General features: G+C 37.9%; 1 protein-coding gene across 1 annotated transcript; it reads left to right on the forward strand.

Moving 5' to 3' along the window:
* The first annotated feature begins 16,417 nt into the window (after positions 1 to 16,417).
* On the forward strand, positions 16,418 to 113,183 carry slc4a8.S (solute carrier family 4, sodium bicarbonate cotransporter, member 8 S homeolog). Its single transcript, XM_018250109.2, has 25 exons — positions 16,418 to 16,932; positions 57,811 to 57,892; positions 72,681 to 72,827; positions 73,594 to 73,729; positions 76,604 to 76,764; positions 80,359 to 80,547; positions 81,277 to 81,368; positions 85,097 to 85,254; positions 86,928 to 87,015; positions 87,592 to 87,738; positions 87,983 to 88,083; positions 88,457 to 88,631; positions 90,878 to 91,011; positions 93,512 to 93,757; positions 94,080 to 94,185; positions 96,234 to 96,395; positions 101,082 to 101,195; positions 102,236 to 102,397; positions 104,305 to 104,556; positions 106,516 to 106,584; positions 107,980 to 108,153; positions 109,612 to 109,749; positions 109,857 to 109,957; positions 110,286 to 110,387; positions 110,962 to 113,183. The coding sequence occupies exons 1-25, from the start codon at positions 16,888 to 16,890 to the stop codon at positions 110,969 to 110,971; spliced, it is 3,291 nt and encodes a 1,096-aa protein (XP_018105598.1). The 5' UTR covers positions 16,418 to 16,887; the 3' UTR covers positions 110,972 to 113,183.
* The last annotated feature ends 30,996 nt before the right edge of the window (positions 113,184 to 144,179 follow it).

Consider the following 144,179-nt stretch of genomic DNA (forward strand, 5'->3'; position numbering starts at 1 on the left):
TCTCAGACCTGCCAAGGTTGTATATATAAATCAATGGGAGAGGTCCCTATCCTATTTAGATATTTCTGTGGTCAGCACTGAAATTAGCCCAAAAATCCAACTATTTCTGGATTTTCGGGCAAAGATTTGAAAAATTAGTGCTTTTTGAGAAAAAGCCAGAAAATATCAAGCAATTCGGGAAAATTTTTTAAAAAAATTGTAAGATATGGATTTTCACTAATTTTAATCTAGTTTTTTCCCAATCCAATTAAATCAAGTTTTTAATAATAAATAAGGTCAAGTCGTGGATTCTAATTTGGACAGACTTTTTTTAAATAAAATCATCAGAAAAATTCGGATTTTAATAAATAACCCCCTAATAAAAACATTTCAGTGGTTTTAAAGTTATTTGTTAATGCTACACAATTTAGTGTGGCATAAAAGTCCCCTATAAAATATAAGATGCCATCAACTGCCATCCACCCTACAAAAGCTCTATGTCTGCACTCACAGGTTGGTTCTGTGCCTTTAGATGCATGTGCAGCTATGGGGTGGAAGGCAGTGGATCATATTTTCTCTCCTCTGTTGGTGAATATACGCCGGAGAAGAAAATACATTGTGTGCCACTAGCCTCAAAGGAGAACTAAACCCTAAAAATGAATATGGCTAAAAATGGCATATTTTTAATACTGAACTTATTGCACCAGCCTAACGTTTCAGCTTGTCAATAGCAGCAATGATCCAGGACTTCAAACTTGTCACAGGGGGTCACCATCTTGGAAAGTGTCTGCAGCACTCACATGCTCAGTGGGCTCTGAGCAGCTGTTTAGAAGCTAAGCTTAGGGGTCGTTGCAGAAAATTAGGTTAGTCTGTAAAATAAACTGATGCTACAGGGCTGATTATTAAATTCTGATGCTAATTGCACTGGTTTCTGAGCTGTCATGTAGTAATTATCTGTATTAATTACTAATCAGCCTGATATTGTGACATTTATATTCTATGTGTACTGTATATTTTGTCGTTCCCTAAGCTCAGTAAGTGACAGCAGCACAGAGCATGTGCAGTGAATTAGCAGAAAATAAGATGGGGAGCTACTGGGGCATCTTTGGAGACACAGATCTTTACTGCAAAAGGGTTATGGTTGCCTTGGGCTGGTACAGAAGCCCAAAACAGAATGTACAACATTTCTAGCCTACTTCTTTAGTTAAGCTTTAGTTCTCCTTTAAGTGTTACCACTATGGATTTAAAATGTAAGACCTGTGTCAGTGGTCCTTTAGGAGCACTGTTTATGTGTATGTAAAAATAATATACAGGGGCGATCCTGTCCATTTTGCCGCCTGAGGCGGCCTTCATTTTGCCGCTCCCCACGGCACTCACCTTTCAGCTCAAGGGTTTTGGGGGTGGTCCAGTCGTTAGGGCAGAGAGCACAATTGCACTCTCTGCACTAGAAGAATTTCCGGGTTGAAAAACGTTAATTCGCCTCTTGGTTACCAGGAGCGCCATTTTTGCCGCCCCTGGCAAACAGGGGAGTGCTGCCCCCTTGAGGCGAGTGTCTCAACTCGCCTCATTGGTGGAGCGCCCCTGTATCCGGAAACCCGTTAGGCTGTCTCCCATAGACTCTATTATAATCACACAACCCCAATTTTTAGAAATGGTTACCTTTTTAAAAAAACTGTACCTTGTAATTGATTCCAACTAAGATATAATTAATCCTTATTGGAAACAAAACTAGTTTTTTTGAGTTAATTGAATATTTACATGGTTTTCTAGTAGACTTTAGGTATGAAGATTCAAATTACAAAAAGATCTGCTATCTGGAAACCCCCAGGTCTGCGCATTCTAGACAGGGCCGCCATTAGAAATCACGGGGCCCCGTACAACAAAATTTTTGGGGCCCCCTGGGCCCCGCCCACACTGACGACCAAGCTCCACCCCATATTCCGCCCACTCCACATCGCAGTTAAAAGACCACACAGACATCAGCGCTAAAAAAGTAACCCCCCCCCACACAAGTTGTAAAAAGCTATTGATGATCAGGGCCCCCTTATAAAAAATTGGGGCCCCAAAAAAAAAAAAAATTAAAAAAAACTAAAAAAAAAAAACATTGGTGGCAGGGGCCCCCATATAAGTTAAAAACAAATTGGGGCCCCAAAAAAAATTTTTTTTAAAAAAAACTAAAAAATAAACAAACATTGGTGGCAGGGGCCCCCTTATAAGTTAAAAACAAATTGGGGCCCCAAAAAAAAATTTGAAAAAAAATTAATTTTTTTTTGAAAAAAAAAAAACATTGGTGGCAGGGGCCCCCATATAAGTTAAAAACAAATTGGGGCCCCAAAAAAATTTTTTTTTAAAAAAACTAAAAAATAAACAAACATTGGTGGCAGGGGCCCCCTTACAAGTTAAAAACAAATTGGGGCCCCAAAAAAAATTTGAAAAAAAAAAAAACATTGGCGGAAAGAAAATTATTTTTTTTTTAAAAAAAACAAAACAAAAAAATACAATGGTGGCAAGGGGCCCCTTACGAGTTAAAAAAAAAATTGGGGCCCCAAAAAAAAAGTTTTAAAAAAAAGATTGGTGGCAGGGGCCTATAGAATATTAAAATAATACATTGGTGGCCAGGGGATTAAAAAACCACAAACTGGTGTTCAGTAGGATTGAACTCATGGCTTCAGTACTTCAACTTCGCCTCCTTTCGTGACTTCGGGTCTTTTCACCGCTTCAGGACTTCAATTTCGGCTGTTTTCGTGACTTCGGGTCTTTGCGCTGCTTCAGGACTTCGGCTTCGGCTGTTTTCGTGACTTCGGTTCTTTTCGGCGCTTCGTGACTTCGGCTTTTTCCGTGACTTCGGGTCTTTTCGGCGCATCGGCTTCGACTTTTCGGCACTTCCGCATTCTGCACGCAAGAGGCAAGACGTACGGCTCGGGCGCTCGTAAGGGGGGCCCGGATCTTCAAGAAATGCAGCGCTGCCGGGCCCCCCTTCATGCCCGGGCCCGGTACGCTTGTCCCCGCTGTCCCCCCCTGATGGCGGCCCTGATTCTAGATAACAGGTCCAATACCTGTACTTAAAAAAACACATTTTGGTTTGATTTGGTGTGATTTTATCCCTTTAAAAACAAACCTCTGCAAAAGTGATAAGTTAGAACATAATAAAGGCTTTCCAGATAACAATCATGTACTTAGTTCCATTTCATTTTTAAAGCAGCCTTAGCAAACACATTACCATTACATGGTACAGTGAATTCAAAATCTGTTCATTTATTATCCACTCATCGTAATAGTTATCATGTGGCACACGATTATCTGCTACAATTTTAGGAAGCTGCTTATAAAAAAAACTGGTGACGATTTCACATATCTAATAATAATGATAAACATAGCATATTAACAGTCTTAACTGCATGGTTGGACCAACAACATTGTACACATGAGACCAAGCTTAATTTTTCCCAAACCACATTCCGTAATGTCCTCCCCTTGCCTCTTGGTCTAAGCCAGGGCCAGGCCAACTCGACAGGGCACCCTAGGCACCAGGTCTGCTACCCCCCCTCCCCCCAAGTGCTCATGCGCCATAAGAAGGAAAGGGAGAGTAATGAAGGGGAAGGGCAGGCGAGGGAGGTAGAGGGGAGCGACGGAGGGAGGGGGAGTGACAGAGGGAGGGGAGAGTGATAGAGGGAGGGGAGAGTGATAGAGGGGAGGAAAGGTAGGAGGTGAGAGCAGCGGGGGAGCAGAAGACTTTTGAACAGGTACCTGCCCAGTGCCCCTACATCTTTGCAACCTAGGGAGGTGCCTCTACTGCCTACACCTAGTCCCATACCATGAGCGTCCACATAGGTAAGTAGGTAAAAATAGTAATAAAAGTATTGCAAATAGTACTTCTAGCAATATTTTGGTAGCAAAGACACAAAGCTTGAGTTTTAACCTGCATTATTTCGAGGAGAATTTCATTTAATTCCTCATACAGTAGTGTTGCTGGGGGTTAGTTGGAGAAGGAGGGGGCTAGGGTAAGTTTAGAAGCAGACCAGTCTCGCATTGGTCAATGTCAGTGTCAGGGTTCACAAACTTTCAAGCAGTTTAGGTCTTTTGGAATGGCAAACAGTTTTTGTTCTTGTAGTATATGTATGGCTGTGTCTCCTTGTAAACCCTGTACTGCACTCACAAAACAAGTCTAATAAAGCAAAATGATGAATAAGTCAGCTCTCTACACTAACCTTTAAGTGCTACATTTAATTACAACTGTTGTACTCACACTGCATATTTAGGGCAATGCCCTTTCTCCCATTCTGTGTACGATTTATGTTTGAACATAGTATGACCAATTTAACAAAACTTCTCAGGCTTTTTGTATACAGGACTTCAGCCCCACATCCATAATGAACCACTATTCTACAGTGGATATGCAGAGTTCAGCATTCTATTGTTTGCCTGTAAACCTGAATGGTTAAACAGCCAGAGCTGGGCTATCATACCAATTACTTTGTGGAATTCCATAGCATGAACAATTTTTTAACAAATAAAAAAATCTTTTGCAATATAGTGATTTTAACAACACAATTCTGTTATTTAAAAGCTGTAGCATCATATTTCTAGGCAACACTGGGTAAAATCAGCTCTTGTTACTATATAGTATATATATAGATACACCTAACTAAAAAACTGCTGGTCCAACAGAACAAGATGTTTCTGCTATACAGTAGCATCACACAAAATACTCTTCTCCATTCCCCTGTCCTTCTCTCTTCAAATGTATTTTTTTCTATTCCACAGACACACTTTAGATTCACTTTGATACATCCTTTTTCTTTCATGTCCCCTGTTTATTCTCATAGTTTCTTAGCTCATTCAATTCAGTTTTACCCCCCTTACCCAATTTAGCTTGTTCCTTTTCTGTACCCTGTGTAACCCAAATGGCACACAGGACTGCTGGAAGACTTCAAGTGCTTATTGCGGAGTGCAGTGCAACATTTCGGGGCAAACCCCTTTGTCAAGCACTGCACTCTGCAATAAATACTTGAAGTGTTCCAGCAGTCCTGTGTGCCATTTGGATTTCTTTCTTGACCGTTGTCGTAAGGTGGCCGAGCCTCTACCAGTGTGCACTAGGCTTCCCTGTATTATCTATTTGCTGGGTGTGTGAGGTCCTACACCATTGTATATCCCTGTGTCACTCACCCACCAACTTCTATTTTCTCATGTGTATTGTCCTTCACTTTCACTATTTTTATATAGTTCTCCCCTCTCCTGCATTAACTTTCCCTTCTATTGCCACTCCCCCCCTCCATCCATCCCCTCCCATGCTTTCCTTGATCTGTTTTGCACTTGCAGGAAAAAGATAAGCGAAAATAGCCAGAACTTGGGATGGGATGAGCAGATCTGTCAGAAACAGTGGAAGGGTCCGTTCAGCTGCCACGCTCATTTCTTTCTCTACTCCTAGATGTTTTCTCTACTGTTTAGAAATCATTTTAAATAAAACCACCCTAATATTAAAGATGCAACTACTATAACTTTATAGTGGGGTATAATGGGATATTCATATCTAATGCTGGATTTAGTAGTAACGCAGGAGGAAGTACAATTAAAAAGAAAAAATGATAAAGCACTGTGCACAAATGCCCTCCAGCAATATATATAGATATATAATGAAAGAGGTATTACGTTTAGTAAAATACAGATACTGTTCATAATTAAAAAAATAATTTTTATTGTGATTAACCAACTACTGGGTGAACTTCCAAGTGACTTCGCCATATGCATTGAGTGAACTGGATGTTGGAGGTTCAATACAAAGGATTGTGTTGCTACACTCAACAACAAAGCACACGGGGATAGGATACAGAGCTAAAAATCTGTGGGACAAGACAGACTCCATTTAAATAAACATTTAATTTACCAAAATATACCATTTTAGTAAACATTGTTTGTAAATGATCATTTAATTTTACTTAACCTTTACTTTTTACTAAACATTGCATTTTACAAAACATTCGATTTAGCTGAACATTCCATTTAACTGACCAGCCCATTAACCTTAGCATTCTGTTTCAGCAAATAGTCTATTAAGTTGAACGTTTCCTTCACTTCACCATTTTGTTCACCTGAACAGTTTCACTAAATGGTCCACTTACCTGCACTTTTATGTTAATGGATTTTCGATTCATCTGAAAATGCCACCTCTCTAAAAATTCTGTATGCCTGTACATTCCATTGAATTGACCAGTCGATTAATGCAAGGGTCACTTTCAATAAACATTCTGCAAAGTTGTCTCCTTGAATATATCATATTCCTGAACAATCAATAACATGATATTTTAGAAATTGAATATGTTTAATGAAGCCACTCAACTGGCAAACACATCACAATCCAAATGTTACATATTTTGTATATCTTTTATACAGGTATGAGTTCCATTATCTGGAAATCCACTATACAGAAAGCTTAATTATGGTAAGGGCATCTCCCATAGACTCCATTTTAGTCAAATAATTCAAATTTTTAAAAATGATTTTGTTTTTCTCTTTAATAATTATTAATCCTTATTGGAAGCACAACAAGCTTATTTGGTTTAATTAGGGGCAGATTTATCAAAGGTTGAGGTGAATTTTCGAATTAAAAAAATTAGAATTTTAAGCTATTTTTTGTGTACTTCGACTAGGGAATAGTCCAAATTTGATTCGAATTGGAATAAAATTCGAAAATCGAAATTTATCATGTACTGTCTGTTTAAAAATTTGACTTCAACCATTCGCCATCTCAAACCTGCCGAATTGCTGTTTTAGCCTATGGGTGACCTCCTACAACCTATTCGGAGTCAATTGGTGGACTTTGAAAAATCAAAGTTTTTTTTGGGAATAACTTCAAATCGAATTCGATCGGATGCGCTATTCCTTTGATTGCGTTTTAAATTTGGCCGAATACAGACCTATTAGATCGAAATGCGCTATTCCTTTGATTGCGTTTTAAATTTGGCCGAATACAGACCTATTCGATCGAAAACTGACCTATTCGACTAAAAAAAACTTCAACTTAATTTCGGTTGGTCTTTTTGAATTCGAATTTCGAAGTTTTTTTCAATTCGAAATTCGACCCTTGATAAATATGCCCCTTAATGTTTACATGTTTTTTCTAGTAGACTTAAGGTATGAAAATCTAAATTATGAAAAGATCTGTTATACGTAATACCCCAGGCCCCGAGCATTCTGGATAATAGGTCCCATACCTGTACAAGGTTTTTAAGAACATGGGGATTTGGATTACATCATATGATATGAGTTCAACAGAGATAAGCGGGAATGCGTAACACATCAGATAGGAGAAAACAGCTTGTATACCCAGCTTACAGCTGCTTCCCTAAATTGAGCTAACTCTGACACTTAGGGGGTTATTTACTAAAGTCTGTTTTTCTCTTGTCTGAGTTTTAAAGGGGAAAATAAAAACTTGAATAGTTTGAGATTTATTAAACCCAGAAAAAAAAACGCCAGCACTCTGCTGTGGCATTGACCAGCTGCCAGAAGCACCCTTATGCCAGCGCTCAGTCTAACCCACAATCTGGAGTAGACAAGCTGCCATAAATGATAAAATATTTGTACACAAAAAAGAAAGAGAATTGCCAGTGCATGGTTTGCCTTTAAAAATAATTATTACAAAAAAATGAGTTGTTAGTCCCACTAAACCCCAAAGCTGCTAAAAGTTCAGAATAAATAAATACTCCATCTCAAACCTGCCGAGGTCATGTAGAAGTCAACGGCAGATGTCCCATTTACAATTGGCGATAATCTAAAAAAAGTCTGAGTTTTAGGGCGTCAATTCCATAAAAAAACCTCCGATTTTTTCATGAATTTTTCAAGTCTTTTCCACTACCAGATTTTTTCGAGTTAACGTATTCATAAATAAGGTAAAAATGTGGATAGGAGTTTGGAATAAGCGCTTTTACTAAAAGAATGAGAAATTTTTGGATTTTTGTAAATAGCCCCATTTGTTCTTCTGGACAATTAGTACCTGGGATCCTAATCCCACTCAACACTCCTCGTGGAGCCTCAGCTGATCAGTTAATAGCATAACTATCTATTACTAGAGTTAAAGAGTGACATATAAAGTTGAGTAGCCTATGACTGGCTAGACCTGGCATGTCTAGGTTTCACTTCTCCTTTTCTGATTGTTCAGGCAAGGGCCCAGACAAAAAGGACACTGAGCCCATGTGTGGTCAGCTTTTTGAATGGGAGTTTGGACTATGCGGTTTTACTAAAACAATGAGAACTTTTCAGATTTTTGTAAATAACCCCATTAGTCCCTACTTCTGGGCAATTAGTACCTGGGATCCTAATCCCATCCTGTGTGGAGCCTCACCTGAACGGCTAATAGCCTAACTGTCTATTACTAAAGTGATAGAGTGACCTATAAAGTTCAGTAGCCTATGACTGGCTAGACCTGGCATGTCTAGGTTTCACTTCTCCTTTTCTGCCTGTTCAGTAAAGGGCCCAGACAAAATGGACACTGAGCCCATGTGTGTCAGCTTTTACATTGGAACAAAATGCCAACCGGTGGCTAAACCTGGGATAATTAGGAGTCATGCTTTGACCCAGGAAATTGAGTCTAGCTCCTGTATAACTAAGGAGAGTGGGACCTTAAGTAGCCAAACTATATTGGAGTGCAATATAAATGGTGAATACATTTATTAGTTCCCTACACTAATATTTGCTTGGGTGGTTAATGATGTCCCTGTGAGTGAGCCCAAGAAGTAGGGAAGATATGAGTAAAGCAGTGATTAAGGAGTTATGTATCTACCAGGCCCGGACTGGCAATCTGTGGGTTCTGGCAAATTCAGAAGGGCTGCTATAAGGTGCCATAGAAAGTCAGTATTTAGTGGGCTGGTGGGGGCTGTTTGGGCCTCTATGTGGGCTGCTTGGGCCTCTGTGTACCTGAAATGCCAGGGCTTATTTTAATTTCCAGTCTGGACCTGGTATCTACATTATACTTACATAAGTATCTGGTGATTATCCATTTACACCATTAAGCACAACACTTCATGTGACCCTATTGAGCTTGAACCTGTTATTCTTTGACAGTGGTTTTTTCACCATCCAATTAATAAGAAAAGTCTTATCGTACCACAATAAGTGGCTTGATATTTATTTCTAAACTACCAGGAGCTAGGCCACACTTAACAGACAAACCTCAGGAGTCAATGGTAGTGGTGAAATAGTGAAGTGATTCAAAATTGTTTCACTATCCTAATTTATGGGAAAGGTCTCAGGCCACACAGTCAAATGTAACTTTAGCATCTCATGTCCTCTCTTCCCCCTATACATTTGAACTGAGATTAGCTGCTATCTATTATCAAATATGATTCACAACAACTTATCCCTTGCTCTCATAACCCTCTTGGAAGGGGAGAGAGAAAAGAACACAGCAACAGAGCATAAATTCTTCTTCTTATTATTGATTATTATAGGGTACTGTGGGCGAAGAAGATCCTCTAGCAGTAGGCAACCCTTAGAGCACACATAGAATTTGTTACATTGCTGTCTTAAATGAAAGAACTGGTGAAAGTAGAGCTTCTGTCCCCATATTTTCTTTTTTTGTGCTATTCTGAGATATATTTCATGGCTTTTTTATTCCGGCTAGTAGGCAGGTCTGTATATTGCGAGTTTTTTCATTATGGCATGTCTTGAGATACGGTTATGGGTGTCAGCATTAACAATTACCAGGGCTATGTGACTTGCTCTGAGTAGCGTCATGATGATGTAGCGTCCTTTAAAGTCTCAAAGGTGGGAATTGTTATCACTGCCAGGGATCCAGATAAATTGGCAAGTAATTCCAACACTGAAGAAGAAAATTGGCATTAGTACAGATATAGATTTATAAGAGCTATCTCATCCACCAGCCTCCCCCCTTTGTTGACGTTAGGTTATTAATCCTTTGAATTGGTTGCAGTTAAAAAATCCCACGAGTAAAGTTGAACTTCGGCAGAAAAGGTTGAGAATTTTAAAAGTGTATATTCATTTAAATGGAGTGTGTGACTCAGAATAAGGCTCAATAAAAGCAGCTTTTTGCTAATTGTTACCATTTAAAAAAAAAAAAATCACCTGCTGGTGTTCCCTTTCTTGGATGTCTAAATAGGGAGTGTGACACCCTCCCACCCATATATAGGCAGAGCTAGTATGCAATGGAAGTGTATATAGAAACGTTCTACTACTATTTGAAATTGATTGCAGATTTGGGTGCCATATGGTTGGAAACTGCCAAAAAAAAAAAAGTTAATACAAAGATGAATTTCGCTTTAATAGACATTTTAGTTTATTCCAAAGTAGATATAGCAAATGTGGGATTTCAGAATATGGTAGTTGGAAGGGGCCCTCCTGGTTGCAGTAATCCTATTTCTTATAACTGTATGGGATGGTAAAAATTAAACTTTTTGACACTGGGTGTGTGCCCTCATTGTCTACTTTCTTTCTCCCAAACTCCTTTTGTTTTTTGTTTTCCCCTCAGGTCTGTTCAGATCACTGACAATGATGCTCCTGCCGTTGCAGGTTCTCCTGGTAAAATGACCAGTTGTATTACATGGGTTTCTGGGCCATGTATTATCTCATTCTTCCTTTACTAACAATAGTATTAGTCTCTGGTAGTGTGGATTACATCATTGCATATGCATTATTGCAGTAAGCTTTCTAAGAGAGGAACCTCGATACAGGGAGGATCAGAACCTGTAAGTTGTAAGTAGGTGGCAGCTGTGACTTAACAGATAGTTTTGTTTTTTCCCAAAAAGGCAATATTGTCTCCCATCATCTTTGCAGGTGGAACAATATCTCTTCCTGCCACTACTTATTTTATATATTGTGCTGACACATATCCACCATTGACTCCCACAGTGGAGCCTACAATCTTTGGACCACATCCTCAAACAGCACAGTCAATTAGGAGCCAGTGTGAGAAACTTACCTGGTGGTCCAGTGGGGAAGCCCGCCGCGTTTGTGTGTGTACAACCGAATGCAGCACGTGCACCGCTCCCAGGTTTCATGCTCATTGCCCAACGTAAATAAGCCATGACCGTGTCCTTGGATCTTGTTCTGAGTTTTGGGATACCTTGCGTTACAGCCAGTTTAACCTGCCCATATGTTTTTAGAGTGTGGGAGGAAACCTGCGTACTCAGATGAAACCCATACAAACTCCTTGCAGCTAGTGCCCTAACTGGAACTGAATTCAAGACCCCAGAGCTGCACAGTAGAAGTAATACAAATTGAGCCATGGTACAGCACCTGCACTAACATTTGCATTAGTCGTACTTTACTTTGGCATTGATGTGATTAGTTTGGTGCATGCACAGCCATGAACACCATTTGCCCTGAGTTCATCTGGGATAGACTATAGCTGAAAAATACAGTACTTCCTTTGCCACTGAGCATGTTGCATCGTGTGCCAAGCATCAAAGCAGAGGCAGGTGACAAATCAGCGCTCAATTCTAGTAAAGAGCATTCATCTATTATCCGGAAACCCATTATCCAGAAAGCTCCAAATTATGGAAAGGCTGTCTCCCATATTATAATCAAATATTTCAAGTTTTAAAAAAATATTTCCTTTTTCCCTGTAATAATAAAACAGTACCTTGTACTTGTTCTAAACTAAGATATAAGTAATCCTTATTGGAAGCAAAACCAGCTTATTTAATATTTACATGATTTTATAGTAGACTTAAAGGAGAAACAAAGCCGTAACATAAAAAACCCCTACCCCCCTACCCTTTGTAGACCCCCCTCCCTCCTCCTCCCCAGCTTAGTTGGTACCCGTGGCAAATGCCCCTAACTTTTCTGTGCAGATTCTGTCCCCCGCAGTTCACGGCAGACATCCTCTTTTCTTCTTTAAACTTCAGAAGCAAACCTTCGTTTTCGGGAGGAGGGACTACAAAGGGTAGGGGAGTAGGGTTTTTTATGTTACGGGTTTGTTTCTACTTTAAGGTATGAAGATACAAATTACAGAAAGATACATTATCTGGAAAACCCCAGGTCCCGAGCATTCTGGATAACAGGTCCCATACCTGTACAATGTACAGTACACATTTTTTTCTGCACCCATTTTTACACAGAGGGCTTCCTCAAATTCCTAATATAGTTAATGTATATATATATATATATATAGTAATCCACAGAATCAGGAATGCACACTGGGAATTTAAAATATCTTCATCTTTATTAAATCATCTTTAAAAAGAAAACAGGTCAACGTTTCGGTCCCCTGCTTGGACCTTTATCAAGGTCTTGATAAAGGTCCAAGCAGGGGACCGAAACGTTGACCTGTTTTCTTTTTAAAGATGATTTAATAAAGATGAAGATATTTTAAATTCCCAGTGTGCATTCCTGATTCTGTGGATTACTGAATATTTGGCATGGAATAGCACCTGGGTATATTATACCTCAGCGTCGGCGTGCTGGAACCATTGGAATCTCTCTCTCTCTCTCTCTCTCTCTCTCTCTCTCTCTCTATATATATAATGTTATTAACAGAAATATATATAATATGAATTAATATTAAGGAAGAGTTGAATGAAAGTCTTTCAGGTGCAGTTAAAAATAGTCATTAAAAAGCTCCTTTTAATATGGGCTGTTTAGAGTGAAACTGACCTGATGTGAACTCACTTCAAATTTGGGCCCGGGTTATGTGTTAAAGTTATAGAATATATTTCATGCTGCAACATTATACTAAATAATCCTGTTTCACGAAAGCCTAGTCCCTTGCAGTAAGAAGTCTGTACGTTACTTAAGAATGGGCTAATTCCCTAAGGTAACTGAAGACCTAAACCTAGCGACTCACTCAGGTGACAGAATAATGATCTGATTACAGTTAACACCTTATATTTTTTGGAGAGAAGCCGTCATTAAAAAACAAGTCCTTCTGCTGAATGCTTCTATCCTATTACACGGTGTCCATTGTTTTCTACAGGGAGTTTCCTAGAACACACTGAGATGTTTACTGTTCCACGCAAGCTTTGGAAAACTAAATCATAGGTGAGATATATTTTCTACACACAGGGATATAAATACCTACCAGAGAAAGGGATGCGTGACTCACCAGAAGGTGATGCCCCGGTAATGAGAATAAATGTTTAAAATGGAACTAAATCCCCTTGCACGTTACATTTTCAATATATTTGATAGGGTGCCTGCACAATACCACAATAAGGTCTATCTTTATGTGTGTATTGAGCTGCATAATATACATTATTTGCTCATGATTTCATATGTAAATGCTTTCTCATATCAACGAGAGAAAATAAATGTGTGTATATATATATATATATATATATATATATATATATATATATATGTATGCATAATAGCAACTTTGTTTTCTTTGTACACATGACTCTAATCGGGGTTTGTGATTGGGTGAGTGGTTCTTCCTTTTTTCTATTTAAATAGATCCCGGACCCGGAAGTTCGGCTCTTAAAGTTACAAGAGGTGGCTTTTTGCCGTCCCTTGTAACTGGTCGCTCGCTGCCGCCTGAGGCAAGGGTCCCACGTTGCCTCATGGCAGAAGCGGCCCTGAGGGTTTTCTTTACTAAGAACAGATTTGATGCAGACATTTGGATCAGGATTTATTGCAAGTCATTTGGAGTGTATTGATTTAAGAATGGCAGTACAGCATGTACTGTTAGATACCAAAATTAAGAACTGCAGTCCACCAAAATTGAAAATCATTTGCTATGTACCGAGCTAGTGTACTCAGAACTACAAAGAAACTATATCAAGCCACATACAGGGTGCTTACTTATCCCACTTTTGTAACCATCAGGATATTTTCACTGTTTCTACGTGACTTGGTTTATTCCTCTACCTCTCCAGTGCTGTCACCACCAGCATGTCCAACCTGGCACTGAGAAGTTGTGTACCGTTATTTTTAATAAATGCCCAACTTAGCATCTCCATATATAAAAAAACACTATTCTTTCAAGGTGCTAGTGTAATGGACAAGGAAACCCTAATTCACTTGGAGTTCCAATATGCTATGTAGCGCTATAGTAAATTTAGTGGCACCGTCTCTACTATGAGTTTGCCATAAATATATTTTTGCTCCGGATGAGAACTTTCTCACAAGGTGTAAGCCCTCGCAAACGGTGTGGAGGCATGGTGTAGTGTAACTGTAACTAGATGTAGGGTGCAAGAATTGGGCGCCAGTGGTTCTTATAACTTAACCAATGAACATATTTATTGAACAGTAAAATCCTCAATGGAGTGTACATAAGAGCAAAACAGGATCATACAGAACAGTGAATAGGCATATACTCACAGCATCTTTGGTCAGTATTAGTCCCCGCAGGGAAGAGAACATGCACAGCAGCAATGAAGGTACACACAGCTTTCAGCCTTTTCCCTAAGTTTTCCCTAAGTCTATGCAATTAGTCCCTACTTCTGGGCAATTAGTACCCGGGATCTTAATCATTCTGACTCTCCTTGACTGAGCCTTGAGCTACTCAGCTAAATAGTCTGTCTATCTGTCACTCCTAGAGTGACCTCTTAAGGTGAGTAGCCTATCCTTACTAGACCTGACCTGTCTAGGTTCCTATCGAGCTCTGCCTGCCTGCTCAGGCTAGAGCCAGCACAAGATGGACCCTGAGCGCATGGCTACCAAGGGTTTTATACTTTAGCACACTGCCATCTACTGGTCACTATTGTGAACACCAAGGGCATAGTTTATGGCAGAATAATGAAATAGGTCCCCCATTAGGACCAATGTAGGCATCTAAAACACTGAGGATTTGCCTGCCAATATTAATTAGGGGCTAATTTACCATATCCCTACATTAAGAACATTTATTTAAGCATTTGCATAATGGAAATGGAAAAGAAATTAGAGAACAAAAGAAAATGATTAGATATCCTGTAGCAGATGAGTTCAGTATCCGTGATTCCTGTGAGACTGGAGATGCACAAGGATCATTTCAATGGGCAGGGTTTCAAATTCAGTAAGGTATATATGCATATTATTTCTTTTTGCTGGGTAAATTAACTCAAAAGTGACAAAGTAGAATGGTTGCAATACAAATACACACAAAGCATTGTATTTCAAGAAACAAAGCTTCCTGTAGGCTGCAGAGACTGTTGAATGAACAGAAATCATTCAGGAATGCCATACTGTCAGCGCCATTTCTTGGGAAAGAGCCGCCTGAGGTCCCCTGTCCACTTACCTTTCCGGGGAGAGGCAGCAACGCTAGTTTGGAGAGTGCAATTGCGTTCCCTCGCACTGGTAAAGCCGAATATCCGGTTTAAAAACCGGAAATTCTGCTCTTAAAGGCACCAGGAGTGGATTTTTACCGCCCCTGGAAACCTATCTGGCGCTGCCGCCTGAGACGAGTTGCTCAACTCACCTCATTGGTGGAGCGCCCCTTCATACTGCTCACATCACAGTATAAACCAGGGGTCCCCAAACGCTGGGTTGCGGCCCAGAACTGGGCCACGGACAGTCTTGAACTGGGCTGCCCAGCCTAGCTAACAATTAACACGGGGCACTGAATTAGACACCGATCCCCCCCCCTCCATCCTTGCAAAAAAAATGTGGCTCTACACCAGTCTCCGGGCCAAAAAAGGTTAGGGACCACTGGTATAAACAACTAGATATACAAAAGTTAAAGAGATCCTGTCATCGAAAAACATGTTTTTTTCAAAACGCATCACTTAATAATGCTACTCCAGAAGAATTCTGCACTGAAATCCATTTCTCAAAAGAGCAAACAGATTTTTTTATATTCAATTTTGAAATCTGAATTTCCCAGCTGCCCCCAGTCATGTGACTTGTTTCTGCACTTTAGGAGAGAAATGCTTTCTGGCAGGCTGCTGTTTTTCCTTCTCAATGTAACTGAATGTGTCTCAGTGAGACATGGGTTTTTACTATTGAGTGTTGTTCTTAGATCTACCAGACAGCTGTTATCTTGTGTTAGGGAGCTGTTATCTGGTTACCTTCCCATTGTTCTTTTGTTTGGCTACTGGGGGAAAAGGGAGGGAGGTGATATCACTCCAACTTGCAGTAAAGCAGTAAAGAGTGATTGAAGTTTATCAGAGCACAAGTCACATGACTGGGGGCAGCTGGGAATTTGACAATATGTCTAGCCCCATGTCAGATTTCAAAATTGAATATAAAAAAATCTGTTTGCTCTTTTGAGAAATGCATTTCAGTGCAGAATTCTGCTGGAGCAGCACTATTAACTGATTCATTTTGAAAAAAAATGTTTTTTTCCCATGACAGTATCCCTTTAATGTAGCACTGCAAAAAAACTGATAGGGTGTCAGTTACAGAGATGAAATATATAGTGAATAAAGTACCCCCTCTTGTAAAATATAAGGATATTAATATGTTACCAAGGAGTACCAAGCGTTTCCCACAGCTTTCACGTAACAAAGGACAAATTCCCATGGAGAGGGCTGAGGGACTCGAGCCGCTGCTGGCGGAGGGGCGGTAATAGAGGGGTTCTATTAGAAGGAACCAATGAGAGCGTGTGGGTGTGGCCTGAGGAGAGACCGCTGTATGACATGACTCTTGCAGCAGTTTGCTGGGAATCCTTTCCCCATTCTATATCTTCATCTCCCTGTACCTGAAGGAGCGGCACCTGCTTCTCTGCCTGTGACATCCACCCAATCCCTCCGCGGCCCTGTCACTGAAGTCCCTCGACTCCCTCTCCTTCCAGCGCTGTCATTGGTTGCCTCGCGCGGCCGCCTCAGAGACGATGAAGGGCTGTAGCCTGGGACAGAGCAGCTAGTGAATGAAGGGAAAGCCTGGCAGCCCTGGGACAGCGCCAAATCGCATCTCACTCGGTGCCCGGCAGCAGCTCTCTTCTTGCCCTGTCACCGGGGAGTCAGCAATTCCGTGTCTCAGCGCCCTGACGTGAAGAACACACGTACCGGCAAATAAGCGTCTTCTAAAGCGTCAGCCATGCGTGCGGGAAGCAACGAGCCCGAATGTGCCCTGAGCTACCAGGTACCGACTCTCTCCTCCGTCTTATCATATGGTCCCAGAGGCGAGGGGCAGTGACAGCTCAGCTGCCTCCTCTGGGTATTGGCTTTAGTAGGGATGAAGCTGGAATGTATTGCTGGTGCCGGGAAATAGCTCATATAGTTGCAGCTGCAGTACCACCTTCCAACAACAGAGGGCGCTGTTTAAAGCTGTGCCAGTGTAACACTCAGTAGGCCAGGTCTTTGTTAGAACAGGTAACTTTCTGTACACATGGGAGAATTCCAGCATGCAGCTGATCATGAACAAAAAAGCTCTTAGCAGCATCATTTGCCATGCACATCAGGGCTGGCATTATTAAATTGGGGGCACCATGCGTCCATTCTATTATACGGTTATACATTTGTCTCCCAGGGCTCCAGACATAATGGCCAAAGGGTGTTGGAAGAGCCACAGGCTGGATATTGCAGGTATAGTTAATAGGTGTAATGTATAGAACTGCCTTTTTACTATGTTACACTCACAGACATAGAATTAAACTAGGCAGTGGCATTTCAGGTACACAGAGGCCCAATCAGCCCACACAGAGGCCCAAACGGCCCCCACTAGCCCACTAAATGACTGACTTTCTACGGCACCTTGTAGCAGCCCCTCTGGCATTTGCCAGAACCCACAGATTGCCGGTCCAGGCCTGCTGCACTGGAACAATCACAGACCAGAAGTGGCCAGTTTGCTTCTGAAAGGTGGGGGCTCCTTGCCTGCCTCCCTGGGGGGACCATCCTTGGAAACTCTATATTTGGACTGAAACAGCAAGCGACTGCAGTGCAGAGAAAGAGAAGCAGAACTGCTGTAGAGCCGGGTGAAGGTTGCTGGCACTGATGTTTGGAGTTGTATGTACTGTACAATATATAGTAGCCAGGGGTTTTAATTGTGGAACAGTAGCTGGAGGGCCACACATTGAACATTGCTGGTTTATTCATACAACAGACATATAGACAGTCCTGGTTGGCACTTCTTGTGGTACCCAGACATTGCAATACTGCATTTCAAACACTGCCGAGAGACGAGATTCCCTGGTCTGCAGTGTATTTCAGTTAACCGGCTGTGCTCATTTGGCATTTGTCTACTGGCAACTGTAATTAAAATTATGACTGATCCCAATGTTATTAATAGGGATAAAAAGATAAATATATAGGAAGGCCGGTCATTTTTTTTCCAGGAAAGGTGACAACCCTAATCTCAATTTGTGTCACATCAGTACTGGGCTCTGCTCCATATGAGTTAAAACAAAGTCACCCTTACTGATTGGCTGCCTTTAATTGTTTTGGAAATATATGTTTAAACTCATGTTGTAGTTTAGATCAGCATTTATTTAGCGGCCAAGTAAATTGTGTCTGTATCTATGAGTCTGTGTTTTGCCCTGAGCATCTCCCATTATAATGTCACCTTGGGTGGAGGTCATTGCACAATTCTATTTAGTTCTGTATGTTGTGGCTGTCTAAAGACTCTCAGTTGAGCTGTACAATGGGTGATTATTTCGGAGCAGGAGAAAAGGAGGGTCAAGAGATGTGAGTGCCCCTCTGACATTTGCACTGTAGTTTAATGATTTCCCCCTACAAGTCTGGTAATGTGCAGGTAATGTGGCTACAGGGCCTGACCAAAGGCAATAGATAGAGCTTAGCATCTGAATATATATATATATATATATATATATATATATATATATATATATATATATATATATATATATATATATATATATATATATATAAATTCTGTTAAGCTTTCCTTATCTTTATGGATATTTAGAAATGCAACAATACCAAAAAACTAACAATAATACATAATGTGGGAAATCATTCATGCATGGCATATTGAGTTTGCTCTATACAATGCATATGCAATATAATAACATTCTATGTAATGGGATGCTGCCAGGAGTATGTTCCAGTCTTCTTGTTACTATGACAAATAGCACTTTCTGGCACTGATTTGTAAATGTAGGTGCTAAATTGCACCAGTGCAGTTACCCTAGCAACCAATCAGATGCTTGCTTTCATTTTCTACCTTGCAGTAGTCTGATTAAGGCTAATTGCTACTGGCACCTGCACTTGTGCAATTAAGCACCTGTGTTAGTGAATGGACCTTTTTTTTGTTTCTAAAAAAAAACATTTATTAAGTGTAATAACTTGTTGTCAATGGCATAACAATAGGGGAACAGGTGGGGACCTAGAAAGAAAAATTGTTACTTGACGTGTTTTTTCATGTCCACTGCCACATGAAGGAATTTGGTAAAAAAAAAGTAGGGTAGCTGAATGTAAGAAATTCACCAAATCAGGATAGTTTTGGCTCAGCCCCTGACCCTCAGCACAGGGAAGTGGAAAACAGTCTTACAGCGACAAAAAATGGGTAGATGGGCACTCAAGCCACCATTATAAAAGTAAAAACTTAATCTTTATTTATAGCACCATCATCTCCACAAGACTTATGTGTTTTGTTCCTTATAGGCACTTAATCATAGGCCAATGGTCTAGTTAATCCTGGCAACCAGACAGTGCTGGAAGATGAATGAGGGAGGGCCTTATAAGTAATAAAAATGAATAATAATACTAAAATTGCAACCTCAAAGTCATAGTTGTTTTGTCTGCTGGAGTCAGAGGTACCCGTTTAAAAGCTGGAAAGAAGCAGAAGTCAAATAATTAAAAAAGCTAATAATAAATTAATGAATTATTGAATTAAAAGTTTGTAAGTGGGTAATTCTATAACATATTAAAAGTTAAAGGGGTGGTTCACCTTTAAGTAAACTTTTAGTATGTAATAGAATGGCCAATTCTAAGCAACTTTTCTATTGGTTTTCATTATTTATTTTTTATAGTTTTATAATTATTTGCCTTTTCTTCCGACTCTTTCCAGCTTTCAGGTGGGCGTCACTGACCCCATCTTAAAAACAAATGATCTGTAAGGCTACACACTTATTATTACTGCTACTTTTTATTGCTCATTTCCTAGTAAGGTCCTCTCCTGTTCATATTCCAATCTCTTATTCAAATCAATGCATGGTTGCTAGGGTAATTTGGACCCTAGCTACCAGATTGTTAATAATGCAAATTGAAGATCTGCTGAATACAAAGCGAATTAACTTGAAAACCTTAAATAATAAAAAATTAAAACCAATTGCAAATTGCCTAAGAATATCACTTGCTACATCATACTAAAAGTTAACTCAAAGTTGAACAACCCCTTTAACTTCAAAGCAAATTACCCATTTAAAAAGATAAAAGTTCATCATATAAAATATATTATATTGACGTATTCAGGTTGCTGTTGGACCTAGAACATTCTGTAATCTCTTTTTAGGTCAGTTTATTGTCATATATTTTTTCCCATTGAACACAATACCTGGCCTCTGAAAAGTAGATTCTTTGTATTACCTTACCTTTTGTTAGAATATCTGTCTTTATTATCTAATGAGAAATACAGGTGAAGGCCTACTGAATATTGCACCATGTTGTTAAAGTTGATGGTTCATATGGTATCTGCATTTAATAATTATCTTAGAACCCCCCTGCTACTACTTATTTTACTAAAGTTTTACAAGACACAAAGAACAATAATGCTGTTATAATTCATAGTAAGTAATCCTGTTAGAGCAGTTACATTTTTATGCATTATCCCATATGCCAGACAGGCAGGTGTCCCATCATGTATTGTTATATATTGTACCTGTATTATTATGTGTCTGTGCCTTGTGCTATGTGAAACCCCTGTTTTGCACATAGCAAGGTACTGGTTACTCAGGCAAATTAAAAATATGCAAATGTTTATTTATTCAAGCTCACTGAATTAAGCATGGATATCCTTAAAGCTTGGCCTGTGAAGGGCATCTGAGCACCGGATTTAATTAAGACACTAGTAATGGATGCATGGCAAAAACAAAAGATAATTAAATGAACTGCTGCTGTGACCTAATTGTTTTGCTTCATTTGTTCACTGTTTCTCATGATGAGCTGTGTCCAGACAGCAACTAATAGCAGAGAAGCTGCTTCTTCTAAATGTGGTTTGGCAGATTTTATATTGTTTTTTGCATTCATTTAATATACAGGAAATAATGCAGCCCTGTTATAAAAAAGGAAATATAAAAAACAAATATGAAAATCACCATTTACCGATAAAAAGCATGATGATGCAAGCCAGGAGCTTTTGTATGGGTCATGGTGCCCCGATGGTGACTTCTAATATTCTCATATTTTAAAGTCGTGCTGCATTATTCCTTATAATACACAAGTGACATTGAGCCATGTGACTAATGATGTCCCAATGTTTTATATGCATGTCCCTTGTGCATTATATTATAGAATTATTATGTCTGTCTTAACTTTTTGTAGCCAGAAATGGGTTAATCTACATTATTGATTTTACCCGTATTTACACATTTTCCACACTGATGAGTGGCTCAGGTTTTGGTATATGCTTAGTGGTTCTGTGACCATGTTTAAAGATTTTAACTAACTGATTCACGCATATAGATTAAATGTGTTGTTTTTCAGGCGAAGTGAAACACTGTGCTCTGGCCTCTGATTGAAACCTATTCACATCTGTCTGTATTCTTTGTATTGTAACAAGCTGTATAATGGCCCTCCCCAAGTAGTATCAACTTTGTTATAAATGTAGGAGAGTAAAGGTTTTGCTAACCTTTAGGTCCTTTGGTTCCCTTTGCATAACTAAAGGTGGCCATACACTGTGAGATCCGGTCGTTTGGCGATGTCGCGAAACGAGTGGATCTCTCTCCGATATGCCCACCTTGAGGTGGGCAATATCGGACTGATCCAATCGTGGGCCCTAGGGCCCAACGATCAGATCCTAATGAATGGGAATGGGGGTCGGATCGCGGGGCCGCATCAGCGAACAGATGCAACCGCGATCCAACAGGATTTTTTGTCCCATCCGATCGAGATCTGGCCGACTATCTGGGAAGCCCGTCGGGGGGGCTCCATACACGGGCCAATAAGCTGCCGACTTGGTCTGTCGGCAGCTTTTATTGGCCCGTGTATGGCCACCTTTAGTCAGCTAGATTGGGTCCTCAGTTACAGAAGGGAAGCTGTTTCCTTTTTCCTATGTGAAAGGATTCTGCTGGCAGTTTAGTGACTGGCCAGTAGATGCCACTATTCTATTTTATAAAAGGTTGAGGTTTTCATATACCCCAGGGATTTAGTTGGCAGCGAGGCTGGGTCCTTTTTGCCAGAGGGGAGGGAGAGGAGCTCCCCAGAAGTTATAAAAAAGTTATGCCCACATGTGCTCCGTTTCTTTGGGCTGCACACTTGCTAGACATTCCTATTACTTACCTTAGATTCGGCGTATCCGACGTGACGCATGCGATTTATCTCAGCACGTCGGAACGGAAGCTATCGCACTTAAAGGGGATGTAAAGACAAAAAATAAAGACGGTCCCTAACTGCTCTACAGGGAAACGATCATACTTTCAAAGACGGGGAGCCCTCCCACCTTACTTCCCAGAACTCGAGCAGCTATGTTTGTTTCCCTGTAACAACTGTGTAGATTTGTATCCACAGACCCAGTGCAGTCTGTATTTTCTGACTATTAATCAGTCTTGCTGTATCAGCTTCTGTGGCAGATATTATTTGACTTGTGCTGTTTTGATACTTTATGACGATCCCTAAGCTTAACCTCCCAACTGAAGCCCAGACCACACTGAGCATGTGCATAGTCTTGGTATTGCAAAGATGTTAAAAAAAGTTACAAGATGGCAGCCCCCTGTGCCAACTTTGAAAGCATAAATCTTAATTGGGCTTCTGGTGCAGTAAATTCATGTTTATATTTAGTATACAAAATACAGCATTTCTAACATTATTCTATTTTAGACTTTAGTTGCCCTTTAAAATCGCCCGTGGAGTTCTACCCTTATAGAAATGAATAGGCTCTGATTATCTCCTGAATTTGTTTACATGCAGCACAACTTTTTAATTATGGATGACATTATGGTGCTGATGAGAAAGCCATGCAGTCCAACACAAATTCTGTCTCTTTACTTGAAGAATGTGTGCCATTTTGAGAGATTTACCTCAATACATCCCCAAAACCCAAATTGAACATAATTGTCAATCAGATTATGACTTCTGTATGAAGAGAGACAGATTGCCGAGAAGAAAGTTTCCTATTCTCACGAGACAAAGCACACATAACATTTTTTGGAATAGTTCTCCTTTCAGGCATAGGCAAAATACCATTGTTTCTTTTAAGGTGAATCAACAAGCAATATATATACACCACTACATTACAGCTATGCTGAATTGAAAATAAAGTTGATCAAACATTTAAGAACATGATTAGTGTTAGGGCTTATTTACCTTATTTATTATAGCATTTTACCTTTTTTGTTGCTTGTGCTATGGACTCTGGTATCTCTCCTTTTAAAAGACAAGTAAAGGGATAATCAATGGGGGTGCGAAACCTTAAACACACCCTTAACTTACTTACCGTATATACTCGAGTATAAGCCGTCCCGAGTATAAGCCAAGGTACCTAATTTTACCTCCAAAAACTGGGAAAGCTTATTGACTCGAGTATAAGCCTAGGGTGAGAAATGCAGCAGCTTCTGGTAAGTTTCAATCAAAAAATTGAGTGTTTCTGCTCCCATTGGAGGTGCCGGCATATCGTTTTTGGATGCCGGCAACCATTCTTGGACGCTGGCGAATATTTTTGGAGACTATTCTTGGCAAATACGGTCGCCGGCGTCTAAGAATAGTCGCCGGCGTCCAAGAATAGTCGCCGGCGACTATTCTTAGATGCCGGCGACCGTTTTTGCGATTGACCCGAGTATAAGCCGAGGTAGAGTTTTTCAGCATATTTTGGGGGCTGAAAAACTCGGCTTATGCTCGAGTATATACGGTACCTGATGCCTGGCCTGGCATATTTACTGTATGTAGAAGATTTTTCTCTGCAATCTTCTTTCACTTCTTTCTTCAGGCTTTTTCTTTTGTTTTACTGTTCATGCCCCTGTCTGGATTGGAAGGAAGAAAATACCCAAGGGTGGAGCATTTTTTAGCGAATTGGAGCACTGACCTGGGGGAATCTGGTAAGCAATTACAGTATAATCACTATATGGAGGTGCCAAACATTTCCTTAATTCTGAGTGATTATACCTAATAATAGTAGAAGATGGAAACATGGGTAGATTTAAAATGATGAAGCTGATTTATATTAAAAATACATTTTACAAAAAAAGATTCAATTCATGGATGATGCAATTCATTTACAAAACTTTTCTTTAGAAAAGCAGAAATAACACGTGGAATGAAAAGGAATCTAGTTCACTCTGTGTCACTTTTTTTTCACTTTATTAACCCTTGCTTATGTTTGGAATGAATTGTTACTTAACCAATCTGACATCTTTAACATTTCATGGCATTTTATGAAATGTACACTGTACTGATCATATACAGTTTCTATTCTGTAGCTTATTGTGCACTGTATACTGTAGTTTTTCAAGGTAAATCTCTGCCCTGAAGCATGCAGTGTTAAAAGCCAAGTCCTTTATAAAGCCTAGCTGCCTCAGAAGTGTAATATTGATCCATTGCTACGATTAGTTGTCGGTGTTACTTGAAGCAGCTGATGAAAACAGTATGGCAACAACTCTATTTACAGGAAAATAAAAAATATGCAGATAAATGAGGCTCACTGGACATGATGACTTATTTTAGTATCCAGTGAACAGTTCTTGATTTTTCTCTTATTTACCTTTTTTCTATAACATGGGGGTCTTATTTATCAAAGTCCGAATTATTCAGATTATTTTAATGAAATACAGCTAGAATTCCCAATTGGGCCTTATTTATTATTAAAAAAAGTCACGATTTAATCAGATTGATGACAACTAAAAAAAAACGAGAGAAAATCTGAATCGTACGTTTTTTGGGGATTTTTTCCCCTAATCGCTAGATTTTTTTCGGGCTTCTTTCCGAAAAGCCCGAATTTTTCAGATTTTTGCTCAAAAAGTCAGAAATTGTTGGATTTTCGGGTTAATTCCAGTGCAGACCACAGAAACTTCCAAATAGGTTAGGGACGTCTCCCATTGACTTATATATACAACCTTGGTAGGTCTGAGATGCTGGATTTTTATAGTTAAAAAAAACCCTGATTTTTTGAGTTTTTGGCATTCGGACTTTGTACTTCATGGTAACTAAGATGGCATATATAGATGTAATGGCAAAACATCCCTACTGGGTTTAAAATGTTCAGTGTTATTGGTGGCCTTTCCCCAAATGCTGATCCTGTTCTGTACCTTGCCAGAAAATGCAGAAATGTATATCATGTATGCCCATATTGTAGCGATTCCCTGGCACCGGTCGTCAAACAAGCTTATTTGTTCCTCGTTTCCAGTGCACATGCTGCTGGTCGGCAGTTGCTGTCCATACAGGGACCCTGATGCAATGGGCTTAGTTCTCCTTTAATGCATTGTCCTCCATGCAAAGATAAGATCCCTTATTCGGAAAACACCAGGTTCCAGGCATTCTTGATCCCATTCATGTAGCATTACAAAAATAAAAACTAAAGGTTGGCAAGCCAGTATTCTGTCTTTTCTCTGGCTAATAGTTATTCACAAAAACAAAATGTAGATAAATTGTATTGTTGCAAATTTTAGGTTTGTGTTTAAAAAAAGGCCATAAACTTACTGAGAATGATTTACCATCAGATCTTACTACAGGTATGGGAATCTGAAAATCCGATATTCTGAAAGCTCCTTCTCCCATAGACTTTATTTATCCAAAAAATCCAAAAGTCTTATTTTTCTCTGTAATAATAAAACAGTATCTTGTATATTATCCAAACTAAGAAATAATTAATCCTTATTGGAAGCACAGCCAACCTATTGGGTTTATTTAATGTTTACATGGTTTTCTAGTAGACTTTAGGTATGGTATTAGGATCCAAATTACGTTCTCCGGAAAGCGCCAGGTCCCGAGCATTCTGGATAACATATCCCATACCTGTATATCCAACTGAAAATACTTGCCGAGGATCACTAGGCTTTTTAATAGAGATTTAGCCATTCAAATCTCTTGTTACTGAATCAGAAGAGGCCTGTGATATTAATACTTGAATATGTTCTTCATCTAAATCTTCAGTTTCATGAGCAGTCATGTGCCAGAAGCTAATCCATTATTTTCAAGGTGATGGTGCCCTGTAGTATGAGCTGTGCAGCAGCCTGTAAGTGTTATTGGTGGGCGGCGTTGCTAGGCAGATCTCCTCGATGTCTTTCAGTAACTACATCCATCTTCTTTCTGCTCTATTTTAGTTCAGCGTGTAAAAGCCTACTGGGAATTTAAATGATGGAATTTCACTTATTTACTTTCTCTCGCTTATAGAATTTAACAATAAATGCCTTGAAATGATGATGTGAAATGCAACCAAGGATCCAAATGTATTGCTCAAGGCTGATTGCTTCATTTCAGCGGTAACAGCATATCCCAGGGTAGTGTATTTTGTAAGGTGAAGGCTCATTTTCATATACAGTAACATTAACCAATGAACGGTGATTTTGTCTATGGGATTAGTCCAGACTTCTTGAATTGATAATCCTTCTGGCACCGTTAAATGGCCACCTGTGATCTGTTACCTAGTACCAGATGGTGCGTTTGGCACCCATTTCTGTCTAGTAACAGGTTCTTTGTCCTCTTCAAGCGGCTGATACATTGCCATGTGTATTTATTACAGTTTAGCTAAAGCACTGTATCTTAACATGTTTCCTCGGAGGCCAGAAGTAAGTTACAAAATAAACTGGGTTTAGAATCAGATATGCACCTTATTCAAATTAAATGTTCTGCTATAAAAAGGCATGTCTCATTATTTAGGGGGAATCATCATGGCCCAGCCCAAGTAGCACAGGGGTCCATTTTTGGGTTCTGACCCATAGGTTAAGAAAACCAAAAACCTTGCATATCTAGTATAAGTAATTCTAGAGCAACTGGACTTGCTGAGTATTCATTGAAGAGGTTTCACTACTCATCCGAGCAGCTTCTTTATTTCAGTTGAACTGAAGAAGCTGCTCGGATGAATAGTGAAACCTCTTCAATGATTACTCATCAAGTCCAGTTGCTCTAGAATTACTTATACTAATTATACCATGATCTGGATAAACTCGAATCTTCATAGTGCCATTCATTTTATAGATAATACTATAAAACTGGTTTGGAGTATGAAAGAACAGCAACAAAAACCTTGTATGTTAAAAGTTTGTTAAGCAAGGTCATAAGGCAGTTACAGACAAATTGCCAATGCTTACCTACTACAGGTATGGGATCCCTTATCTGGAAACCCATTTTCCAGAAAGCTCAGAATTACCAAAATGCATTGCTCTGTTTTCATGTGAATAAACTGTGTATTAGGCCTTATTAATAACCTGGCTCTGAATCAGTACTATTTTAGGACTTTATTATTATTATTACTTTTTAAAGGGGAACTCCGGCTTCCAAACCAAAATTTGATAAAGGAGCCCACATAACACAGAAAACCCTAATATACCCATCACAGTTACCTGTTTCTTCAAAAAGCATGAATAAATGCCATTTTCTATGCTGAAATCCATCTGTTTCTTCTCTTTCTGCATCATTTGAAATCCTGGCAGGGAAGGGACTAAACACTAATGTTACAAATTGTAATAACTTCACAGCTTACAGACAGCATGCAGGAACTACATAACCCACTACATTCCTCATTGAAATCAGGTGTGCAGGGAATTGTGGAGTTTGGAGGATGCAGGCTAAGGACAGATGGCTGCTCCTCTACTGTTCACCCTGCTGACGCATGACTGTTCAGCCACGCACAGCACAAATCACATCATAAAGTTCGCTGATGACACGACCGTGGTGGGTCTCATCAGCAATAATGACGAGTCACCATACAGAGAGAAGGTGCAGCGGTTAACAGACTGGTGCAGAGCCAACAACCTGTCTCTCAATGTAGACAAAACAAAGGAGATGATTGTTGACTTTAGGAAGACTAGGAGTGACCACCTGCCACTGTACATTGGCAGCTTTAATGTGGAGATCGTCAAAAGCACCAAATTCCTTGGTGTCCACCTTGCTGAGAACCTAACCTGGTCCCACAGTATCAGCTACTTAGCCAAGAAAGGCCAAAAACACCTCAACTTCCTGCGCAAGCTGAGGAAATCCCATCTCCCACCATCCATACTCAAAACCTTCTACAGAGGGACTATCGAAAGCATCCTGAGCAGCTGTATCACTGTCTGGGCTGGCAACTTCACTGTCATGGAGCGCATGACCCTACAGAGGATAGTAAAGACAGCAGAGAAGATCATAGGTGTCTCTCTTCCTTCCATCACAGACATTTACACCACTCGCTGCATCCATAAAGCCACCAGCATTGTGGCTGATCCAACACACCCCTCATACTCACTGTTCACACTCCTGCCATCTGGAAAAAGGTACCGAAGCATTAGGGCCCTCACTACAAGACTGTGTAACAGTTTCTTCCTCAAGCCATAAGGCTCCTGAATACTCAGAGACTGGACAGATCTCTCTCACACACACTCCATCTGACCTTATTATATACCACAATGTTACACAGCCATTGTATAAATAAATAGCCATTGGATACAATTGTTCTCTATGAGCACATCTGCACTTTATCATGTTCTGCTGAGTGTGCACTGTCTTGTCCTGTCCCTGCTCTATGCTGTCCTGTCTTGCAGGAGTTGCATATTTTTGCACTAGCACTTTTTGTCTGTTGTCCGGTACTTTTACGTTGTGTGTAGGACCATGGTCCTAGATGAAGGTTGTTTAGTTTCACTGTGTACTGTACAAACTTATATGGATGAAATGACAATAACAATGTAACAGTAGTCAGCCAGCTCAGCAAAGTAGTTAGACAGATCAGCAGGAGAGCGGGGGGCTAGGCTTAGGGAAATGTACATGTATATTGCAAAGTTGCTTAAAATTATGTTTATTTTTCAAAAACCTTGTTATGTTTGTGTGGAGTTCCCTTTTAAGTATTCCCTCCCAGACTATTTGCCATCTTGTTTGAGCTTAAGAGAAGAGGGAATCCACAATAAAGAAGTGAGGTTAAAAGAAGCATACTGAAAAAAGTGTCCATTCAGTGCCTTATGCGGGTATTTTTTTTTTATAAGGGGCATTAGAAGGACAGTTTAAAGATTACAGAGGCTGAGAAGAAGTGGGAATAATGGCATGCAAGGAAAATAAGTTAGTTTCAATTCTGTATGTGCTACTTTTGCGTGTAGCTCTGTACAACAATATTTTCATAAACACAGACCAGGTTTAATAGAATCATAGAATAAATAAATACAAAAATACAATTAGATTTACGGTATGCTATGTGCTACGCTCTGCTGAGATATGGGAAGAAAGAAATCTCTTTTCTATAGAGAATACATTGTAAGTGCGGGTGTGTAATTGCAGACACAAATCGGAGGCGGATAATAGAAACTTACAATATAGAAATCTAGAAAGATTACTTGTTTCATCCTCATTTTTACATATGTACTGGCATTTAATAACAAGTGACACTTTCATCTTTAACATGTTCACAACTGAGCAAGTATTGTAGACTTTGATTTAGGTGAAAAGGGAGTTCATGTTTGATATTCATTAAGAGAATCATTAGGGATAACTTGTATCACAGAATCTTAACACCTTCAAAAACATTTCCATCATTAAATGTTATGTTCGTAATGATTCAAACATTAGATGTGAGAATGTAAACTGATAAGAGCTGGAAAGAAAGCTTGCAGTTCTAGTGAAGGCTAGGGGACTTCCACATGTATCCTTTTGCAGACCGTTTCTGTCACAGACATGGCTCACATTTACACAACAAAATGCTAGGTATGGAACAGCTTTTTTTGATGCAAAATTTGCATTGGAAAGACAGTCAAGCGAGAGAGGATATACCATATCCATGAGGATTATTATAAGGATGCAAACATCTCACCTTGGGTGAAATTCACTGACAGCGAATTTTCACCTGGGAAGACTCTGCCATACTTCGTGCCACTTCGTCCGGCGTTATTTTGCAGCGCATACGATAACTGATATCAAAATGCGAAGTTACGTTTCAGCAGACGAATGCTGACAAACTTTCGTCAGTGACAATTTGTCAGTGGGAGCATTTCATAGTGAACTTTCGATAGCGTTCAATTCTGCCTAGCGAAACTTTAACACAGTCAGACTTCCAGCCAATGTGAAATCAGCAGATATTTTTCTCACTCAGGTTTCTACCTGTTGTAAGGCCGCTACTTTACAACAATCTGTTGTTTTCACTAGCAATCAACACCAGCAGTTACTAGGACTATGAGAATGGCAAGTGGGAACATTTGAGAAAGCTATGCTTTCAAAGATCACCTTTGAGAGAGCGAATTTTGAATGCACTTATACTCGATTGAGAGATTATCTATGAGGGAGTAACGTGAAATCTGTTTTTATTTTTGTATTTTAATCTCCTTTAATGACAAAAGGCTAATTGGTTGAGCTTCATTTTAATTAGATGATCACAAGCAGTTTAGGGGTGCAACTTTTCTAGAAAAAAAAAACCACTGGATTTATCTTAAAGTGATACTGACACTAAAAAACTACTTTTTAAACTTTGAATGTACATTAAAAGTTACCTATAGGTCATGCTGATTATTTTTTGCTGAGAGGTTTGTAAGTAATTGTTAGATGAAGTTCCTAAACCTGACTGTTTTGCCAACCTGACTGTGACGTGTCCCATCTCAGCCTGTCAGTTAAAGAGGTTTGTAAGTAATTGTTAGATGAAGTTCCTAAACCTGACTGTTTTGCCAACCTGACTGTGACGTGTCCCATCTCAACCTGTCAGTTAAAGTTTCTAATGCTAACGGACTCCTGCTGCACAAATATGGCAGCCCCCTCATAGGCAATCATAGGGAGTCAGATGTAAAAGCATTGGGCAAATACTTTATGGCAACATTATAAGAAGCATGCAAAGTCAATTTTATAGTAGATATAAAAAAAAAAGGTTCAGTTTCTGGTGTCAGTATCTCTTTAAGTACTTCACTGTTAATATCTTTTAGTATATTTTTTTTTACCAGTCCCACTAGTAAAATATTCTGTGGGCTGGTAATAATAAGGGGGCGTCATTATAGCAGGAGCTGGCTCCTGAAACGTCCCCAAACTAAATATTATTCTCAGGATGGAGACAGTGAGAAATGTAGCCTGTCACCTGTATGAGTCTTATTTCCGTTCACATATTGTTCTTGGTTTTGGTCTGAAGAAATATTTTGTGCTTTTTCCCAAGCTGTAGGATGACCCACATTTTTTTGATTTTTGCTGAGAGGCAATTCGCATTTTGCTTTCAGTTTGGATTTCTTAGCTTTTCAGTTGAGCCTTTAGCTGGCTTTGTTCGCTGTCTAAATAATACATGACTGTATTGTTTTGAGTTGTCTTTTGTGTCTTCTCAATCATAATGTATCTTAATTAGATGGTCAAGCAAGGACACCAGTCATTGTTACATAAATAAGTACTATAAACTCAGTATTTGCAATGCATGCATGATTTCTCTATTAACAAATTGATTTTCTTCATATTATTATTTAATGTAACAGTTATGTTTTATTTATATAGTTCTGTAAATTTAGGAAGGGGATAAAGACAGATTGATGCTGAGAAACAGGCCATATCTGGATGCATTCCCTCTGCACCACATATGCAACACTTTAGCCTTGTTTGTTTGATTTACCCTTTATCTTTGTGTAATGTAATATATGGAGATGAAAGTGTAATTATATTCTGGTTGGGGTTTTCTGCTAGTACATTTTACAGTAGAGGTTTTAGTAGTGGCATACCAAGCACATTATACACTGAGAACAATGACATATGCCACCCCAGCATAAAATGCTGTAAAAGAGTGACAAACTTAGCATAGTGTACTCTAAGAGCAAGAACTAGTGGCATTTACACTGAGATCAAAGAGTAATGGCATATCAAGCTTATTAAACCCTCAGAGCATACTGTACTGTTATAGGATCCATTATCCGGAAGCCCGTTATCCAGAAATCACCAAATTACGAAAGGGCCATCTCCCACAGACTCCATTATAATCAAATAATTAATTTTTTTTAGAATTATTACCTTTTGCCTTCAAATAATAAAACAGTACCTTGTAGTTGATCCCAACTAAGATCTAATTAATCCTAATTGGAGGTAGAACCAAGCCTATTGGGTTTATTTAATGTTTACACGATTTTCTGTTAGACCTCAGAAGGTATGAAAATCTAGAGATTATGGAAAGATCATTATCCGGAAAACCCCAGGTCCCAAGCATTCTGTATAATAGGTCCCATACCTGTATAATGAAAGCAATGTCTAATGGCATTCCAAGCACATTATACACTAAGAGCAATAAGTATTGCTCCACCACCCCAGAACATCAAAGTAAGGAGCACCCATTGGTGTTCCTCTCCTCTTTGGTGCCACCATCTTGGACTGTCAGGACCAAAGAGATAGCAGGACCAAGAGGAAGGATCAGCACAGTCAGAATCAAAGCCTGGTTCATGCCTTCTGGTGCTCCTTACAATCAGATAGTTAGGCATTTGGCACTGGCACCACAAGCATGTTATACAGTGAGAATCAATTGCTAGCAGCACCCAAAGCACAATATACAATAAGAAGCAGCGTGTATTGGAATCCCAAGCACATGGTACAATAAGGGAAAGTATTTGATGACAGCCAAACACATTATACAGTGAGAACTAGTGGCCGCTAAGCACATTATAAAGTGAGAGACAATAAGTGCAGTGGGCACCTCAAGATCTGATCTCTGATTTAACAAGTAACTGTTTCAAAGTGCCTCTCCTGCCATCAATCAAAGAGGGTATCATAAGTGCTTCTGTAGCTAAAGTGGTACAACAGGTGAGAAATAACCCAAAAAATCAGTGCTGCCGCCTTAGGTTTCACCACTAGAAACCTTTCACCTACTCCTAAACCAAAACAATCCTTGTATTTGAGTAAGAAATTGGCCCTCCGACCACTTCTGTCCCACACCATATTCCGTTAACAGCCCTTTCTTCTTCTTTAAACCTCTCTAACTTAACTTATTCTCACTGTCTTAGAAAAAAATCCAAAGCATTAGATAATTTTGTCGACAAAAATAAGCGATGACAAAAAGACATTCACAAAGAATTCTAAATTTGAAATCACCAACTCTAATTTAAATTAGAATGTGAGATTTATCACATCTCCACCCTGTACAGATTTGAATATTCCACACCTAAAACCTGATGAATTCATGTAGAAGTCAATGGCAGAGGTCCATTGAACATTTTGAAGATGTTAATTACCTTCCTGACATTCCAGAGTTTTTTTGGAGGAAAACACAATACAAATTTTCGGGTCATTTGATCGAATATTAGACGTTCGGGTTTTTTCAGGAATAACCTCCCATTCAAGTTGTGAGTACATTCCAAATTTACTAGAGTTAAGAAAAAAATTCACATAAGTTTGAAATTCGACCTTTGATAAATTTGCCCCTAAAGTACGTAGAACCAAAGATGCTCCTTGCACTTCCTGTTCCAAATTGAGAACCAGTGTGCCTTTAAACTGGTGATCATTCTAGGGTTTCCACTACACGTTGGATCTAGTGATGGGCTAATTTATTTGCCAGGCATGGATTCACAATGAATTACCACATTTTGGCCTCTAGCAAATGTTTTAGCGAAACTGCAACAAAAATTTGCAGTGGAAAATTCAATGCGCCAAAAAAAATTGTTCCACATTGAAACTGCCATGCGCATAAAAACTGTTGCACGTCAAAATTATTTGGACCCCATTGACTTTAATGCATTTGGACAAAAGAGTTGCACGTATAAAAATTGTCGCTCCAGTCAAAATTGTTGCGCTTCAAAATTATGTTGACGCCAATTGACTTCAAGGCGGGTTTTTTTCAGAGTTACGCAAATTTTTCGTGAAATGGACAGATTCGCCCATCAGTAGTTGTATCAATAGCCTCAGCAGTAGTTCGCCTATAGAAACAATTGCAGAAGTCATTTTGATATTGCCGTAATCACCAGAAATGACGCCATCTCGACTTGCGACAGTTGCAAATTATGAAATAGACAATGCATTCTGAGTGGAAAACATAGCACATTGTTTTCAAATTTCCACTTTACACACTGCACTTGTTTTTGAAAATGAGCTCTACGGCATCTTTAAATCATTCCTGGGGGGTGCCAGTTTTTAAATTACTGTAGCTATGTCTCGACTTTGGCACTGTAGGCCTTAAATTATTGAAGCTTGGGGAAAGGCCTGCAAAAAAATTGAAACTGTGATTTTAAATAAGTTGAGAACATTTTATAAACCCTGCTCTGCAAACCATGTTGCTGTGTTTCCAATGTACAGTATTTAAAGCTATGATGAGCAATACCAGCTATGCTTCAGTAATTCCCCTGCTAATCCCTTTGCTTAATCCTCACTTGTCCTTTTAGTTTATCTAAAAAGAAAAACTGATTAGAATACTGTATAGTGATATTTGTAAGGCCATGTTGTACAATAATCTACTGTTTACTACTAATAGCAAGATTGGATTTCTATGTAGCAAGTAGCACAAGGCATAGCGGAGGCCCAGATAACCTGAACAAGGAAGAGAGAGTATAATCTATCTACAATTTAAAGGGACACTGTCTTTGTGTCAGTTTTCTGTTCCCATTTTTTATGCAGTCCTTAATAGTGCTGGAGGTCCAGATTTCATATATTTATGTACATGTACCTTATCTAAACTCATATCTTTTAAGGTACATGGCTGATATTAGCTGCAGAGTCAGACACTTCAGACTGAGTTGGCAGTTTATTGACTCTTGCATGGGACCAAATTGACAGCCTACCACTTTGCAACCTACTCTGCAGTTATCACAGTTTCTGGCTACATATTTGCCACAGTTGAAGAAAAAAATAGCATTAAACATGTTTTATTCTGACAGAGGTATTCCTTTAATTTTACAGGAACACCTCTCTCTATAGATCAAATCTTTATAGAGGGGTGACTTTAAATACAGGGTATATTACTGTTACATTAGTAGTATATATATATATTCATTTTGTGCATGAATAGCTGACGTGACGTTTCAGTCCACGCAGGGACCTTCCTCATGGCCGCCATGAAGAAGGTCCCTGTGTGGACCGAAACGTCATATCGGCTAATTATGCACAAAATGAATACACTTTGATTTGATACATAAATATCCCAGTGTTGCTGGTCTTTTTTGCAATATATATATATATATATATATATATATATATATATATATATATATATATATATATATATATATATATATATATAGATATATATATAGATATATATATATAGATATATATATAGATATATATATATAGATATATATATATATAGATATATATATATAGATATATATATATAGATATATATATATATAGATATATATATAATATATATATATAGATATATATATATAGATATATATATATAGATATATATATATAGATATAATATATATATAGATATATATATATAGATATATATATAGATATAGTATATAGATATATATATGTCAGAACTTTCCCAGGTCTGTTGGATGACTGATCATTGCATTTTCTTGCAATGAAAATGCTTTTCGAGCCTACCATCGTAAATAATAGCTTCTAATACAGATTCTATATTTTCCAACTCTTCATTCAGAGCAACAGCAGGTTATTGCTTAATTAGGGACCATTTTTAGCCTGCCTTAGGCTACCAACTGTGCTTCCTCATGATGCTTTTTAGCTATGCTCCAGCTTGGCTGTGATTTCCTGAAGACTATGTGTTTGTTGTTCCTGATCTACTTCTGAGCATTTACTGGCTCTGACTCTGCTTGCCACCTACACGGACCTTTGCTTAGTTTAAGTCTGCCTCTGCCAATAACCCATATCATTTAATTTACTAATCAATGTAATATGCAAAAGCTTGTGAATTTTTGATGAGTTCCCAATAAACTTATTGGTGACAACCCCTTCTTCAAGTACCCTTATAAATTCTTGGAATATTGGACTGATCTTTTTCTACAAGCTCCACTAGCACCACTTATAAGGAGAATTGGAGCAAGTTCCAGCTGTGCATATTGATTTATGTAATCTTCTTCAGCCTCAGTACTGATCTCCGCTTCAGTCTGCCATGCATTCACCAAACTAAACTCTTGACCTGGTTATACCTATTATTTTCCAATAGTGATTGCATCTTATAAAGAATGTAGAGTAAGGGGCAGATTTACTAAAGTTTTAATGGTAAAAACTCACAAATCAAATTTTAAACCACAAACTAGAATTTAAATTCAAATGTGAGATTTATCACACCTCGCCCCTGGAAACAGTTCTAATTTGATACTTCACCACCTAAAACCTGCCGAGTTCATGTAGAAAGCCTTCGTAACAATCAAGTTTTTTTTTTGGAGGAAAATGTGATTTGAATTTTATTAAAATTTTTGGGTCATTCCTATTTGATCGAACGTTAGACATTCGAGTTTTTTCAGAAATAACCTCCCATTTGAGTTGCAAGTACATTCAAATTTATTAGAGTAAAAAAAAATTCACATAACTCACATTCACATAATAACAACTTTGTGGTTGACAGCCTGAATTAGTCATGTAACAAATCTTGTCTGTAAAATAAAATTACCACGTAGACAGTTATTGCTGAAACAAAACAGATCTTCTTTGTGTTTTCTTGGTATCATAAAACAAAATATTTTGCTCAATTTGTTGCTGACTTGTACTTTGTATATTTGTATCCGTATTTTTTTTCATACCATTATATACTATACGTTTAATAGAATTTTTATCTATTTACTTACACTGTATTACCAAAAGTAACTGAATACTTGGTTAGGGGCCAGGGGATAGTATGCAGCACTGCTGGGCACCCTGAATGTACCTTGTTGGACTGTAGCAGAACCGTACACTATTGGGTTGATGCACTGTTCAGATGCAATTTGGCATTAACAGCATTTATGGGATACTGTCATGGGAAAAAATATTTTTTTCAAAACGAATCAGTTAATAGTGCTGCTCCAGCAGAATTCTGCACTGAAATCCATTTCTCAAAAGAGCAAACATATTTTTTTATATTTAATTTTGAAATCTGATATGGGGCTAGACATATTGTCAGTTTCCCAGCTGCCCCAGTCATTTGACTTGTGCTCTGATAAACTTCAGTCACTCTTTACTGCTGTACGGCAAGTTGGAGTGACATCACCCCCCCTCCCATTCCCCCAGCAGCCTAACAACAGAACAATGGGAAGGTAACCAGATAGCAGCTCCCTAACAAAAGATAGTACAGCACTAAATAGTAAAATCCAGGTCCCACTGCAACACATTAAGTTACATTGAGTAGTAGAAAGAACAGCCTGCCAGAAAGCAGTTCCATCCTAAAGTTCTGGCTCTTTCTGAAAGCACATGACCAGGCAAAATGACATAAGATGGCTGCCTACACACCAATATTACCAACTATTATTGCTTGCTTGTTCAGGAATTAAATGTTATATTGTAGAGGGAATTATTTGCAGTGTAAACAGTGCAATTCAGAAATAAAAACTGCATCATAAAAATCATGACAGAATCCCTTTAAAGTCAAGGAATGGAGATGTAATGGAGTAGTCCTATATAAATAAAATATACATACATGTATTCATATAGCTGGGGGGGATCACAGTAGAAAGGAATTGCTGAACCTATATGTCCATTAAAAAACACAGCAACATCCCATCTTACTGTCTATGGCAGATATGTTTGTTTTACAAGTAGTATTTCTTTTATTTCTCGCACTGCATATCATGTTATACAAAGAAGTTCATGGAGATCTTGAGCAGACTAGGACCATAAAAATCCCTCTGAGGGCCACGTCTTGTCTGCCACCAGTTGCTATCGGTTACAATGGATTTCCGAGTGTAAACTGTAACTTTTATTAGTGCAATAATTTCTCTCAGTGCTGCAGCACCAGATTTCCCTGGCCATGGTGCTGAATAATGTAAAGAGACTCCTAATCTAATTAATAAACAAATCTATTATATTTTATAAAGTAAAAACCCAATTTTACAGCCCCAGATTTAAAGTTTTGCCAGAAGTGATGCTGTTTTTCCCAGTCTCACAAAGGGAAACTGCATTTTTTGTTTCTTAGATTTTCCAGTTTTCCAAACCTTTTTGACACGGTCCCCTGTAAAATGTAAAATCATACTTCTCCTATATATATTTCTCTATACTTTATACATTTAGCCTTTTCTTTAGGTTATAGCTAATGGGATTAAATATGACTCTTTTTATTTATAGGATTCTCCAGATGCATAAATGGGTAATTATGGCAACTTTTGTCCATTTTGAAATAGTAGTTGTACTGGAATTACAGTGAAATTACATTCTTAATAATAAAACACAGTGACTAAAAATGTGTTCTGACCTGCCCAGTTTAGAACCAGAGACTTCTAGACTGGGCAGTGGGTAGGTTCAGTGTGGTAATTCAGTTTGTTGAGTTTTTTTCTCTGACTTTGCCTTGACTTTCTCCTGTAATCTTTCAGGTCCTGCCACAGGCAGTTTCCCAATTAAGGGGCTATTTAAGCCTACCTTTATGTCTCTTTGTGCTGATTCCTTGAGCAGTGCTATGGTCAAGAGTCCTGAGCTTCTGTTAGTGAATGTGTTCCTGCTAAAATAACAAAAAATTACAGAGCAATGGTAAATAAGATATAACTGATTATAATTGAGGGAGTCACTACTTAAATTACCATAATGTGAAACATAATAGGATTTTATCCCCAGAAAGCTAGATAATAAGATACTTAATCGGTAATATTGAGTGTAGTCAAAATGGCAATGTTTATTAATCAACCATGCCAACACTTAAATGTTAAATGCACATTAAAACCCTAAGGCTCCTTTAAGAGGAGTGGCCCCTCTGTCTAATTACATCCAATAAGCAGCATATCTCTGAAATTCACCCAGTATGCAGTGAGACTATTACTGGGAGACTTCTGTTCACAGGATCAGAGCTTTCTCCTATAGGCGTCTTCACTACTCAACAGCTGTTTTGCTACCCAGTGCAGAGAGAATCTGTTCCGGTCCTGATCTTATACTCAACCTGTTTATCTCCAGGTTCTGGCTTGTATCTTGAAGGTATTACCTGCCTCCTGCCCTTGCCTTTTGGCTGTCTCAATGACTTTCACTTGCCTGCCATCTGTCTCAACCTGATTAAGTACTTGTTATTGGCTGCAGGGCTGGAACTAGGGGTAGGCAGAAGAGGTACCTGCCCATGGTGCAACGATAGGGCGCTGGACAGGTACCTGCTGAATGACCTTCTGTCTACCCCTAGTTCAGGTTCACTTGCTCCATCTTTCTTTCACCCCTTTTCACTGCGGCCTTCCCCGTGTGACGTCAAAGTTCATTAGCGCACACGGTGGGGGGTTGCCTAGGGCGCCCGGTTGGCTTGGCCTGCCCCTGATTAGCTGCCACCTGCCCTGACCTCTGGCCTGTTTACTGATTTGCCTTTCATTTTGCTTTTTACATTTGTTTACTGTTATTTTACCTCAGTTGCTTATTAATCTTTCCATCATGAATAGCATTTTTGCTCTCTCAAAATAGAGTCGTTAGCATAATGTCATCTGTCACAACATCAATATTTACACATGGAAGTTCAGGCTGAATAAATAGTGGCATTCTTAAAAACAGTTTGCTAATATGGTGCATACAGTATATTTCAAATCAGAGGAAATATTTTAGGTGCTCAGAAACTTAATCAGGCACCTAATCACGCATCAGATTGTAAGCTCTAGGTGGCAGGGATCTCCTTCTTCTTGTCTCTTTGACACATACAGTAGCTGTTAATCTTTTATGTAACTGTAATTTGTATTTATTATTGTAATGACCTCCTGTTTATGCTAATAATTTATTGTTCAGATATACAGTGCTCTGTACATAAGTAGAGCTGTATTAAAAATATATATATGTATACTTACATACATGTGTTAAACCAAATAACCTGAATGTTATAACACCTAGCTTTACATCATTTAAGATAATACCAGCCATTTTGAGATATAGTAACATGGTGCTAAATTATTCCTATACAGAATTATTGTACCTTTATGACTCTACGAGCTTTTAAAGCAAATAATCTCATTAGTTATTTTGGTTACTTGGAAAAATGTTACATTCTTTATCAAGAGGAACTGCTTTTGTGTTTGTGACATAAAAAATTGAACTCTTTGTAGTATATTCAGGATTTCTAGGCAGTTTGTGTTCTGTGAGTTGACCACATTCACAGCTTATGTGGTTCTCAATGCTTTACAGCTTTTCTGATCAATATCTGACTGGCCATTGCTCAGTTGTTGATCAGGAAGACCATGGCTTTGGCTAATAAGTTGGCCACTCATTGAAAACTGACCAAACAGCAGTTGCCAATTTAAGTCATTTTGTTGAATCTTATCAAGATTGATCTTTGTAATCCTGTATATTCTGGGAAATTCTCTAATGTTGCCAAGAACGCTGAGTCATTGTACCAAAAGTAAGCTGCTTAGATTTGCTGTTTTATCCCCAACAATTAAATATTGAGAGTCTAACATGATTTTGTGAAGAAAACCCTCTTTAATTGCTGTAATTATCAGTGTGTTCCTTCTTTACATGCTATTACTGTGTCTTTTTTTGGTAGTCATTGTATTATGTCTAATTTTTCTTAATTGTATAGCAGCCCTTAGAGATGTAGAAACCGTGCTTACAAGAGAAGGCCTGTCGAAATGCCTGTGCATTTTTTCTTTGTATCTTGATGTGTCTTGTACAGCTTCTAAATGTTTCTCAAAACAATGATGGCTTAGGGTAATCTTCCACATCTTTGCCTGCAAAACCTACCTAGGAAAGATCAAAGCAACAAAGCCTTATGAGAAAATAGTCTATTATATTAATATGATTGTTTTGTAATAGTAATTAAAGTCCCCTCTGTAATATAGAGTGGAAATATGTTCCTCTCCTCATTAAAGGTGAGGTTTGATATCTAGATATAAACATACCAAAGGGAGTCGAGGTGCAGCTGTTTTCAGTATTCTGATTGTAGCAGTGGGCCAGACTAATCCAATGTGCTATATTTATAGAAAAATAAAAAACTTTACATGTACTATCATTATTGAAAGACAATGCAGTTATAATACAGAAAAAAGTAAGTGTTCACCAGACAAAAATGTTGTCTTTTTGCCTGAAATTACTGCACGTTTTAGGAAATAAAATCTTATTTCACTTTAATTCTGAACAAATATATCCTCTTTTGTACTTTACTTCCTATCCTACATGAGCACCTTGCATTGTATAGTATTGTCTGTTTCACTGAGTAATATGCCAGAAGAACTTGAGCAAACTTAAACAGGCTTGTGAAAAATACAAGCAGCCATCAAACTCACTAATTGTTTTTATATCTATAGTTTTTACTTGTGTATTACATATGCAGGAATACTACTAAAGATGCACCGAATCCAGGATTTGGTTTGGGATTTTGGCAGGAATCTGCCTTTTTCAGCAGGATTCGGATTTGGTTGAATCCTTCTGCCAGGCCGAACCGAATCTGAATCCAATGTAAATTAGGGAATGGGAGGGAAATCGCGTGTCTTTTTGTCACAAAACAAGGAAGTAAATATTGTTTTCCCCTTCTCACCCCTATTTTGCATATGCCAATTAGGATTCGGATTCAGTACGGTATTCGGCTGAGTCTTTTGCGAAGGATTCAGTGTCCGGCCGAATTCAAAATAGTGGATTCGGTGCATCCCTAAATACTACCCAAAGTGCTAACCATAGAGAGGGCTATAACACATCCAGTTCTCTTACCGTATATACTCGAGTATAAGCCGACCCGAGTATAAGCCGAGGTACCTAATTTTACCTACGAAAACTGGGAAAACTTATTGACTCTAGTATAAGCCTAGACACAACTACAGCCCTGTCTCCCAGCAGCGCACATTCTGCCAAAGCGACCCCCCCCAGCGATCAACCGGACTTCTTTGCAAAGTTGATGGTGACAGAGAATTGCCAAACTGATTACTGTGTGCATTGTCCCACTGTCCCACTACCATGTGCAGAGGGTGCTATTTGATATTGCCATCACTGTTAATCTTTCGTATAACCAACAGAGGGCGCTGTGTGATATTGCAGTCACTGTTAATCTTTCATATAACCAACAGAGGGCACTGTGTGATATTGCAGTCACTGTTATTCTTCCATATAACCAACAGATGGCGCTGTGTGATATTGCAGTCACTGTTATTCTTTCATATAACCAACAGATGGCGCTGTGTGATATTGCAGTCACTGTTATTCTTTCATATAACCAACAGAGGGCGCACTGTTATTCTTTCATATAACCAACAGAGGGTATTATGGAATATTGCAATCTCTCCCCAAGTTTACTGTTGGTATAGGAATGATTAAAAGTGACTGCAATCTCAGCTACTCGGGTCGGGTACCGCTGACCCGAGTATAAGCCGAAGTAGACTTTTTCAGCACATTTTGGATGCTGAAAAACTCGGCTTATACACGGGTATATACGGTATTTTGTTTAAATATATGCAAATGCATACCTCCCAACTGTCCTGTTTTGAGCGTGACAGTCCTGATTTTGTCAGCTCAACCCGCAGTCCCAAATTGTTACTGAAAAGTCCTGACTTTATCTTTGATCTCATGTACTGAACAGCCAGAAAAAGCTTTTGGCAGAGAGCCCAGATCAGCCACCATGTCCACTTGAATACTGATAAGCAAAAAGATACAACTGTAACAATTTAAGAAAAGCAGTTCTCTTAGGGAAACTGACTTGCAGCTTAAACGGCAATTCACCTTCATTAGCAGAACTGTAATAACGCATAAAAACCACAGAAATGTGATTAAACTTTGTAAAATGAACATGGTACTTAGGGGGTGTGGCCACAAAATGTGCATTGTCAAACGCGACACGTGCAGCAAATCTCCTTGTCCCTTTTCCTATTTCCGAAATGTTGGGAGATGTTGAAAATAAATTGCATGTCAACCAATCTCAGAGCTGTTTTGTTTTTGACAGCTGTTGTAAACAAATCAAAATCAGGATATGATTATGGGTAGTGCAATCCTTGGGATATGGTAATTAGAAGTGGTTATATATGGACACAAGCAGAAGTTTAAAGCCCTAGAATAGATGTAAAATCGAGCACACATTTATGTTATTCACGAAAGTACTACTCATGTGCATTGTGCTCCTACCCATCTTCAGACTGCTTTTATGTTTTGCACCCTGAAACGAATGTGTTATATCTACTGCTCTCCCGCAATTCTACTTTTACTGCAATGGTTGTGCTGATCCTCCCTCGACCCGGCAAGGTCCCTTAGCTACAGTAGTGAATTCACGGATCCGCACATACACTATTATCTGCAGTCAGGGACGTGGCCCCCCTTTTTATTATTATACCGCCAGCAAGATCTTGATAGTGGTATAATAATAAAGGACAATTTTAAATCACCTTCAAGCTCCAAAACCATACAAAAGCATAATCCCAAAGGCTACATATTCACAAAGGCTACTCATACTAATGCTATATTAATATTGTTACACATTCACTTACTTTTGCCATTTAATACTTATCCAAGTTTGCTCCTGTTATTTTTTTAGTGATCTGCACTGACTGAGGTCACCTTTTGTGGCTTTTAGTAAGATGAAACCCAGTTCAGCTCCAAAAAGCCTGATATTTTTGTCACTGCTTTGTGTTTCGATTTTTCTTCAATTGATTATTTGAATAATGCATTATGTTTTGTACGTTTTCTACTGGATATATATATATATATATATATATATATATATATATATATATATATATATATATATATATATATATATATATATATATATATATATATATATATATATATATACACACACACACACACACACACACACACACACCATACCTTAATTAAACTGGCATGTGATTACTTATTCTTGTAATCGACGATGCTTAATATATAAGGGATTTTCAGTAAGAGTTGGAAAAAAGTAAAAATGTAATATAGTAATAAAGTGCCATATGGTAATATACTTTTTACAATAATTTTCTTTGGTCTACCTTGACAGGTATCCCTTATCATTTACTTACTATATATTATTCTGTGCTAGCTATGGATTTTTAATTTTTTTTTTTGTACTTACTTTACAACCAGATTAGGGTCACAGAGAGATATTGTATAAAGATGCACCTTCTCAATCCTAGCCTAGAACAGCACCTCCTTTTTTTCTACAGGAATCTAGGTTTGGCTTCTACTTAAAACTATTGAACCTCACGCCGAAATAAATAAACGTGGCGTATCCCACTTGTCTCTTGTTACTATAGAAATAATGGTAAATGGATGAGTTTGTGTTTGGGAAGTGAACAGTGAGGACCAGGATCAAATTTTGAGTTATGTCAGATGGACCTGCATTTGTTCTATTCAGGTCAGCTTTTGATTGCTCCGGCCTAGGGAAATCACTGAATACTCCACAACACTGAAAATGCCTGTAAGTGTCTCTTTTCTTCATGGTTGTTTTACAGTAAAGTCATTAGTTATGTTTTCCATTACAATCATCTTTCCCTAATCCATAACTTTTTTTCAGTAGGCACAAAATAACCCCTTTCACAGATAATTCCAACATTCAGAATGAATGTACTGTACCTATAAAGATTGTTTGGAATAAATTATGTTATTTCAACTTCAAAAATAATTTGTTGTAAAGAAGTTTGTCACATAATCTGGCTAATATAATAACGTTCTTTTTATCTGTAAAGGTGATCTGAAGTGGATAAAAATAAGCAACTGCTGTGCAGGGCTTCATTTGACCGGTGCTATTGCTTGTTCTGCAGTACTAATTATTTTCTCTAAATAAATGCGCTTGGGGAAAAACAAAGAAGGCGAAGCTAAGTGGAAAACCAGCAGGCACAAGGTTAGGAAACAGAACAATCTGAGCTCCATGTAAGGATTACGGGGGCTGTAGTTTGGTCCTCCTACTCATAATTCTGTGCTCCAATGCTTCAATAAAACATTTTTAAGTGCTAGGAACATTGGGCTACACAAAAGCTCCTGCGCTGTAGGATATTTTAAGTTAGAAGTTCTGTTACTTAAAGGAAAACTATACTCCCCAAATAAATTAAATATTGCCCTTTTACATCTCTTGCCTTGAACCCCCATTTTGTGATGGTCTCTGTGCTGCCTCAGAGATCACCTGACCAGAAATACTACAACTCTAACTGTAACAGGAAGAAGTGTGGAAACAAAAACAGAACTCTGTTGGTTAATTGGCTCATGTGACCTAACATGTATGGTTTGTATGTGTGCACCATGAATCCTAGGATCCCAGGGGGCGGCCCTTATATATAAAATATATTATTATGAAAATGGTTTATTTACATGAAGCAGGGTTTTACATATGAGTAGTGACGGGCGAATTTCTCCTGTTTTGCTTTGCCGAAAAATTACCGAATTTCCCATGAAACTGCGAAAAATGTTCAAAATTCGGAAATCAATGGGCGTCCGAATAGTGTTGACGCGCGACAGTTTTGCAAATGTATTTGCCGGCGGCGAAACGCGGAAATTCGCTGCGAATTTGCGCCTGTCGAATTTATTCACCCATCACTACATATGAGCTGTTTTATGCAGTATATTGTTGGGGTTTTCCTTTAATATTGAGTTACAGAAATGCATTTTAAAGAAGGCTGCAGATACTTGTTCATATGCTAGCCAGCACAGGGTTACAGGGAAACTGAGGCCCAGCAAATCATCAGACTTGTAATGCAGTACCCTATGATTTTAACTTGCTGTACCAACCCAGTTCTATGGCATATTATAGCAGTACTGTATAACCTTTAAAGGAGAAGCAAACCCTTAAGTTAAAAAAACCCTACCCCCCAACCTACATAGACCCCCTCCCTCCTAACCCCAGCCTAGCTGCTACCCTGGGCAAATGCCCCTAAAGCTCCCCATAGACGCGACGATTCTTCCTGCCGAACGACCTATTTTAGGGAAGTCCGACCAATCCTTCGAAACTATTGTGCGGTTAGTGGGATTCGAACGATCGTACATCTTACAATTTTGTCGGCCGACATCTGTCAGGAAATTGATCGGCCAGGTCAAAAATTCTTTGTCGGTCCCAGTGCAATGTATCTATGTTTGCTGGGCCAAGCAGGCAGCTCCCCTTTGTTTTCCTGGCAAATTGGTCTTTTTAGTTGATGGTAAATTCGTACGTTCGTACGATCGTTCTGAGAAGATCACCGGTAGAAGACCCAAAGATTACCAAAATGGCTGAAGATGGCGCCCATGAACTCCGCTGGACAGAATCTGCACCGAGGGGTAAGTAAAGACTATGGGGCATTTGCCCGGGGTAGCAGCTAGCCTGGCAGGGGGATCTATGTAGGGTAGGGGGGGTAGATTTTCTTTTTCTTTAGGGTTTTCTTTCTCCTTTAAAGCAGCAGCAAAGAAACTGTGGGGACATTACCAGTATAAGCACAGACAGTTTGTTTTCTTTTTAAAGCTATTTTAAAAAATGTTAATATTATTTGGAATCGGGCTGAGTTTACAGTAACTCATTCTGTAATTGACAAGAATATCCAGTTCATAACATTTCAAATCACAGTACAATCAGAATTACATTTTCGCAGGAACAGTTTGGCAGGTTCCAAATTAAAGTCCAAAGCCTAGACCTTTCTTTAGTGTTCACCTTTGCACCAAGATCTCTTCATACATTGGCATCAAATGTTAAAAAAGAATTTGCCTTACTGCCAGCAAAGTAAGTAGTACCTAAAATGGTTAAAGCAAATCTTGTATGACAAATAAAAGTAAACAAAAGGTACACTGTGTTAAAGGATCATTCTCATGCAGTAGTTTAGCTTTTATACTTGTATATTGTCACTCATTAAAAAGGAAAGAAATGAACAATGATACAATTAAAACCATAGCCTAGCTAATCTGTCCCACTTTTGGTGATGCATTGTTATTTTTATCTTTAACTTCCCATACACTGATAATGATACTGATAATGGCTACAAGCTGTTCCCTTCCTGTCTGAATCCTATTGACCTGTTTATGGGGAGAAAGAGACAACCTGTCTGACTTAATATCTATCAACCAGGTTACAAAAACCCTTCAGTTAGAAAGTGAACATTTATAAAGCCAGCCATTTTTATGTTTTTTTTAGTACTTGGCACCCACTAACAATACAACATTATGGGGCAAATTTACTAAAGGGCGAAGTGACTATCGCTGGCGAAAATTTACTAACAGGCGCTGGCGTAAATTCCCTAGCGAAGGAGATAGACTGTATCGCTACTTCGCACTCTACTCTAACGCCAGGTGAATTTTCACTCTGGGAATGGACGTAACTGCGCAAATTCACTAAGATGCGGATTTTAATGAACGTTACCTCTTGCACCAGATTGCCTTCGCCACCTCAGACCAGGCGAAGTGCAATAGAGTAGATAGGAGTTCCTGAAAATTTTTTCGCCTGGCGAAGTGTGGAGATGTGAGCGAAGCCATCGCTGGCCAATTTCCAGGGTGTGTATTCGCCCCAATGTATTCAGAAGCGTCAATAATTAGCACTGACTTATTGTCCATGTAAAAATATAATATTTCTGTGTCAACAAAAGCCCTATTTTCTATTGAAATATCTTGCTTAAAGCGAATTATGTGTGCGTCATTCACACCTTCACTATAGTTCCTTCCCATGTAAATACTGGCATTAACACTGTTTTGGACTTTAATCACTTGGAGCAAACAAACAGTCATTAGGCGGTATGAACAGAATATCTATATTGTCTTAGAAATAATAGCACAATTCTAGTTTGTTGTCAGAGGCTAGTGATGTGCTGGCCGACCCAAGGCCAACGGGGTTCGGACTGACCCCTGGACAAAATGCGCGACCTAGTGCTTCCGGCGCCGGAATTTATAGACTTCCACCTGCCCCGCCCCTTTTGTGACGTCACTGCGGGGCGGGTGTGGGTCTATAAATAAAGGGGAGCAGCGGCCCGGGTCGGATAGGGAGCGAGCGGGTTAGGGTAGGGTGTGGGTCGAGAATTTCAGAAGCACCTGCCTCTTCAGCCTACACTTCGTTCTGGCCCTCTTTTTGGTTTGTTTAATTCGAGAAAAAAAAACTCTTGAAAAGAAACCAAGCTTTAACGTGCATTTATTTATTAAAAAACTTAGATTTCTTAAAATTGTGAAAAAAAACGAAAACACATTTTCAATGAGTCTACTAACTTTCAAAAAGAATAGAAAAACTTGAATGGAAAAAATCTCTTGCAAATCCTACATGAACTTGTCCAGCTTTTAGATGGAAATTCACATGTGTATTTATATTTTTTGTGCTTGATAAATCTCAAATACTTCACTCTAAACCTAATTTGAATTTGTGAGTTTTAGTGCATAAACATTGCTGTAAAACTTGTGGATGTGATAAAATTAATGGCAGAAGGTAGAGGAATTCTCTTTTAACTTGGGGGTGCCAAAAGCCACGAGAAAAAAGAAGCCGGAAGACTATTGATCCATGGTGCCTGCTGGAAGAATCCTGGGCTGCAGTTTTCTAATTATAGGAGCACGGACCCGGGGTTTTAGGTAAGTACATACAATCACTTTTGGCACCCCCAAGTTAAAAGTCCTTTCCTTCTCCTTTAATGGGCAAGCATTAACAGTTCTTCTTCTGCATATAAAACACTGGTGGAAGATTTGCCCGTTGTGACTTAAAGGAAAACTATACCTCCAAACAATGTAGGTCTCTATAAAAATATAATGCATAAAACAGCTCATATGTAAAACCTTGCTTCATGTAAATAAACCATTTTCCATAACAATATACTTTTTTCATAGTATGTGCCATTGGGTAATCATAAATAGAAAATTGCCATTTTAAAAAATAAGGGCCTCCCCCTGGGATAGTACAAGTCACGGTGCACACAAACAAACCAAACAAACAAACCATACATGGTAAGTCACTTTAGCCAATTAACAGACAGAGTTCTGGCTTTTGCTTTCACACGTCTGAAGCACTGAAATAAATAATGAGATTGCGGAGGAGCTGTGTAGCAAACACGCTGGCACAATTCCTCCTCGCAGTGAAGGCTTATTCACCGGCAGTTCCAGGCGCGAAGGCATCTTAGCCCCCTCCTCTTCCGGCGCAGGACGCTTCCTGCACAACTCTCTCTCTGCAGAGCAGCATCCCTCCTCCACCCTTGGTCTTGGAAGCTTGCATCGGAAAGGTTTCACTGTATTGGTTATTGGAATAAAAAAAAAAACCTCCGGTTATGTACATGTTTACATTCTATGTATTGTGATTTGCATATGTAATTTGTTAAAAGTGGGGTACAATATGTCGGTTTGAATGTAACAGCAGTTGGCGGGGATAGTCCTTGGCCTCATAATGTTGGGTCATATTCTGGTTTATTAAACATTCCCACTTCAGCAGTGGCAGGCATTCAGATTATAGTACAGCTATAACGCGTTATCACTTATATCAATAAATTGTTGGTTCAGGAAATATGGATGCCAAGGACGGTTAATGTGTTATAATAAAGCTGTGGCTGACCTCTTAACCACACAAGGTTATGTCTCTTGTGTCTTGTGTCAGCCCTCCGTATATGGTAAGGGAGGGAATACCTCTACACAGTCTCCTGTTTCAGTTAGAGTTGTAGTATTTCTGGTCAGGTGATCTCTGAGGCAGCACACAGACCATCACAAAATGGTGGTTCAAGGCAAGAGATGTAAAAGGGTAAAATTTACTTAAATATATTTACCAGTTTGGTTAGATTCTTTAATATGCCACTTAATATGATGTAAACTCTCTGTGGCTTAAGTATTCATTTTTGGGTATAGTTTTCCTTTAAGCCTTAGGTCCCACACTGTTGCTGCTTGCCAGAAAAAAAGTATACCTTGCCTGCTGTTAAGGGTCCACTTTATGTACCAATTCATTTCACAGGTAGGGGAAGGGGCAAGGTTAGACCTACGATTAGTAGTAGGGGTAAGTGAGCGAATGGGGTGCATTTTGTTTCATATTCAGGTAATTTGTGTATGTCTGGTAAGCATTTAATATTGTAAAGCTTATGCCAATTTTCCTTCCAAGATGCTACAGTTGTTTAATGTATATATGAGGACATGGATGCTCAGAATAACAGCATTAAAACATTAATGAGCTGGCAACCATTACAACAAAATGCTCACTGACCTGGCACCACAATACTCTGATGTGAAAGGTTAGTGGAAATCAAAGGGATGCTTCAAAAAACCTTCCAATGCCACTTGAGATATACTGCAGTGTTTGTTCATCCTGCATCTCCATTTTGGTCAGGTATATGTCCTTTTCACACATAGAAAACACTTTGCATGCATCTCAGCATAGTATGACTGTAATTGAAAATGATTTATAGAAAAGGCCATTTCAAATTACTTCCTATTCTTCATGACATTCTTAAGTTGAAGGTCGAGCTTAGAAAATGAAGAAAAATAGTATGTAAGTCAAGCTTATTTTTTTCCAAAAAAACAAAATAAACAAGATGAAAATATAAATATATTTGCAGTGATTACAAGAAAAAGTGTCATTTTTTTTCTCTTATGGGAAGCTCCATCTTTTTATAGGAAGGTCTTGCTTGTGGTAAAAAAAACATTGAGTGCATTTCATGCCAGATAAAATTTTGTTTAGTTCAGGTAGAACACTAAAATGAGGACTTTTATTTCTTTTTGAAGGTAATGTCTTCAGAATGTGAGTAAATCGCTATGCCATCATTCTTAGTGAGGGAAAAAATAAAGACTGTATATATACTGTATTTTAAATGGACTTTCACAATTATTTTATTGATATTGATAATGAACACGTCTTAAAGGAAAACTATACCCCAAAAGAATACTTAAGCAACAGATAGTTTATATCAAATTGAATGACATATTAAAGAATCTTACCAAACTGGAATATGTATTTACATAAATATTGCCCATCTCTTGCCTTGAACCACCATTTCGTGACTCTATCTGTGCTGCCTCAGAGATCACCTGACCAGAAATACTACAACACTAACTGTAACAGGAAGAAGTGAGGAAGCAAAAGGCAGAACTCTGTCTGTTAATTGGCTCATGTGACCTTACATGTGGTTTGTATGTGTGCACAGTGAATCTTACTATCTCAGGGGGCGGCCCTTATTTTTTAAAATGGCAATTTTCTATTTATTATTACCCAATGGCACATAATACTAAAAAAGTATATTATTATGATAATGGTTCTTTTACATGAAGCAGGTTTTTACACATGAGCTGTTTTACTCAGTATCTTTTAATAGAGACCTACATTGTTTGGGGGGTATAGTTTTCCTTTAAATTTCATTTGGGACTGTTTCACCATAAATGAACTTGTCAAATTCCTAATATAGTATTTATATTCCTTGTCAAGTATTAAAAGCACTTGACATTTGGGTCTTTGTATTCTGCACAGTATGTTAAACTTCCTCTCTCTTTATTTAAAAATAACTGCTAAGTGAACAGAGTGTTTTTATGCTTTTGCCAGTGATTCTGCTGGAACTTCTGTTGCTATTAATTAATTTCCTTTTTTCTTTTTTATTTCTGAAAGCATTAGACTCATTAGAGAGAACTGTCTCTTTCAAGTTATTTTATCCCCTGCAGGATCTATAAAAGATTAACAATTAATGTAACAGTAATGATGCTTTGTGCTTTGCTTAACAAAGTTAACATGCAGTTCACATCAGCTTTGAGAGAATGGAGTGTGAGTTGCGGATAATATTTTGGCAGAGACTGGTCTCAAGCAAAGGCCTGATTACGGCTCAGTCAATCCTGTCATGCAGCACTGGGGTCATAGGCTTGAATCTAGCCAGGGCACTACCTGCAAGTTTGTATGTTATTCCTTTGTTTACGTGCATTTCCTCAGGTGAGGTACTCTGCTATAAGAATTTCCTTCTATACTCAAAAAACATAAATAGAAACTAATTGGCACATGATAAAACTAACTATAGTTCGTGTGATAGAGACCTTATATTAAATAAATGACGATCATTTATGACTGCAAGCCTAGTTGCACGCTTGTAGAATTCCACATTTATTAACGGGGTGGTTCACCTTTCAGTTAACTTTTAGAATGTTATAGAATGGCCAATTCTAAATACCTTTTCAATTGGTTTTCATTATTTTTTTTATTATTGTTTTTTTATTTATTTGCCATCTTCTGATTCTTTCCACTTTTCAAATGGGGGTCAGTGACCCCTCTTAAAACAGATGCTTTGTAAGGCTACACATTTATTGTTATTGCTACTTTTTATTACTTATCTTTTTATTCAGGCCAGCCTGAGTTCATAGTCCAGTGTTTATTCAAATAAATCCAAGGTAGCTGTGGTAAATTGGACTCTAGCAACCAAATCAGTCCTTCCTGCCTCCTTCTCCAAACTGAGTGCATTTGCTCATGTTGACGCAGAAAAACCATGGAGCTACCGCTACTTTCGGGAACAGGCAGTAGCTCCATGGTTCTCCATAGTGTGCTACATCAATAGCTGCAACATACTCACTTGGCATCTAAAGAATCGGGGGGTACATGTCACTTTCTTGCTGACAACTTATTTTGCAATTGCGTCAAATTTACACTGAAGTGCGAATACAATTGCCTAAATGTTATGATCATATATATGTTATATATTTATATATGTGATGTACAGAATCCTGGATTTAGTTTTGACTGAATCTGAGCCTTTTTTGGCAGGATTCGGGTATGGCAGAATCAATAATATAATTTTGTGATTTTATTTCCAGAAATATGCTAATGTACATATGTAAATTAGATTTGGCTCAGGTTTCACCTAAGCTTCGGTTTTCGGGCAAATCAAAAATAAGCCGATTTCGTGCATCCCGAATTTGTGTGTGCATTTGTATGAAACTACTTAAGTATGAAAGCTTTATTGATGCTTTGTTTCAAGGGAAATGCCTGCTCCTTCTGTAGTTCACACTGAATTTTTTCTCTCTGAATGGTTCAGTTACCAAGGAAAGTGGTACAGATTCTATGTTGTTATTATAGTTTTTTGAGGAGGTGAATTGGGCATGCATTACCAGGTTTCCATGAATAGTAAAATGATCATATTTATTCCCTGAAAACATTTAAAAGCAAAAAAAATGAATCTTTGTGAGGTGAAAGTCAATAATTCATATTATCATAATAAGTATAGAAATTTACTCTGACATACACATATCCATTTGCAAAAGGAGTTCAAAAAGTTCTGTAATGCTGAACATATCCAAATGGCACGAGGCCCTCTTGATAAAGCGTCATATTAGAAACACTTACTGCTTCAGTGGTTTCTGTTATTTTATTTTTATACAATTGCAATTCTAATTATTCCTAGTAACTTCCCTATTCACTAGCAACATCATTTGATTTTCTTTTTTATTATAACAACACTACTAAACAACCCTACCTTACACACAGTCATATATTAGGTTATCTAAAGTCAGTCCGTTCTTGTTATCAGTGTAACTTAAGATATAACATTTGCCAATCCTGTTCATACCTCTAGTGCCCCTAGAGACATATATGTCTCCATAAATCACTTTCTACTCATAAAGGAGAAGTAAATTTTAAATCAATAGGGGGTTGCCAAATGTTAGTCAGTAGAGGGAAAAGCTGAACACAGCCGGTAGCAACCGGTAGATTCGCTATCTCCTGGTGTGGGTGGCATTGTGCTTGCAAGGGGCATTTAAAAAAAAAAAGAAATTGTTTGGAAGTACTCTTAAATTGGGATAATAGGCTATCAAATTCAACACCTACAAAGGATCCCCAATGGGCGCACACACACACACACACACCTTTCAATACAATCACATATGAAGAGATATATACACATACATATTTTAAACTAACTGAACATTTTGAGATTAATGAATCTTTGTATACAATCCTTGTAAGAAATAATCCAAGCATCATTTAAAGGCATTAATGGCATCTGCCATCACAATTTGCCTGCTTTTATCCATTTGTGCTTCTTCAAGTGAAAGTTTCTCTAAAGTCTAAAGGGGTGGGTGGTTGTTCTGTTCTATGTGAAAAAGATCCCCTGCTGCTTCTCTGTAATGTAATCATGGCCCCTGCAAGCATCTTTTTTTACCAGGGTAAATAAATCCTTCATAGTTTTCTGCCTAGTTTAATTCTTCTGTTCTTATTTATTTAGTTGCACCTCCCTGCTCATTAATATCCGTCTTAATGACTGGTGCTTAAAACTGCACTGCATACTCAAGGTGAGTTCTATAAGGAGGAAACAATTGTGTTAATTATATTTTCATCCCTCAAGTTAATGCCCATTTTTATTAAAAATACTTATAAACTTTAGAAGACACTAATAGAGTTACACAATGTTATCCACAAAAATCCCCAAATCCTTCTCAATTAACATATTTACATATAACTAGAATTTATGATTCTTTTTGTGCAAGTGCATAACAAACAATTTAAATAACAAACCAAGGAGAGACTTCTATGGTACTCCACTAACTCTGGTTCAATTATAAAATGTTCCATTTACCACACTCTTTGTAATCAATCCTTCTTCATCCAGTGCTCTATCCATGTACAGATATTATGATCCAGTATTCCTGAATTTAATTAGTATCCTTATGTGTGGTACTGTATCAAATGCTTTAGCACAATCTAAGTACATCACATCCACTGCCATCCCAATGTCTAGGCTTCTGTTTACCTTGTCATAGAAGGCAAAAATAGATTCATTTTATATCAAGCAAGACCCATATTGCTGGGAACAGCAACAATATCCGCTGGCCTGTGTATGAAAATTGGACAACAGTGATACCTAATACGAAGATTAGGTACTCTCACATATGTTTCAATCATCTTTTTATTTAAGTTATATAAATCCTGTAGTTTGGTGTATGATATATTTTTAAGTTATGAATTAGACTAGTCACTATAGGATATATATTACTTAAATAAAAGTGTTCATTGCAACATATACTGTATAGGCATAACCCATCTTTCTATTATGTATGTATTTGGAACTGCATTTTTAACATTCACTTGATGCAGACTTTGCCCCCAACATAGGGAAAATCTACATGAGTAGACATTTTTAAAGTATTTGCCAAATGTGTACAAACTGTGCTGATCAATGAGATAATTGTTGTGTCATGTCTTTCAAGGATTTGATTACTACTTAATGCTTCCTTTTACCCAATTTAATGTTGCACTTTGTTTAAAGGAACAGTAACATCAAAAAATAAAAGTGTTTTAAAGTAATGACAATATAATGTAGTGTTGCCCTGCTCTGGTAAAACTGCTGTGTTTGCTTAAGAAACACTACTATTGTTTAGATAAATAAGCTGCTGTGTAGCAATGGGGGCAGCCATTCAAAGGATAAAAAGCTCAAGTTACACAGCAGATAACACCATTAGACAGACAGAGCTTATGTGCTATCTGTTATCCATTAGTTAACCTGTGCCATATAGCCGTTTTTCAATTTCCACCATTGCTCTACAACAGCTTGTTAATATGAACTATTTTAGTGTTTCTGAAGCAAACACATCAGTTTTTCCAGTGCAGGGCAACAGTACATGATATTTTAATTACTTTAAACCCTTTACATTTTTTGGTGTTACTATTCTTTTAAGCAACGGGTCAGTTTTAGTCAATACATTGAATTAGTCAGTTTAATTCACTTGTTTTTCTGTATGCTGTTTAGTTGGGCATCTTAGACCAGTGATTCTTTAACTTTTCTCTGGGACCCAGATCATGTTTGGATCAGAGTGGTGACTCAGCAATGGGTTTAGATTCAACTAACTTTTTATTCATTAATGATTATTGTAGGAAGCACTGCATTAAAAGGCAAGGTACCATAATTCACTAGGGGCTGTCCATGTATTAGGCACCCCCTGTTTTTTAGCTTGATCTCCCACTGATCTTCTGCATCTATGTAGACTTGCTACGCTATCACTGTATAGTACAATTTTCCTACTTGTTAATTTACTGGCATGCACATTTCTAGCCAAGCACAGAGTATCAATGGGAAATCAAGAAAAGTTAACGGTGCAGGGCTTAGGGACATTCCCGAGTTGGTGCATTTCTTTTCCATAGAGGAGCATGGAAAAAAACACTTAGGGGCAGATTTATTAAGGTTCAAATTGGAAATTCAAATTTTTGAGTTGGATTTTTGGTCCAAACTCACAAATTCGAGTTGGGAATAATCCAAACTCGAATTCAAATTCAAGATTTGTCATACCTGGACCCTGGGAACAATTTGAACTATTTGCCACTTAAAACCTGCAGAGTTCACGTAGAAGTCAATGGCAGAGGTCCAGTGAACCATCTAAAGATGTTAATAGCCTTCCTGACATTCAAGTTTTTTTTGGAGAAAACTCAATTTGAGTTTAGTCAAATTTGATTCGAGTTTTCGGGCCGGTAATATTCATTCAAGTTTTAGTTATTCAAGTTTTTTTCTTAAATATACTATTCGAATTTCAAGGTCATTCAAGTTCATTCAAATTTTTTAAAAAAACTGGCTAACAGCATGGCACCTTCAGGTGAATTAGCCTTTACTTTTCCTTTAAAGCGGATCATGAAAACAGCATGAAGTTTTGGGTCCTGACCCAGGCAGTATGTATCCCTGTCTTAAGATCTAGCCATTATCATTCTAGTGCCAAACTGGCTTAAAACATGTAAAGCTGGATATGGCTACATATATTACATGTTCACTTTGTAGCCCAAGTACCTCAAGTGGAATAGTGGTCACATAACCACACTGGTTTAGGGAGACATAGGTTAGTGTATGGTAGGCAATTTATACAGCACTAAACTAAGCATTTGAACAATCTATGCTATAGCTCATAAGACAATGCAAATTCTGATTTTGCCCTATACTATGACTTGATTCCCTCATTGATAAGTAAGTATGTGTTTACTCTATCTCTTTCTTTATGTGATTGTGTTACCTATGACAGTGCCTTGTGACCCTGGCCCTGTACTACTTTAGGCACTACATATTGAATCAGAGAGAAAGGGACAAACTACTGTCTGTATAAAATGAGGTGGCATGCTGGATGTGAACGAGCTATATATTAGAAGTGTTGAAATATCCGTAAATAATGAGAAGTTTGTATGGATCCAACTATATATACAGTACATGAACTATGTATTATGCCGTACTAGCAATCAAGACTGGCAAACTAGGGGGCCGGTTTACTGAAGACCGTAAAAATTATCTATAACCCATTTCCCATTATCATTGAGAATATTCTTGCAACAAAATGAACGCTGCTCGCATGTTTACTAAAGTGAAATGAGACAAATTTGTCTTGCAATAAGTGCTGTTAATTACTCATGCGTAGCAGTTCGTTCTTTAGTAAACTTGCTCTTGCGGATTTTCTGGTGTTTTTTCTGGTGCAGACTTTTATCTCTGCTTATCGCACCTTAGTAAACTGACGCCATAATTTCTTTCTAGCCTGACTAGGAACCTCATTGCCATTATATTCATGTCATGTCCAGCTTCTGTTTATCATTGGGGTGAAGACATACAGAGACCCATGAGCTGAATAAGCGATTACCAAATGTGCAACACCACTAAAATCACTGTAAAGACTCTGTGAAGTCCCTGTCAAAACATAAAAGCTTTACAGTAATAATGGAAATTTCTTGGCAAACTTACCGTCTAACTGTATGGTAAAATTGCATGTTAAAGTAGAATAATGGAAACCTGAATGGTATTTGTTTTGTTTAATACAGCGAAGACCTGTTTTGTATCTATTATAAAGAGCATTAAAGCAAATCTTCCTACGTGGGTGTTGACAGTATCTTGTTTAGAACCTTTGCACAAATGGAGTATTTTAACAAATGCTATATTGTTTTGTTTTACAGAGATCTGATGAAGAGGCCATTGTAGATCAGGGTGGAACTAGTTCAGTACTTAATATTCACTATGAAAAAGAAGAACTCGAAGGTAAGGTTGGACATAAATATATCTACAGATAAAATAGTTTTGAATATGTTTGTTGAAATTAATAAAAAAATGATGTAGAATAGAAATACACTGGCACTCAAGGCAACTGAAATGCGGGGTTACCCCATGCTATTTATTTTGTGCGAACATGCGCACAAATAAATAGTAAGGGGTAACCCTGCATTTTAGTTGCCTTGAGTGCCAGTGTATTTCTATTCTACAGATATATTGGGGGTTGCCGTACTCCCTACATTGTGCACCAGGCGTTCTCACAACAAGAGGTAACATAATCCTAAAATTACATTTTGCATATTTTTTAGTAGAAACCCAAAGTGTATGTAGCACTGCCATGTTTGGCACTTTGCAGAATTTTTCACCATTTCCCGTATATACTCAAGTATAAGCCGTCCCGAGTATAAGCCGAGGCACCTAATTTTACCTCCAAAAACTGGGAAAGCTTATTGACTTGAGTATAAGCCTAGGGTGAGAAATGCAGCAGCTTCTGGTAAGTTTCAATCAAAAAATTGGGGGTTTCTGCTCCCATCGGAGGTGCCGGCGTCACATTTCTGGATGCCGGCGAACATTCTTGGACGCCGGCGACTATTCTTGGACGCCGGCAACTATTCTTGGACACCGTTTTTGCGCTTGACCCGAGTATAAGCCGAGGTAGAGTGTCACGGCCGGCACCCAATACCAGAACAAGTGCCAAGGACCCTGGTCACGGCTCGGCTTCACCAGTAGTGTGACCACCTTTGGGCTTCGGGAGGAGCCCTCAGCTTAATTGGGTGCCACCTGGACTTAATGAGGGGTACAAGGCGAGGAGTTCTTGCTGGCAAAGGGGCACGACCGGATAGCAAGAGTCTTTGGGCAGAAGGTCAAGGACAAGGCGTCTGGTGGAAACGGAACAGACCGGATCAGGACAGGCAGATAACAGAATCGTCAGGCAGGCAAGGGGTCAAAACCAGATAATCAGACAGACTGGATAAGGCAGAAGGATGGTCAGACAGGCTGGGTCGAAGCAGGCGGATATCAGAATTGTCAAACAGGCAAAGGGTCAAACCGGGTGATCAAGCAAGGGGTTAAGCAGGAAGAGTTGTCGTAGGCAGGCAAGGGTCAGGATACAGAATGCAGAGTAGTCAGGAACAGGCTGGGTCAAACACGGATAATCAGTCAGGATAGCAAATTCAGAAACAGGTAGCAAAAGCTCAGGAAACCACAGGATATGATCCTATAACGGGCACTGGCTACAGGTCTGAATGGGCCTTAAATAGGGATCCAACTGGCGCCAAAACGTGTGCAATTTCGCGCTGTTGCGCGCTGGCGCAATCACACCAGCGCGCCTGCGCCTTTAAGAGGCGCGCAGGCGCGCCGTGCGCGCCCTAGGAATCAAAGATGGCGCCGGCAAGGGCAGGATAGGAACGGCGCAGCGGGCGTCCACGCCAAGGACGCGGTGTAGACCCCGCTGCCCACTAGACCACCAGGGTAAGTTTCTTACATAGAGTTTTTCAGCATATTTTGGGGGCTGAAAAACTCGGCTTATACTCGAGTATATACAGTACATTGGTCTCAGTATTTCTAATATGAAACTTGGAGCAACTCAGAATTCCCAAAATGGACCATATTTATGAAAAATAAGCCCCAAAAAATAGGGTCGGGCAAACTTCGGAGCTTTCCCCTAAAACTCTCAATTGTTTTCCGCAAAAACTACAATTTCTTCAGAGTTTTTTTCGCCCGAAACCTCAAAATCATCAGATATCAATACGGACATCAGCGCAGACATTGGGACCTTCCCCAATGATTTTTTAGAAATTTTGATTTTATAAAAAAAAAAATCATTTCAAATTTCATGATTTTTGCATTCTGAGTTTAGTAAATAACCCCCTAAGACTTGAAGAAGAATAAGAGCAGCCTGGTTATAATGATAAAAAATAAAAAGTAACAATAACAATAATATTGTACCCTTCCAGAACAAATGATTTTGGCTGCAGCCAGAGTCAGTAAATGCTGAAAAGAGGCAGAAGAGTAAGGTAAATAACTCAAAATGTAGAAACAAAAGACAAAATGGAAAAATTGCCAAGAAGAGGATATTCCATAAAATACAAAAAGTTATCTTAAAGGTGAACTATCCTTTTAAAAAACTCACAGTTGAACTTACAGTTTAAGTGGTAAAAATGCTACTTTAACAAACCCACAAATACCACTGTTCTCCCATAGTTCTCCGTTCAGAAATCTGCACACATTGCTTTGTTTACAGGATCACTAAGGCAACACATCTTAAGGCTATGCTTAGTAAATTGCCTGGAATAAATAATGTATATCTTCCCAGAGTATCTTCTACGTCTTCTGCAGCCTCAATATGGAGCTGCTTTATTGCATTAAAAGGGAGATTCGCATGTTTGCAATAGAATAGGAAAAACAACTCAATGACTATCCCTAGTTAAACATTATATCTTCGCTTAAATATCAGGAAATGTAAAACAAAAGTTAAAAATAAGAGTGTTTAATATTGAAAACATGCCAGCCCTTTCTACTGGAGCTTTGTTTGCAGACAGTGGGGTTTCATGAATCATTTAGCCACTATGTACCTCTCTATGTTTATTAAAACAGACTGCATGAATTATTGAATTGTTGCTATTTCATAACCGGACAAAAAAAACAAACTACATTATCTCATTAGACAGTTAAAAAAAAAAAGTCCTATCTATCATCTGTCTGTCCCGTATATGTCTATAGCTATATTCCTTTATCATCTGCTGTGTAGTGAAGGGTCAGCCTCGATGATTATGTGTTACCAATAGATTTTATTGTTTCCTAACTATATTTATTTTTGTATCCTATAGAAATATTTCCTAACTATATTTATTTTTGTATCCTATAGAAATATTAGCCAAAACACAATTAGCCCAGCATTCAACCTTTTAGACAATTTCTTCTCAAATACTGTATGAAATAAAGGGTTCATTATATCTGAAGGTGCTCACTAATCCAGTATTTGTAAATTGTTTATTTGTTATGAAATACTGCTCCACCTAGTAAGGGGATGTTTCAGAACAGTTTATAATCTGAGTCGTGGATGCCGATTTATTACAGGATGAATTTTAGTGGTTTTAGAGACTTTTGAAACCACGACTAAACTCGCATTCTTTAAAACCACAAATTAAACCACGAATATAAAAAGTCAGAATGGAAAAAAGTGCTGAATGATACACTAAAAATACGAATACAGCTATACCTCTAAAACCTCAAAAAAGATGAGTTTTTGGGACAATTGCTATTGAAAAAAAAATCTTAAAACCTCTAAAAAGCGAATTGGTTGAAAGCGGTCCAATAAGATCAACGCAGCTTCCATTGACTTCTAAAGCACCTCGACAACTTTTACCTGGCAAATTTTTGCATTCAAGGTTTTGTGGTTTTAAGAGCTTTTAATAAATATAGACCACATTTTTTTTTCACGAGATTCAAGGAAAAAATAGAAATTTGATTGTTAGTAAATGGGCCCCTTAGACTATGGCAGGTGAGCTCCCTATGGCAGCTCAGTAGCTATATAGGTATGGGATCTGTTATCCGGAAACCCGTTATCCAGAAAGCTCCGAACGGAAAGGCTGTCTTCTATAGACTCCATTTTATCCAAATAGTCCAAAGTTTTAAAAGGTAATTCCTTTTTCTCTGTAATAATAAAACAGTAGCTTGTACTTGATCCAAACTAAGATATAATTAATCCTCATTGGAAGCAAATCCAGTTTATTGGGTTTATTTAATGTTTACATGATTTCTAGTAGACTTTATATATGAAGATCCAAAATACAGAAAAATCCGTTATCTGGAAAACCCTAGGTCTCGAGCATTCTGGATAACCGGTCCCATACCTGTACAACAAAATTGCCAGGGGATTCCCATGTGGTGCTAATGCATGTGTATTTGGGTTAGAACTATAGACTTTAGGCAGCTGTTCTGAATTGCTGCCAGTAGGAGGAGCCTGATATGATTCTTAGCAATAAAACTAGGGAGACGTGTTACTCCAAATTCAAGCATAATATTAATCTCATCTCTGGTACTCTTATAAGTGTTAATGCCAGAGTTATTCTCAAATTTATGCTGAAATTTTGTACAACAATAGACTTTAGAAGTCCTTTAAAGTAAATGTGGAGAAAAGGCATGGTTGTAACAATTTGTAGAATTAATAAAATTGTATAAATTTGCCATCTGCAGTATACAGAGCAGTACAGTATATTGCACTGCTTTATAATAGTGCTTGCTTAAAGGGGTTGTTCACCTTTGAAATAACTTTTATTATGATGTAGAGAGTGATCTTCTGAGACAATTTGCAATTGATTTTCATTTTTGTGGTTTTTGTGTTATTTAGCTTTTTATTCAGCAGCTCTCCAGTTTGCAATTTCCACAAATTGGTTGGTAGGGTTCAAATTACCCTAGTAACCATGCATTGATTGTAATAAGAGACTGGAATATGAATAGGAGAGGCCTGAATAGAAAGAAGAGTAATAAAAAGTAGCAATAACAATACCTTTTTAGCCTTACAGAGCATTTGCTTTTTACATGGTGTCAGTGACCCCCATTTGAAAGCTGGAAAGAGTCAGAAGAAGAAGGTGAATAATTCAAACCTATACTAAATAAAAAATGAAAGTTGCTTAGAATTGGCAATTCTATAACATACTGAAAGTCAACTTAAAGGACCAGTAACATCAAAATTATTTTTTTTAAAAATTCGTTAGTATACATCGAAAAAAAAAAAAAGCACCAAGACAAATCAAACTTTAAAATCGCAAAGTCTTTATTAAGAAATAACTTACCGAAACTCCGCTTGCACTCCTCTTCAGAAAGCGCTCGGGCAATCTATCGTGCGGCGCTCGATTTCTCTTCCCTGCCGTCCTTATAGGAGATAGCCAGGGAGGAGAAATCGTGCACTGCACCATGGATCATGGCTGTGTCACCTTTTCTGAAGAGGAGCGGAAGCGGAGTTTCGGTGAGTTATTTCTTAATTAGGGCTTTACGATTTTAAAGTTTCATTTGTCTTGGTGTTTTTTTTTTCTATTATACTAACGAATATTTTTTAGAAAAAATGTTGATGTTACTGGTCCTTTAATGGTGAACCACCCCTTTAAGTGGAAGCTTATATATTTATTGGATGGTTTATTCTTTCGCACAAAGCCATAAGTAGCTCAGCAGGAACAATAAACCAGCTATTCCTGTCTTGGCATTCATTTGCATAATCTAACTGGCATTTCATTTGATGTTACTTACAATTTATCTCCTTATTGCTTATAGGTCCCCAGGCTTAATAATGACAAGTCTGTGATATTTTCATACTCTGTACAAATAGGAAATCAGTGTGGTAATGAGTTTCTGTCTCATTTGCAAAGCCAATTTATTCACTATAGATAGACAAGAACCATGCACTGAGCTCGTATATGATTTCTTTTTGTACAACAGCCAATGGTAAAGTAATTGAAGAATGCAAAGGTTACAAGGTAATACGGTAGTTATATTTAGATCAGGGGTGTCCAAACTGCGGCCGAGGGCCAAATGCGGCACAGGATGCATGTGAATGCGGCCCAGCTTGGTTCCCAAGGAAACGTCATGTCGCAAAGGATATAGGAGGAGGGGGGACTCTGCCCATTGCCCAGTTAGTAATAATAATATAATAGTCTTATTTAATATCCAGGTTTCCCATATTCCAGTGTATAGCTCCATCTGGTTATCCAACTGGCATTGTAGTTCTTTTCTGTGTATTTCCTTCCTTTTCTTTTACAAATCAAACGTGTTTGTGTATTTCATGTGTGGCCCCAGACAATTTTTATTTTTCCAATGTGGCCCTGCGAGCCAAAAGTTTGGACACCCCTGATTTAGATGAATATAGATCTTTCTTGAGTAATATTTTTATACCACTGCTTCTGGCAGATTCGTATTTATTGGTGTAAGCATCTATTTAAAGTACTTACAGGAGGAATTATATTTGCAGTTCCTCTAGTGTGAGAACCAGTATTTATTGCATGTTTTGGTTTTTATTTCAGATTAGGTTTTATAATACCACCTGGCAATGCAAAGATTCAGATTTCCTGTGAAATAGTGTTTGAAATGCTGGTTGTTTCTTTTACCCATTTTTAGCCCATTGGCTCAGATCTGCATACAACGTAATTTATAAATAGAACTCATCAGAATATTTCTTTAAGATTTCAGTTGCCTGGTGCTTGTACGTGTGTTGGGCATTTTACATTTTGATTATTCATTTATTAAGTATCCAGTCAGTTTTTAAAAAGCATATTTTAGGTGGATGCATGGGCTCCATGGCCATTGTTTTGTTTTGTTAGTTGGCTCTGGTCATTAGATTATTGACAGTTTGTTCAGTTTTGTTATTAATTACATGTTATGTGCATCCCAGAATTCTGTCTAACTCATTAATTATAACTTTACTAATGTCTGCAGACTTTTTTTGTAGAGCTAGTTTTCACTTTACCCTGTACTGATGTATTTATATATTCTCTGTTGTGTATTACCAAGTGGCTCCCACCAATCCTAGAATCCAGTGAATTCATGCAAGACTTACACAGAGCCTCAAAACAGAAAAGTGGTTCTCAGTGCTAACTTTAGGTGTTTTATGTTTGGTTCTTAACTATTTAGGGTTGTTAGACCTACAGTGTGTTGGGTTGGAAGTAAACCAAAGCCTGGAAGTCCTTATGAAACAATTAATTAACTTTTTTATTTAACTTTGCAGTGTTTGGCCCAAAGCAATGGCCGGGCCAATATTGAGCATGTTGTAACTGATAGCTCAAGCTTTCACTTGCTTATTCTTCTTCAGGAAGATAGGACACTAGGGGGACAAAACATTCAGTTATGTTTTATTTCAATTGTGATTATTGAGAGTTTTTAAATTCGAAATAGAAAGAGCCATGAATAGCTCCTTGAAAATGGTGCTTAATAATGTCATCAGTTATAATCAGTGATTAGTTATGTAATTTATGGCACACGACTCACTCAAACTTGTCTATTATAATAAAGAAATAACTGCGAAAAAAATAGTGTGGTAAAATATGAAGATATTAAGTGTCACCTCCAAGTCTCATGACTAAGCCTTTGGCCTCAATGTGTTTATACAGTATAGTTATGGAACCCCTTTGTGACATAATATCCTTTTCTCTGTCGTCTTAGGGGGACACAGGGAACGATGGGGTTAAGCTCCATCCTCCGGAGGCAGGACACTTGAATATTAATTTAAGTGGGCGTGGCCATCAGGCTTACCCCCACACACCATACAATCCTATTCAGTTTTTTAAGTGTCCTGCTCACGGGAGGATGGACATCAAGAGACAGTCTACGGTCAGCGCTAGCTGACACCCGGGGTGATACCCAAAATAGGGCTACCTATTTTTGACATGGTTAACCCCCTACGAGGCGCAGCACACCGGGGTAAATTTCTAGCCTTGGCTATAACAACCACCCAGACGGTTCCTGCATTGTCTACCTCAAGGCAGATGGTCTGGCCGGTGTGGAGGGGTAAGTGGCACGGACCCTGCTTAAGGGACATTGCCAAAAAGTCTGTGGGGCTCTCCCCCCTCCTTTCCCCTTCTCACTCCCACCCCTCTATGTCCCTCATTCTAACTGATACAAAGGGGAAGAGCGACTCAGGTGCAAGAGCGGTTTCCTGGCTAGCTCTACCTCCAGCAGAGCAGCGTCGAGTTTCAGAATGAGTGCAGCACGCTCTAGGGCACTCACCTGAGGCAGAAGACCCGTGTCAGTAGGCACTGGGGAACAAGCCAGACTGCTCAGTGGAACGCAGGATGCGTTCCACCTGTTGCCATCTTCTCCGGCGGGCATTTTTCCCTGAGCGGGAATTGCCGCACGAACGTGTGCACAGGCGCGCATCAGTGGAACGCACTATGCGTTCCAGCTGACATTTCTCCAGCGGCCATTTTCCCTGAGACGGAATTGCCGCGCGTGCGCAGGCGCGCATCAGTGGAACGCACTATGCGTTCCAGCTGACATTTTTCCAGCGGCCATTTTCCCTGAGAGGGAATTGCCGCGCGTGCGCAGGCGCGCATCAGTGGAACGCACTATGCGTTCCAGGGGACATTTTGCCCATGACTTAGGACGGACTCCTGCAGCTGTGCAAGGGGGTACCGGCTTCTAGAGGGTAACAATAGCAATCTATTACTTTCCTAAACTGGGAAAAAGAGTAGTTCTGTGGCATTTTTTTTTTTTTTTTTTTTTTTTTTTCCAGGACAGGTACCCTCTGCTGCACAAGTTATTAGCCTGTTGCAGAGGCAGAGGGTGCTAGCTGTTCCACAGTCCAGCTGGATCAAAGGGAACCACCCGCCACCTCTCTGGATAGTGCAGCCTTCCCAGTTCTGTCCCTTCTGCAGGCATTACCTGCTGTTGCGCATTATTTGCGGAAAGCCCTAGATTATTTGGCCACTATCAGAGTGGCAAGAGCAAACGGGCAGAGCAAAAGGCTGATGCTGCCTAACCCTTCTAACTCTGATGAGTCATTAACCTTTCATCCCTCATCCCATAAGAGGTTGAACGAGCCTTCTGAATAGCTTTTATCAATATTATTGAATTAGAGTGCGGGCCTTTGGACCAAACCTAGTCCAAAAGGTTGTGGGTTCATCTCCCACCACTGCTAATATCTTTAAGCACCAAAGTTGTATTTTTTGGTGCCTCATCCGCAGATGAAGATGAGCATCAGGAGGCGGGCAGATGACCTCCATGAGGTTAATAGCATCATAATGGGGTACTTCAGGGATTGCATACAGGTTATGCGAGTCTACAGTTTTATTCCGGATGAATGGTTCTCGCCTGAATGCAAATTTAGGCGACTACGAGATTCACCAAATTATACCCCTTTCCTGAGAAACTGACTGATAAATATTCATTATCCCTTAGCAGCGGATGCTCCATTAATGGTCAAGGATTCTAATTTACCACTCTGCCAGTCCATGATGCAGCTGTATTCAAGGACTCTTCAGATAGGCGAGAGGGTTTTCCTACAAGCTATCTACCTCTGCGGGGTTGACTCTGCGCCCCTGCCTAGTTTCCGCTTGGGAAACAATACAGGCATGGTCTGAATCATTTATCAAAGATACAAGAGGGGATTCCCCGACAGGAACTGTTATCGCCACACAATATATGTGAAGGCATCACGTTATTACTGTGACATCATATTAAAATCACAGACCATGACACGCACTTCTGCATTATCCATGGCGGCACGCACTAAGCCGAGGCTCGAGAGTTGGGAGGCAGATCAGAGCTTAAGAAGACGCTCCCCTTCAAAGACCAACGGTTAGTTGGGGAGAGCGCGAGACAATTTTTTCCCAAGCAACGGGGGACTTAGAGTACCTTCTCCCACTAAACAAGAGCAGAGCTGCTACTAGTAACGAAAGAGGAAAAGTTCTTTTTTCCGTGGTCAAGGTGAAAGGTTACAGGATGGAGCTACTTCCACAAGGGTCTCTCCTTCAAATCAAGGGATGTGAAGGAACCTTGCCCCATAGAGGACCAACAGAATGCGTAACAAGCCTTCAACACTGAAGGCCGCTTCTGCCTGACTGGATATTCCCTCCAGAAGCATCAGAATGGATCGGAGGAAAATTACTACGATACCAAGAGATATGGGCCGTTATTCCTCAGACACCTGGATCAATGAGAGGTTATTATCTGGACTTTATTCCTATCCTACTCAAGTAATTCCTTATGACCAGTATCCCCTCAATCCCAAGGGCACGAGCTTTCCTTGAATGTATGGAAAGAGGGGAGTTATAAAGGTAATTGTACCCGTACCTCCTGCAGAAAGGAGACCTCAGAGAGATCCCCAGGTGTGTACTCAATTATATTCTCATAGAAGGACGGGGCAGTCAGATCAGCATTCGACCTTAAGGGTCTCAACTATTCTAACGTTCGGGGGGGACAGAAAGGAGACCTTGCGCTCAGGGATTGAGGAATAAAGCAGGGACAGCTAATGATGTTTCTGGACATCAAGGTAGCACATCTCCATGTCACAAGATGGCCTCTTCGTCACTGTTACTTTGCTTCGTCTTCTCGAACAGGCACTATCATGTGGCACCCCTTACTATCATCCACTACCAGGGATTCACCAAGTTAATTGAGGGGACAGCCACACTGGGACTACAGGGTATCTCCATGATGCCTTACTTGACAACCTTCTCCTCTAGGCCAGATCAGAAGTGAGAGCCAAGGAGGAACTGAAGGGAGCAATGTCGATCCTTCAGGTCTTCGGTTGGACCATCACTTGGTCAAAAGTCAAACCTTAGCTCCGGTCTCAAGATGACGGTCCTGGGATTAGATTCGACACAACTACTCAGACTGTAAGCCTGCCCTGGGACAATCTGAGCAGAGATCTAATCAGATTCTTACTCATCAGCCACAAGATGACGACGAACAGGGCAATGCAAGTGCTGTAAACAATGGTGTCTGCCATAGGAGCCAGTTCCATTGGCACTCATACATTTCAATCCACTGCAAGTCAGCGTTAGCGACATAGTAAGGGGCATCGCGGTCTTGACCTCTAACCTTCCTCAACCTACAATGGGGCGCTGCAGTGGTGGATGAGACACTACATTTGACCATGGCCTATCCCAGAGTGGAATATGATGTCCACAAACATCAGTCTCCAGGGATGAGGTTTAATACGTTAACATGCTTGCACAAGGACAATGGTCAGTAAACATACTGGGACGAGTTCCTGAAAACTAGAGCTAGCCCAATGGACGCAGTTGTCCACAGGACGGCCGGTATGCATCCAGAGCCACAACGACGCCACAGGGGCGTACATGAATCGGCAGCAAGGAACGTGAAGTCAAAGGAACGCTGGCGGTGGTCAGACAGATTCTACACTGGGCAGAGATCAATCTTGACAGATTGTCTACAATATACATCCCGGGTGTGTCCAACATGAAAGCGGACTCCCTCAGTCGGAATCAACTAGATCTGGGGGAATGGGAGCTTCACCCAGTGGCATTCGTTCATCTCGGAGATCATTGGGGACAGCCAAGCATAGATCTATGACATCCAGATCCAATTGCAAGGTAGCAAGAGTTTCATTTATTTCCGAAACCCAATAGCAGCAAGGGTGGATGCCATGGCACAGCATTGGCACTTCGACCTAGCATATGTTCTCTCCCAGATCCCCATCTTATCTAAAGATTAAGCAGTCTTTATACTGTAGTTCCGCTCGATTTCGCGGAGGACTGGTTCACCATTCTTCAGGAGTTTTCAGTGTCACAGCCGGTCTGGCTGGTGTAAAGAACAACCTTCTACAACAGGGACCACTACTACATCATAATCCTGGACCATTCACGTTGATGGGATGGCTGTTGAGGCAACCATCTAGTGGAATTGAGGACTAACAGAAGTGGTTATTGCCACTAGATTGAAAGCTCACAAGCATTCATCATCAAAATCATATCGTAAGGTGTGACATTCATAATTACAGGTTGTAACGAATCTGATTTTCCTTTCTGGAACCTGACATTCCACGGATACAGTTGTTTTTACAACAAGGACCACAGTTGGAACTTAAACTTAGCTCTCTCAAGCTTCAGGTAGCAACCCTGTCAGTCTGTTTTCAGTCTCGTTGGTGAATGTGATCGTTGGACGCTCATCTTACAAGGACTAATCCACATCGTCCCTCCGTTCCGCAACCCGGTAGCTGTGTAGAACATCAACTGGGTGCTTGAAGCCTTGCTGGATTCACCATTTAAACAGCTGAAATGGTTGATGATACAGGTATAACATGGAGGGTGGCGTCCCTCATGGCAATATCTTCCACCAGGAGAGTGTCTGAACTTAGTGTTCGGTCATGTGAGTCTTTGTACTTAATCCTCCATAAAGATAAACCTGTACTATGCACAGTTTTCATGTTTCTACCCAAGGTGTTATCTACACGCTAACCTAGAAATCATGTTCTTCCCTAGGTCCGGAACCGTAAAATGACAAGGAACGCCAACTACACAAGCCGGATGTATTCAGGGCTCTAAGGTAGTACATAGATCGGGCAAGATCCTTCTGAACTTTATACTCTCCTTTTAATATTCCATTGGCCCTCGCAGGGGTCAGGCAGCTTCAAAAGCATATAACTCTAGATGGAATAGAAGGAGTCAATCAATCACACCCAGGTGAGAAGAGCACCGCCTGAGGGGATCAAGGACCCCTCCATTAGAGCGGTGGGAGCTTCCGGGGTATGATGTAACTCTGTTTCCTTGAAACAGATTTGCAGTTCGGCTAACATGTCGACTGTTGGCACGTTTACAAAATCTACAGGGTTGGCACATTCTCTTCTGCCGAGGCCTCCCTCGGGCGGAAGGTGTTGCTAGCCGTACTTAAAGGGTTAAACACTCAAATAAGCTCGCTCCCACCCCGCTGTGGTTGGGACTGCTTTGTTAAGTCCCCATCGTTCCCTGTGTCCCCCTAAGACGACAGAGAAAACAAGATTTTTGATACTCACCGTTAAATCTGTTTCTCTGTAGTCGAAAGGGGGACAGAGGGCTTCCCGCCCTTAGGCGAGCTACTGTTGTTTTTTCCCATTTAAGCCTCAGGTTATCTGTTGTACCTGTTACGTTTAAAGTGCAAGTTAAAGGTCCGTTCGCAGCTTTGGAACAAACTGAATAGGATTGTATGGTGTGTGGGGGTAAGCCTGATGGCCACGCCCACTTAAATTAATATTCAAGTGTCCTGCCTCCGGAGGATGGAGCTTAACCCCATCGTTCCCTGTGTCCCCCTTTCGACTACAGAGAAACAGATTTAACGGTGAGTATCAAAAATCTTGTTATAATACACAAAAGCCATGAATATCTTGTAAATTATATCCTTATAAATGGTGAGTTCTGATGTCATCAGTTATAAACGGTGAGTTCTGATGTCATTTCTGTCACATGACTCACTAAAACTTGTGTATTATAATAAATAAATTACCCCCAGTTGCAAAATATGAGAATATTAGAAGTTACCTTGGAGTTCCATGACCTGTATAAAAACACTCGGCCTTGTGTTTTTATATGGTCATGAAACTCCTCGGTAACTTAAAATATCCTTATATTTTACAAGAGGGGGTACTTTATTCACTATATAAACGGTGAGTTCTGATGTCATCAGTTATAAACGGTGAGTTCTGATGTCATTTCTGTCACATGACTCACTAAAACTTGTGTATTATAATAAATAAAGTACCTCGGGGTTCCATAACCTGTATAAAAGTACTTGGCCTTCGGCCTCGTGTTTTTATATGGTCATGAAACTCCTCGGTAACTTATAATATTCTTATATTTTTCAAGAGGGGGTACTTTATTCACTATATATTTTACAATAGTGGGCATTTTATTCACAGTGACATTGATATAGAGTATTTTTACCAGGAAGCCCTATTTTATCACAAACATCAACTTTGCTATTGCACAGAGCAAAAGTAGCAGTGATTGCTCTGAAGATGAAAGCATCATTGGTGGCCAGCTGCAGAATGTTTTTTTTTTTTTTTTTCAGCAATGAGGTATGCTGGTTTTACTAAGAAAGAAAAGCTAGGCTTTTTGAATTCCTAATTGGTGACATATCCCTCCAGGGATTAACAGTGCAAAGGTCTTTCTTTATGAAATGTATTTAATAATACATAAGCAAAATATAAAAAGCCACATTATAAACTGTATATATACAGGTATGGGATCCGTTATCCGGAAACCCGTTAGCCAGAAAGATCCAAATTACGGAAAGGCCTTCTCCCATGGACTGCATTATAACCAAATAATCCAAATCTTTAAAAATGATTTCCTTTTTCCTTTATTTCCTTTATTCCTTTGTAATAATAAAACAGTATTTTGTACTTGCTCCAAGCTAATATATAATTAATCCTTATTGGAAGCAAAACCAGCCTATTGGGGATATTTAATGTTTAAATGATTTTCTAGTGGACATAAAGTATAACGATCCGGAATCTGGAAACCCCCAGTTCCAGAGCATTCTGGATAACAGGTCCCAAACCTGTGTAAAAAAAATTATCAGATAAAACCAATTACCAAGAAATCTGTGTACTTCAATGTTGGTTGTTTGTTTTTAATTTATTACGCGTTAGCATTGTACCTTACATTTATTCTTCATTATCTGTCTGTTAGGTAGGCCTAATAGCCCTTTTTTATTTGTTTAGTAGAATGAGGTGCAAAATGGCAGGTGGAAAAAAACATATTGCCGAGATACACAGGCATCATCCTCCCACTGCGGAGTTTCCATTTTTAGTTCATTTCCCTTTAGCAATTTCTTTTGTATCGTGGAAACATAAACTGAATTATCTTGTCCACCTTTTTTGATCCAGTCCTTCTACAGAGGCCCATAGCACTCGCCTTTTATCAAGCTCTGGACTTTTGATTGATTAGTCTAATTATAATCGTTTACATGAGGTTGGTGGGCAGACTTATTGACCGCTGTTCCTTGTATGCTCACAAAATCAATGTGCGGCTCAGAACATCACACGAAACATTAACATTATATTTCTGAAACATCTTCAATTAATAAGCAGCACAGTGTGCTGCAACTATATAATTTCAAGCCCATGGAAATGTAAGACTGAACCTTAACTACTCAACTTGATTTGTTGTTTTATTGGATTTACCCAGAACACAAATAAATGATTTGAATTTTTGACGGGTACTGTAAACAATATAAATATGGGCCTAAATTGTACTGGCTGTTTATTTTTATTTTAAATAGGTTCTATTATTGTGTTCTTATAGTTTTAAGCATGTTCTTTTAATAATATATGCAATTTTCATTGAAGGCCACAGGACCTTGTATGTTGGAGTGCGAATGCCATTGGGGCGCCAGAGTCATAGACATCACCGGACCCATGGACAAAAACACAGAAAAAGAGATAGAATCAAAGGAGTTATTCAGGAAGAAGGCAATGATGAGACAGCAGCTCATGGTAAGAAACGTGCATAGTAACTTGTTACTTATAACTGTTAAATGAAAAGATATATTGTAAATACAAATTGTCAGCTGTGGCCCTGTTTTTTTTCCCAGTGGTCTGGAACACAGTCGGCACTTTCTCTTGAACCTTGGTGCTGAAAATGTTGTTCTAGTCAGAACAATGTATGTTGCAGCCTATGTGCTCACATGTAAAATGACCAGACAGGCAGCCTGAAACAATCATCTGCCCAAAAAAGTAAAAAAAAAAAAAATAGATATAGTCAGCAAACAAAGACATGGTTTGTGCAAATCTCCGTATGTGATCTACAGTATAAATTTACTTGTCTATTTTTGTCAGTATTTTGGTGAAACATTTTCACTATTTATTTATCTCACGCTTCTTTTTATTCCAAATTTAAATCACAGCAGGTTTGTGTATCAAACTTATGTGATCTGATGATCTATTTTATGTAATGCGACAAGAAATGTTACCAAGCTGTCCAAAATGGCCCATGACATTGCCATTTCAAAAGCTCAAATCACTGTACAGAAGTTCAAATCAGTGTTAAAAACTATACCCATGTCAAAAATGTCTCCATGGTATTGATACTCCAGCTAATGTTGGGAACAGCAACGATAGGGACATGTTTTTAAAGGAAAGGGGGAACAGACAAGATAAGTGGAAGACAAATATGACTGAGAAGTAGGAAGATAAAAAGGAAAATATCAGTGTTAATGTAGCTCATTATGTAATTAGTTTTTTCCCCCTTTTTGCAACGCAGACACACCTTCCCAGCGAGTACAATTTATCCTTGGGACAGAGGATGATGAGGAGCATGTACCCCATGAACTTTTTACTGAACTGGATGAGATTTGTGTTAAAGAGGGTGAGGACGCAGAGTGGAAGGAGACAGCAAGGTAACTTGTTGAGTTTTACTGCTCTAAAGCTGTCAACAAACAAAGCATGAGAGCAGAAATTAAAAGCATGTGTAGACTATTATTGCTAATAATATTATTAATAGTACAAGTATGGGACTTGTTATCCAGAATGCTTGGGACCTGGGGGTTTCCACATAATGGATCTTTGTGTAATATGGATCTCCATACCTTAAAGGGATCCTGTCATCAGAAAACATGTTTTTTTCAAAACGCATCAGTTAATAGTGCTACTCCAGCAGAATTCTGCACTGAAATCCATTTCTCAAAAGAGCAAACAGATGTTTTTATATTCAATTTTGAAAACTGACATGGGGCTAGACATTTTGTCAATTTCCCAGCTGCCCCTGGTCATGTGACTTGTGCCTGCACTTTAGGAGAGAAATGCTTTCTGGCAGGCTGCTGTTTTTCCTTCTCAATGTAACTGAATGTGTCTCAGTGAGACATGGGTTTTTACTATTGAGTGTTGTTCTTAGATTTACCAGACAGCTCTTATCTTTTATATTATAAATTTTTTTTATTTTTTTAAATATTGATTATTATGGATAAAATGGAGTCTATGAGAGACAGCCTTTCCATAATGCAGAGCTTTCTGAATAAAAGGTTTCCGGGTAATGGGTACTGTACTTTTTACTTTGACTGCTTGTGCATTACACTCTGAGCCTAGGGTGGGTTGGAAAATGGACATGTAACATGGTTTTCTTTCAATCTGTGGAAACAGATATGTTTGTATTAAAAAAATCTGTTAAAATTTATTACTGGAAATTCAGATAGTGTTTAAGACACTTTTTTACATATGAGTGCATGTCAAAAAGGGGGTTGTATTTTTCCATTAAAATAAGTGAAGCACAGAAGACAGATCTTATGCAGTGTTTAGTTTATTTTGCATCGCCCACAGTTTACCCTTTACTTCTGTTATATTTCTTTTTCAGTCTATTAATATCTTAGTTATTTTGTTTTGTTAGCTGCTTTTTTTTCTCTCTTTGTATGTGAAGTGACTCAAGTGGATTCATGGACACGTGCAGTTCAGGCAGGATAATTCATTTTTATTATTAATCTTTCAGTTAAAATATTTTGGATCCTTCTTTGTACTTCAAACACATGTCTCTAGAATGATCCCAGTCTCTGATCCATAGAGCTGACAATGTAAGTTTGTTGGGTGATGTACCAAAAGTAATGCACAAAATCTCAAGGAGGGGACTCTGAGATGAAATCAAGGTTTCCACAATTCTAAATCAATATAATCCTTAGATGTGTAACAGAAGAAGATCTTGCATGGTAATTGGTAAAAAAAACATAACACTTATTACTGCAATCATTACAGTGTTTCCCCGGTAATCACACTATGCATGTTTGTTGTATACATCATCACCTTAGAACTTTATTGTTGAAATATAGTTCAGCATCTGATAATTTTTTTTCAAAGTCAGCAGACTCAAAGGTGACTAGACATTAATAAAAAGTACAACACACAACTGTTAGATTTGTCAAATGTATTGTTTTTTTTTAATTTTTGAAGGAATCCCAATTATTAATAAGAATTTAATTTTAGCAACAAATTCCTGGAATTCAGCTAAATGTCAAGGCAGAATGTTTACATCATTGATTGCCTTACAAATTCTCTAGAATGCTTAATAATCAAATGCATGATATTGTTCCATTGTTTTTATAACGTCTTCAGTGTTTTATCCATATTATCTGTCTACCAAAATTAAGATAAATAGATAAGTTTCTGACTTGGGAGTGAGGCCATTTACCAATTTTCCCAAAATGGGAGTCAAGGGATTCTCAGTATATTAAAATATTTTAATTTAAAATGTTATATTATGTCACAGCTTTTGCAATCTCTACAGTACAATATTGCTTATGGACTTAATACCCAGCTCCACCCACAATATCTGGCAAAGAGTGGAACTGGGGATGGTATTTATTGCCCCACAATGGGGTCCTGGAAAACCATATTTTGTGGGGGACATAGGCCAACATTAGAGATTTCTGAAAGGCTTGTGTAACTGTGGTCATAGAGGGGTTAGAGACATAGTAAGAGGAGGTCCCTTGTTAGTGAAGCCAAGGCAAGGTTTTCTAAGGATCCCACATATTCGAATCTAGATTATTTAGATTGTTGCTATTTTTTTTTATAGGAGAAAAGTTTTATACTATAACCATGATTGAGTGTCAGCCTAACTGTCATGAGGACCCAGTTTAGGGTCCAAAAAATAGGTAACTAATCAATCTTCTAATTAATTAGATTGACAATTTCAAAGGAGAACAAGGCAAAGGTTTAAGTGGACCTTTATGTATTTTAAGTAATGCTTCCTTACCATAACCTTTTAACTGACAGTTCCTCCAGTGACTAGATTCAGTATTATACCTTCTTACGATCATCTCTCATTCACAACAGTTTACTTGTTGTTCTCATGAAAGCTATACTGCACAATCTCAATTTATTCAGGAACGATAAATTAAAAGTATTGGGCTTCTGACCCTGAAATTTAAAATGTTGGCGTTCATAGGAAAAGAGCCGATTTAACTCAGCCACCCTGTTCAAATAATTGCACACTTCTAAGATGCACAGTGTCTTCTGTTCACAAAATACACTGTATGTCATGGAAAGTCACTTGACTTTGTCATGGTTTTATTTTGATCTGCTACCAATGCAAAGATCCATTATATCTTTATTGAAAAGCCTTCTGACGTTACATTCTGGCTTTGTAATATAGATTTTCAGAGATGCTTTTGATGGGATAATATTACAAAGGCAATGGCTTGTTGAAATACAATACAATGCTTTATGGGTAACAGCTCAGGTTGAAATTTAACCTGAACAGATATTCTTTCCTCCAATATATTTTTCAGGTGGCTTAAGTTTGAAGAAGATGTTGAAGATGGAGGTGAACGATGGAGCAAACCCTATGTGGCTACTCTTTCCCTGCATAGTCTTTTTGAATTAAGAAGTTGCATCATTAATGGAACAGTTCAGTTGGATATGCGTGCAAACACCATAGAAGAAATAGCAGGTTCATAGTTTTTCTGTCCTTTATGATTATTTTTTGCTTCTGCCTTTGTTGGCTAACTCATATATGCAATAAAGCAAGTTATTTATTAATGCACAACTTTGCATTAAGCATCATCATGATGTCAATGTTGTATCTTCGTGTGGTAATGGCCAGATTTAGACTTTCAGTGGAAAGTAGAAAGAGAATCGCACGGACACCAAATATATTGCAGGTGGGGAGCATCCCCTGTTTTTTTATTGTGACCACCTGTGCATCAACGTTTCGGGGGGGATTAACCCTCCCTTCGTCAGGAAGGGAGGGTTAATCCCCCCCGAAACGTTGATGCACAGGTGGTCACAATAAAAAAACAGGGGATGCTCCCCACCTGCAATATATTTGGTGTCCGTGCGATTCTCTTTCTACTTTCCACTGAATGTTATGACGTGTGCTGACCGTCTGAGAAATCTGCACCACCTAAGCAGGAACATCAAAGGAAAGGTGAGAGGTGCGGCTTTACATACATACAGAACAGATTTAGACTTTCAAATGTAGTGTTTAGTGATTCATCTTCTGATCAGACTAAACTGGTTTATTAAAGGATTTCGTAGATTGCATATGTAGAGCTGGAGCATGCTTGATTAGCATTACACCTGTATCATAGTGGCCATGTAAGCCTTCCACAGTTTACATTTGTTTTCATGGGCTGATTTGCAATCATGGATGCTACTGTATATTGCACAAGTGCAGTTACTAAACCAATCCGCAATTAGCGAACAGTCAAATAAAAGTTGGAAAATAAAAACAAGGTCTGAATGGTTGCTGTTGGCAACTTGTGACTATGTTCCTAAATAAGCTCTTAATATTATAGTGATAAAAGCACATATATTTTAAAGGAGCTGTTATATTTTATAGTTTAAAGACATCTGCATACAGCCTTTGAGGTAATTTTGAGAGTCAGTATGAGCTTCCAGGTATACGTGACACAGCAAAATAAAAATATACCCAAATCTCAATCCAAATGACCTTCAGGCTGTACTTTTTTGTTTACCTTTATATTTTAGTTACACATGGAATCACTGTGCAAAAAAGATTTTGTAATAAGCACCCACAACCCATAAGGATACTCCTTAAATTTTATCTTTGTTTCTCATCTGTTACATTTGTAGATAGTAACTCAATTTAAGCCTTTCCTTCTCCTTAAAATATCCAATGGTTCATTGTATAGTCAAGACTGTTTAAGGCAAGTGCTTCAAGACTGACCAACAATAGGATCCTGCCACGTCATGTATGTGTGTATACAGGTAATTCTGGATAAAAGGTTTCCGAGTAACGGATATGCACACACACAACATTTTACTGCTGCTATTTTCATATCTGTTAGCAAGGGGAACTCCGAATTAAACCCAATATAAACCCAATACTGCTTATCTCCTCTGTGGGAGTGCTTCATTAAACTGAAATGCATTATTGAAGTTAAGTATGGTTAGTGCACTCTGCACTTTCATAAGAAAATGAGAATATGCTCTCAACTTTTAATTGGCTCATCGACCTACAAAATATGAAAGTATTGAAAAAAACTTAATTATAAGTTTTAATGCTAAGGCAAAATGTGCTCTCACAGTCTTTCTTGTGGTTTTGCATTAATATCCACAGCATAGTGTATATATAAATCATACTGTGTGCTGCAGTTTCTAGAGAAAGTGGACAACAGCCTGAGGGAGCCCAGAGTTCATCTCTGACACTTTGCTCCTCTGGAGAATTGGATGAGAGTGGACAATTACCATGGAATTGCCATCTCTTTGCAAAATTCATTAAATGACTTAATCAGATAGACTCAGAAAAGTAAATTGCATTGCTTGGAAGTCTGTTAATGATTCTTAGTGGAGATCCATGTGCAGCTACCTCACAACAAAAAAGTATGCTCATTTATGCTTATTCTGTATTTTTCCTGTATTTAACGTGTATCCTAGTACAGAAATAATTTAGCACACCACTTGCTATTGCATTCTAATCTATTAAATAGATTGTATAAGTGTTATTTTTGTTAAAGAAAAATGTTACATTTAAAATGTAAACAAATCAACAAATCATATGGAAATTGTATTTAGCTGGCAAACATTTACCTTACTGACTAGCTACAAATCCTGACCAGCCGTAAGAATTTTATAGATTCGGAGGACATAGTGCAATCATAGATAAAAGTTGGCCTTTTAATAATCACTTGTGACCAGTGAGGTAAAAGAGGGCTAACTTCTGCCAGTGTGCTTTGTAACATTTTTATTTATGCTCTGGTGTCTAGGGTTTTCAATTTCTTGAATCTGCTGTTGGCATTTTATATTTAGCTCTGGAAACCATAGTATGGTCACTCAATCACATACAATAACTAGCAATATAAACTTGCAGACAAACAAAGCTTTCTGTGGAGATCATGAATAATGCATTCCTTTGTGTTCCACTGAACATGTTTAAAATCTTAGTGAAATCAACATCTGGCACAGCCTTTTCTTTTGACGTGAATGATGTGCTGCTTCACGGTACTCACGGTCTGCACAAATAATGGTAGTTATAACAAAAAAGAAAAATGAAGTAAAATTTTACAAAGTAGCTGGACAGGGATAATAGCGTGTGGATAGGTAGCTGGTATAAAACATATTACGAGTAAAGTGAACACTGCAGGGGTGAAAATTAAGTTAAAATATGTTCCTTTATGTGGAAGGAACATAAAATAAATATTAGAAGAAGATTGTAGAGACTTAGGGGCCTATTTATGAATAAATAATTTTCTGATTGAGTTTTTTAGGGGGAAAACTCAAATGTTTATGCTCCAAAGCTGCTAAAAATCTGAATCAGAAAACACTCTAGACAAAACCTGTCGAAATAATTTAAAAGTCAATGGCAGATGTCCCTTTAACAATTTGAAGATGTTTCTTGACTTCATAATCTTCGAGGGTTTCCGGCTGGTTTTCAGTTGATAATCTAAAAAAAGGCATATTGTTCCGGCATCAAATTGACAAAGTTGCATTTTTCAGCCATCACATTGAAAAAGTCAAAACAGAAAAATTTGACATACAATTTTGTTGTGACTTTTCTCGCACGTGCTTTTTTCATTCAGATTCATTGGTAAATTAAGGGCATTCAGGTTTGGGAGTTTGGTCGAATTTTTTATATTAGTGAGAAAAAGACGAGTTTTCGTAAATACCCCCTTATGGTTGAGGAACTATTATGTATATATCAGTTTGATGTAAGGAAAGACCTACATAGAGAGATAAATGTTATCAATACTTAGAAAATTGATCAGTTGAGAAAATGATAAAGAAAAAATGTTGGACGTTAACATTAAGTCTTGCTTTTAACAGACAGGAGTATTTGAACACTCACTAGCATGTCATACCATACCACCCCACTCCTATGCTCCTAACTGCTTTGTAATGTGCCTGCACCAGGAACCATTGTGTCATTTTTCTTTTATCTATTTTTGGATCAGTCTAATCCTTTTAGACTGTTAGACCTGGCATTGGGAAAAAAAATTCCAATCACTCAAATACTGCTGGCTTGAATTTTTTTTTTGGTGTTTGCAGACATGATAGCTTGAATATTTTTTTTTTTTTTTTGCAGATATGATATTGGACCATCAAGATTCAGCCAATGAATTAGGAGATAACATCCGTGTGAAAGTAAAAGAAGCTCTTCTGAAGAAACACCACCATCAAATTGAGAAGAAACGCAACAACCTTATACCAATGGTTCGTTCATTTGCTGAGGTTGGGAAGAAGCAATCTGAGCCCCATTTATTAGACAAGAATAGTAAGTCAGTTTCATGTTGTCCTTAACTTTTTTGTTAACAAACATAGTTTAATTTGATTTGGATTAAAAATACATTACTTTGTTGGAGATTAAAATATACCATAGAAATGAATGCATTGTTTTGCAATGCAGGTAAACTTTATGGTGACATGGTCTTTAGCTCCTTTCAGATATTCAGCATGTTCAGGTATGAATTGAACTTAAGCAAAAACACAAAAGGCATTTCATGGGAAAGCTGCAGAAATGGCTGATTGCAGCCATCAAATTCTATTTAGTTTTGTGTATGTGTAGTATCTGTAATGCTGAAAAAAAGTTAACAGAAAGTGATTTTCTGTTTTCTCCCCACCCACCTACACACACAATTCTCAAATCGCCATCTCTGCACTTTCGGGGCAGAAATGGTAAATTAGAATTTTCACATTTTTCAAAAGTCACAAATCCGAATTTAAAACCAACCAATTCGAATGTGAGATTTATTACCCCTCAACCCTGAAACAGTTCTAATTCGACTAGAAGTCAATGGCAGAGGTCCCTTGAACTATTTGAAGATGTTATTTGCCTTCCTGACATTCAAGGTTTTTTTTCAGAGGAAAATTAGAATTTTCGGATCGTTCCTGTTCGGTCGAATATTAGATGTACGCATTTTTTCATAAATAACCTCCCATTCGAATACATTTGAGTTAAAAAAAATTAACAATAACCCCCTTAATGTTTAATTCTCTCCAACAGGTCTGTCTGTATCTCCACAGCCTACTCCCTCTACACTGGATGTTAAAAATGGGGGAAGTCACGAGAACAGCAGTTCTGTGGATTTAAGCAAGGTGAGCTCTGTCTTTCATTCAAAAAACCAATAGGTCTTATGGTCACCTTAATATGGCAAACAAGCTGAAAATAAAGAACATTACATGCCTATGATAAAAGTATCTATACAGATGATGGTTCTGTTAAATGTTTTGGGGGTAGATATGGAAATTCAATACAAGATTATCATAGCTTAGACAAGGTTAGGTTAGTACACAACATATGGGTTTCTTGCAAACCAGAAAACAGTTATAAGAACAAGTAAGTATGGCAGAGGTTCAGTATGCTAATGTGCAATATTTGTTGATCAATGATTTAAACTGTTCACAAATTGATAGCTCGCTTATTCGGCGCGGTCTTTGTCCAGTTTTCCCACCCACGCGAGGGTGACTTACTGGTGAAACGAGTGGATCCCGTAGTGAAAAGCTAATGCGGTGCACCTGATATGAGTCATTATCATTACAGGGAGTCCTCCAGTTACAAACATGAGACTTACATACAACTCATACTTACAAACAGAGGCTATTACAGTAACATACTGTGGTTTGCTTGGCCTTTAGCATTTAGCTTTTAAACCACCTACCCCAATCCCATTTGGTGTGTGTTCTCTACTGCAGAGTACAGAAAGGTAAAAATAAATATGCAAATATGTAAATGTTTCAGCTTACATATAAATTCAAATATTTAAGAACAAGCCTACAGACCTCATACAGATCTCTTACATTAGCAGGGGACTGCCTGTACTTGTTGATATGGAATTAGATACTGTTCACAGTAATTGGAGCAGTGGAGCAAAGGGGAGAGAGAATTGCAGGTAAACATGGTACAGATATTTCAATTAATGTATACTGAAGATCTGGAGAATCTGACACCAGGCTTTTATTTTTTGACTTTACATCTTCTATAATTTATCTGACTGTTATTTTCCGTTAGTAAGCAAGAAAATTACACTTACAAGAAGATAAATATATTACACATGGCAGTGTCTACATTTTTCTCTGTAGCATCGCTAACAGTGTTCCCAATAAAACATTAGTGTAAATTGTTCTGAATGGCGCCTACATGATTTACTCCTACATGGCACCATTCCCCCTCATAAATACAGTGTTGCTTTTAACAGACATATCTGTATTCATGGGGCTGGCCACTGTTCCATGCTCCAAAGTGCAGAGACTTAGGTGTGCAGGGTGCAAAAACATTACAATTGCACCCATTTTTTTGTATTCTGCACCCTGCCTTACACATTGTAAATTACTATTTTTTTATTATTGCACTGGGATGTATTAAAACTGCTGTATATGAATATATTTAATTGTATTTAATTATATTTATACATATGCCCTTACCTTCAGTATTGTGTAAAGCCAATTTGCATTTTGCAATAAAATAAATGTATTGTATAAATAACCCTTTCATGCATCTGTGGGAAAGGATGCTGTTGAATGTGTTTATAGCAGGTATCTGTGAACAGACATTACCTACTGTAGCAAAGATAAATCTAAATCTTTAATCATTTTTCTATTTCAGTAATGTTGTGGATACAAGCACATACAGATAAAATTCACATACAGAGTGAATATACAGTATATCACTTATATAATACAAATTGGCACAGACAGAAATGTACAAGAGCCTCTAGGTATCATGTGCTTTATGCTCCAGACATCTCTATACTTCAACTTTATTAAGTTTATTGCTGCGAGTCTGGTTTCCTAACACACTTATCTATTAAACTGTCCTGCCTGTTTATACATATGACTGCTTTTATAGACTCTAGCATTAATATAGGCATTATATTTGTACCAGATAGCAGAGAATAACATTGGGTAGGATACAGTAGTCTTTGGGGGGAAGTGCTTTACATTTCATTAGACTACTTCCTTCAGCTAATAGGGTTATAGTTATATTTTATGACATATAGGGGCAGATTTATCAAGGGTCGAAGTGAATTAGAGGGAATTTTCGAAGTAAAAAAATCCAAAGTAATTTTTTGGATACTTCGACCATCGGATAGGATACTATGACTTTGAATTTACTTAGACTTCGATTCGAAGCAAAAATCGTTCGACTATTTGACCATTCGATAATTGAAATACTGTCTCTAACAATTTTTAAATTCAAATTTTTTATTATTGCACTGGGATGTATTAAAACTGCTGTATATGAATATATTTAATTTTATTTAATTATATTTATACATATGCCCTTACTTTCAGTATTGTGCAAAGCCGATTTGCATTTTGCAATAAAATAAATTATTGTATTGTATAATGAAATTCGAAGTAATTTTTTGGATACTTCGACCATCGAATAGGATTTACTAAGCTCGTTTTACTAAGCTCGAGTGAAGGATTCAAATGATAAAATGATAAAAAATTCGATAATATGATAAAAAAATCGAATTTCGAAGTATTTTTTTGGGTACTTTGACCATCGAATTCGATCGAATCGAATGATTTGAACGATTCGAAGTAAAAATCGTTCGACCATTCGATAGTCTCTTAAAAAAAAATACTTCGACTTCATACTTCGCCACTTTAAACCTACCGAGTTTCAATGATAGCCTATGGGGACCTCCCCCGGCACTTTTCTAACATTTTTTTGATCGAATCAAAATCCTTCAATAGATTGCTTAAAATCCTTCGAATCGTTAGATTCGAAGGATTTTATCGAACGATCGAACGATTTTTAGTTAGATCGAAGCATTTGCGCTAAAGCCTTCGAATTCCATAATAAAATTCGAAGGATTTAAATTCGATTCGAAGTAAAAATCGTTCGACTATTTGACCATTCGATAATCGAAATACTGTCTCTTTAAAAAAACTTCGACTTCAATACTTCGCCAACTTAAACCTGCCGAAGTGCTATGTTAGCCTATGGGGACCTTCCAGAGCATATTTCTAAGTTTTTTGTATTCGAAGGAAAATCGTTCGTTAAAATCGTTCGAATCATATGATTCAAAGTACGATCGGAATACGATCGTACAATGCAAAAAATGCTACTTCGAATTTCGTAGTATTCAATTCGATGGTCGAATTTCGAAGTATTTTACACTTCGAAATTCGACCCTTGATAAATCTACCCCATAATCTCAAACATAATATATGTGTATATGTTAACAATATGTATATTGTTTTCTGTTTGAGTGATGGTCAATTTAGCTAACAAGTTTGTTCATGATTACTCTTACAGTGGAAAAAGTATTATGTATTTTCATATTATTAGCACATGGTATGTATTGTCTATTACAATGCACTGTTATTATTTTTGTATTTTTTTATTATCTATAGCATATTGTTATTTAAAAAAAATTACACGGACTTGGAATGATCAGGGTCAGTACAGGTCGTAACCTGAAGTTGGAACAAGATGTGCAGTATCTATCTATCTATCTATGAAGTGCTTATATGTACTGTTGAGGGCTTAGGGAGAACAAAAATATTTTATTAAATTATTAAATATATTTCACCTTTTAAATAAGTTTTACAGTAGTGATCCCTGGCATCGAGTGTATATTAATGTTTGTGTTATTAGTAACCAATATCGCCCAGCATAGTGTTCATAGCACTGTGAGACTGGAGCGCTGGTTAGTTTCTTATAATAAATGTCTCTGTGCATAAAGCAAATTATGTTACAGTGCAACAGAAAGGCAGAGATTCACTCTGAGATACAGTGCAGTTGAGGTAGAGCAGATTGTCATTGTACAACCTTCCCTACAGTATTGTATGTTTTTTTAATGCTTTTAAAGGTGGACCTTCACTTCATGAAAAAAATACCTACTGGTGCCGAAGCTTCCAATGTCCTTGTTGGGGAGCTTGATTTTCTAGAAAGGCCCATTGTGGCATTTGTGAGACTTTCTCCAGCTGTCCTTCTCACTGGGCTGACTGAGGTGCCAATCCCTACAAGGTGAGTTTTAATACCAGAGCTACATTATTATAACAAATGGTGAATAATGATGTTCCTTTGACTTCTTACACTACAATGTGAATGTAAGATGGATATAAGATTAATTTCCCCCTTTTTCTTCCCCCGTTTATTGTTTTTCTAGTCTGCTGATACAATGATTGTAGTTTACCCCCCCCACATAACAACCTAAGCTAACTACTTCTTCCTCACTAGTCTCGTATTCAGATCCCTTTTGTAATAGTTAATTGTTACTTAATTTGTTCTCCTATTAGGCACACAAGCAGTTCATAGGCATATACAGCTAAATCGGTATAATTCGCTTCCACATCTTGATATTATTAATGTAACTCTCTAGAACCAGTCTGTACAATCATTCATATCCAGTAAAAATGTATTGGTTTAAAGGGGACCGTCACCCAAAAAAAAATACTCAAAATCCTATTTTATCACATTAGTCAAGCAAAATGAACTTTAATTACACTATATAAATTATTTGAATCTTGTTTCGTTCAGTCTGGGAATTCATAATTATAGGAAGCAGGTGGCAGCCATTTTGTGGACACTGTTATTAAGGCAAGCCTTGTATCATCTCAGAATCTTGTTTGTGCACCAGAATGGGGGCCCTGATGTCCATCCCCATGCCCTGGCTAAACAATTAAACAGTGAAGAAAACGGGGAATGTGAGGAGAGCAGTGACATCTAGGAAGTGCTGAATGGAAAGTGAAAGTAATTGTCTGCCCCGCCTCTATGCCTAGGGCATAAAAGAGGGGCAGACAATATTTGGTTGACAACTTAGGTTTTTAAATGCACTTACAACAGCTATGAATGCTTTAATAAAAAATAGAAATTGGATTTCATGTTTAATTTGTAAAGGACTTTTATTATACAGCTTTTTGTGTCTTGGTGAAAGGTCCATTTTAAAAAAAGTTGAAAATAAGAAAGCACCCTAGGCATACCTGGAGATATCTGGTGGGTGTCCCTGGTCTGTGCAGGGGCCAACTGAAAGAGTTAGGGCTGTAGTTAAATAATATCATGTATACTGTGAATGGAATTAGTTAAAGAAACAGTATCGGCAAAAAATTAAAGTGTTTTAAAGTGATAAAAAAAATCATGTATGTTGCCCTGCACTGGTAAAACTGATGTGTTTGCTTCAGAAACACTACTATAGTTCATATAAACAAGCTGTTGTGTAGCAATGGCATACAATTGAAAAAAAGGTTATCTGCCACAGGATAAATCGTAGATAATACCATTATGTTCTACAAAGCTTATCTGCAATCTATTGTGTAACCTAAGCCTTTTCTCCTTTGAATGGCTGCTCCCATGGCTGCACAGCAGTTTATTTATATAAACAATAGTAATGTTTCTGAAGCAAACGCAGTGGTTTTACCAGTGCAGGGCAACACAGCATTGCATTTGTATTATTTTAAAACACTTTCATTTTTTGATGGTATTGTTCCTTTAAGGTTAAACCCATACATTGATTATGTATAAGGAACACTGTGGGGTGTTGACAGGCTATGTCCATTGCTAGATAATTATATGCCAATCACAAATTCTGCCATGGTTAAATACAAAGGGTTCCCAAGTATGACCATAAGTATGTGTTTCTGCTTTGTATCACAAAATTCAGCTGTTGTCATTTTCACATTGTGTTTTCTTTCTTTAAACAGGTTTCTTTTTATATTATTGGGACCAGTAGGAAAAGCACAGCAATACCATGAAATTGGGAGGTCAATGGCAACAATAATGACTGATGAGGTACAGTGTATTCAGCTGACCTATATATTTCACAAGTCAATAGTTCACAATAATAAAAGTTCACAGTAGAAAGTCACTGTTAATGCAGCTGTTTAAATCCCAGTAGCACACTTCTGTATTGTCAATAAGAAAAGCGACTTAAGTCTTATTAAGTAGCCATAAAAATCAAATGGAAATAAAACAATGACAGAAAATGTATTTCTGAATTGCTCTTCTTAAATGGGATTTTGGTTTAACAGCCTTTTATACTGCACTGCGGGTATATGTTCACAATTTGGTTTAGGCAGGTATTAGTGGATAATTTTGAAGGAATTGCCTCATGCCTTTTAAATTTGGATCTTTTAATAAACTACATGCCATTCGTGGTTTTAGAGAAAGTGTGTTTATTAGTGGGTTTAAAAACCTCTAAACCACTCAAATGTGGCTGTTGATAAACTGTTGTATTTGTTGACTAAATGAATAATTTACGGGAGTGTTGTGTGTTGAACTGGTGCTTTTAGCATTTTGTAGAATTATCTTTGTTGAATTAAAATCTGTAACTCTCTTAAAACTTGTAACTCTCTAAAACTGTTCTAGATCTTTCATGATGTTGCTTACAAAGCAAAAGACAGGGGGGATTTGTTAGCTGGGATTGATGAGTTTTTGGATCAAGTTACTGTGCTTCCCCCTGGTGAATGGGATCCATCAATTAGAATTGAACCACCAAAGAATGTCCCGTCTCAGGTAGGTGAAAGATATTATCAAAGTATGTAAAAAAAATACATTTCTCTATTCAGAGGAGCTAAGCGTGTAATCCATGCACTTTTCATTCAGGAAATAGGATTACTTCACTTTAGCACATACTGTACAACACTGTAATTATGTTGTGGAAATTCCAATCACACCTTCCAGCCTTCCTTGTTACATATTAAAAGGCAAAACATTGTAAAAAGGTACATTTCTTCTTAATGTACTCCCTGTTCTACAGGAAAAGAGGAAAATGCCTGGTGTTCCGAATGGAAATGTGTGCCATGTGGAACCAGAGCCAGAATCAGAACATAGTGGACCTGAACTCCAACGTACAGGAAGGCAAGTTATAGAATATTAATAATTGCATAAAATTAATTTACAGTATTTTTGAAAGCTATATCAAACATTTGTCATAATGTTTCAAAATGTTTTCTGAATTTGTTGATGCTTTTTATTGGTTTGTTGTTATTTCTTATGTTATCACATCATTACCACCATTACAGCTGGAGGACAGCTAATTAGTCATATTTCATGTTTGCTACATACTTTCTTTAATATGTCCACACCTAAACCCAGTCAACTTTGAGGTATTATTGAAGAGCATCAGTGCTGGTCATATATATATATTGTATACACTTGTGAATGTATTACAGTGTCAGTACTACATTTATCATATTGTTTGAAACGGATGTTCCTTTATTATTCACCGCAGGATTTTTGGAGGTCTAGTGGCAGACATAAAACGGAAAGCTCCATTTTACTTGAGTGACTACAGGGATGCCCTTAGCCTGCAGTGCGTGGCATCATTTCTTTTCCTCTACTGTGCCTGCATGTCTCCAGTGATTACTTTCGGGGGTTTACTTGGAGAAGCTACAGAAGGTCGCATAGTAAGAGACAGTAATACAATATCACACAGTTTTTCTGTCCATGATTTGAATACAAAAACAAAATTACAATGATAAATGGAAAGGCTAAATAACCAGGGTATTTTAACTTACTGACCTTGTTATAAATGTGAAAGACTAGTGAACACAGATAAACCAAATAGATCTTTTTCTTTTTTGACTGTCTACTCCGTTATTAAGTGCCCAATATCGACTGGATAAAATGTAAGATTTGGCAGGTAAGATGGACCTCATGGCCAGTCTATTGTCTACTGTCTGCAAATGTTTTACTAAATGGTATTATACTGTACCCTTTGATGTGAATTAAGCATTCACATCAAAAGGCCAAATAAGCTGGAAACACATGCACACATATTTTCCACAAAATTATCTCAATAACTAGACCTTATAATTATTGTGCATTTGTTCTTCTTTCTATTGATTGACTAAAATGGATCATTCTGTGTCTCTATGAGTCTACAGCAGAATCAAAACTCAAGTCCATACAGACTAGTAATCTGACTGATGGTTGACTGAGGGGTTTTCAGTCATGTAAGAGTAATATGGTTAGTCACAGACCAGCTGTGTTCATTGAAATATGAAAAGGTAATCCAAAAACATTTCCATTTTATTATAAAGTAAAACAGACACATCTACGGTTCCTCTTGCACATGGAGAACATGTACTTGCTCCTGGGGTCCTCTACCTATACACCAGCCAAACAATAAATATTGTTCATTTTGTCCATTTAAAATCACATAACTTTTAGGTCACTTCTTTACACATTTTAGCCACCACCTTTAGTCATAGGTGCCTGCACATATGATTTTAAATGAATTAAAGAAACAATCATTTTTACTGTCCAGCTTTTTGTATTGTTGATTTCCATTTACCCTTACATGGAAAGTGCACACACATCTCCTGGGTGAAATCCAATCCATGTGTCTGCACATAGTGGAATGGGGTGATTACACTTGGAGAAACAGCCTGGTTTTCCATTGGCATAAGCATTCCCTGAATTGGTAGAGAAGATGTGTTTTTGTTTAGTATATGTCATGCCATATGTATTGTTAACGTTAAGTATAATGTAGAGAGGGATATTCTGAGACAATTTGCAGTTGCTGTATGCAGTATGTTTTTTTAATTATTTAGGTTTTTGTGGAGTAGCTCTCCATTCTGTAATTTCAGCAGCTATCTGGATGCTAGGGTGCAATTACTCTAGCGTCCAGGCAGTTGTTTGAAAGAGAGACTGGAATATGTGTATTCAAAGCCCTGAATAGAAAGATACAAATGATAGAAAAAATTTTTTTTTTGAAAGCGTGAAAGTCAGAAGGAGAAGGCAAATCATTCAAAGACTATACAAAAAATAAAAACCAATTGAAAAGTTGTCCATTCTACAACACACTAAAAGCTAATTTAAAGGAATTGTTCAGTATAAAAATAAAAACTGTGCAAAATAAAAATGTTTCCAATGTAGTTAGTTAGCCAAAATGTAGGGGCTAGAAAGGCTGGAGTGACTGGGTAGCTACTTCCTGCTTTGAAGCTCTCTTGGTTTCCACTGATTGGTTACCAGGTAGTAACCAATCAGAGACTTGAGGGAGGGGCCACATGGGTCACAACTGTTGCTTTTGAATCTGGACTGCATGCTGACGATCAATTGCAAACTCACTGAACAGTTATGTCCCATGTGGCCCCCCTTCAAGTCACTGACTAACTCAGAGTTAGAGAGCTGAAAAGCATGAAGTTGTGTCCTGTTCTGTTATGTTAGACATCCAGTCACTCCAGCCTTTATACATTACATTTTGCCTAACTATAATAGAAACATTTTTTATTTTGCACAGGCTATCTATTTACCCAGTTTTTATTTTTTACACTGAACTGTTCCTTTAAAGATAAACCTCTTTAAAAAAACCAGTTCATCTTGATAATACATTTTAGTATGATATAGTCAACGGTATGCAAGAAAATATGCACTTTCCATGGTAACCAGAGAGGCTATGAATAGAAATGCTAATTAACAATGTAATTTCGACCTGAATTTGTATTCTGGTGACGTTGTCAACCAAATAGCAACTGAAATTCAGGATGAAGTAAGGCATGTATGTATCAATGATACAGGAAAAATTTCTTTTTTATTGTAGTAGCTGTGCATGCATAGTAGTTATTTCTACATGCATTTTATATTGTAGGGAATGCAAATACAGTCCAATGTGTAAGCTTCACAGAATTGTTTTACATCTTTCCCACAGAGTGCAATAGAATCCCTATTTGGTGCTTCTATGACAGGAATAGCATACTCCTTATTTGCTGGACAACCTCTCACTATACTTGGAAGCACAGGACCAGTGCTGGTGTTTGAGAAGATTTTGTTCAAATTTTGCAAGTAAGTATCTTTGTGAAATGTGTTTCATTTTCACTGACTCGTCTGTCTTTCAGAAACTGCCAGACAGGAGAGCGCTGTGTTCTTTTATGAAGCTTCCTTGTGAAATGGTCTTGAAAAGAGTAAATAACCCAATAGTGTAAGATAGCAAACTGGAGAGCTTCTTCTAACAGAGTAGATGTATTTAGGTCACATTGATTTATGAGAGGATGCACAGTCTTTTACCCTTCAGATAGAGTAACTACACAGCTGTCCCTGCCTATAGAACTGCAGCACCTAATATAATATCTGGAAATGTGTATCTCATACTGTCTATAGTTAGGCCCATAAATCTTTGGACAGAGACAACTTTTTTTCTAATTATGGTTCTGTACATTACCACAATGCATTTTAAATAAAACAACTCATATGCAGTTGAACTGCAGGCTTTCTGCTTTAATTCAGTGGGTTGAACAAAACGATTGCATAAAAATGTGAGGAACTAAAGCATTTTTCTAGCACGATCACTTCAATTCAGGGGCTCAAAAGAAATGGGACAATTGACTCAAAAGCTATTTCATGGGCAGGTGTGGGCAATTCCTTCTTTATGTCATTATCAATGAAGCAGATCAAATCCCTGGAGTTGATTTGAACTGAATGAACATTTTATTTTCAGTGTTTTAATTTGTCCAATTTCTTTTGTACCCCTGAAATGAAGTGATTGTGTTTAAAAAAAAGGCTTTAGTTCCTCACATTTTTATGCAATCATCTTGTTCAACCCACTGAATTAAAGCTGAAAGTCTGCAGTTCAACTGCATCTGAGTTGTTTTAATAAAAATTCATTGTGGTAATGTACAGAACCAAAATTAGAAAAAAGTTGTCTCTGTCCAAATATTTATGGGCCGTACTATAAATTAATAATATTATTAAGGGATGCACCTGGTTTTTGACAGATAAGGGAAATTTCAGAAATGTGGAGCACCATGCCTAATAGTTACTAAAATTCATAAACAAATATATCTAATAATCCACACATGCACCTGGTGATTGCCAGATAAGGGAACTTTCAGTAATGTGGAGCACCATTCCGTATTGTTACTAAAACCCATAAAGAAATATATCTAATAGTATTGTTTCACCATAAACATAGATTTATGTAAGATTAGATGGCATCAAGTGCAAGGTGCTAAAGAATTAATACAAAGTATAAAAACAGAATACCCAGATGAAATCCGCACAGACATAGGATGAATATACAAGCTGTTTATAGATGCATGACCAGATTCTGGGTAACAGAACCCCTACCTGAGTAATGTATAACATAAAAGAAATAACATATATTTATGTAATCGTTAGTAGGGTGACTTAGCAATAAAGGGGTAGACTGTAGTTTACATTTAAATCCACTTTTATTAAGATGTAGCCAGGGATGTTTTAAGACAGTTTGCAATTGGTCTTTATTTCATTTTTTTTTTTTTAAATTAAAACTTTTTTTCAATAACACTCCAGTGGCAAGTGTATCCGCTGTCTGTGGTTTTTCCTTATTGCCTTGTTTTCGCACAAAGGGTGGGATGTACATATATAGATATATATATGTGTATATATATATATATATATATATAACTTTTCAAGATGGACCAGCACTCCAGTTTGTTCAATCAAACGTGAATATTTATTTGAATAGTCACTCTCGTGTCCAACGTTTCGGCCCACATCTGGGCCTTTATCAAGGATGTGGGCCTTGATAAAGGCCCAGATGTGGGCCGAAACGTTGGACACGAGAGTGACTATTCAAATAAATATTCACGTTTGATTGAACAAACTGGAGTGCTGGTCCATCTTGAAAAGTTGCATAATACCGTTTGACCGGGCACCCACTACAAACTGAGAGGGTTAAAGTGCAGGTACTTTCTGAACTTATATATATATATATATATAGATAGATAGATAGATAGATAGATAGATAGATAGATATATATATATAGATATAGATATATATATGCTGTACATATATATTTTAATCTTTGATAGATAAATGAGTGACCTATTTGTGCAATGTATTAACTGAAACATATATATAAAGATTTTTTTATAATTCACACCGCTGTGTACCGTATTTGCTGTTTTTTTGTGAGTGTGCAAACCCAATAGCTAATTCAGATATTTGCCACTTTGTTCATTTACAAGTCAGTGGCAGTGGACCATTGAACCATTTGAATATGTTAATTGCCTTCCTGACCTTCGAGTTTTTTTCGGAAGGGAAAACTCGATTTGGATTTGAATTTTCGGGCCGGGACTATTTGAGCGAATATTAGATGTTCAAATTTGTTCTTAAATAACCTCCCATTCGAGTTGTGAGTATATTCTAATTTATTAGAGTAAAACAATTCACATAAATTCAAAACTCGACCTAATATAAATCTGCCCATTAGTGTCAGAACTATGTTTTGAGACTGTTTTCTTTTTATCATTACAGTATTGCATATTATTTGTGGGTTTATGGATCTCTTTTGTTTTGCTACAGAGAATATGGCTTGTCGTATCTCTCCTTGAGAGCCTGCATTGGACTGTGGACAGCTTTCCTCTGCATTTTTCTTGTGGCCACAGATGCCAGCTCACTAGTCTGCTACATCACCCGCTTTACAGAAGAAGCCTTTGCCTCCCTGATTTGCATAATATTTATCTATGAAGCCATAGAGAAGTTAATACATTTGGGAGAGACATATCCAGTCAACATGCATTCTCAACTGGACAAACTTACACTTTATTAGTGAGTGTTTTTTATTGTTTATTGTCTAGTAGTCCACATTGTGTGCATAACTAATAACTCTGCCTGATATATTTTATTTTACTGAAACATTATATATGTTAACAGTGAGCACTTTCCTAGCTTTGATATGTTTTAACTAATCTGTAAATGCAGAAGCAAAACATCCTGTTTTCAACAGACAGTAACAGAAAGCCAGAGCAAGAGACATCTGGAGATATCTGTTAATTGCATAAATGATTGGGACACATTAATTTGTTATTTGCTATGTGACTCTTTATTGTATGAATTAGATTTAGAGTAATAACTTTTTTGTCTCCCTTAGCTGTAAGTGTGCTGCTCCTGAAAGTCCAACTAATGACACTCTGCTGTATTGGACAGACAATAATATCACTATTTCTGAAACAGACTGGGCCAACTTCACAGTTAGTGTAAGTAAAAAAAAAAAAAGAATTGTACATCAGCGCCTACAAACACTTATAAATATATCATAGGTTCTAAGTCAATTATATTCTACCTACAAACATAATAATGAGAGGGGTTCTAACAGAACCCAAAGCCTATTTGGTGGGGTCATAGGAGTACCACCTACACCTCTGTGGGATTTTTGTGCACTTTAAAGGTAACCGTAACAGCCAAGAAAAAAAAAAGTCTTTTAAAATAAAGAAAATATATTTTACTTTTGTAATTCACTTGTAAAAATTGCTTCAGAGACACAACATGGTTTATATAAACAAGCTGTTTTGTAGCCATGGGGGCAGCCATTCAAAGCTGAAAAAGGAGAAAAGGCACAGGATACACAGCAGATAACTGATAAGCTCTGTAGTATACAATGGGATTCTTCAGAAGTTATCTACTATGTATCCTGTGCTTAAATAGCTGCTCCCATGGTTACACAGCAGCTTGTTTATATAAACTATAGTAGAGTTTCTGAAGCAAATACATCAGTTTTACCAGTTCAGGACACAGTACATTATATAGGCATTCCTTTCAAACACTTACATTTTTGGTGTTACTGTTCCGTTACGTCTTAGGGGGTTATTTACTAAAATGTGAAAAATTCTCACCAGTTTCTTTAAACCACTTCATCCATCCAAACTCCCGCCGACAGTTTTATCGTATTTATCAATAAATTAACTTGAAAAAATCTTGTACGGGAAAAATCCAAACCGTACAACTTTTTTGAATTTACTGCCTGAAAACCACAAATTATTTGGATTATTGTACAAAATCCAGTGCAGATCACGATATCTTCCAATTGTAAACGGGACATCTGTCATTGATTCTACATGACCTCAGCAGGTTTTAGATGGAGTACTTTTTTATTCTGACTTTTGGCAGTATCAGGGTTTAATAAATAATGAAATATTTGATTTTTTTTCCCTCTAAAAAAATGGTAAAACTCTAAGCAGAGAAAAAAATCGGACTTTAATAAATAACCCCCTTGGTGTTTAAAAACTGAATGGAGATGCACATAGGCAGGGCTGTAACTACAGAGGAAGCGAGGGGCCCAGGAGGTATAGAGGGGCCCAGGAGGTATAGGGGTGCCCAGAAGGTATAGGTGCTTTCAGGAGGTGTAGGGGGGTTCAGGAGGTATATAGGGGCCCAGGAGGTATAGGAGGCCACATGAGGCCCAAATAATGAGTGATTTCAACATATATTCGTAAAACAGGACAATCTCAGGATATGCTGGGGCCCTAAAATTAATTTGATTTGGGGTCCAGTAACATCTAGTTACTCCACTGCAACTAGGTATTGTTTGCTTTGCATCTTTTTATGTGGTTTTCATTCTGTAAGCCATGGATGGAGCAGCAACAGAATGAAGTACTGCTATTTTCGGCTGAGTTGTATAGTTTTGAAAGCCAACCATCTTACTTCAGAAAAAGACTTATGAAAGGACTGCAAAGGCAGCCTGTATTTAACACCACCCCATTTTGGTCAATCAATTGCTGGTATTTAAAACTTTCTCTTATGGATGATTAATATGAAGAGTGTAATCTATGCTGAATATTTTCCTACAATTAACATCTGATTTGACTCCAATACATTAGTAATCCATTTAATCAATTTCTCATGGGCAGATATTGCTCAATGTGGTGCACATGACCCACTGCCCATTTTATTGGGGAAAAAGGCGTCCCAGGGTTGACGGATATTTCAGTTAAGCTTAACTTATATTTTAAGTATATAAGGGGAATATTCACAATGTGCCTTTTCACGTGTTTATAACATGAACGCAAAGGTAGAATTTTATGTGCTTTTGTTTTGTTTTTTTCAGTCTCACATGCTAACAATACGCAGCCTGCCCATAAGCTCTCAGTTTTGTGACTAGCTATAGGGGAATGGGATGTACAGAGTAGCTAACCATTAATACACAATCTAGGTTCTGCATGGCATGTGATTTAAAAGCACACCCAAATGTGTCTCTTGCTTATTGTCTTTATAATTAGTTACTTTGATAACACCTTTCCCTTTACAGGAGTGCAATAAAATGCATGGGGAGTTTGTGGGGCCAGCTTGCGGACACCACGGGCCATATACTCCCGATGTTCTCTTCTGGTCCTGTATCCTGTTTTTCACAACATTTGCACTGTCTAGTGCTTTAAAGACATTTAAAACAAGTCATTACTTTCCAACTAAGGCAAGTAACTTAAAATACTGTCATGTGGTTCCATCCAGTAGCAACTGTGCAGGGATTTTCCTTACATCTTACATCTTTCTGTCCTAAAGTGAACCTGTCACCAGCATAATGAAAGTCCTTTGCAAAACATCAAACACAAATTCTTTTTTTCTTTAAAACATCCATATGTGTTATAAAGGTGTTAAAATTTTTGAGCAGTCAATCAAATATCTGCTCCGCCTCTATGCCTGAGGCATAGAGGTGGGACAGTCAATTACTTTCACTTTCGATTCAGCATTTCCTTCATGTCACTGGTCTCCTCACAATCCCCCTTCCCGTCTCAGGCTCTATAATTGTGTAAGACACTGCACATGGGCATTAGGTCCCCCATTCTGGTGCATACACAAGATTTTGGGGTGATACACAATTTATCTTAATAACAGTGTCCACAAAATGGCTCCTGCCTGCTTGCTGTGATAGTGTAATTCCAAGACCGAAGGAAACAAGATTTAAATACATACTGTATAGTGTAAGTAAAGTTTATTATGCTCAGCTAACAAGGTAATAAAGAATTTGGAATTATTTCTTAGGGTGGTAGGTCCTCTCTAACTGACACTTAATTTGGTAAATGATCTTGTACATGACAAAGGATAACTTGTAGGATTGTTATACTGCAGTGTACCTGTATTTAGGAGAGCAATTCCAGAGGGGTCATTTACATCTGCAAGTGCACTTGCACTATTATGGCCACAGTCAGGTACTTGTGTCCAAAAACTACTCCGGTCTGCGTGGATGAATTGTGCACAAGTGTGGTAACGGACGCAGGGGAGCCCTGGAGCTAACATCACGTCAAAGTTATTGGTAGCATTTGGAACGGGTTAGAAAAGTGGCACAATTACTTCAAGCACATCTTCCCCTGGTAGCACCAGTTACACTGGAATTTTAGGGAAAAGGTATTCTATTAAACAACATGGAGAACGCAAAGCAATATATTATTATTCTTGCCTTACTGATACCCACAAAACAGCTGATATTTTATCTTTTGCATCATCTACATTAAAAAAAATATCACAATAGTAATATTTTAAAATCTTTGGGGGGTGTTAATTCTGTGTGTCCAGGGTTTTACTGAATAATAGAAGGACATCTGCAACACTCTTGTACATATGTTTAGTAGTTGCTGACAGCACACAAAACATGACCATTTTATTGCAGTATGATGTAGAAGTTGCTAAATCTGATTAATGATCAATCAGTAAGTGATTGCTGACCTTTATGATGCATTCTTTCAGCATGTGACTTGCCAACTATTTTAAAATTGTGCCAATTTCCCTAGAAGCCCATATCATTTACAGTATATCCCATTTTGTAAACCAGTACATGTTAATTTTGGCACCCAAATTTTCCACCTAAACTTCCTCTAAAATGACAATTGTTCAAAAGTTTTTAGTCATGCTATAAGTGAAAGCTTCCATCACCAATCCTCTTTTAATCTTCCCTTCATCAAAATCTAGTTTTAAATATATCAAGCTTTTCATGGATTTTTTATTTTCTTGTTTGGTCTGTTTAACATGTAATTCATAGTATTTTGTATAAAGTTGCAAACTACTGGTTAGCACAATAGTTTATGTAATATATAGTGAATAAAGTACCCCTCTTGTAAAATATAAGTATATTATAAGTTACCGAGGAGTTTCATGACCATATTTTTTATACTGGTCATGGAACTTCGAGGTAACTTCTAATACCCTGGGGGTACTTTATTTATTATAATACACAAGTTTCAATGAGTCACGTGACAGAAATGACATCAGAACTCACCGTTTATAACTGATGACATCAGAACTCACCGTTTATAAGGATATAATTTACAAGATATTCATCGCTTTTGTGTATTATATATATATATATATATATATATATATATATATATATATATATCATAAAATTATATTTATGGCTTTTGTGTATTATATAGTGAATAAAGTACCCCCTCTTGTAAAATATAAGGATATTATAAGTTACCGAGGAGTTTCATGACCATATAAAAACACAAGGCTGAAGGTAACTTATAATATCCTCATATTTTGCAACTGGGGGTAGTTTATTTATTATAATACACAAGTTTCAGTGAGTCATGTGACAGAAATGACATCAGAACTCACCGTTTATAACTGATGACATCAGAACTCACCGTTTATAAGGATATAATGTACAAGATATTCATGGCTTTTGTATATTTTATATATATATATATATATATATATATATATATATATATATATATATATATATATATATATATATATATATATATCATAATCCTCTGTAGCATTATTATTTTATGTAGAAAAGACAGTGAAGCCAGACAATACATGTTTATGGCCAAGGTTTGATTGTTTTGCCATGACATCTTTGTGTAATTTTCTGGAAAAAAAAATGATTTTGCAACATAACCCTCTACTTAGAAATCAGTATAATTGTCTTTCTTGAAATGTAGGTATTCTAGTAAAACAAAAATCTCAGCCATTAGTGAAATTACATAGCACTGCTTGCATAAATGAAATTGCAAATTTTAATTAAAATGGATTAGTAATGCTCTCTTTAAATCTAAATTACTTTGTTCAAATAAATGTAACAAATAAAGGTTTTGCTTCTCTGGACAGATGTAGCTGGAGCTATTTTTATTTGTTATATAGCACCAACATATTTATGCAGTGCTTTATTGAGATTGTTTTTCATTCTCGTTTGTCTCTATCCCCGGGAACCTTACAGTTTAAGGTTCCTGTTACATCCATGCACGAACTATGGTCCGTTTTGTCATAAACAATTAATCGCCTTGTCAGGACCTCTGTGCTGCAAGGCAAAAGTGCTACCCACTGAGCCTCAGATATGGGATCCCTTATCTGGAAACTTGTTATCCAGAAAGTTCAGAGTTATGGGAAGATCAACTTCCACAGAGTCCAACTTAAAGGGGTGGTTCACCATTAAGTTAACTTTTAGTATATTATAGAATGGCCGTTCTAAGCAACTTTTCAGTCAGTCTTAATTATTTATTTTTGTCGTTATTTAATTATCTGCCTTCTTCTTCTGACACTTTCCAGCTTTCGAATGGGGGTCACTGACCCCATCTTTAAACAAATGCTCTGTAAGGCTACACATTTATTGTTATTGCTACTTTTTTATTACTCAGCTTTCTATTCAAACTTCTACTATTCATCTCCCAGTCTCTTATTTATATGAATGCATGGTTGCTAGGGTAATTTGGACCCGAGCAAACAGATTGCTGAACTTGCAAACTGGAGAGCTGCTGAATTAAAAGCTAAATAACTCAAAAGCCACAAATAATGAAAACCAATTGCAAATTATCTCAGAATATCACTTTCTACATCATACTAAAGGTTAATGTAAAGGTGAACAACTCCTTTAACGAAATAATTATTTTAAAAATGATTTCCTTTTTCTCTGTAATAAAAAAAAAACTGTACCTTGTACTTGAGGGTATATAATAATAATCATAATAATATTGGTGGCAAAATAATCCTATTGTGTTTATTTAATGTAAACTTGGTATGGTGATTTGAATTATGGTCTGGATAACACCAAGTCCCAAGGATATCAGATAATAGATCTTATTGTGATATCCCATAGGAGTATCATATTTTTTCTTTCTTATCTAAGTCTAATTTGTCCCTGTCCAGTAACCTGTAACCCGAACAGTAAAATGTTTGCTTTCTATTTCCCAACTATACTAGACAATCCAAATAGAAATCCTGATTGTTGTGATATATTACAACAGGGCAAAGTTACTGTTGTTCCATAAGCTTACATCTGAGACAAGCGGCTATAACTGAATAATTTTCGCAAAAACAATTTTTACACGCACAACTCTTTTTTGTCCAAACGCATTAAAGTCAATGGGTGTCCGAATAATTTTGACGTGCAACATTTTTGACGAGCGAATTTTCATGAATCCATGCCTGGCGAATAAATTCGCCAATCACTACCCAACATCAGTCCCCAACTTTTTACATATGAATGAAAGCAAATCCCATCAACATGTTACAAAATGTAATGGAAAGCCTTCTCAGAAAAGTAGCGGCCAAAGGCTATACCAGTAAAGAGAGAGCCAACTTTATACTCTAAACACCTTCTTGACTACTCATCATTTCACATTAGCCGTTGCATGCCTATACAGTAGATGGATACACTGTTGCTGCCTCAGTGCTAATCTCAACATGTTAAGTTAATCAAGATGACGTTTATACTAATAAATTACTTATTTTATTATAATACACAAAAGCCATGAATATCTTGTAAATTATATCCTTATAAATGTTGAGTTCTGATGTCATCAGTTATAAACGATGAGTTTTGATGTCATTTCTGTCACATGACTCACTAAAACGTGTGTATTATAATAAATAAAGTACCCCCAGTTGCAAAATATGAGGATATTAGAAGTTACCTCGGAGTTCCATGACCTGTATGAAAGCACTTGGCCTTCGGCCTTGTGCTTTTGTATGGTCATGAAACTCCTCGGTAACCTATAATATCCTTATATTTTGCAAGAGGGGGTACTTTATTCACTATACAGTATAATGAAAATGTGATATATGTGAGTTACTATCCAGTTTTATGAAACAGGTATAGTAGAAAATAACAGAAAATTGATTTGTCTCTTTAATGTTTTCTTATGAACTTCAGGTTCGCTCCATGGTGAGTGACTTTGCTGTCTTCCTTACCATTCTGACAATGGTAGTCCTAGACTACTTTATTGGTGTGCCATCACCCAAGCTCCAGGTTCCAAATGAGTTTAAGGTATGATATTTCCTAAAAGTCTTTTCTGCATTTTTGTTGGTGTATGTCAGAGAATACCATACACAATGTTTAACTCTACATTAAAATATTTATCCACTAACAGCTATTGCACATAAGGTATTTTGACTGCCCTGGTGTTCTCAAGGAAAATTGCACCAGTCAAAACATTCTTTCCAGCTTGCAGCCATTTCCCATTTGTTTGAGTGGGAATGGCACTACAGTACCTATGGGAGACACTGACACTGTCAGATTGTTCATGAACGTCAAAGCTAGCAACCCAAGCCTGCATGCAGGGAAATGTTTTTTGACTGCCACAGTTGCTCGCAAAACTAGCAAAGTCCAAAGGATAAGTTCACTTACAGTTCTTGAATGTTACTGTTTCTAGTTTCTGGAGCCTTGTGCCCCAAGTAATGAATATGTATATTTCTAAAGCTCAAAATACAGGTATGGGATCCATTATCCAGAAACCTGTTATCTAGAAAGCTTCAAATTACGGAATGGCTGTCTCCTCCATTTTATCCTAATAATCCTTGTACATGGTCCAAACTAAGATATAATTAACCCTTATTGGAAGCAAAACCAGCCTATTGGGTTTATTTAATGTGTATCTGTTTTTCTAGTAGACTTAAGGTATGAAGATCCAAATTACGGAAATATCTGTTATCCGGAAATCCCCAGGTCCCCAGCATTCTGGATAACAGGTCCAATACCTGTACTAAACAAAAAAGGAGTTCAGAACAAAATAAATAGTTTTGACAATTGCAAGATTGTTACTTGATGCTTCCAACATATGCAGTACATTAAACCAGGCTTCCCTGATTTAAACTGTCATTTGAATAATATCTTTTATGTGCAGGAGTCAACAAAAAAAACTTCTTTGTTTGAAGAAAAACAGTACAACGACAATAAAATTATTTGTTTCGTTTATGCAACTTCCAAGGGGGTATACACAAGTCAATAATTGAACAGCACTTTTCTTTGGAAATCCATACACAATGTTACTATTTTATTGATATCTGCTATGTTTTTTTTCCTTAAAGCCAACCCGAGATGACAGAGGATGGCTCGTGAATCCAATTGGACCAAATCCTTGGTGGACTGTGTTTCCAACAATAATTCCTGCACTCTTGTGCACCATTCTAATATTCATGGATCAGCAGATAACTGCAGTGATTATCAATAGGAAAGAACATAAGCTGAAAGTAAGTATTAAATCATGGCAGTCGCTTTCAACTGTATTTTCCTGAAATAGAATAATTTTTCTGGAGAAACATTGACTGTTTGTTGTTAGTATTATTCAAGGTGCTGTGTACTTTTATATTTGTATAAAACATGTTATATATCAGATTTCAATTTAACAGTCAATATCAAGAAGCTTCTACTTTTTACTGTTGTGGCACTCTGCTGTAACAGGTTGAGATGAGAATCCTAAACAACAATCTTAATGCTGTACTGACTGCCCCAAGGTATTCTGTTCTATATTACTCTGATTCCAATATCTAATGATATCATCTAAAGATGTTGGTAGAGCACTTGAAGGAGAAATAAAGCTTAACTAAAGAAGTAGCTAAATGTTGTACATTGTTTTGCGCTTCTGTACCAGCCCAAGGCAACCACACCCCTTCAGCAGGGAAGATTTGTGTCTCCAAAGATGCCCCAGTAGCTCCCCATCTTCTTTTCTGCTGATTCACTGCACATGCTCTGTGCTGCTGTCACTTACTGAGCTTAGGGACCCACTCACAATATACAGTACATATAGAATAGAAATGTCACAATATATAGCTAATTAGTAATTAATACAGAGAATTACTACATGGCAGCACATAAACCAGTGCAACTAGCATCAGAATTTAATAATCAGCCCTGTAGCATCAGTTTATATTACAGACAAACCTCATTTTCTGCTTGATAATTAGTGACGACCCCTAAGCTTAGCTTCTCAACAGCTGCTCAGAGCCCACTGAGCATGGGAGTGTCACAGACACTTTCCAAGATGGTGACCCCCTGTGACAAGTTTGCTGCTATTGAGAAGCTGAAACATTAGGGTGGTGCACTACGGTTAGTATATAAAATGTTTAAAATGTATATTTTAGCCATATTCATTTTTAGGGTTTGGAGCATTTTGCAGGTTCATAAAAATCCATTTGAGTGAGATACCAGGTCTGAAGGCCTCCATATGTACAGCTTTGGCTGTACAACTATAATCATTATAAATAAAATTATAATATTGCAACTTCTCATTAGGAATTTAAAGCAACAAATAATAAGTGATTTTACTTTTCAGCAGATGCTGTTGCATATTAATTATAAAATGTAAGGATCAGAATGAATGCATCTCCTAAGTTGTTACGGTACCTTTTATTCTTTCCTCCCATGCAAATTCTTGGAGATTGCCATTGCTAGTTAATCATCACACTGTGCATGAATTGTCTGTATAATGAATCAACTTTTTCTTTTAAGTCTAATTTCAATGGAAAGTAAAAATAAATGTGACAAGGCAATTGCGTTTTTATTGTAAGGCTCTGCTAAGGAACCCTTAAACTAAAAAAGGCTTTGTATGAAAGAACCATTTCTAACAAACTGAGAATTTCCATATGAAAGGGTTCTGCTCTCCACTTGTCATGTATGTTTAGGACCTGAGCTTGGCCTTATGCTCATGGAAACTTCCATAACCCTGGCTGACATTCAGTTACAGACTTGTACTGGATGCAATAGTAGGGAGTAGTGAGTAAACGTTGCTCTGTGGCACTACCTAGATGTACAACACTAGACCCCTACAGTGCATCCACGCAATTACATGTTTTCTTCTATGTACTGTGCTACAAACAGCTGGGGTATCATGCAGAAAAATAACAACAAGCCAGGCAATGATGGAAAATGCACTGTAAAACAATTATGTTGATGCTTGGGGCCTGTTAAATGTAAATATTTGAAACAACATTTTCTTGGAAAATGTGTGCACCATTAGGAAGAAATGTAAAACAGCACAAGGGACATATCATGATCAGTGTTTTTGTAAGATAGATAGATAGATAGATAGATAGATAGATAGATAGATAGTATATTCTAATATCTTTAAAAATATACATTATCTTTTTTTTTTTTACAGAAAGGTTGTGGCTACCATTTGGACCTTTTCGTAGTGGGACTCATGCTGGGAATCTGTTCAATAATGGGATTGCCTTGGTTTGTTGCAGCCACTGTCCTCTCTATAACACATGTTAACAGCCTTAAGTTAGAATCAGAATGTTCAGCCCCTGGAGAGCAGCCTAAATTTCTGGGGATCCTGGAACAGAGAGTCACAGGCCTAATGATCTTTGTGCTGATGGGCTGTTCTGTGTTTATGACTACAGTGCTAAAGGTATGTACCAAAAATTGTAAATTCTTAAGGCTCGACTTACTTTTTTATTTACACAAAATATATAAACCCCAAAATCTTGCAATAATTATGAGGTCACACACATTATCCGTCCTCTTGAAGTATCTACTGCACCCCAGCGCTATTATAAAGTAGAAGTATAGCAAAAAGACACATTCTTTTTATATGTGCAGGCAGGGCCGCCATTAGAAATCACGGGGCCCCATACAACAAAATGTTCAGGGGCCTATAGAGTATTATAATAATACATTGGTGGTCAGGGGTTTAATAAAAAATAAAAAAAAAACACATTGGAGTTCAGTAGAACTGAACTTGTGGGTTCAGGACTTCAATTTTGGTGGGTTTGGGTCTATTCGCGGCTTTAGGACTTCAACTTAGGCTCCTTTCGTGACTCTGGGTCTTTTCGCGGATTTGCGGCTTCAACATAGGCTCCTTATGTGCCTTTGGGTCTTTTCGCTGCTTTGGGACTTAAACTTCGGCTGCTTTTGTGGCTTTGGGTCTTTTCACGGCTTTGGGACTTCAACTATTCGGGTCTTTTTGCTGCTTTGTGACTTCTGCGGGCTCCCCACAGCTTCAGCAATTTCAAGGTGGGCCTGGCTATTTCGAAAAGTGCAGCACAGCTGCCCCCCTTCAGGCTCAGGCCCCATACAACAGTGTACCCCCTGTGCCCCCCTGATGGCGGCCCTGTGTGCAGGGAATATCCATTGACTTTATTTTGCCATATTTCAGCAACGCACCATGTGCAATAAGAACAGCAACTATTTTGTGTTTTTTGTTTATTACAATTAAATAATAGAACACACCAACTCATACTTTTGCCACTAATTATGTTGTGTTTGAACCCTTCCGTTGTAATAAACTGACCTCTAGTGGTGCATATGTTACCTGAAGGCCACTGGAGAAGAAGTCATTCATTAAATACTAGAATTTATAGTGCATTAGTCATCAATTTAATTGGTCCCTTGCAATAGTCTTTGAGATAATTATGTCTTTAGTATATATATATATATATATATATATATATATATATATATATATATATATATATATATATATATATATATATATATATATATATATATATATATATAGTGTGTTTTGATTAGGTAGACTTTTGTTGATTTTTGCCATATGACTCACCTACTGAAAACTAGAAAAACATAGCAGTGACAGTGGGTATAAGAATAGTAAATGAAGTGTTTTGCGTTAAGACTGCAAATTGCGTATAAGTAACAGATCAAAAGGCCAGGGCTGTCATTCTTATTACTATAATTATTGTTTTGTAATATTTAAGTAGTTACAAGGCAAATTGGGGATTTGCTGTTTGTAGAGAAAATGTGTTTTATGGATTTAAATGGATTTAAATGTAATTCACATTACCCATTTATTTAATTTTCACTGTGAAAAAATGTATAGCATATACTAAAATGCAGCCGTACGAATTATCATTCTCCAGTCACCTTTTAGTTAATTTTAGTATGATGTAGAAATTAATTCTTCTTGTTCTAAGACTATTTACAGTTGGTTTTCATTCTTTTTCTTGTGGTTTTAAATGATTTTGCTTTTGTTCAGCAGTTTTTCAGTATAAAATTTCAGCAGCTAGCTGGTTGCTAGGGTCCATTTACCCTAGTAACCAGGCATTGGTTTAAGGAGATACTGAAAGGAGGGTCTGAATAGAAGAATAAGTGACTCCCACCTGACTGATGGAATGAAGTAGAAGAAGAAAACAAATATTTAAAAAAAATGAAGACCAATTGAAAAGTGATAAGAATAGGACATTCTATAACATACTAACAACTAACTACTTTAAAGGTGAACAACCCCTGTAAACTGTTTTGTAAAACATGTAGTATTAAGTCTTCGTTAATTGCATGTTTACATTTTGTAAATTAGTCATTCATGTAAATAGAAACCATGCTAGCACTGCTGATCTTCTTGTAGTTTATCCCAATGCCAGTTCTGTATGGAGTATTTCTCTACATGGGAGTCTCTTCACTGCGAGGAATTCAGGTAAGTTTATCCTCTCTAAAACATATGATGAAGAAAGCATCTATATACATACATTTGTATAAAGTATGTGTGGATACATCATGTACAAATCTTAGCAATTCTTCTATTTACCTTATGCCTTAAATATGTAGAGTGATTTAAAATATAGGTAGTGTAACCCTTTCAACGCCCCTTTGTCAATGCTACATTCCAGGTGTGGTGCTTACCTGATGGCACGGGTCAAACCTGAACCACTCCGCAGTGGTATTGAGAGAGACTGTGTACCTGACACTTACTAGTGCAGTGCCTCCACCTAGTGGGATCCAGGAATGCGCCTACAGGTGGCCCCACTAGGAATACAATAATAAAATACACGCAGTATTTGTTAAACTGAATAACTATAAAATAAATGTAAAGGGCAGCTAGTACAAACAGCACTCCTAACAGGTGGCAAAAAGGCCTTACTATATAACTCGCTAGCGCTATATATGGCTAACTAAAAGAAGGCAAAGTCACCAGACAGTCTCTGTATCTACTAGCACTTCTTTAGGGTACTGTCCCTTTATACAGAATATTCTCTCCAAATGTCTCTTTGGATGGTTCACACAGAGCCTCCAGGCGAGTCCAACACTTGCAGTGCGACTACCAGCCCCTTTAGATATTTAGATGGAAATCCCCTGCTGATGCTGGTTTCTCCAATCAGGATTTCTTTCACACTCTCTATCACTCCAGGCACAGTATCTGGCGTCACTGTGCCATCCTGATCTGAATGTCTGCTTTTGGTGGGGTTCTCCAGCTCTCTGGGCCCAGCAGCAGTTCCTCCTCTCCACCACTTGGTACTCTCTGCAGGTTCTGCTATTTCCTTTTCCTGCCAGTCCCTCCCCGGCTGTGTAACTTCCTGCAACACTGAAATCACTGTACAGCTGGTTGCTAGGTAATGGCGTACAGCGCACACAGATACAGGTTGTGGGCCAGCACCCTTACAGGGAACTACTGCAGAGGTATAAGTGTAAGGATTTTGCACTACTTCCCTACAGTAGTCTCATCTTATGCATGAATATGTTGGCATAGGCTGGAGTCATTTTGTTCCCCATTCTCTGAAGGTTGTTACTGTTTCAGGCATGCACCATGGGCCTTATTTACATTGCAGGACACAATGTTCAAAGTGTAAATAAATCGGCTATTTTTTGCACTTTGAAAGCTGCATCCTGCACTGTGAAACTTATCAGAGTGCAGAGACCTGTAGCATGCCACATACCACGTTGAGTCGAGCACTGACTTGATCTAGAGGGGGAGGCACATATATTGTTCATATATAGAGTGCCTTTGTATGTTTGCAGGTTACTTATCATTGTTTAACTACATACATATCTATTGGAGCAGAAAAGTATCAATCTGTATGCTTATGTTTTGTAGTTCTTTGATCGCCTGCTGCTCTTTGCAATGCCTGCAAAACACCAACCAGATTTCAGCTACCTGAGACATGTTCCTTTACGCAAAGTTCATCTCTTCACCATTATACAGCTGACCTGCTTAGTATTACTGTGGGTCATTAAGGCTTCCCGGGCTGCCATTGTTTTCCCAATGATGGTACAGTACATCATTAATATTTCCTTAACTGTGTTAAATATTATTTTCAGTACGTCATGACTTTCCTACAGCTGGGATTAGGCTTTCCAACTGCTGCAGTACTGCATAGCCGACAATCTTATACGAGGAAGCAGGTGACCTATGAGTTCTGTTGGGACCAACCTTCCTTATACTTATCCCTCTCTCAGCATCTGTTTCTCTTCATTCTGTCTTCTTGAACAGTTGTGTGTCAGATATTCACCTGCAGTTAGATCCAATATATCTTATAATAGGGCTTCCTTTCCTAGCAGATGAATCAGTGCTCATTCAAATAACTGATTCCAGTACAAACAAAACAAACAAAATCTAACAAAATAACTGCCCTTTGCACAAATCCTACATGTAGAGAGACATGATGTCTGGGGATTTTAATAAAGTGAGCTCTAATACCTCTTCTAGGCAAAAGGAGCCCCCTATAAGATATTTTGGATCTAACTGTCAATGAATATCTGACACCCAACTCCTGCATGAAGAGAAAATGAAGAGAAACAGATGCTGAGAGAGGCATAGTGAAGATAAACGTGATTATTTCAGAAACAGTACAGAATTTTTAATTGATTATATTTAGAAAACTTGTTTCAATATAATGAAGCTTAGATTAAATTTTTATTTTCGCGAGAGTTCCCCTTTAACTAACATAATTTTAAAAGGTTCCCAAAATACATTGTAACTGAACAAATGCCAAATCCCAGTATAATAGTGAGACAAATCTGAATTTGTTACATGACATTTAAGGCTTATAAAATAAACCAGCAAATTTATTTCAGCTCCTGTGTTTTTCATTTTTATATCCTAAATACTTTGGAATTAATAGCAACTCTACAATGCTTCTTTTAACTGTTTGTAAATAGGTCCCGTTTACAAAAATGACAAACTCCTACTAATATTGCATCTTTTATTTTATGCACCACTGTTAAATGGTTGCTGCATGGGCTTGTAACATACAAAAGCTAACTTGCCCCATCATTGCCCATTTACGTGTCCCTTATATTTTGTCGTCAGATGGTGTCGGCAGCCAAATACCTGCTTTCTTTTTTTGTAATTCGATGAGGTCCATACACTGCACTTGAGGTTTGTGTTACTTAGGAACATAGTTGCAGATCCTGGGTGCCAAATGGCTGCTGTACCTAAGAGCTCATACAGCAGCATTATGTCAGTGGTTGAGCATACATTGTATGTATTATTGTAAAAAGTAGAGAAGCAGTATCAATATTATTTAGGTTTTATTATTACTATTAATATTTAGGCTTAATATCATATGTCAAATAAAAATGGAATATGTTGGTATATGATTTATGTTGGAGGGAGGTCATCAGGAGTTATGCATTACCAAAACAAACCAAAATTTCCTGATAATCAACTTTCATTTAGTGGGTATCCTGCAAGGGCAAGCTAGACATTGTGCTTATATGATTACAGGTTCTTGCACTAGTGTTTGTCCGCAAACTCATGGATTTCTGCTTCTCTGATCGGGAACTGAGTTGGCTTGATGACTTGATGCCAGAGAGCAAGAAAAAGAAACTGGATGATGCAAAAAACAAAGCTAAAGAATTGGAGGTAATACGTTCTGTAGTTAATTATAGACTTTTCATCAAGTGATGGATTTGGCTCCACGTCACCTTCTCCTGTATTGTCATTTTAAAAAATTGCTCATGGTTTCTTAGGAGTCTGAAAAGATGCTACATGAAGGAGAAGACAAAGAAGTTCAGCTTCCACTGGAAAACAGACAATTGCTCAGTAGCCCAGGGAAAAACAATAATTCAAGGTAAGATTTCAGATTTAAGAATCACTTAATTGTTCACATTTATATACATATATAATGCATTTTAATATAATAAAACGTAAATTTCCAAATTCTGTATAATTTAAGGAAATTGTTTCTTTTATTTTATTTTTATTATGTTAAAACTTAATTTTGGGCTCCCAAGTCATGCATCTAAACTCTGACAATCACAAAAAGTGGATTTGGTGTCTCCCTAATATGTAGTAAATGTTGTTCCTATGACCTTATTTATTCACAACAACTTTTGATAGATATATTCAGACATCCCAGATAATCACTTAATTTATTCGTCTACCATTCATTGTTTTAGAGGTGATCCATCTGAAATAAATATTTCTGATGAAATGCCAAAAACTACAGTATGGAAGGCTCTCAGCATGAACACAGAAAGCTCAAAATCAAAGGAGAAAAGGTAAATACTGTTAATTTTACTGGAAATGTTTTCTCTTTCTCTAATTTGGTTACACTGCAGTCCTCAGACCCATCATCTGCCCTTATGTAGAGATCCATGGGAATATTTTCTTCTAAGGCACACAAAACATAGCATGTTTTTGCCTTTTTTTATAATTAAATATAAAAGACTGAGAGTTAAGGAAGAAGCAATATACTTTCCCTCTGGTTAGGCTTTTCTTGATGCAACATTATTTTCAGTATACCTTGTTATATTAAATGAGTTCTAGCCTTCTACTGGCCACATATAATAAAACTTATCTTTTGTTTCTTTATATACAGTATCTGTCCTTTAAACACAGTCACATCTTTTCAGCAAAATCAGAATTTAGATCATGTTTAAATGTAATGATAATGTCTTATTCCCAAACCCCAGGGCCTCTATTCATTCCTGTTGCAAACCCATAGTTCCACTGCAAATGAAGCAAACATAAACCTTTCTGTCCCCGATAATGGCTCCCTTCTTCATAGCCAAGTTTGATCCCATTTGCACTTTGTTTACTGTTTACTAATTCTCTTTTTTTAAACATTTGCAGTTTTTTTTAAATAGACGTCTTGGCATAGGAAGGACTGTGTGAAATGTCAGATGACTCAGGGATGTGCCAAGACCCAGCGGCATACGGCTTTCAAGAAATGTACCTAGTACCTTCTTCGAAGAAGAATTCATGTTAAAGCCATCACAAAATTGTTGTTAGATATATATATATATATATATTTTGTTTAGTTTGAAGTGTGTGCTTTAACAAGTTCTTCACACTGTACAGTGTAAGATTTATGGTGTGTCTCGATTGAAGGGAAATAATGTACCTTTGTAAAAGCTCTGCCGTATGAGTTTCACTTATGTCGGTCCTTGAAGATTCCATGAATGACAAAACAGTGTTTGATTATTGATATTCATTCACTTAATGTCTTTAAGTTGAATAATATAGTTTGTGCGGTTCTGATGCTACGGTCACAGGATTGTAGCTGCACAGAAGAAATTCTATTTTGTGCAATAGAAGGCTACATGGAAAATATACCTGTATGGTACATGAGCTCTTCACCACTTGATATGTTTTGAGGAGGAAACTCTTGTTCTTCTGGGCAATTCATAATCATATGATAATGACTAGAACTATATGTTTGTGTTTTAACCCAATGGAGAGGGTACTCATTTTGACACTACTTTGTTAGTGGGGTTTATTTTTATACATCTGGGATATCAATTCTGCATCAAAACTTTTGTAGATTATTGGCAGATAGGATGGAAACAAAATTATAGAATTTTATAGGTGCTGTAGACCTAATTATGCCCCCGCTGTGGCTCTCTCAAACAGTGAAATCCGCTATCAAATCAGCAGGAGTTCATTTCTAAACTGAGATATGACATGTTTTAGCACATTTCATCACACCAAATATTGGCATTTTGTTGTTTCTATCTAATTTTAGTTATTGTACTTACAGTAACTGTGCAAGAATTATTTATTTTCATTCCTATTTGTGTGCCTATATATGGAACATATAGGACTACAAACATATTCAAATGAAGAGTAAATGAATGTCTTTCTTTTTTTATGTACATTCCCCTTAAGGCTAATGGCACAAAATGTGGTTTATGTATTTTTGTGTTGATAAATACATGGGGTCTAAACACCCAGAGTCAAGCTCTTGCACAAAAATTGCACTTTTCTGATCTCTTAGGTATGGTTCTCAAACAAAGCCACAAGCGTATTTAGAGAAATCGCTTGAAGTTGACATATTTGCATTTTAATTTCCCATTTCATTTTCATATACTGTAGGTTGCAGCAAGGGGCATTTTGGCACCCCATTTTTTTGTGAGAACAAACTGCATTGGGCAAGGTGCTTGAGATTGTTCTGTGGTCCATAATTTTGAGTTATGGATTCCTTTCTTATTAATGGCTGTTTCCTCAATACTTTTTTTATTGACGGCTGTTTCCTCAATATACCCATTGTCCTACATATCCATAAAAGTAAACAGCAATAATAATAGAGCAGTATTTTGCTCAGTTACCTTTACTGTGTATTTTATGACACCTATTGTTATAAAGATCACCCCCAGATAATTAGCCAGAGAGTTCAAGAGATGTTTTGCATATTTAGAAGAAAGATCTTCAACCAGTAGTTGAAGCAACATCAGCGGCCCATGTATACAAATATGGAGGTTTAAGTTCAGCAGAAGCGGTCAATGAGCCACAAGCTAAGGGTCCCTGATCTAAAATATATGCTCTTACAGTAGATCTTAACCAGCCATCCATTACTCCAGTACTCCCTTTAACTAATCAGATTACCACTCCATTACCACCCTGAATTTACTAGATTAGGACACTTCTAATAAAGTTAAGGCTGCTCTAATTGAGAAGTGGATGAATTTATATGAATTGAAGTGGATGAATTTATATGAATTGCAATAAGTGTAGCCCTGCTAGTTCTTTGTTGATTAGTTTCATATAATCTAGTAACCATAGCCTGGTTTGTTATCAAAGGATATGACCGGGGCCCTCAGTGAAACCAACATAGTAAACCTACTTGCTACCCACTGTAGATCATCACACACTCTGTCCTGCTACTTGATCATCACATTATATCACAAATGTGCCAACAGTTACATTCCTTTTATTTCTTGATTTTCTAGGATTTGTCTTAATATACTGTATTCTTATTTATATTTTTCTGTTCTCAAAATAATAATTTAGTCAGTTTTGTGTTGATGTACAAAATTTGCAGTAAATATGAATTTATTTTAACATAGTGTATGTTACTAAACAACTAACTAAGCATATGCTCTACAGCTATCTGCCCCTACTCACTCCTTCACTCACACTCAATTATTTTACATGTATTAACTACAGCTAGGGGCAGATTTATCAAGGGTCGAACAGTAAAGTCGAATTTTCGAGTTTCAAAATTCACACATTCGAATTTGAATCCCCCTTTTTGAATGTGAGATTTATCCCACCTCGACCATGGAAACAGTCCTAATTCAAATATTCACCGCCTAAAACCTGCCGAGTTCATTTACAAGTCAATGGCAGAGGTCCGTTGAGCAATTTGGAGATGTTAATAGCCTTCTTGACATTCAATTTGTTTTGCGGGAGAAAAATTTGATTCATACAAATCCAATACAATTCATACAAATCCAATACGATTCAAAATTTCTGGTCGGAACCATTGAATCGAATATTAGACATTCATATAACCTCCCAGTCGAATAGTGAGTATATTCGAATTTAAAAAAATTCACATGAATTCAAAATTTGACCTCAGATAAATTGGCCTCTAAAATATATGCTGCTCTTACTCAAAATATTGTTTCCTTGGGATACCTGCACAAACTTAATGTATTATTGAAGGAACTATTATCATTAATAACTTAGGTTAAAATACATTTATGAAAATTAAAATAATTTAAATACAGAGCTTGTTCACTCTGCAAAGCATTATTTTATTTGCTGGATAATGGATCTGCTGAAGAAGGCAACTCACACATTAATTTAAAAACATTGTATGCAGAGGCTGAAGGATGCAACTGCTGTTGTGCTAGTGTTTATTTCTTGTCCAGGTAACATTTCTTAACACTCAGTACTTTGTTTGGCAAAAATAAAAAAAAACAATGGCAACAGATAGAACAATTTTGCCTAAATTTTGATTAACTTTTCTTTGCACATGCGTAAACTGAGCTTCAGAGATTTTTCAGACCTCCAAAAACCCAGTTATATTTGTCTTCAAAGTTTTATTTTGTGAGATGCGAATTGAAATATTCTAGCAGTTCTTACAGTCAGCTGATGGGAATTGATGGGAGAAAATGTCCCATCGACATACGCTACATGTAATGAGGTAACTCATTCTGTATAAAAGTAGGCCATAGGTTATACATTCATAATTTGAATGGAAAACCTACCCATTACCCTAAATAGTCCCCCCTACCTGCTTCCCTCCCGCATAGGTGATTACCCCTGAAAGTGCCCCTAATTCATTACTCACGTATACTGTAGGTGCAGAGTAAGCACAGCTCATGGTCGCCATCTTCCAGCTCTTCTTTATTTTTCGGGAAGTGAATGACATATTGGCGCATGCACAGTTGGAGCAGTCTTCCAGTTTGTAGCAACTGCGCATTCTGGAAATTGCCAAAGGGAAGGAAAAGGACCCGAAGAATACTATAGAGCGGAACATGACGCCCATGAGCTCCGCTGCGTGTACTCTGCAACTATACGTGATTAATGAATTAAGTGCACTTTCATGGGTAATCACCTATGCGGAAGGGAAGCAGGGAGGGGGGGACTATTTAGGGTAGTGGGTAGGGTTTTTTTATTATTGGGGGGGGTTTAGTTCTCCTTTAAGGATTTTTCACTGAATCAGTGAGAGCTGGGTAGGAGTCATTTGTATAACTTTCTGTATTCATAGTACTTTAGAGGTCACTTCTATCTACTCTTAAAATCTATCAGCATTGCTGTGATGCAGGAATGAGATCTAGCTGCCACATGGAAGTAGGCGATGCAAGGCATCCATGACAGAGTTAGCTAAGTACTTGAGTTAATCATATTAACAGCCACTTAATCCTAATGGTATGAGGCTAAAACAGTTTCTCCCTGTTCAGTTTTAGAGTCATTTTCTATCAATAATATTGTTTCAATGTTGAATCACACAAAATACACATACGTGTTTGGATTTATGGTCTTATTAAACTCATCCCGCTGAGCAAGAAGAAGGAAACTGGGCGTTTAATGTGTTCTTTCAGAATTTAAATTGTGATTACAATTTACTGACATTTCTATCTATTGATGACACTGTTCCACAGTGCAATGCTGAGCAGAGCTCAGTAGACGTGTTATTAACTAATATAATATTGCCAATTCCATTTATTACCAAAGTTATCCTCAAACATGGAACTTGTAGATCAAAACAGGTCTTTGACCTCCCAACCCAGGTTGGGGATTCCTTACTATGGAAGGAATAAAAATAGTTGCTGGCACAATTACAATTTCTTCCTTGAATACTAAAATGTAGAAATACAGATAGATTATTTTGTTTTAGATATACAGAAATATATTTATTTTGTTTTAAAGGATGTAGATTCAATTCATGTTGTAATACAAGCGATGTGTGTCCCTTTTTATTGCTCATTCATAATTATCTGTTCTGAGAGGTATAACTGTTACTCCTTCCTGCTACCCTAAGCATTGTGTCCTATTACAGGGGAGCAACCAGCTTACCACTGGGGTGAGATGGGACCAAACTGGTTTGGGAAATTAGGTTTGTGAATTGGGTTATTAGGGTAAATTAGGACAATCTATAATACATATACCTGGCCTTTTTTTCAAGTAAGGATGTTCAATTTTACAGGAACCTTGCATAACCTGGTTGCTCTTTTGTCTTTTCCCATAGCAGGTGATTGTGACTTTGAGTGATTTGCCATTTGTCTGTATAGCCGTATCTCTTGTTCTAAAAGAAAAACAAAATGTGTGTTATTGTATTATCTTTTGGTGTACTGTAAAGAGACAAAATCATTAAAGGAATATTTACAAATATTTACAGTTTAAGATTCCCCAGGTTCGATGAAGCAAAATGGCAATAAAAACAAGCAATTTGAACTTGCCATATTGTTATTTGGGATGCCCACATCTGTTCAAAGAAACTATAGTCTATTCTCATCTTGTGGTAGCGCTATATGTGAGCCTGCATATCCTGGTTAAAAAAAGTGCAACATTTAGGGGGTTTATTAAAGTCTGAATTTTTTTTTTTCTACTATAAAATCCATTTTTTTTGTGGAATATAAAAAAACTATTTTTTTGGGATTTATTATACCCAGATGATGAAAAAAGTCTGAATCCAAAAATCCGGCATCTCAGACCTGCCGAGGTTGTATAGAAATCAGTGAGAGAAGTCCCGAGCTATCCTGATCTGTGCTGGGTTTCATGCAATAATCCAAAGATTTGTGGTTTTCCAAATATATATATATATATATTACACTCTGGTGCGCTTGAATCCTACATGCAAACTTTGACAGTATAAGGGCATCTCTGCAACATATTAAGTGGGAAATGCTTTTCACAGGGTTAAACACAGAACAAAAATGGGAAGTCTTTAAAATGCTGTTTAATAAATATACTTGTCAGTATATTCCACTTGTAAGCAAGGAACGTCGTTGCAAAGCAAAACCTTTTTGGTTCAATAGAAGCGTTGGTGTTGAGGTGGGTAAGAAAAGACGTGCTTTTAAGGCTTTCAAGTTAGCTGGTACAGCCGAAACATTTATAAGGTACAAGGAGGCCAATAAATCATGCAAAGAAGCTATAAGGCAAGCTAAAATTGCTATAGAAAAGGATATTGCAGCAAGCAGTAGAAAAAATCCAAAATTATTTTTTAAATATGTCAATAGTAAAAAAAGGAAGCAGGAAGGGGTGGGACCCTTACTATCAGAGGGGGGGTCAGCTGGTTGATGAAAACAAAATAAAAGCGCAGATTCTGAACTCGTATTTTTCATCTGTCTACACAAATGAAGAACCAGTAAGTGAAGGTTTCCTTCTTAACACTCCCAATTCTAGTAATACAACTAATGATGCATGGTTCACACATGAAGAAATTCAAAAGAGACTTGAACATGTTAAGATTAACAAAGGTCCAGGGCCAGATGGTATTCATCCCAGGGTAATTAGCGAGCTTAGCTCTGTGATTGCCAAACCTCTTTACTTAATTTTTCAGGATTCATTGAGATCTGGCATAGTGCCGAGAGACTGGCGAATTGCTAATGTGGTGCCTCTATTCAAAAAAGGATCCCGTTCTCAGCCTCAAAACTATAGGCCAGTTAATCTGACGTCAGTATTAGGAAAGCTTTTCGAAGGGTTAATAAAGGATAAGATACTGGACTTCATAGCAAATCATAATACTATGAGTTTGTGCCAGCATGGTTTTATGCGTAATAGATCTTGCCAGACTAACTTAATTTCTTTTTACGAGAATGTAAGTAGAGACCTCGATTCTGGGATGGCAGTGGATGTGATTTACTTAGACTTTGCTAAAGCATTTGATACAGTGCCACACAAAATGTTACTGGTTAAATTAAGGAATGTTGGCCTGTAACATAGTATTTGTACCTGGATAGAGAACTGGCTAAAAGATAGACTACAAAGAGTGGTGGTAAATGGAACATTTTCTAATTGGACCAGTGTTGTTAGTGGATTACCGCAGGGCTCTGTACTAGGTCCCTTGCTTTTCAACTTGTTTATTAATGACTTGGAGGTGGGCATTGAAAGTACTGTTTCTATTTTTGCAGATGATACTAAATTGTGCAGAACTATAGGTTCCATGCAGGATGCTGCCACTTTGCAAAGTGATCTGTCTAAACTGGAAAACTGGGCAGCAAACTGGAAAATGAGGTTCAATGTTGATAAATGCAAGGTTATGCACTTTGGCAAAAATAATATAAATGCAAGTTATACACTAAATGGCAATGTGTTGGGAGTTTCCTTAAATGAAAAGGATCTAGGGGTCTTTGTAGATAACACGTTGTCTAATTCTGGGCAGTGTCATTCTGTGACTACTAAAGCAAATAAAGTTCTGTCTTGCATAAAAAAGGGCATTAACTCAAGGGATGAAAACATAATTATGCCTCTTTATAGGTCCCTGGTGAGGCCTCATCTGGAGTATGCAGTTCAGTTTTGGACTCCAGTCCTTAAGAGGGATATAAATGAGCTGGAGAGAGTACAGAGACGTGCAACTAAATTGGTTAGAAGGATGGAAGACTTAAATTATGAGGGTAGACTGTCAAGGTTGGGGTTGTTTTCTCTGGAAAAAAGGCGCTTGCGAGGGGACATGATTACACTTTACAAGTACATTAGAGGACATTATAGACAAATGGCAGGGGACCTTTTTACCCATAAAGTGGATCACCGTACCAGAGGCCACCCCTTTAGACTAGAAGAAAAGAACTTTCATTTGAAGCAACGTAGGGGGTTCTTCACAGTCAGGACAGTGAGGTTGTGGAATGCACTGCCGGGTGATGTTGTGATGGCTGATTCAGTTAATGCCTTTAAGAATGGCTTGGATGATTTTTTGGACAGACATAATATCAAAGGCTATTGTGATACTAAACTCTATAGTTAGTATAGGTATGGGTATATAGAATTTTAATTAAAAGTAGGGAGGGGTGTGTGTATGGATGCTGGGTTTTCATTTGGAGGGGTTGAACTTGATGGACTTTGTCTTTTTTCAACCCAATTTAACTATGTAACTATGTAACATTGAACAATTTAAATGTAGGTAGATTAATTCCCTACAACGCTCACCCTTGTCTCGGGTGCGCCCGGGTGCACATGCCCCGGACCTTTCGCTTAAATCACAAATTTCAATATGCATTTAATGGTAGACCGGTCACTCACTGCTCCACTTCTCTGGCCCTGGTGCAACACCCCAAACCCGCAGCTTGGGGAGACTCTCACAGCCAATATAGAACCTTTTCGGCGTGCACTCTACAAATCAGTAGGCAGCGGTGAAGTTAAAACAGCATCTTATTTCCCAAACAATCCTCTTCCTAACGCATTTCGTGTGGTCCCACACGTACTCCTTGGAAACCTATGAGTATGCTTAGGACCACATGAAATGCGTTAGGAAACACATTCAACAGCTGAATGTGATATTGTCTGTGCATATTTAGTACAGTTTTTGTTCAACTATTACATACATATCCTCTGATGACTTCCCAAAGATTCACAACCCAGCATTCCATCACCTGCTCCTTTAAACTAGTTGCACATTGTCTTGTGTAACAGATGCTGGACTGGTGCTTTGAATGCATGGGGGGAGCATAATTGGCATGCAGCCAGACTGCCCCTCCTCCCCATACAGGGAAGCTTAAGGGCCCCAGCTTCAATAGAAAAATGTGCTTTGTATTTCTATACATTCTACTGTTTTACCTCAAGGAGCCTTAGGCAAATGCCTTTCACAGTTCTCACCAGGCTGACTGTATTTCATCTAGTCCTACTATGCCAACTATTCCATGCTCACTCCGCTGTGAGCACTTACCTGCCAGAACTTCTGATGTATATGTGGACTCATTGCCAGGTTGTTATACAGAGGACAGAAGTCAGTGCCCAGGCACATGCTGGGCAGAACTTAGTGGCACTATATCACGGGAGTTTCATGAACGCGCCAACTGTATGCCATAAAATACCACATGCAGTAGCATAACTACACTAGAAGTTCCTGAACCCCTGGCAAAATAATTTTAGGGTCCCCATCAGGTCTGGACTAGGATTCAAAATAGACCCTGGCATTTCCAGTACACATAGGCCCAAACAGCCCCTACCAGCTCAATACATAGCCACTAACCAAACATAGAGAGAAGCATCCATCAACTTAAAGTAACTCACCAGGTGATCGAAGAGGCCCAGGCTCACTGCCCTGAGCCTTCAGCAAAGTTAGCCTATGATGATAATAACACATTATAAAATATACTTTTACTAAATTCTACTGCCTGGAGGAAGATTGCCTTTGTTTGAGTGCATGCAATACATAGTCACTGTCTATGGCATCTTACAGCAGTCCCTCTGGCATTTGCAGGTCTGGTCCCCACAACATTAGAAATGGCAATTTTCAAGGTGCATCCTTGGACACAAGAGACTTTCCCAAAGTAAATCTGACACTGCTTGCTCTGGCCAGAGTGACAACCCCCAATTCTCATGCTCACAGAAAGGCGGTATTAATTTACTCCTGTATTGGCACATTGTGCAGAATATACTGAATCTGTTATAAACCCTACTGTGCCTTCCATACATCTGGATCCCCAACAGCTACTGGGTCTGCTTTTTCTACTTTTATTCTCCCCAGAGGCATAGGTTTGAAGCACCCCAAAAATACAAAGATGGCTTCGCCAAAAGTCCAGTGCTGGAAGGTACAAGATATTTGTATTTTTACAACGTGTTGTAAGTATAGGCTCTTATGCACCCTGCATTGATCCATGAATGACACCCAAATTAGGTGGTGGGATGGGGGAGCTTGTATATCTCCCCCAGATTGTAATCCCTCAGTTCAAGCTATCATATACAGGTCATACACCAAAGGATGCTCTGTATAAAGCACTGTCTATTTTCTCCATACAATACCACCTTTAAAGGGGTGATTCACCTTTGTTAACCTATAGTTACTCATCTATAACTCAAAAAAACACAAATAATAAACAATGAAAAACCAATTGCAAATTGTTGCAGGATATCACTCTCTACATCATACTAAAAGTTAATTCAAAGGCGAATGAGCAACATTCAGTAGGAGAGTGTGAAGGAAGGGCAGCATTGCAGCTTTAAGAACAAAATAAGTGTATTTCCAAGGGAGACATTAAAAAACTGTGCAAAAAAGTTATACGAGCTACACACCTTTTATTGTCAAGTATAGTTTGCCTTAACAATAAATAGATTTCCTACTTAAAAATAACAAATTCAGTTTTAATATGAAAACTGTGGAAAGGGATTAAAAAAATCAGATTAATAATGGGCAATATTATATAAAAGGGAGGTTTGGGCTCCATATAAGGAACTATGCACAGATATCCTATAGAACGTTCTTGTAATACCTTGTTTCTATGGAAACCTGGCCATTTAGTTAAGAATCCAACCAATCGGCAGTCCACTCATTTATCCTGCAGCCCATTCATAGCAACCAATGAACTGTCCTTCTGAGCATGCAACCCTCAAACTCTCATCCCACCCAACTACCTGCCCTGTCAGACCCATTTAACTATCATCCAATCATCTCTCCATCCAACTATACACCCTTCATTCATACACCCATTCAACTATAAGTCCCTTCATCCAATCACCTTCCCATTCTACTAGGCACCTTTTATCCCTCTAACCAACCATCCATCCTTTTCTTGCACTCTTCCAAACAACTATCCAAGTTATCATCAATGCATTCATACAACCAGCTATCCATCCCTTCATCCAAACATATAGCCATTAATCATCTTATGCACTCATCCAAGCTAATCATCTACGCACCTATTTAATAAGTAGCCTCGATTGTGTTTTTATTCCATAAGTATCTTCAGCTTTTATTGCTAGACAGCTGATGAACCAATACTGTTAACTAACTCCACTAGTTATATGCAGGAAGAAGTAATTAAAGGGGTTGTTCACCTTTGAGTTAACTTTTAGTTGATGTAGAGAGTGATATTTTGAAACAATTTGCAATTGGTTTTTATTATTTGTGATCTTTTAGTTATTTAGCTTTTTTTTATTCAGCAGCTCTCCGGGTTGTCATTTCAGCAGTATGTTTGCTAGGGTCCAAATTACCCTAACAACCATGCACTGATTTCAATAGGAGACTGGAATATCAATAGGAGATGCCTGAATACAGAGATGAGTAATAAAAAGTAGCAATAACAATACATTTGCAGCATTTGTTTTCGAGTTAGCAGTGGGCTCCCTTGTTTCAGAACAGTAAGTCTGGTGCACAGATATTTCTTAGAAATCTGGCAATTAAATAGGAATGAAATGCTTTTGCACAATGAATGTCTGATAGACTGAAGAGATCTCATCCTAGTAATGTCCCAGCCTGTATAGAAGAAGCATATGGTAAAGTCCAGTGCTGTTATTCAGCTACAGTACAAAGCAGTATTGAATGTATCAGAGAATGGAGGTTTCATGATGATTTTCTTTTTAAAGCAATGGAGCAAAATTCCTGGATTAATCGACATAGTTGATAAACAAGTTGAAGTGAGGTCACTCCCCTTCCCCAGCAGCCTAACAACAGAACAATGGGAAGGTAACCAGATAACAGTTCACTGACACAAGATAACAGCACTCAATATAAAAACAGCACTTAATAGTAAAAATCCATGTCCCACTGCAACTCTTTCAGTTACACTGAGTAGGAGAAACAATAACCTGTCTGAAAGCAGTTCCATCCTGAAGTGCTGGCTCTTTCTAAAAGGACAGGATCAGGCAAAATGACCTGAGATGGCTGCCTACACACCAATCTTACAACTAAAAAAATACACATTAAATTGTACATGGTAGAGTGAATTTGCAGTGTAAACAGTGTAATTTAGAAATAAGAACTATACCATAAAAATCATGACAGAATCTCTTTTAGAAATAAAAACATTTTCTTTTAAAAGAATCCTTTGACAGGATACCATCATCCAAAAGCTAAGAGGACATTCTGTTTAAATGTATATTGGAAATTCTAATAAAGTGATATTACTTTCCCTTTAATACACACTGTGTGGTATATTTCGTAGAAAATATGAAGGTCCATTGGTAATATTTATGGGTTTTCAATTTTATTTCTGATTTATCTATGACCATTCAATCTCTGTGAAGTGCAGGGTGTCGGATTGACTCTTTATTTATGTGTATATATATATATATATATGTATATATATATATATATGTATATATATATATATATATATGTATATAATACAAAAAATACACCGCACTCCAGGGGCTTGTGAAAATGCAGAAAGATGTGGTTTATTCGACGTTTCGGCTACCAAACCGGAGCCGTTTTTTTTTTTTTTGCTCCTGATGACGGCTCCGGTTTGGTAGCCGAAACGTCGAATAAACCACATCTTTCTGCATTTTCACAAGCCCCTGGAGTGCGGTGTATTTTTGTATTATGTGATTATTCCTCACCTGCACCCGGGCAGATGCTATTTGGTTTTGTGTGCACCATTCTTTCTAGTTTTCTATATATATGTATATATATATATATATGTATATATGTATATATATATATATATATGTATATATGTATATATATATATATATATGTATATATGTATATATATATATATATATGTATATATATATATGTATATATGTATATATATATATATATATATATATATGTATATATGTATATATATATATGTATATATGTATATATGTATATGTATATATGTATATATGTATATGTATATATGTATATATATATATATATATATGTATATATATATATATATATATATGTATATATATATGTATATATATATATATATATATATATGTATATATGTATATATATATATATGTATGTATATATATATATATATATATGTATGTATATATATATATATATATATGTATGTATATATATATATATATATATGTATGTATATATATATATATATATATATATATATATATATATGTATATATATATATATATATGTATATATATATATATATATATATATGTATATATATATATATATATATATATATATATATATATATATATATATATATACACACACACAGTCATATGTAAAAGTTTGGGAACCCCTCTTAATTCTTTGGAGTTTTGTTTATCATTGGCTGAGCATTCAAAGTAGCAACTTCCTTTTACTATATAACATGCACCCCAACAGAGATATTACATCAATACTTAGTTGAGCCTTTTGCAAATGTAACAGCATCTAGATGCCTCCTATAGCCTTTGATTAGTGTCTGGATTCTGGATGGCGGTATTTTTGAACATTCAAAAAAGAAAAACTTACACTCGCACACCCTGGCCGTCCGAAGTCATACGAACTCCAGGTGCTAGATGTTTAGAGGAATTGGACAACCTCGGAAGCAGTATAGATACAAGACACACCAGCACAACATGGATAATTCCAGCAGGATTTGACCTTGCTCGTTTATTTGCGGATGCAACGTTTCGGGGCGTGACCCCTTTCTCATGCTTGAGAAAGGGGTCACGCCCCGAAACGTTGCATCCGCAAATAAACGAGCAAGGTCAAATCCTGCTGGAATTATCCATGTTGTGCTGGTGTGTCTTGTATCTATTTTTGAACATTCATCCATACAAAATCTCTCCAGTTCAGTTTCATTGCTACCAAGCATGGACAGTTTGCTTCAAATCATCTCATAGATTTTCCATGATATTCAAGTTGGGGGACTGTGACGGCCATTCCAGAATATTGTACTTCTCCCTCTGCATAAATACAAAGAAATTCTTGTGACGGATGTGGGAAGGGTATTATATTGGTAGAGACTGCACACCTTCAATACCCAAGGTCATTTGGGGATAAAAAAACAATTACGAAAAATAAGTAGAAGGTGGACTGCAAAACCAATATATTAAAAGTGCAATTTATTATATAATCACAAAAACACTGGCCGGCCAGAAAACACAGGGAATAAATTATGAATAAATAATTCTTAAATCAGTAATAAATACAATCCAGGTGGGCAATCACTTTTCCTGTGGAGAAAATTCAAATCATTGTTCCTTGGTGTTGGTATATGCTTATAATTTAAAAAAGAAGATGGTTGTGAGTTTTAGTTCAACAAGACAGAAAAGTTATTTCCCAGAAGTTGGAGCTGGGATTTTGAAGCAGTGGAGTGTCCAGAGTATTTAATTAGATATAACAAACAGGCCGGCCGGTAGATGGCTGAATTTAGAGAGCAGATTATAAAAATGGGGTATATTGGGGCATCCCCCATTCCCTCCTCCTTGCCAGCTGCACAGGCCCCCCAAAAAGAAGTTGGAATAATCTCACCAAATACACAGTTCCGGAATTTCTCAAGGGCACGGGCGGATTTGAACTCTCCGCAGCCTTAAGCCTGTTTCACGAATTTCTCTGCAGATGTCCTTTTCACGATGATCAAGATGGCACACTGTCTGTTTCAGTGTGTGTGCTCCACAGCAGAACGCAACCTCCAATTTCTTTTCACAATCTCCCACTTTTTTACTGATTTCACTATTTCATGAACTGGCGGATCACGAAGAACCAACAACTTGTACTTTTCACGATTTTTTTCGTATTTTTGATTAAAAGCATAAAAAATTAAAGTCCACACCAAGGAATGATCCCACCTGGATATTGCAACGCCAAACTGAGGCTTTCTCAAGCAGTTAAAGACTTCTTCCTCTGCATAAATGCTTTTGTAAATTTCGAAGTGTGGTTACGGTCATTGTCTTGTTGGAATATCCAACCCCTGCGTAACTTCAACTTTGTGACTGATGTTGGAACATTATCCTGAAGAATTTGTTGTTATTGGGTTGAATTCATCTGACCCTCGACTTTAACAGGGGCCCCAGTCCCTGAACTTGTCACACAGCCCCACAGCATGATGGAACCTCCACCAAATCTGACAGTCGGTAGCAGGTATTTTTCTTGGAATGAGGTGTTCTTCTTCCACAATGCAAAGCGCTTTTTGTTATGACCAAATAACTACATTTTTGTCTCATCAGTCCAAAGCACTTTGTTCCAAAATGACTGTGTCTTGTCTAAATGAGCTTTTGCATACAACAAGCGACTCTGTTTGTGGTGTGAGTGCAGAAAGGGCTTCTTTCTCATCTCCCTGCCATACAGATGTTCTTTGTGCAAATTATGCTGAATTGTAGAACGTTGTACAGATACACCATCTGCAGCAAGATGTTCTTGCAGGTATTTGGAGGTGATCTTTGGTTTGTCTGTAACCATTCTCACAATCCTCCCTATATGCCGCTCCTGTATTTTTCTTGGCCTGCCAGACCTGGGTTTTACAGCAACTGTGCCTGTGGCCTTCCATTTCCAGAGTACATACCTTACAGTTTGAACCTCTGAGATAGCTTTTTATAGCCTTCCCCTAAACGATGATACCGAACAATCTTTGTTTTCAGATCTTTTGAGAGTTGCTTTGAGGATCCCATGCTGTCACTCTTCAGAGGAGAGTCAAACAGAAGCACAACTTGCAATTGGTCACCTTAAATACCTTTTCTCTTGATTGGACTCACCTGCCTATGAAGTTCAAGGCTTAACAAGCTAATCCAACCAATTTGGTGTTGCCAGTAATCAGTATTGAGCAGTTACATGCATTCAAATTAGCAAAATTACAACGGTACCCAATCTTTTGCCAGTTTTTCACATTTGATTTAATTTCATACAACTGAATACTGCTTCACTAAAAATCTTAGTTCAGAAAACACCCCAGTACTCAGATGTTCCTGGGAAATGAAAGACATACCGCTGTTATCTTTTTTGTTGAAAGTGGAGTAAAATATTTTGCAGGATGAGAGGGGGTTCCCCAACTTTTTCTTATGAATATATATATATATATATGATACGAAATGATGGTACTCACAGGATTTTCAACAAAAAGCAAACAAAGGTGTCAAAAAAAAGAAAAGGTTTATTTATAAACCTCGGATAAATAAACCTTTTCTTTTTTTGACACCTTTGTTTGCTTTTTGTGGGTGCCATCATTTCGTATCCTGCATTTACACTTCAAGCTTGAGCACCCAGGTAGTGATTTTACTTAGGGTGTGCGGCTCATACCCACCAGTTTATATATATATATATATATATATATATATATATATATATATATATATATTTATTTATTTATTTATTTTTTTTTAAGGGCTATTTGATATAAAACTGCACACACCAATAATGCACACATGTGCTGTGTAACCAGACGCCTCTGACAAAACCCAACAAGCGCAAGGTGTATCATTGTTTTGCCTGTTCAGGTGAGTGCCCACACTCCTGTAAAGGTTACGTCAATTAGAGTGACACAGGGTTCAGCTGCTCATTAGAGAAAAGGATTTTTGAAAGATTATGATTATAACAACATTGATAAATGTCAGGTGGAAAACGCAGTATGTGTTTCTATAAACAAGGCAATTTAAGGCAATATGGCAATAATATTGCTTACTGGAGATTGCCTGACAGATTGCAGCCTTATGTTCTGTATGTCAGTAATAGGAATTGTCACACCAATACAGGCAGTGGTCTAACTGATATTGGTCAGCTCATTAATATAACAGTAGTGCAGTGATCAGTAGCTCAAAAGCTGTGTATGACTATATTCATAATAATATCTTGGTGCTATTTAAAGAAGAAGGAAAGCTACAGAGGCAATTTATTGCCAATAGATTTAGCCACAACAGTGCAAGCTATAACACTATATTTATTCTGCAAAATGCTTTACCATACCTGAGAAACAGTTCTAGACACTTTCTCTGGAACCCTGGAGGTTTAAGCTGAAATCAGGAAGTCTGATACAGAAGCCCATGTGTACACAATAGAAGGAAAGAAATGCTGTGTTTCTTTTGACAGAGCAAGGCAAGGCCAAGGGGTAGGCAGGGTAGGCAACCGCCTAGGGTGCAAAATTAAAATCCCATGGCTGGCCTTTAGTATTAAAAGATAATTTTAAAAAAATTGCATGCCCCAAACCCCTCTGGGGTTTGTTTAATCTTATACAGCAGCCGCAGCGCCCCCACCCTGGGAGCATGAGCGTGACTTCCAATTCTCTGTGACCCGCTGGCGCGATGACGCACAAGTGCATTGGACTGTGGCACAAGTCACTACAAAGAGGAATCGGGCTGCAGACTATGCGCACCTAGAGGGACTCGGGAGCAGTAACTCGGCGCTGAAGACTGTCACTCTGTACTGCTGGCTACTTGGCTGGGGCCCTGCTGGCTGCTGTAGTAACTTCCTACCTTCCTTGAAGTCGCTTGCTGGGCTGCTGCTGGCACAGGTACAGAGATCTTGGGGCGTTGGCATTTGGCCAGGAGGCAGTTAGAGATTTGAGCCTGTCAGTAAGTTTGCATGCCTTACAATTAGACCATTTATGGTATATCCGTATACCCCCACTTCTGTCTTACCATCTATGACATCAAAAAAAAAGCTTATGTCAAGTGGGAGTATCTTTGGTAAGTCCTTGGGAGACATTCTGTGTGTTACTCCAACAGTTTACCCAGACAAAACTGTTATGTTATCTTGACTAAATAAATTGCCTCATTATTACTAAAGGTTTTCCTTTACTAAGCTTTGTCTTACACAAGGTCAAAATGGTATTACTAAAAATCCCATCACCTTTCTGATAAAGCTTACTTAATTTTAGCCTTTCCTACTCCTTTAAGTGTCCAGGCAGTGGCGTAATTAGATGTTACTGGGACCCACAGCAAACTAATTTTAGGGCCTCAACATATGCAGAGGTTGTCCTTTTTTACAAATATATGTTGAAATTGTTAATTAATTAGGGCCTAATGGGGCCCCGGCAGCCGCAGGTCGTCTTCCTCTGTAGGTATGCCTCTGTATCCAGGTGATGAAATGTCTTGTCTTATCCAATTTGTCTTGTGAAAAGTTGTGCAGTCAGCAAAGGGCAAGGAGTGGGTGGGGAAGTGGGAAGATGGGGATTGGAGTGAGCTGGGCCACAGGAGGGCCTGGCGAACTCTACAGTGTCATACCTCTACCAGGGCTCCCCAACCATGCAAAGCTTTATAATAAAGTTGGTTACATTAACAACAAACTAACAGCACTTGTGCCCACAAACACCCAGACAGTCTCTGGCTTTTTCCCTGTCTTCTTTTTCTGGTGCATCACAACTCCCTCTGTCCTGTACCACCCTGTAATATAATTTGCTGTGTTTGATGAGGGGCATTATATAATAACTATTATAACCACTTTTACATCTGGCTCCCCAATTCTATGGCTTTGGTTCACACCCCAGTCCCTTCAGGTGCTCCTCTCCTCCATCTTGCCTAATTGCTTTCCATTGCCAATACACTTACATTCAGGCTGGTTTGAAAGAAATATTATGTCCCTGATGTCTATTTTGGAGTGTGAAGCCCTACTGTATGTTGATTGTTGTACCTGCAGGGAAGGGTACCAAGTGAAAAAAACATGGTGGATTGAGCCTGTTTTTGCATTTTGTACCCTTTCTTTCATTATGCAGTCAATGGGCCCAAATGATTAACTGTTGTTATTTATTTTTTTAGTTCTGTGCTTGCTCAGGGTTGCATTTGCAGAGCAGATACCTGGTACAACAGAATAAAAGGACAGTTCAGTGATCGCCATACAGCATCCAGTGCTGGTGTCTTTTTCTTCCTCTCTACCAGCTGCCAGACACAGGGACAATGGTCATTTATCAGGGAGGCACAAATAGTTGAGTTTAGGGCACAAACCCCAATAACGGAGAAGGGGCTCGTTGTTTGAAATAATAGTCATTTTTATTAGACAAGTCTTAAAGGGAGAAGTAACACATGATTGGGTATAGAGAACAAGATAGAAGCACTTACCCTCTCTTTAATAAAAGGCACAATGTAACAATGTAGTAGAAGCCTGGTAGTTAAAGGGGTTGTTCACCCTTGAGATAACTTTTAGTATGATGCAGAGAGTGATATTCTGAGAAAATTTTGGTTTTAATTTTTTATTATTTGTGTTTTTTAAGTTATTTAGCTTTTTATTCAGCAGTTCTTCAATTTGCATTTTAAGCAATCTAGTTGCTAGGGTCCATGTTACCATAGCAACCATGCATCAATTAGAATAAGACACTGGAATATAAATAGGAGAGGCCTGAATAGAAAGACATGTAATAAGAAATAGCAATAACGAAAAATGCGTAGCCTTACAGAGCATTTGGTTTTTAGAAGAGATCAGCGAAAAGAGTCAAAAGCAAAAGGCAAATAATTATAAACCTATAAAAAAATAAATAATAAAAAAAAATTGATTAGTTGCTTAGAATTGGACATTCTATAACATACAAAAAGTTACATTAAAGGTGAACCACCCCTTTAAAGTATAAGTAAACCTTAGAAATAAGTGAATGTAAAATTGATGAGGTATTCTAAGCACGTTTGCAATGTACTTTCATTATTTATTTATTTTAAATTCCAAGATATTAAAGGATATGTGTACTGTTAATATGAATGAATTTTGTTACAACAGCTCCACCTGTTGGTCATTTTCCTGCCAGTCTGACCACCAAGTAGTCAAGGAAGTTGTCAGGAGAAAAAAAAGAGGCTGCTCTGATGTTCTTCTGCTTAGCAATAAAATTAGAAACCTTTCTTACATCTTTCCTAAGCAGAAGAACGTCAGAGCAGACTCTTTTTTTTCTCCTGACAACTTCCCTGACTACTTGATGGTCAGACCGGTCAGAAACTGTCCAGCAGGTGGAGCTGTTGTAACAAAGTTCATTCATATTAACAGTACATGTATCCCTTAATATCTTGGAATAAAAAGAAAATAAATAATGAATATCAATTGCAAAAGTGCTTAGAGTAGCCCCCCTCGTCAATTTTACATTCACTTATTTTTAAGGTTTACTTATCCTTTAACAAAGCTGGATGAGAACTGACTGTTTCTCTGTGTCAGAATCACAAGGCAAAAAATAATAAACTAAAGAAACTTAAAAGAATTTCTCTGTTAAATTCCCTTTTCAGGCTGAATATATCCAGTGCCCTTTGCTGGGTTTTGAGTAGTTCAGCACAGGGTGTTTTTTTAAAAGATGCAACATAGATATAAATGGCATTAGCCATAAGCCACTAGAGGTCACTAATGACATAGAGTAGTCTGAGCATTTTTCAATCTCAGAAAGTGGGTATTAATGTGTTCAAGTGCTGCAGCTCATTATTTATTAGGGGAACTATTATTAGACATAGAATATTTCCTTCTTAATATATGAAAACGAATGACTGTATCGTGTAAGGGGCTTACATGGTGCTATTTTGTGTTAGTGGGACGGTGAAGGAGCAATACTGGGTAGGTTATGTGGCAGAGAATATGGGCTCACTGATGCATTCCCTGAAACAATATTGTGCCCATTGTTAATAATAAAGGAAAAGGTAGATCTTGGCTCTCCAATGCGCCACTATCCTGTCCTGTACCAGCTGCTATTACAACGTGGAAGGCAAAGTGTAAAATAATTGGGGCAATCCACTATGGTTTTACATTTTGCACCCTGCCTTCCAACCTGAATTCCTGCAAGTGTCCATGTTTTGTTTCATTTCTCTTTGTAAATAACCCCTTATAATACACAAAAGCCATGAATATCCTGTAAATTATATCCTTATAAACGGTGAGTAGTGATGTCATCAGTTATAAACTTATAATATCCTTATATTTTACAAGAGGGGGTACTTTATTCACTATATAATACACATGAATTTCCTGTAAATTATCCTTATAAACAGTGAGTTCTGATGTCATCAGTTATAAACGGTGAGTTCTGATGTCATTTCTGTCACATGACTCACTGAAACTTGTGTATTATAATAAATAAAGTACCCCCTGTTGCAAAATATGAGGATATTAGAAGTTACCTCGGAGTTCCATGACCTGTATAAAAACACTTGGCCTTCAACCTCGTGTTTTTATACGATCATGAAACTCCTCGGTAAATTATAATATCCTTATATTTTACAAGAGGGGGTACTTTATTCACTATATATCTCACCCCATCCTATATCTTTTCCCAGATGAAGTAGCAACTAATCAGCAGGCAGCATTTACTGGTTACCTGTTTAAAAATCAAATATATTATTGGTTGCTGTAAACTTGGTGTCTTTTATTACATATGACTTATAAGCTACACTCTTGCACTTTATTTTCATTCCTGTGTCACTTCTCTATAACTTTCCCACTAAGATGTGCTCTTATTTCAAATGCAATACACTGGGTACAATCAGGATCAGTCTCTTTCCATACCCACCTTAATGATCAGAATCCTAATAATCCATTCTCCGTTATCATTAGTGATGGTGCTATTACCCACCTCTATCTGTGGATGTGCTCACACTACAACTACTTTTATTATTTTATGATTCATCTTTCACTGTTCTCAGATATGGAATCCATTATCTGGAAACCAGTTATCCAGAAAGCTCTGAATGGCTCTATGTCTCCCATAGACTCCATCTTATTCAAATAATCCACATTTTAAAAATAATTTCCTTTTTCTCTGTAATCATAAAACAGTATATTGTACTTGATCCCAACTAAGATATAATTAATCCTTAAAGGAAAACCAGCCTATTGGGTTTATTTCATGTTTACATGATTTTCTAGTATATTAAAGGTATGATGATCCAAATTACAGAAAGATCCATTATCCAGAAAACACCAGGTCCCGAACATTCGAAATAATAGGTCCCGTACCTGTACATGTTTGATAATAAAGTAGCCTAATATATTAAATATCTGAAATTCCTTTTGGGGAATCAAAAAAATATGAATGTGCATTGAAAGTAAGTGAAGCATCTTCTGATTCAAGAGAAATCGTGTGTAAAGAGAGACAGAGGGACTATGGGCCACCAAAACATGCTCCTTATTCAGAGATCTATACTGTTTGGGATCTTGCTGGGCTCTGCACCTTGTCCTATTCCAGGTTATAAATGGCTCCTATAGTGTTGGGATGACACAGCAGGACATCAGATTCAGATATAGGAGAGCTCAGACTTTACTGAAATGCAGTCTATTTACAGTAATTTTGTCCCACAAAGATATTTTACAACAGTGATGTTGGGATTCAAATGCAGAGCCATGGACAATGAAACTTGTTATTCGTTAAGCCACTTTGCTGTTAAAGGTGTTAGCCCCTTTAAATTAACTTTTAGTATGATGTAGAGAGTGATAATCTGAGACAATTTAAATTGGTTTCCATTTTTATTATTTGTACCCTACCCTAACCCTAATAACCATGCTTTGCTTTGCATAAGTGACTGGAATAAGAATAGGAGAGGCCTGAATAGAAAGATGAGTAACAAAAAAGTAGCAATAACAATAAATGTGTAGCCTTACAGAGCATTTGCTTGTTTAGATGGGGTCAGTGACCTCCATTTGAAAGTTGAAAAGAGTCAGAATAAATTTTTTAAAAAAAACTATAAAGAATAAAAAAAATTACAGGCAATTGAACAGGTTATTCTATAACATGCTAAAAGCTAACTTAAAGGTGAACCCTCCGCTTTAAACAACATCTCTTGTTTTTTTGTTGATATAAATCTGAACACCGACATTGAACCTGAAGGGTCATTTGAAAAGCCGTGTCATCCATTACGTTGGGTACCTGGGGTAATGCCATGGGATCCATTATATCAGATATATTAAGTGGATCTGTGTGATCTTGAGAGAAGCCGTGTGTCTATATTACATGGGGTGCTTGGAGAGAAGCTGTTTAAAATCAATGCATTAGGGGTCTGGGGAGAAACTGTATAATCCAGGGGATCTGCAGTAATCATGGGTGCTAGATGGGAAGCTTTGTGATCCAGCCTGTTTGGTGTATCACAGGACTGAAAACACACATTAGTATATTGGTGTATTACAGCAGAACCCCCGTTTTACAGAGGACCAATAGAAAACGGTGTAAAATCCATGAAAGTGTAAAATCAGAGATTAATTATGCATTATATATTGGTGCGGTCGCTAACAAAAAAAAAATGTAAAATGAGGGTAAACTAGTTAAAATTAGGGTATGTAAAATTGTTTTGCATTACCGCATAGTGGCAGTAGAGGGCAATGTATCACTGTGTAGAAATCAGAAAATGTAAGAGGTAGTGATGGGCGAATCTGTGCCATTTCGCTTTGTCGAAAATATTCACGAATTTACCAAAAAATTCATGAAACGGCAAAAAATTTGCGACAAGCATTGAAGTCAATGGGCGTCAAAATAATTTTGACGCGAGCGACAATTTTTATATGCGCGACTATTTTCTCCAAATGCATTGGGCGTCCGAATAATGTTTTACACGCAACAGTTTTATACGCGCGACTATTCTGATATGTGACAATTCGCTGCAAATTCGTGCATGGGAAATTTATTCACCCATCCCTAGTAATAGGCTGCAAGCAATATTCTGTGTTCATGGTTAAACCAGAACGGGCATGAATATGTACCTTATAATTTAAAAAAGACTTCAGAAGTTTGTCCAAGTGTGTGGGCAGATCTATGAGCAATGCCTACAATCATGTAAAGATTGCAACAAATGTAACAATCTCTTTACATTAAGGGGCACATTTACCTAGGGTCGAATATCAAGGGTTAATTAACCCTCGATATTTGACCATCAAAGTAAAATCCTTCAACTTTGAATATCGAAGTCGAAGGATTTTGTTCTATTCCTACGATTGAAGGAATAATCGTTCGATCGAACAATTAAATCCTTCGAATCGAAGGATTTTAATCCATCGATCGAAGGATATTCCTTCGATCAGGAAATTGTTAGGAAGCCTATGGGGACCTTCCCCATAGGCTAACATTGGCCTCGGTAGGCTTTAGGTGGGCGAACTAGGGGGTCGAAGAAATTTTTAAAGAGACAGTACTTCGACTATCGAATGGTCGAATAGTCGAAATATTTTTCGTTCGAATGGAAGGTCGAAGTAGCCCATTCGATGGTCGAAGTAGCCATATTCGACCGTTCGAAATTCGAACTTTTTTTCCTCTATTCCTTCACTCAAACTAAATAAATGGGCCCCCTAAGACTACCGGGAAGGAACATCTGGTAAATATCAACAGACAACATGGAACCTGTTATATAAAAGAGGGGTTTGTTAATTCATTCAAACATGCAAAAGTTCAGTGACATCTAGAAAGTGCAGAATGGAAAGTGAAAGGAATTGCCGGCCCTTAGTGATGGGCGAATTTCAACCGTTTCGTTTCGCGAGAAATTTGCAAATTACCTGCAAACGGCGAAAAAGTTCATAAGTTGCTCACGTCAATTTTGACGCCGACGTTAAAGTCAATGGGTGTCCAAATAGTGTTGACATGCATTGATTTTGACGCAAGTGATTTTCAGGCGTGCGTCCAAAAATATTTGACGCCGGCATATTTTTTGCGTCCATACCTTTTTGGGTCTGGAAATCAAACCATCAAGGGGTATGGGATCCTCTGGTGGGCCTCTGCATTTATGCTATGTTTGCTGTAACTGAGGCTGTCATGTCCCAGCAGCAACCATTCATCTGCCATGAAAGTCTGCTGAGGATTCCTTCAGGATTTCTTGGTTCAATCTTTAATATATGAGCCTGTTAGCTCCTGATTAGGGATGAACGAAATGTTTCGCTATGAAAAAGATCCTGATAGACTCCAGTGGGTGAAAAAAATTGGGTATGTGCTCACCTCTTTCTTGATTACTTACTCTGATTATTTACTAGATTTCTGAGAATGTGCTCAGAAATTACAATTTGAAGCATCTTACCTTCCTAAGGGGGGACAATATCACTTAATATCATTAATATCACTTTTGCGAACCTGTAAACTGTTTAGCGACCACTTCCGACAGGGGAAGAAGGTTTGCGAATTTTTATAGTTTGCGCCAGTGCCTAGTGAATGTAATAAAACTTCTTACTGAAAAAGTTGTTACGTTTGCTCCAACAGCTTCAAGCTCTTCTTAAAAGTGGGCAATGCACAATTAAAATTTGCAATGGAATAACAGTTTAAGGAAGAGTATTACATTGTGAAATGCAATTTTTTATTCTTATTCGTGCAAATTGTTTTGCTCTTTGCGACTTTTATTACATTCCCCCCGTCTTGCCTGTAGATAAAACATCCTAAATATGTACAGCAGGCATTGTCTGAATAGTTTGATTAAACATGCAAAGGATTACAGGACTATGTGACATGTAGGGACCCCAAATTGTGCTGTTTCACTTTCTGGAAACAATGTCTTCTGCATGCGGTACATGTGTGTAATTTTGTAAATTACACATTTTGTCAAATCCAAAAAGAGCGTGTTCCCACGTCAAATTGCAAATCTTTGCTAAACTTGTAACAGAAGGGCCACTGGCAGTGATGGAGGGTTGGATCCCCAAAGCATAAAGTGTGGGTGCAGTGCAGGGGGTTGTAGTTAAACGCTCAAGCGTTTGACTGTTGATCCTGCAACAATCGTAGGACCAACATGACAGTCTCTTTGGCTGTTACCAAGGGGGGGGGGGTATCATCCCCTCTGAAGGGCTATGCTGTGTGGCTGCAGAGATGCAATTACATTATATATATATTACTATGCTCTGCTTGCCGCTCCAAACATCTTGCCACCCTAGGCTGGGGTCTGTGTATTCCATTTGCTATTCACCCAAATCCAAATATGATATATCTGATACATATTTAATCAATTCTGATGGTATTTTTCCATTTGGATGTTACATCTGGCAGTTTTTTTTAAGGAAATCTGAACCCTCAAAAAAAATTAAGGTAAATATGCTCAGAGCATTTTTTTAATATATTCTTTATTTTCATTTTACATTGTTTTCCTTTTTACACAAACAAACAACAAATAAAAACAAAAGAACAGTCTTGACCGTGAAGGCACCGTAGGTGCTTAATGGCATCATAAAGGGTCAGAGCATTTTTTTTCCTTAGTTTTCAAAATGTTAACAGTAGGGATGACTAAGGGGCCCATTTACTTAGCCCAAGTGAAGGAATAGAATAAAAAATACTTTGAATTTCGAAGTATTTTTTTGGTTAGTTCGACCATTGAATTGGCTACTTCAACCTTCTGCTTCAAATCGAACGATTCAAACTAAAAATCGTTTGACTATTCGACTATTCGACCATTCGATAGTCGAAGTACTGTCTCTTTAAAAAAAAACTTCGACCCCCTACTTCGCCACCTAAAACGAACCCAGGGCCGGATTTCTTACCCGGCCGCCCCTAGGCCGCGCGGTCCGACTAGGCGGCCACGCGGTCCTGGCGCCCGCCTTCCCAGCGCGCCGGCGAAAAAACGCCGGCGCAGCTGGTGTAGTTGAATGGGGACCCCCATAGTGCGGCTGGGCGGCATGCCGCCCCTGTTTTTTGCCGCCCTAGGCCCGGGCCTATGCGGCCTTGCCGCAAATCCGGGCCTGAACGAACCTCAATGTTAGCCTATGGGGAAGGTCCACATAGGCTTTCTAGCCAATTTGTGATCGAATGAAAATTGTTCGATCGATGGAAGGAACGGTTATTCCTTTGATCGTTCGATCGAATGAATAGCGCTAAATCCTTTGACTTCGATATTAATTAACCCTCGATATTCGACCCTAAGTAAATGTGCCCCTTAATGGGTTTTTTATTCCGCAGCGTATATTCATATTATTGAAATGATGCCATGCATTTTGTTTTGCCAAAAAATCATGGTTTTTGACTTGGCAAAAGAAAAAACGCCCATTGGCTCCAATTAATTAGGGGAGATGTCAGTTTAGAATATTGATATTTTTTCAGTGGTTTGCATATTTTCCATCAAAGAAACAGTTTCACTCATCGCTAGTTAGCAGTTTTACAATGCTAATGGGATGTATTTAAAACATCAGTCACATGATATTCATTTCTGTCGACTGGCTATAGCAGGAACCCCAACCTTTTTAACCCATGAGCCACATACTAATGTAAAAATAGTTGGAGAGCATCACAAGCATGCAAAAAGTTCCAAGGGGGGACCAAATAAGTAGTGATGGTCGAATTTATTCGCCAGGCGCGAATTTGCGGCGAATTTGCGCGATTCGCCGCCAGCGAATAAATTTGCGTAACTCCCGCGAAAATTCGCGGCAAAAATTCGCCGGCGTCAAAAAAAAAATTTCCGAAAAAAACGGACGCCGGCGTCAACAACGGGCGCCGGCGTCAAAAACGGGCGCCGGCGTCAAAAACGAGACGCCGGCGCCGTTTCGCGAATTTTTCGCCGTTTCGCGAATTTTTCGCCGTTTCGCGAATTTCTCGCGAAATTCGCAAATTTTTCGGCGAAACGCCGCAAATTCGCCCATCACTACAAATAAGGGCTGTGATTGGCTATTTGGTAGCCCCTATGTGGACTGGCAGCCTACAGGAGGCTCTGTTTGCAAGTACACATGTTTATTATGCAGCTAAAGTTTGCCTTGAAGCCAAGAATTTAAAATTAAACACCTGCTTTGAGACACTGGGAGCAACATCCAAGGGGCTGATGAGGAATTTAGTCATCTTAATTAACAGCAGGTGGTCCTTTTGTTTCAAATTCATGATATTAGCAGTTTTAAAACTGAAGTATCTTGAAAACTAGAAAAACAATGAATGCAACTTGCAGACGTGCGCTGATTCATTTTACATTTGTTTGTTTTGAGGGTCTGCAGCAGCATTTCCCTTAACATATTGCGATGGAAATCATTAGCTGATTTATGTAATTGCCACAATACCCCAAATAGCAAATAAATGTAAGTGCTTAATTATTTTGGATATTTGATTTCCAAGAAATCTATTTCAGACATGCTGCATGATTAACCAAAAACCCTTTCAATTCTTGTTCAATGACAGCATCCCTAGTGAAAGTACAACAACCCAAGGGTACTGGTTCAACTCCTTTGATTCTGCCCATGGATATTTGATTAACCCTTCCGTGGCATTTCATTACATCTAAACGGCTCTGTGAAGTTTATATTGTAGAAGATGCTGTATTAAGTACTTGACTTGGCTGAATGAATCTTTCTATGAAGGAAATGGGATTTCTGTGCTGGTGTCAGATGCATGGCTCATGTTGTGCTGAGCGCTGTTTGCATGGCTACTCCCCCTCCAGCTCTATTCTTACTGTAACTGCCAGGCCAGCTGCTTTGTTTGACGGATCACTAGTTTCCTTTGGTACTGCCTGGTCGACTATGAAGCACTCATTGTTTCTGCTGGATTATAATAGTGCTTAAACTGTGCACTGCAAGGCAAGGGGATTATGGCTTGCGGCTTGCTGGAGGCTCTCACTGAGCCGTGCTTTCAGTGGCTTTAATAATTGCTTTGATGTCAGATGTTGATGGTAATACAGTTTACTGGTATGACTGGATTACTTGTAAAACATGCTATTGACTGGACACCGCTGCATATTTATCAACATTTATATCCATCTGCAGATTGGATGCAGGCGGTATTTCATGCTGACAATAACTCTATCATTACGCAGAAGCTAATAAATAGCTTTATTCTTATGCAGAACTAGTGACAAAGTAACACCTTGCCTTGTATACAAACCCCTGTGTTGGAAATAGGGTATCAATGGCTAAAATTCTACTTATCATGAACTAAAAATACCCTGATTTGTATACAAACCTCTATGTTGGAAATAGGGTATCAATGGCTAAAATTCTACTTATTGTAAACTAAAAATACCCTGACTTGTATACAAACCCCTGTGTTGGAAATAGGGTATCAATGGCTAAAATTCTACTTATCATTACCTAAAACTACTAAGACAAAAAAAGTCACCTCTTTAATAATGGATTAATATCAATAAACTCACAAATAAATAGCAATGCTGGCCTGTTGCCTGCTTAAGAATCCATTCTGGCCTCTGTACATTTCATATCCATTTAATATCCCTACTGATTACTGGTGAAGAATTAAAAGCACATTCACACCTCTTACCGTTGTATTTTTAATATTAAAAAGATTCTGCAGCTCAGCTTGAAATCCTAGCCAAAAAGCTATTTTTTTAACTTCCCGCCCTCTTAATCCTGCTAATATCCTTACAAAGCTCCCTCTTGCCCATGTCACCGGGGGCTTCAGCAGAAACAAAGTACAGAAAGATACTGCTATGAGTCAGAACCAAACTACCAAGTGCGCTTCTAAGACAAAATAGAAAACACTGAGATAAATGTCCCTTGTACTAGGTACAATTATCAGCATTATTATAAGAAGACACATGATGCTGAAAACATATTTTTGACACATTGCTTTTATAGTGGCACCAGTATCCCATAAAATACATGTAAGTGGGAAAGGGATTTAATAACTGCAGATAGGGGAATATACTGTAATTGGGCAGCTCAACAACAACAAACACTATTAAAGGGGTCTTGTATAAGAAAGGCCCTTTTCATATTAAACATAAACCCCATATTATTTGTTTTGTTTTGTTTTTTTCATCTGTACCGGTAAATTTATTAGGTCTAAGCTGTCAATCATATATTGCCTTCCCTGCTTCTATGGCACTGGCATGGCTATCAGTTTGCACACTGCACTGTCCCCCCACACTCCCCACCTTCCCCCCTGTCTATAATTTCACAGGGATGATGCAAAGCCTGTCTTGATGTCAAGGTTTGCTATGTAGAATTAGGTATCTGGAGCCCACTGGGAATGATGCCACCAGTTGACCAATCACCTCCGCATTAACATACATACAACTCAAAGCCACCACCTCCCTACTCAACCCCAGCCAGAACTGGCATGTTGTGATCTCTTATATAGCAGTGCCCCTCCTATCCAAGTCTGACTGGAGCAGGAACAAATGGGTTAGAGATTTGATTCCATGGTCTAGCTGTTTTTTTTTTACAGTTTATAAAACATAAGACACTTGGGATATTACACAGGACAGGGTTTTGACCAAAGGACAAAAAAATACATTTCAAAGGTGAAACTGAATACACTGAACAATATAGGGCAGATTTATCAAGGTTCAAAGTGAAAATTCAAGTTTTTCATGGCCAAAACTGTCAAATTTCACTAGGTAATTATTAAAATTTGATTCTAGTTTTTTTCTAAATTCTAGTTCGAATTTATCATACACTGGCCCTTTAAGAATTCAAATTCGACTATTCACCACCTTAGACCTGCTAAATTGCTGTTTTAGCCTATGGAGGATATCCTGGGATCAATTTGGAGTTGTTTGCAGCTTTCCTGACAGTTGAGTTTTCAGAGAAAAGACAACATATGAAATATGACCATTAAATGTCTGACTTCATATACCCTGCACTCATACATAGTATACCTGGAACTAAATCAAGCTTAGCAGCAAGAGAAGCCACACAAACTCCATATATCCTGGAATTCAGTTATAAACCAATTGGAATTTCAGAAGCTTCAAATAGTTTGTCCACAGGAAATGTAAGTGAATCTAGAATAACAGTTGGGCCTAAGGGCGACCAAGCTGTTTATGTGTTTAATCGGGGCCCAGAAATTTAAGCTGGGATAAATAAATGCAGTTATGTTAGAATAAAACAACAACTGTAATTATGTGTTATATGGTCATTCTTAAAACCTAATTTGATAGTTTCTCTCTGTTCCTCTAATAGTGAGAGTGATATTTTGATATTTAATTTGCAGTTCGGTTTAATTTTTCATGATTATTGATTTGTGTTTTTTGAGTTGTAGGGGCCTGAAAATGTATCCCCGTTTGTAGTGCAATCCCCTAAGGATTGGTCACATAGGGGACCCTTATTTACCAAAGTAAGTAATTCCCCACTTCCTGGCGATGTAGGCTGACTCATAGCTATCATATGCCACAAGGTGACAGTGCCCTAATATAAAAGGGTGAGACATGCAGCTCTAGAGGCTCTTTGCCTGCAGCTTCTCCAAGGGAGAAGAGGGAAGGAGTGAAATACCAGGGGAGTATAGGCAGGGTTGGACTGGGCCGACAGGGCACCGGGGAAAACCCTGGTGGGCCCGCAGCCCTTATGGGCCCTGCTGGGCACGGCCCAGATCCACACCCTGTGGTTTCTTCCTGTGTCGGCTGGCAGTCGGGGCAAAGACTCAGTTCTCATGTGCGCGCATGCGCACACGTGAGGCGGAGGGGGCCCTGAGTCAGTCACAGGAAAAACTCAGTTGCTGTGTGCTCGCTTGTGCACATTCGCACAGGTTCACCGGAGGGGGTCCTAAAGCAGGAGCCTCGGTGGGCACCGGGCCATCCAGTCCGACCCTGAGAATAGGGTTAAATGAGTTTAAGTTGGACCTTTTTATAGTCTCTCTCTAGGAGAGCCAGCCAGGAGTAGGGCTACCTATATTGAGCAGCTTTGAGCTCCACCAAAAACATTAGAAGGTATTAGATTCCCAAGGTTATTGTGGCCTAGTCATGGAACTAGAGACAGGTTATAGGGACACAAGAAGTGTCCCCAGAGCAAACAGGAGAAGCTCTGGGAGGACTCATATTCCCTTCTTAAGCTCTATCACAGGGAAGGCTTTACAATTGTACTGACCATGCAATATATTCTGTATCATTGCTATTCTCCCATATTGTCATATGTTAATAAACCAGTTCATTTATTGTTCAAGAACCATTGGCACCAATCTTTGATTATTACAGTTATATTGCACCCTGCAGTTATATTGCACAACACCAGTGGTGGAACTACCGGGGGAGCAGGGGGTACGAGCGGGCCAGGGCCCGCACCCCCTCAGGGCCCCCCCGGCAGTCCGCAAAGTCCGCGCTGCGCATATCCCGGACAGTTTCCGGGTGTACGGAGGGGGGGCGGGGGCCCGGCTGCGCGTCCTGCCCCAGGGCCCGCCCCCCCTCTAGTTACGCTACTGCACAACACCATTGTGAGGGCTCACCCCTGATGATTATAGGGCTCATCCGGTGCTATATTGGGGTAAAGCTCATAGCAAGAATAACTGTGCTGCTCATTTAACTATAGGTTTACAGACTAATTTAGCTTTTTATTCAGCAGCTCTCTAGTTTGCAGTGTCAGTAATCTGGTTGCTAGGGTACAAATTACCCAAGCAACCATGGATTAAATTCAACAAGAGATTGGAATATGAATAGGAGCGGGGCTGAATAGAAAGATGAGTAATAAAAGTAGACTTATAGAGCATTTTCTTTTTAGATGGGGGTCAATGACCCTCATTTGAAACATGGAAAAAGTCTGAGGAAGAAGGCAAATAATTCAGAAACTATAAAAAAGAAAACAGAGCCAACTGAAAAATTGTTTAGAATTATCCGTTATATAACATAGTAAGAGTTCACTTAAAGGGGAACCAACAATTTAAATCTACTTTCATTCTTGTGGTAGACAGATACAGGGTTATAGCAGCAGATTTTGCCAACCATGGTATTAATTACCAAATTTATGCCCACCATCAGGTGACTGCTCCCATAATGCAACTGAGGGCTAGCTCTTCTTTTATAGGAGCAGGAGTGCAATTCATTAAATATTGTGTTATACATTGAATCTCAGATGCCCACTGACAGAATGAAATGCATACCCGATTCAAATTAAACATTGCTTCACAGATAATACAAACATATGTCTAAATATAAAAAAGGAGTTACAGCAACTCTTTAAACAGTCAAGAATAAGCTCACATTCCTTTTCACTGATCAATTCATAAAATGAATTAAATTGTGATTGATACTGTGATCCCTGGGTTCAACTTAAAGAGAATGGGGGAATGCAGCAAATAATTCCTAGAAGAATGATTTGACTTTACTTCCTGGGAAATGATAATAAAGAGAGCACAAGTGCAGAAATTAAACCTGAAGGGATTTTATTGAAGGTGGAACAAAAGGGCAATAATAGGAGCACGGCAAGGAGAGAGAAAGCCTGACCTCCATCACTGTAACACAAAATAAGAAATCTCCGCATAAAGACTTTGGCTCCATCCCATTTCTTTTCATTTTTTTCTGTTTCTGTCTGAAACACATAAAACCCAAGAACTAACGTGTATTAATACACAGTGTGAGAGTGATGCTGTATCAGTCCAATGCCTTACAGAAAGTGATATTAAATGGTGTCGCAGCTGGTAGACAGAAAATAATTCGTATGGAAGAATTGCTACAGTCACTTTATGTAAGTGTTCTATATATTAAAGGGATCCTGACATCAGAAAACATGTTTTTTTCAAAACACATCAGTTAATAGTGCTACTCCAGCAGAATTTTGCACTGAAATCCATTTCTCAAAAGAGGAAACAGATTTTTTTATATTCAATTTTGAAACCTGACATGGGGCTAGACATTTTGTCAATTTCAGAGCTGCCCCATGTCATGTGACTTGTGCCTGCACTTTAGGAGAGAAATGCTTTCTGGCAGGCTGCTGTTTTTCCTTCTCAATGTAACTGAATGTGTCTCAGTGAGACATGGGTTTTTACTATTGAGTGTTGTTCTTAGATCTACCAGGCAGCTGTTATCTTGTGTTAGGGAGCTTCTATCTGGTTACCTTCCCATTGTTCTTTTATTTGGCTGCTGGGGGGGGGGAGAGGGAGGGGGTGATATCACTCCAACTTACAGTACAGCAGTAAAGAGTGATTGAAGTTTATCAGAGCACAAGTCACATGACTGGGGGCAGCTGGGAAATTGACAAAACGTCTAGCCCCATGTCAGATTTCAAAATTGAATATAAAAAAATCTGTTTGCTCTT

Source organism: Xenopus laevis, chromosome 2S (assembly GCF_017654675.1).
Source record: "Xenopus laevis strain J_2021 chromosome 2S, Xenopus_laevis_v10.1, whole genome shotgun sequence".
Classification (NCBI taxonomy): Eukaryota; Metazoa; Chordata; class Amphibia; order Anura; family Pipidae; genus Xenopus; species Xenopus laevis.

Bases quoted from the DNA above. Each gene is read 5' to 3' on its own strand.
- slc4a8.S (XM_018250109.2), top strand. From the start codon at position 16,888: ATGCGTGCGGGAAGCAACGAGCCCGAATGTGCCCTGAGCTACCAG. The intron at 101,196-102,235 runs GTATGATATTTC...TTTTCCTTAAAG, and splicing joins AGGTTCCAAATGAGTTTAAG to CCAACCCGAGATGACAGAGG. The intron at 104,557-106,515 runs GTATGTACCAAA...ATCTTCTTGTAG, and splicing joins TTATGACTACAGTGCTAAAG to TTTATCCCAATGCCAGTTCT.